The sequence below is a fragment of the Loxodonta africana genome, chromosome 16 (assembly GCF_030014295.1).
Source record: "Loxodonta africana isolate mLoxAfr1 chromosome 16, mLoxAfr1.hap2, whole genome shotgun sequence".
NCBI lineage: Eukaryota > Metazoa > Chordata > Mammalia > Proboscidea > Elephantidae > Loxodonta > Loxodonta africana.
Genome location: NC_087357.1, coordinates 43,875,466 through 44,019,644, shown reverse-complemented (window position 1 = coordinate 44,019,644; position 144,179 = coordinate 43,875,466). Strand labels below are relative to the sequence as shown.

The window sequence follows — 144,179 nt, the reverse complement described above, 5'->3', positions numbered from 1 at the left end:
TGATCACATGCAAAGGCCAGGTGGGTGGCCTCCCAGAACTGATTTGCATGAGGATGTTGGTTTGCTAATTATTGCTAAAGGAGATTTAGGAAGCGGGTCTTTGCACAAGTGCCTAGGAGGATAGACTAGGAAAATAGGACCACAGCATGATGTCTGTCTCAAACCTGGTCCTCTTTGCCCTGGACTGTGTCTGCGCTATGGGTAGAGCTGTCTGACAGTCGATCCAGGGAATCTGCTCATCATTACTCTGTGCACAGAGAGACTGCCAGCAGCAGTCATGAAGCCCCTCTCTCAAGGGGCTTCTTGGGCAGCAAACACTAATGAGAGCCAGAACAGAAGAACGGCAGCGTGGGTTATAAGCACATGTGAGACTACCCCTGGGAAAACTCAGTAATAACAGGCAGAGGACTGTGTCAACAGCAGATTGAGATTCGGCATTAAACAGAGGGGGCATGGGGGAATGTCTCTGCAAATGTACCTGTGCACAGTGGGCTAATGTAATACCTTTCGGGATATCCCTGCTGGCCACTTTACTGCCACTGGTCACTGGACCAGCTCACAGCCTGCCTTCCTTGATTCCCATGTCTCATAGCTTCCACTGAAAATGCTTTCAATTATTCCTGGAAAAGAGGATAGAGAGTATGTTTTTCAGGAGGAGTCTGACTCTGGTGGCATAGCCTCTATATAAGCCCTTCCTGGACAAAATGACAGCCTTTCCTAAGAGCACAATGAACGGCCCCACCCTATGAGAGAAAAAATAGAAAAGAAAGCCCTTAAAGGAAGAAATGACCAACAGAGCATGGAGTACAGGGCACCGCAGAGAAAGTAGGGAGAAGTGGAGGGAAGGCAAGGGAGAGGTGGAAAGCAGCATAAGAAACAAAGGGAAAGAGAAAGCGAGAGGACAAATGAGTAGGAAGCTGATCGTGACAAGTAGACAGTGATTATTCCCTAGTGGGAGTCTGTTCCCTCCAGGACTGCAGCTGAGGAGCAACAAGAGCTGTGAATCTCTAGGAAACGATAGCCAGATCGGTAGGAGAAGCCAACAGAGATGTGCAGGAGAGATGGAGTACAGAGGAAGGGATGTGAGATCCACTTCTCCACAAGTCCACCTGGCCAGCTCCCTGGTGTCTAAACACAAAATTCTGTGTCTATGCAGATCTGTCTGTAGGTACAACGGCATAACACATTAGGAACTCATTTTGCATAATTATTTATGTTTGGAAAGTGGAAAATAATGGCTGTTGTTTTTATAAAGCTATCCATTCTCATGAAATATTCCCACCAATAGAGAAACACTAGGGAAGACAATGAAAAAAAAGGTAACCAAATCGTCCTACTGACTAGAAGTAATCATTGTTAACACATGGTGAACATCATTTCAGTTAAATCAGATAAGTTTCCCTCTCTTTCTCTCTCAGCATAAACACACGTACCTTTCTAAATACGTAGAAATACATTTATGTTGTTGTTGTTTTTTTTTTTGTATGCCATCAAATTGTTTCCAACTCATAAAGCGACTCATATACGACAAAGTAGAACTGTCCCATAGGGTTGCCTAGGCTGTAATCTTTATGAGAGCAGGTTGCCAGGTCTTTTCTTCCGAGGAGCCACTGTTGGGTTCAAATCAACGACCAGCAACCGAGTGCTTAACTATTGTGCCACTCTCTCCCTCTACATATATATATACACACACACATACATATATACATATATGCATACATATAAGCCATACATGCATAAAAATACGCATGGATGGATGAATAGGATGTATACATAAAGAGACATACAAATAAACGATAGAGATATATAGACAATAGCAGAATTTTACAAAATGGATTTATACTGCCTGCTATTTTTAATAATATATGTCAGTGGGGTCACAATATTTAAGCGTTTACCTAGCTTACACATAGAGGGATAGAGAAAGAGAGGAAAAGTAAAAATTTGTGTAATGCAGGCAATTCAACTTACCATTCCACTCACAAAATGAGCCTGAGAGAGATTTCAATCGGTTGTTCTGCACCCACTTTCAATGACAATGCACCTCTCATAGTGCAGGCATCTCACTGCACTGAGTATGGGTTTTGGCATACAAAAAGAGGCACTCACCCTATAATGTGACCCCAAGCACAAACATACGCAAACTCAGATGAGAAAATGGTGGTCTCTTCCAAAGTTGGACATAAATTGGCTGTGTTGAACTTAGCAAGCGGTAGTGACCATTACCACCATGCTCCTTCCTAAGGGACTTGCCTAGGAAATTTGGACTAAATGTAATTTACACATTCTAGGCTCATTTTTTTTGTTGTTTTTTGTTTTAGGCTCATTTTAGAGCCTATGTCATGAGCAAGATATGATTTTTCACTGTTGATTTTAGTTTTTAAATTTCCCAGAAGGTATTGAAGAGCAACTGAAAAATTACTAAACCTCAAATTAGTATTTATGTACAAGAGATTTCATATAACATCTTCCCCAAAATGAAGGACATATAGTTTTTTTTTTTATTGTATTTTTTCCACTTTAATGTGTATTAATTCTCTGTTTTGAGATGTGGAAATTAACACACTTATATTTCCTTCTGCCATCCCTCCCTCAATTCCCACTATTTATTAGTTATATAATCATTTTCATATTCCCAAGGTTTGTAACATTACAATCTGTTCTACAATCATAATTTCCCGTTGTCTTAATTTGCGGCTGCTGCGGCTGCTATAACAGAAATACCACAAGTGGGCGGCTTTAACAAGCAGAAGTTTATCTCCCCACAGCGTAGGAGGACAAAAGTCCGAGTTCAGGGTGCCAGCTCGGGAAGGGGAAGGCTCTCTGTCCAGTCTGGGGGTCATCCTTGTCTCTGGCATTCCTTGGAGATCTCCACGTGGCATCCATCTTTCCCCATTTGTTCTGTGCCTAATCTGTTCTTTTTATACGTATAAATATTGTCCAATACAGTGTTGGAAGATGAGTCCCCTAGGTTGGAAAGCACTCAAAATGCACCACGGCCGCAACAATGGACTTGAGCATACCAACGATTATTCAGATGGTGCAGGTCTAGGCAATGTCTTATATGTATAAAGCCAACACGGATAGAATTGAAGAGAGAAAAAGCTTTACAATAGTTGGAGAACTCAATAAACCACATTCAGTAGTGAACAGAAAACTAGAAAGAAGATCAGTAAGGAAATAGAGGACTTGAACGACGGCATAAATCAGTTGAACTTAAGAGGTATATGTAGAATATTCCACCAAACAACAGAACCATACACATTCTTCTGTTGTCCGTGACCCAGAGCTAGCTTGATGGCAATTAACAACAATAGTACTTAGGTCAGGGATGTTGTCTTCTATTATACTTTTGTTTAACACTTTTTCTCCTATGTATAAACCAAACCAAGCCCACTGCCGTCGAGTAGATTCCAACTCACAGTGGCTCTGCAGGGCACAGTAGAACTACCCCATAGGATTTCCAAGAGTGTAAATCTTTATGGAAGCAAGACTGCCACTTCTCTCTCCTGTGGAGCGGCTGGTGGGTTCAAACCACCAACCTTTTAATTAGCAGACAAGCGCTTTAGCCACTGAACCATGAGGGCTCCTCCTATGTCTAGAGTTACATAATAGGCATACAATAAACATTTCTTGCGTGAAAGGTATCTTTGGGTGCCTTTTCTGTTCCATTTATTCTGTTCTTTTCTTCAGGAAAATCAGTTATACTTAGGTTAATTTCTTTTCTCTGTCTTCCAGTTTGACCATTTCTTTATAATCTTTTTAATATTTTTGTTTTATCCCTTTTGTTTTTGTGATTTCTTCAAGCCTGTCCAGCACTCATATATCTGGCTGTGTTTTCAGTGTTTATTTTATTCTTGTTGTTTCTAAAGCATGTTTTCATCTCTGTAATGATTTTATTTTCTTGCCATTCTTTCCTAAGGTCTACTGACACACTGTTCAATTTCTGCCTGATGTATTAGGCAGGATACATCCTTCTTAGAGCCCTTTGAGCTTTTTTTTAGAGAAAACATTGTAGTTTCTGTGGAAATATACAGACTTATTTGTCTGAACTCTTCCTATTTATTTTTGTGATATGTTTTTCATCTACTTCCTTTAGAAGAGAAACAATGATTCCTCTTTTAATGGGACCAAAGATTTGCTGAAGAATAATGGAGAAGGGAGAGAGTGAGCTAGAGCAATCCACAATGCAAATTCAGATGTATTGTTTTGGGCACACTCTCACGGAGTCTGTCGCTGCTTACAGGGTGGACTAGAAACACTTGTGAATATGTTAAGCTAACAGTGTTAATCGGAATGAAAGCAAACAGCCCCCTGAACACCTTAATCTGCCTCACAATGATGCCCATCTCCAACATTTCTTGCTGATATAGATACAAAGAGAGATTTGGAAGATGTACAGCCTCTGCTGTGAACTCACTACTCCCAAGAGCAAAAGCAAACGGATCCCTCTCTGTCTGTCTTTCTCCAGCCCTCCATGTTGGTGAGGGTTCATAGAGGACACATTTCTGCTCAGAGTTACTTAGTATGGCCATGGAATATTTCCTTCTCCCCAGTGAAATTCTGAAATGGTAATGAAGGCAGTTGGTGAATAATAAACCCAGCGATAAATAGGGGCAAAATTAGTTAGAACTAAGAGATGTGTAATTGAAAAGGATGCCTGGGAGAAAGAGGATGAATCATACTCAGAATTATGCAGGAGGCAGAGTTAACTGTATAAAAAATTCTAATATTGGGATTTGGAGTTTGAGGATTGCAGAATTTCAGGACCCATCTGTGCCACTAGTCAGGCAATCAATTAAGCTCTGATTATCTACCTTCCTTCTTCTGACTCACACTTCCAATACCTAAATGGAGAAGCCTAAAGCAGAACAAGGATTCAACCACAGCCTCCACTACTCTGTTCCTTCCCAAGTCCCTCTTCTTGCCATCTCTGCAGCACTAGAAATTGAGAAAGGGCAGCAGATTCAGACCAGGAGCTGAGGAGCCAGACAAGGGCAATGTCCTGGTAAAGAGGGAGAGCAGGTTTGCTGAAGTCTGCCAGAGGGCAAGTTCAGAGGTGCGCAGATCCAACGCGTTGCCTTGGAGTTCGTCTCCCCTTTGTCTTTGACGTTTAGTGCAGCTGACAATCAAGTCCTTTCGATAATGTGATTAAGTAAACACTGCCCCTCCACTCGCCTTCATCCTGCTTCCCCTCCAGCTGCCTACCCAGCTAGGAGGAGTCTTAGATGATGGAGAGTCCTTGCCGTTTCTCTTTTAGAAATGCCATCCCCGCCACTGAGAACTATTAAACTGGGTCTCTAGGAGAACATCCCCCACTTAGTGAGCTAGGTCCTGCCACATCCACAGATATCCTAAGATTGTAGAGTAAGCCTTCAGGATTGTGACATTTTAGGGAAATCTGTATGCCTTAGCTCTCGTGTTCTGCTGTCTTTTGGTCCAAAATACAGTTTGGGGCAGGAATACCTCATAGACTGTAGATTGGAGTGATGATCGTTTTATTGTTTCATTGAATACAAAGAGATTTTGTTTCTGTTTGTTTGTTTTTTCCTGGTTTTCATTCTTTTTGTTGCTTTTGGTGAGTTTTAAGAGAGAAAAGAGTAGTAAAGCACTTTTTAACCCATTAAACTGTTGCCGTGGAGTCAATTCCAATTCATAACAACCCTACAGAAGGACATATTTAACTAGAAACTCTATGTTTTATTCAAATGTTTAACAAATTTTGATTATAATTCACAGAGTATACAGAGAGGAAGCTTGGTGGGTTAGAGCATGGAGTCCCAAGTCAATTTACCACTCTCAATCACTCATGACATCTTAGACCAGTGAATTAATCCCTCTATGCCTCAGTTTCCTCATACAGGAATGTAGATAATAAGTTCTTACTGGCAAGTTTATTTCAGGCTTTAACAAGATAACACATTTTAAATACTAAGCCTAGAATAGGGGCACCCAAAACATGCAATTTACTATTGTTTTACATTTTACTTAAACCTTCCTTTTTGTTATAAAGTGCCTGTTTAAGAGAACAGTGAATGTTGGTTGGTTTATCACACCTAAGTTAGGTGGATCCTGCTGTCATTTAGTGTTTGTACTTACGTCCAAGCAGAAAAGACAAGCATTGTTTTTATTAGCGAGAAGAAGGGGAGATATGTGGCTCTTCCCTATAGTTCTGCTACACAAGTGCCTCAAGGGGGGCTACAGCAGCAACCCTTGACAAGAGCGTAACAAGGAATTGGCATATTCATTATCAACTTTAATGCTTCAGTAACAATGTGAGACATGCAAACTACCCCATTATCTAGATTAGAAAACAGAAGTAACTGATTTGAGATTTCATAGTAAGGGTCTCTCTTCTGTTCTCACTATGACACACAGACCCTTGTAAGAGTAAAGCAGAGGCGAGGGAACATGAGTCATCCTCTGCCTCCCTAAGATACTAGAGGAAATTAAACAACAAAATAGGCAGAGCCATCACTCTTCTCCTCTTGATGACCAGGCAGCCTAGGAAAGCTTACAACAAGTTAATAGGAATTGTCACAATTTCTATATGAAATAAGACAAGGCATGAATAAGTAAATGGAAGAAAGAAAGAGAGAAAGCCTAATTTAGCCCCCCAAAAGCTGGTAAACAACCTCAGACTCCACAGAGCTGAATAACATAATTTAAGAATTTTATTTCCTATAAACTCTGTGCATGGAACTTATAGCCATTCCAACATCATCAACTGATTTCAGACTTGACTTCCCCAAGTACCTGATAAAAGGATGAAGCTTGAGGAGATGACAGAAAGAGATATTAGGAACATAAGCCTACGAATTGCTCAACATCAGGCTATCATTGGAAACTGAAGACTATTAAAAAATAGGTAGCCCAAAAGACTTGAAAGCAGAGACTCAAAAGGAGACTTGTACATCAATATTCATTGTAGCATTATTCACAAGAGCCAAAAGGTAGAAACAACCTAAACGTCCATCAAGAGAAGAATGGATAAATAAAATGTGTTACAGACATACAGTGGAATACTACTCAGACAGTAGAAGAAACGAAGTCTTGATACATGCTACAATATGGATGAAGCTTGAAGACATTGTGCTAAGTGAAATAAGCCAACCACAAAAGGACAAACATTGTATGACCTCAGTTATATAAAAAGACAAGAAAAGGAAAATATATGAAATAAGCCAACCACAAAAGGACAAATATTGTATGACCTCAGTTATATAAAAAGACAAGAAAAGGAAAACATATAGAGACCAAAATTTAGTAGTGGTTACCAGGAGCAGGAGGGAGAGGGAAAAGGAGGGTTAACAGTGATGGAAAAATTGCATTGATTAAGGGTAAGTTTGCACAGCCAATTATTGTAATTGTTGTCAATAAGCTGTATACCTGTAAAAAGTTGAACTGGCAGAAGTTGTGCTATAGATATATTTACAACAATGACACACATACACAAAAATATTAGCCACCTAGACTGGCTAGGGCAGCACTGCTCATGAATTAAAGAGCTTTTTTTTTTTTTTTAAATCAACTTATTAAGATTTAACTTACACACAACAAAATACACAGATTTAAAGTATAATGTTTGATGAGTATTGACAAATATCTATACCTGGAGCCCTGGTGTTGCAGTGGCTAAGAACTACCACTGCTCACCAAAAGGTCAGCAGCTAGAATCCACCAGCCACTTCCTGGAAGCCCCATGGGACAGTATTACTCTGTCCTGTAGGGTCACTATGAGTCAGAATGAGCTTCACAGCAATGAAGTTTTTTTCTTTTTTTTTTTTTTTTGGTATGTATGTACCCACCACCCCAATCAAGATACATTTCTTTTACCCCAGAAAGTTCTCTCCTTTTTAAAGAGCTTTTTAATTCCTCCCTCTTTCTTGGACTCCAAAAATATTGACTGACACAGATAACTGGGTGTCCACCAAGGGCAGATAACTGTCTGTCACAATAAGTGAAAAAGTTATTTAACAAATGACTTTATGAAGATGACAATAATTTTATTCCAATGACTGACCCTAACTTGTAAGAAGATCTAAGTACAGTTTTGTAATACAGTTAATTTATGCACATGTCTCCATGTTCCTGTTCTGATTCCTTTTTGCAGCAGAAAGAAAGCTTTCATTCCTTAGCTTTTGCGCATGAAGCATACCTCCCAGGTTGGGTTTGAACAGGAAATAGTGTATTGCTATCAAAAATCCTCCCTGTGGGTCAGCACTTTAAATATGTAACTGTCCACTAATCATGCTTATTCATCAGGAAGGCTACCTGGCAGAGCTCTTTAAGAACTAAAAACAAAATAAGGATTCACAATAAGGAAAGAAGAAGGCTTGTTATTCCAAGCCTCAAGATTAAAACAGTGAATGTTTGGCCAAGGAAGAAGTACCTGGATGGCCACAGTAGCCTTTCTCTATCGGCCCAGGCTATGGTCACTGGGAAGACATATGATCCCAGACGCTGTTCAGCATGCCCTGATTCTCAGGGTCTGCTACAGCTCAGCAACCTGTGTCACAGATTCATCTCAGTCAGCCCTTCCAGAATCCTCTCAGCAATGGGTTCAGTCAGTCATTGAAAGAAACAAGACAAGGTCCTACATCAGCTTTTGTGGGTCGCTTATTAGAATTCTGAGCGGTTCCAACCCGTGAGTGGCTCTGCAGGAGAAAGATGTGACAGTCTGCTTCCGTAAAGATTTACAGCCTTGAAAACACTATGGGGTAGTTCTACTCTGTTCTCTAGGCTTGCTATGAGTCGGGATCAATTTGACAGCAATGGGTTTGGTTTGAGTTTATTCATAAAATTAATACATTGTAATGAATTGATAAAAATTAGTTGTTAATAAAATTATCCAGTTAGACCTCAAAATGAGCTCCTCTGAATATCAGACTAACATTTTATTTTTACTGAACCAGGATTTAAAGCATGTTTCTTTACACAGAAAATTTTAAAGCAAAATGTAAAGCTTTCGGTTTATAAATGACAATTATTTGATTAACACAAGGATTAGAAACTAAATAAACTTCCAGATACTGCGTAATGCGCATAGTCAAGACGGTATTGAAATATAATCACTGCTCTATCCTCAGGGCCTAGAACAATGCCAGCACATGATCCATGCTCCATAAATACTTGTTGAATAAATGAATGAAAGAATGGAGGGGAAAAAAATTATGGTACAGTTGCATATAAAATGCTCTGAGCAGCTCTGTTAGTCATGTGTCAAGAAAGATTTGATGGACTTGGAAAAAGGCCCCTGAATTGATCAAAGTCTGATGCAATGGAGCATGGCAGCACGTTGTGCTAGGTTGTTGTCTTGTGTGTCAAGTCCATTTCTACTCATGGAGACCCTATGTGTTACAGAGTAGATTTTCTTGGCTGGGTCCTGCCACATCTACTTTCTTGGCTACACTCTACAGAAAAAGACGGCTAGGCCTTTTCTTCCTGGGTGCCTACCTTTCCCTTACCAGCCAAGTGCAAACCATTGTAGTCACCCAGGGCATCCTAGGAGTTGGGAAGAAGCTTGGGCTTAAAAATGTAAAAAGCAGCCTTTGACTGCTTCTTCCTAGCTATCAGGCCTTAGGAATCTGTGCGACCACTCACAGCCTCAGCCTTCTTCAGTAAAAATGAGAATTCAGTGGAATATATCCTGTGAGTAGTTAAATTACAGAATTCAATCAACTATTTAGATATGAGAGCTTGGGGGACAGAGAGAAATAACAATTTGAATTGTGTAGCCATTCCATTCAATGAGCACATGCCCTGGAGGGTTTTGCTTTTTGTTTTGTTTTTGTCTTTCTCTCTTAATTAAAAATTTTGTAACATTTGTACTTGCTTACAAATTCTATAGCATACATTATGCTTATTGCTATAGTCTACATGTTTGTATGCCTGAAACCGTGTTTACTTTGTGGACAATTTAAAGGATTGAAAATCATTTTCATTTTATGTAACAACTCTAAAGCCTAAATTCTATGTAAGACAGGTGTCTTAGGCCGGGTTCTCCAGAGAAGCAAAACCAGTGAAGCGAATATATATAAAGAGAGAGAGATTTATCTATTTCCAGGAAATGGCTCACTCTGTTTTCAAGGCTGGCAAATCCTAAATCCGTGGGTCAGATACCAGGCTGGAGGCTTCTCCGAACTAATGTACTGCAGGGGTTGACGAACCCAAGATCAACAGGACAGACGGCAGGCTACTTGCTCAGGTCCCAAGAACTGGAAGTCAGAAGATAATGATGAGTTGGCTGCAGGATCTGGAGAGGGAGAGCTTTGCCAGAACATCTGCATGTATTTGATGCAGGCCGCACCCCCAAGGAAACTCTCCTTTCAACTGATTGGCTGCTCACATCAGATCACAAAATGGAGGATGATTACATAATATCTGCCAAACCACTGAGAATCATGGCCTAGCCAGGTTGACGCATGACCTTAACCATCCCAGTCCACCCCTTGTCAACTCTATGCCTCTACACATCTCCTTAAACCATACATAATCTCTAAATAAACAGAATTAAAGTCATACTTGAGCCTAACATGATACAACTAATGTGCGTATGAACAAAAATGCACTAGCCCTGTGTACATCTATATTTTATAATGAGTAATGGAATAAGGGATGGAAGAAAACAAAGGCATTTGTTCTATATATATATATATATATACATATATATATATATATATATATATATATATGTATATGCAGCACAAGGAGCCCTGTTGGTGCAGTGGTTAAGAGCTCAGCTGCTAACCAAAAAAGCTGGCAGTTCAAATCCACCAGCCACTCCTTGGAAGCCCTATAGGACAGTTCTACTCTGTCCTGTTGGGTTGCTATGAGTCAGAACTGACTCAAAGACAGTGGGTTTGGTGGGAGCCCTGGTGTCACAGTGGTTAAGAGCTTGTCTGCTAACCAAAGGGTCAGCAGTTTGAATCCACCAGCCATTCTTTGGAAACCCTATGGGGCAGATCTACTCTGTCCTAAAGAGTCACTATGAGCCAGAATCAACTCCATAGCAACAAGTTCTGTTTTTCTTTGTTTATACATTTATATGTAACAAAAATGAGAAAGAAGTGCTAAAATGTATTTAGTATAACAAAACAAGAAAAAAATACTAAAAACAATTACAGTCCATGTTTCAGTAACTGATCACGTGGTCATAGCTGGCCTTTAAAACTACCTTCTTCCATCACCCATTCCATATTCACTTCACATTCAGCAAGCACATCAGCTGGTCATGTTTCTTTGCCTGGTGGGTTGGTCCAGTCTTCGTTCCTGAAGCATCTGAGCCATTAGTGGTAGTCATGTTGGAATTAGGTAGCTTTCCACTGACTTTAATCATGGGGCATGGTAGTACTAAGAGACCACCTAAGAAATCTTCTGTATTCCAGATATACTCTTCTTTACCTCCATTATGTAATATCAATCCAATTTTCCCTGGGTTGTCAGGATCAATCACACCAGCCAATACAGTAACTCACTTCTGTGCCTGTTGATCCAGAGACATGGGGAGCCCAATGTGCCTGTGGGGAACTCTCAGCTTCTAGTTCAATGGAATCAGTGTTGTGTCTCCTAGTGGGAGCATTCTTCCCTTTGGAACTAAGATCTCTAGAATACAGGGTCACAGGGATAGGAAGCAAAAACTTTGTGAGCAAGTCACCAGGGATAATGGTTAGTGGTGTCACTCTCATTTCTACCCCTTGATTCCTGGACCTATGAACCCTGGCTTTGGGAGAAAAACACCATACATTGGATGCAGGTTTAGAGCATAGATGGCCTCCTGGAGAATATTGCCCCAACCCTGCAAGGTATTACCATCTGGATGTTGCCATAATTGTGTATTTAGAAAGTCATTCCACCATTCTATCAATTCAGCTGCTTCAGGATGATTGAGAACATGTTAAAAGCAGTGAATTCCATGAGGATGGACCCATTGCTGCACTTCACTTGCTGTGAAGTGACTCTCTTGATCCCAGGAAATGCTGTGTGGGATACCATGATGGTGGATAAGGTATTTTGTAAGTCCATGGGTATTTTTGGCAGAAGCATTGCTTGTAGGAAAGACAAACCCATACTCAGAGTAAGTGTTTATCCCAGTAACAACATAACGTTGCCCTTTCCATGATGGAAGTGGTTCAGTGTAATCAACCTGCCCCCAGGTTGTGGGCATATTGCCCCTAGGAATGGTGCCATAGCAGGGACTCAGTTTTAGTCTCTGCTGCTGGCAGAATGGACACTCAGCAGTGGTTGTAGCCAAGTTGGTCTTAGTAAGTGGAAGTCTGTGTCACTGAGCCCATGAATAACCTCCATCCCTGCCACCATGGCTGCTTTGTTCATGAGTCCATTGAGCAATGACAGGAGTGGCTGAGGAAGGAGGATGACTGGTATCCACAAAACATGTCATCCTATTCACTTGATTGTTAAAAATCCACCTCCGCCAAGGTCACTGTTTGCTGAGCATTCACATTAGACACAAATATCTTCACTTCTTTGGCCCATTCAGAGAACTCTATCCACATGCCTCTTCCCCATAACATCTTGTCACCAATTTTCCAATCACGTTCCTTTGAAGTCCCTGACCATCCAGTAACACCATTGGACACAACTTATGAATCAGTATACAATTACACATCTGGCCATCTCTCCTTCTAAGCAAAATGAACAACCAGGTGCATTGCTCAAAGTTCTGCCCTTTGGAAGGATTTCCATTCACCACTGTCCCTCAGAAGGGTCCCAGAAAGGGGCTACAGTGCAGCCTCTGTCCATTTCTGAGTGGTGTCTGGATATCACACAGAACCATCGCTAAACCAGGCATGAGTTTTCCCTTCCTCAGTCAACTGATCATAAGGAACTCCCCATGAGGCCATAAGTACAGACTGGGAGATGGAAGGTAAGGCGATGAGAGTGGGGGCCATGGGCATTTGGGCTACTTCCTCATCAACTTACTTGTGCCTTCAGGTCCTGTTCAAGCCTAGTGTCATATATATCACTTCCATCTAATAATGGAGTGCTGCTGTACATGTCCGAATTTATGATTCTGTGGATCAGACAACACTCAGTTCATGATGGGCAGCTGAGGCCACATAGTAACTTGGTTGTCCACAATTAAGCATTCAGTCTCTACTAAGGCCCAGCAACAAGCCAAAAACTGTTCCTCAAAAGGAGAGTAGTTATTTGCAGAGGACGGCAAAGCTCTGCTCCAAAATCATAAACTCCATCTCTATCTGCCACTGACACTTCAAGAACCATTGGATCAGCTGGATAGTATAGCCCAAGTGGCAGGGTGGCTTGCATGGTAGCCTGAACCCGTTGCAGAGCCTTCGCTTGTTCTGGGCCCCCACTCAAAACTAGCAGCTTTTTAAATCACTAGACAAACAGGCCAGAGTAGCACACCAAAATGAGGGATCTGTTACCTCCAAAATACAAAAAGGTGGACTAGCCATTGTGCCTCCTTTTTAGTTGTAAGAAAGGCCAGATGTAACAACTTATCCTTCATATTAGAGGGGATATCTTTACAAGCCCCATACCACGGGCCCCTAGAAATTTCACTGAGGTGGAAGGTGCTTGAATTTTTGTTGGATTAATTTCCCACCCTCCTGCATGCAAATATCTTACCAGTAAGTCTAGAGTCACTGATACTTCTTCCTTACTAGGTCCAATCAACATAATGTCATAAATGTAATGGACCAGTGTGATGTCTGTGGAAGGCAAAGTCATCAATTTCTCTGTAGACTAAGTTATGACGTAGGGCTGGAGAGGTGATATACCTGTGAGGTAAGTGAAAGTGTATTGCTGGTCTTGCCAGCGGAAGGCACACCACTGCTTCTGGTGTTCCTTTGAAACTGGAATCAAGAAAAAGGCATTGGCCAGATCAATAGCTGCATAACAGGTACCAGGAGATGTATTAATTTGCTCAAGCAATGAAACCACATCTGGAACAGCTGTTGCAATTAGAGCCACCACCTGGTTAAATTTATGATAATCTACTGTCATTCTCTAAGATTCTTCTGTTTTTCCACACAGGCCAAATAGGCTAACTGAATGGGGATGTGGTGGGAATCACCACCCCTGAATCCTTCAAGTCCTTGATGGTGGAATTAATCTCTGCAATCCCTCCAGGAATGAAGTATTGCTTTTGGTTTACTATTTTCCTAGGTAGGGGCAGTTCTCATGGGTTACACTTGGCATTCCTTACCATAATAGCCCTTACTTCACATGACAGTGATCCAATGTGGGGGTTCTGCCAGTTGCTAAGTATATCTAATTCAATTATGCATTCTGATACCGGGGAAATCCCTGTAGAAGGGGACCCACTGGACTCACTGTGAGACAGACCTAAGTCTCCATTAATAACCTGACCTCCAGATGCCGCCCTCCTCTGACTGGTGGGCCACAGTGATGTTTTGGGTCTCCTGGAATTAGTGTCAGTTCAGAGCCAGTGTCCACTAATCCCCCCAAAGCCTGACTACTTCCTTTTCTCCAAACTCTTGTGAAAGGCCGTAGATTTACCGGGAGAAAGCTGGGATAAAGATTAATAGTATAAATTTTTGGCAGTGCAGTGGAGTCCTTCTTCAAGGGGACCTGGACTCCCCTTCACTGAAGGGGTTGTGGGTCTGAAAACTGGCTCAAGTCTGGGAATTGATTGAGGGGTCACGACTCTATTTTGGTGAGTCAAGTTAGACTGCCATTCACTTGACCTACAGTTCTTTCACATACAGATCTAGTAAATATTTCTAGATTTCCCATCTATTTCACTCCTAAGAACACCATTACTATGTAGTCAATTCCATATGTCCATACAAGTCAGACTATTCTGATTACTGCTTTGATTCTGCTGTCAATTACAGTAAACATGCCCACCTTGTCTTTGTCAATTAAGTGCAGCCACTTGGCCCCTACCACCAAAGGCTTCATTCAGCCTCATTGTAGTTAGGTGTCTTAATTCAGTTAGGGCAGTTTCCACCATCTAATCTGACTTACATAAAATAGCAGTCACAGCAGTCTTCAAGGATACTAAGGCTCCCTTCACAAATCTGTTCCTCATCATTATGGTAAAAGGTGTATTCCATTGGTAGGTTTGTGTGTCCCACCTGATACATCCACTCTAACGTGCCAATTTCCCTAAGCCTTTGGATACCTTCTTCTACGTATAACAAGACAGGTTTGTTATTTCAACATGATTTAGTGTAGGCCACTGCTTAATCCATACTTTAGTGAATCAACCAAATAAACTATTAAATCATTTTCTAACTTCTCAAGCTGAAACACTGAATGAAGAATCTGTGCTTAGTGGTCCATATCGATAAACTCAGACAGATCCAACTTTATGTTCCTTCCACCAGTATCTCACACCTTTAATTGCCATTCCCACACATATTCCCCAGGTTTCTGTTTGTATAAATTAGAAAAATCAAGCAGCTCTTCTGGAGTGTAGTGTACGTTCTCCTGGGTCACGCTTTGTACTTCACCTATTGGGGCTTGCTGGGACTTAAGTCTAGTTATAGGTCTAGAAGCAAAAATGAGTGGTGGGATGGGCCCCAGGGACATTCAGTGATGTCTTATGAAGCATCTGCCTCTGGCGATGCCCCAGGCAATGCCCCAGGCACCGCCCCAGGCAATATTTCAGACTCTTCAGGCACAGCTGGGGGTGGGAGGGATAATAGTTTTATTGGGGAGAGTGGCTTAGCAGACAAAAATGGAGTAATCTCGTCAGATATGAGTAAGAGGGCTGGTTCTGCTGGCAGGAGTGATTCAATGGAATTTAGGGGCTCAGTGTCCCCAGCTTCCTGATTATATGCCCATATGTCACCATCCAAAGTTTCAGGATCCCATTTCTTCCTAATCAATGGCCTCACTTTAACTACAGACACCTTTTGAGGCTGGGAATTCAGCTGTGTTGTAACTCAGCCACTCTGACAATAAGACTCTGGGTTTGGCTTTATGCAAAATTAGCTCTGTTACTACAAGAAATAAGCCTTTCCTTCGGGGCAGTAGCGGCAACTTTCAGGTCTTTCGTGCAGCACTTGAGCTGTGACTTTGAAGCCCTGGGCTCATCTCTTTCTTTCACCACTTTGTCTAGAGAAAGCAGGACCAACCAACCAGCCTCCCTATACTTCTCTGTCTGACAAAAATTGTATAAAAGTATAAAATATGCAATCACCCAGAGTCTTGTTTCTCACAAATATTTAATCCATTGGTGGTGATATTTTGCATATTTCTATCACCACCTCACACCATGGATTAACAGTGTCCTTTTTACTACTGGGGGCAGAGTCATCAGCTCCTTTAAGACTAGCCAGACTTGAGAATCAATTCAGAAAAGTCATTCTTAGGATTTTGTTCCTCTAGAATCATTCTTGTTACCAAATGTCTTAGGCTGGGTCTTTTAGCGGAGTGAAGTGTGTGTATGTGTGTGTGTGTGTATAGAGGTATATATATATATATACACACAGAGAGAGAGAGAGAGAGAGAGAGATTTATTTCAAGGAAATGGTTCACACAGTTGTGGAGGCTGGCATGTTCCAAATCTGTGGGTTAGAAATCAGGCTGGAGGCTCCCCCTGACTCATATGGTTGCAGGGGCTGATGAACCCAAAATCAGCAGATCAGACAGCAGGCTGCTGGCTCACATCCCAAGAACTGGAGGTCAGAAGATGATGGGTTGGATGCAGGATCTAGAGAGGTTAAGCTTTGTCAGGACATCTATATATATACATATTGGATAGAGGCCACACCCCCAACGAAACTCCCCTTTCAACTGATTGGCTGCTAATATCAGATCACAAAGTAGAAGATGATTACATAATGTCTGCCAAACCACTGAGAATCATGGCCTAGCTAAGTTGACACACAACCTTAACTATCACAGTGGAACTCCACTAAACGATGAGTTCATAGGGTTCGTGTGAGGATTAAATAAGGGAACACCTGTAAAAGCACTCAAGTGCTATCTTTTCCACCTGCCTCCCAAATCTAAGAACACACCGACTAACTTCTCCAACCAAGTCCCTTCTATCAGTAGGAATTACAAATATGAGATCAAACGAACCAATAGAAACACATTTTATGTTTCCTTTTCTGAGATCAATTTAGGCACCTAATGACACCTTTGTTAGGAGACTTCTCTAAAAGTAAGCAGGAAAATGAGCTAGAGACACTCGGCTTAAAACATTCAATTAATCAAACTTTTCTATTAGCTGAATTTTCATATTTTTCTCTCTATCTTTTTATCTCTTAAGCTAAGTAAACAACGTCTCAAAAAAATAACCAGGAACAGATTTCCTGCTTAGTGGCATCATAGACACCACGGAGTTATCCAACTTCAAAGCTTCTCTCTGACAATTTGATATGATGTCAAGACCATTTCAGTTTCTTCATTTCCTTCATATAGCAATCACTTAAATAATTGAAACAAGTTTTCTAAGTCAGATCCTTCCCTATTTATTCATAATTACCCAATCAATTGAAGTACTTTCCTGTAACATCAACTATAATATAATAAGTGCTTTAATCAGATAAGTTTAAAGTTTAATCAACTCAAACTTCTATGTCTATGGAAATGTTTTAATAATCTAAATTAAAATCACCTTAAGATAATTCACTCACTGCTCTCAATGGCATTTGGTAGTTCAAGGAGGGGCACATGTCATGGGATTAGCATTCAATGGTTTTCTGTTGTATTAAGCAATAGTCGTTTCCTTTAAACACAACATAAATTGCATTTTAATATCTCTATGGATTTCAATATTGACAAAAGGAAAGCATTGGAAATTTTCCAAATAAATTCTAACAGAATTGCCCAGTGTTATTAATCATTTCAGCTCCATATTTTAAGGATATGAATTTGCTTGCTTAAAAATCATCTGATAAAACTCTAGTGCCTGTATTTTGAAGGACAGGTAAGCTCAGTTTCATTAGAATCCATGGTGACACAGTCAAGGTAAGCATATGCAAATTGCTTGAGCTTTGGGAATAACTCACACTATTATAAAAATCAATTTTGTGTGTGTGTGTGATATGTTACCTCTAAAGTGCTACAGAAAATCAAAAGGTTATTATTAGATAGACAAGTAATTACAGCAGGTAAGTAAATTCAGGTCCACAGAGTTATTAGGGGCAAAATTCTACTAAACCAGGAAGCAACTCCTGCAGACAGTCCCTCTATACACGGTGATATCAAATACTATGATTGATTGATGTTCTTTTCCAATTATACATTCTATTAACATTTGGAAAATGCAGAAAATTATAAGGAAGAGAATAAGAATAATCTGTACGTCTCATTTACTGTTAAAAAATGTATTTCTATTGACATTTTTAAAATATAGAAAAGTATAAAAAAGGAAATAAAAATCACCTGTAATCCCAACATACAGAGATAACCAGTTTTAACCATTTGATATACACACATACATATACATGTACATATACACACATATACAAGGACACATACATTAAAAAAAAGTTGGGACTATAGTAATTATACCACTACATATGTAGCTTCTTAGGCTTAAGTTTTTCACTCAAAATTGTGCAATTTGTTTCCTTTTCATATTATTAACTATATTTCCAAGGCATATTTATTAATGGCTGCAAAATACCCCTTCTAGATTTGGGTAGACTATAAGCTCTATGAAGATAGGAACTAAATCTTGTTCATATAACCAGTATAATGCCTGGAGGCTGTATGGGTATGCCAAAATTTATATACCATAATTTAACCACTGGATTCCAAATTTTCATTGCCAGGACTGTGACAGTATATTAAGGTGTAGATTTCCCAGACTTTTCCATTTCCCTGACAACTAGTTTCTGTCTCTCTCCTACGCTCATTGAAGAATTTTGTTTTGACTGATGATTCTTTGAGTTTTGTGAGGCAAATTCAGAAGGAAGGAGGTGAAGTTGAAGTTGAAGGACAAGAGGTGTGTGGGCTAGGACTGGAAGAAAAATTTTCTGGGAGTTTCGGAGGATAAAATGTGGGGATTAGATGAGTGAGAAATAGAAATTTTTTTTAAGTATTGCAGTTATCTATGTAATCTCTTCATTGTGTTTAAAAAATGTAATTACAGAAATTGAAGTGGGATCAGTGTCTTGCAGGATTTTATCTTAAAAGTAAAGAAGTGCTCAGAACTGTCATGCATAAACTTGTTCAGTTAATTGCAAGGTCGTCATGGCGAGGCATGCAAGCAAGACCTCAGGACATTCATTTTGAACTGGAGAATCAAAATTAACAATTGCAATGTTAGTTCAATAATTAGAGTCCAAATCTTTAGACTTAAGGCTTTTACCTTTAACGAGTAGTCTGCGGAGGAAGGTTTGACTACCTCTCAAACTCAGAGGAGGTCCGCTGTAGCTATTGTCCCAGAGTAGTTGTGGCAGACAGTATCTCAGTCTTTGTCTCTGGCTGTCTTCAGATAAACAGAAAACTGGAGAGACCTTTTGTCACTGCCTTGTCTCAGCAAGGAAGCAGAAACCCAGGGTTTATATACGATTTTTTCACATTTACTGCAAAATAAGGGTCAGGTGTTGTCATGTTTAACATGGACTAGGCCAGTATGTTTTATTGCATCTTCAAGGTCAGACATTAACTACATATCACATTATTTCTTCTAGATTAGAGATTAAGTGGCTTGTTTATAATATTTATGTCTCAATGCCAATTAAGAGGTTGTTATATGACATATTTATGTCTCTAGACTGATTTATAGAGATTTGATTAATGTTACATTCCTTTATCACAGCATATAGGTTCAAAGCCCAATTTAGGGAAGTTATTTAGAACATACTCCTCATAGTTCCATTATCTACTTCTAAAGTTACAATAACTTTTTCATGGCTAATAGTTATAGTTTTTAATGATTTATAAGTTTCTAATGACTGCTAACCAGAAGATCGGCAGTTCTAATCCAGCAGCCAAGCCTTGGAAACCTTATGGGGGAAGTTCTACTCTGTCCTATAGGGTCACTATGAGTCAGAATTGACTAGACTGCAATGGGTTTAGTTGTTTTTTTTTTTTTTAATGACTTACAATTAATGGTTACAGTGCATCATAGAAGTATATATGTTTCTAAATTCAGAAATTCTTTATTTCTAAATTTGCATTAGAAGTTTGAAAACATTATAAAAGCATACATAATGGTGGCTTATACACAGGTGATTTGAGAGCACTACAAAAAAGCATATGTAACAATCAGGTTATCTTTGCCTGCCCAATATCCATTGTTATCTTTGCCGGCCCAATATCCATTGCTGAGTATTAAAAAAAATTTCTGAAACAAACAACCCTCAAATCTCAGTGACTTACCTGAGATCATCAGAGGTTATTTCTAGCTCGTATCATATCTAATGGGATGCTCAGTGGGTGGCCTTCACTGATGATGCAGGAACTCAGCTGTTTACAGGGAGTAGATTTGGTATCTCCCGGTTCACCAGGGATCAGAATCTACTCCACGGCAGCTGGTCTGGATTTTAGTTTTTGGGCTTCTAAGTCCTACACTGGACCTTCAGCCTATGGCCTTACAGATGTGGAAACAGAGAGAGCATGCAGGATTCTGCAGGAGTTTTAGTGGCCTGGAGATGGCGTACATCTGTTTTGCCCCTGTTTCACTGGCCAGAATGGTCACGTGGCCTCCACCTAGCTACAAGGCAAATTCAGAATGTAGTTTACTGTGTCTCAGAGGTGACCAATCACTGCTATCATTCCCTAGTCTATGAAGTGTTTGTGAAACTCTTCCTCAAGGTAGCTCTGTTCCCTTGCCAAATGGTGGACACAACCTAAGGAAGGCTATTTGGGATCTCCTTCCCAGGTATTTGAATCTTGAGAAAGTGACAGAAGGATGGGAAATACCTGGAACTGACTCACCCTGATGATGGTGGCCTATAAAGATCGTTCAATTTATTCATTCCTACAATCTGAATCCTCACAACAACCTTGGCTCTTGTTTTTTTACAAGGCCTAGATATTCACCTGTTCCTTCATACCCATGCTCTACCCACATACCTGAACGATTTACCTTTTTGTCTAATTTAGCTACAGTTATTTTCTGTTACTTGTAACCAAAGGACCTTCACTGATACAAAACTTGATTTATTTTGAAATTACTCTTTGTTGTTATTGATCTGTGTTTCTTTACTTGCAATACTACTTTTGCGTGATGGCTTTATAAGAGTTATAGAAATAATATTGAGATAAATTTCATTGTATATAAATCTTTATTTTATTTCTGATTATTTTCTTAGGCCAAATTCCTAGATCAAATATATTTAAAAATTATTTTAAGGCTAATTATGTATTTAAGTCTTTTAAATATCCGTATGCAATCTTTATATCGTAAGTTTTCCATTTAAGCTTTAGAAAATTATGCTTTTACCATTATTATTAGTATTAAACACAAAAAAAAACTACACAGTCTAGTGTTAATGTTAAAGTTAGATTGATGAATTTAGTTATGAGTAAGAAAATTCCTAGAGAAAGTCTAAACAGTGTGTGCTTTCCTAGAGAGCTATGCCCTCAGTTACAAGAGGAAGTGGAGGAAAATGTGACTATTTCATTAGGACAGCCTTCTGCTGTTTATTTGGTTTTGGTTGTGGTCGATTACAAATCTCAGTTTCAAAAGAGGCCATTTCTTGTCCCCTTTCACTCTTATGCATGTGCCTTTTCCTCTGCATTGTGATGTCCCTGAGTCTCCACAAGGCACTGGACCACTACAGCTTCTGCCCACATATATGAGTCAGGCCTTATGAAATTTCCCATGAGGTCTTGCTGTTGCATGAAGACAAATTCTTTACACGAGGTTGGTTTGTCTTCCTGGTCTAGAAAGGAAATGGGAAATTTGGGGATACAGTGGTTCATGATTTTACTGAGAGAAGAAGTTTCCTGGGCCCTATATACCTAGGACAATTCTTAGACAATATTCAACTGTGAAATTGGAGTAGCTGCCATCTTTAAAAATTTACCTCCAGTATAGCTAACTTAGCCAAACATTTTGTCTTTATTGTTGTCCTACTTGTTGTGCTGTTTGAAAAAGTCTTTCTTGATGCCAAAGCCCAAAGAAAATAAAAAAGCTATTAAAAATCCACTAAAAAAAAATCTGGTCATTTTGAGAGCAAATTCTTTTAAATCTAAATGGAATTAATTTTCCTACTGAGCCCTGGGAAAGTTTAGAGGGAAAGGAAATATTAGAAATAAAAAAAAATACGTATTACAAAATACCATAACACTTTTGGCAAATTTTATTAAACAAACCAAGTTATTTTCTCTTCATTAAATTAAATATTTCTGAATAGCAAAAACAAAAATAAAATACCACAATTAAAAAAGCTTGAAAGACTTAGGAGAAACAATTTGTTATACACATGATAGACAATTACTATTCCTCTACAAAAAGTTGTTACAAATCAATTATAAAAAGAAAAGTGGTCAAAGAATATGAATAGTGAATTCACAAAATAAGAAATCAAAATGGCCAAAAAATATGAAAAGATGTTCAATTTCATTATTGTTAAAAATGCAAATAAAAACAACAAAAAGGAACCTTTTTTAGCCCTAAGATTGGAAACGAGATGAATGAAAAAGTCAAATGTTAGTAAAAGAGGAAAAAAAAAAGCATTTTTATAAACTGTTGATGGAAGTATGATTCCTCTGGGAGGCATTTTTGTCACTCCATATCACAATTATAAATGTGCATTCCTTTCAATCCAATCATCTCTTATCTAGAAATTCTTCAAAAGATAATTATACAGCATGGAAAACATGTATAAGCTATAACTATTGCTTTACCACTCACAAAAGCAAAACTGAAAAAACAAAACAAAATGTCCATCACAGGATGCTTGGTTAAGGAAAGAAAATACTCCACTACCATTAAAAAATAAGGATGCAGAGCTTTCTCTATTGAGGTAGAAATGTGACCTTTGCAGATTTTTGAGTGGAAAAATACAAACGCTGCTGTTTAAGATGAAATAATTTCTACGGCATTCATCTAGATGTATGTCTATGTTCAGTTAGAAATCTGGAGATTACCTCTGGATAGTTTGGGTGATTTTACTGTCTTTTTAGTAGTTTTTTTTTTTTTTTTTGCATTTGTTTATTTTTTCAGCAAACATGCATCATCTTAAAAAAAGAAAAAATATTTTTCATCTTAGCTACAAAATATTAAGCTATTTTGAAAATAAGTCTCCTTACCCACCAATTCACTCTTTTCATTGTCTTTTTCCCTCCCTGGAAACCCTGGTGGCAGAGTGGTTAAGAGCTATGGCTGCTAACCAAAAGGTCAGCAGTTCGAATCCACCAGGCGCTCCTTGGAAACTCTATGGGGCAGTTCTACTCTGTCCTGTAGGGTCGCTATGAGTTGGAATCAACTCAACGGCAATACAGGTTTGGTTTTTTGGGTTTCGTATCAATACTACCACATTCTATGAATTCTAAGCTGCACATTTTTTTTTTCATATTTTCTTTTCACTAAGATGCAGCTTAAAATAGACGGCATCTTACACTTGCTGTTGGCCAGGAGGCAGTCATGACATATTTGTTATGGCCTGTGCATGTGCAAAGTTGGTCATGGTTATTCATATTGTCATCACTTCAATCAATTACATGCATTGCTGGTGCTACATTTGTTGACTATAATTGGCTTTTAAAACTGACCTGGTTACTATTGCTGTGTAATTAATCACCTCAAAATTTGGTGCTTAAAACAACAACAATCGGTCTGTTATCTCTCACAGTTTCTGTGGATCAGCAATTCAGGAAGAACTTGAATGGGTGGTTCTAGCTCTGGGATTCATGAGATTGCAGTCAGATGAGGGCTGCAACTGGAACAGCAAGGATGGAGGGAGCAGGAGCAGCTGAGACCTGGAAAAACATCTCTCTCCATGTAATCTCAAGCCTCCTCCATGTGATCCCTGTGAAGTTGGGCTAGTTCTGGCTTCCTCACAGTGCAGTGGCCTCAGAGTAGTCAGACTGCTAACGTGGAGGCTTGGAGCTCCAGAGCAAGTATTCCACAGGGGAGGTGGAAGTTGCATCATCTTTTCAGACCTAACCTCACAGAAGTCATATAGCACCACATTTGCTGTGTTATGTTAAGCTACCACCAAAAAACCCTAAACCCATTATCTTAGAGTCGATTCGACTCATAGAGCTGCTCTACAAGGTTTCCAAGGAGCGCCTGGTGGGTTTGAACTGCCAGCCTTTTGGTTAACAGTCATAGCTCTTAACCACTGCACCACCAGGCCTCCACATTAGTTACCAGAGAGTCACAAACTAGCCTAGATTCAAAGGAAGAGAAATGAGGCTTCACGTATAGGAGTAGTAGGGTTTTTAGAAGCACATATGAAGTAGGAGCTATTATTGTGGCCATCTTTGGAAAATAAAATCTGCTACAAAATGTTTTCAAAGAGATTGCACTATGATTCAGTATTGAAAGATAAAGTTATTTTGAATCCAGAAAGGCACCATATGATAAAAAAATAAATCCATGGCTTTATATATCTAGCAGAGCTCTTGCAATACGTATAAAATAAAAATTCTAACTGATAAGAGTGCAGTGTTTCATATTTTAATTGGCAGAATTTATTCTTTCTTAGTGGCTGTATCAGAGATCCCTTCCATTTGCCCTCCCAGATTCACTTTCTACACTTCTCCTCTGGAGGCAGACTGTCTAGACTATGCGGACTTGCTCTTACGCCAACTGGCTTTCTACTTGGTTGGGCCAATGGGAAGGCCTGGGAGGAGATGGGAGGGAGGGAGGAGAGTAAGGGCAGAGCACGACTGCACTGTCCTCCCCCCAACCCCATATAAGCTTACCTGCTTCCCAGTTTCTATAATATCTCCCTCTCTTCATTCCCTTTGTAGTTAGAGGTGGTCACAGCTCCTCTGATGTTAGCCACAGGTTCCGCTCTTTTCTTTATGGTTCCCTTACACTTCGGTGATTAGCCCCTTTGTAAATAAGTCCCTGACTGGTAAGGAGGCACATAGAATAATGTCCCATCTTACTACTTAGAATAAATTAAGTACAACCTTAGAATTGACTCATTTTCCTTGTTAGCAGGATGAACAGAGACTGGCCTGTCCACAGCCTTTCTACTGTGGGGAGGGAGGTTGGTGGCAGCTGGAAATTAAGGGGAGACATTCAGAAAAATTCTCTGTTGTAGACAGGCATAAAGGAGCCCTGGTGGCACAGTAGTTAAGCACTCAGCTGCTAACTGAAAGTTTGGCAGTTCGAACTGATTGGGCGTTCCAGGAGAGAATGATGTGGCAGTCTGTTTCAGTAAATATTTACAGGCTTGGAAACCCTGTGGGGCCATTCTACTTTGTCCTATAGGGTCGCCATGAGTCGGAATCCACTTGACCACAAAGTGTTTTTGGTTTAAATAGCCATGGCCACTGGACTCAAGGAGTATTGATCCAACTTACATTTTCTATGTTGTAACTCCGTTGCGCTACAAGCCGCGTTCAGTTATGTTTGCTTGATGTTACAGCCTGATTTTATCTATGACTTAAACAAGACCCAGGGATTATCCTTGTTGTGTAGTAGAAAAGGGGGAAGAGCAGTAGGCAGGAAAAACTGGTTACCAAACAGCAAAAAGTATCTAGAGAGGGTGCAGGATAACTACAGAAGGAGAAATGGTTGTCTGAGGAGATAAATAACAGTAGGAATGGAATAAGCACATGAATGGTTTCTTTATGGAATTTCAGATACATGACAAGGGAAAGATGATAAAAGACAGGACTTCTTGCTCTCGCTTGTGACTCTGGGTGTCAAAGGAGAGGGGGATCCCTGAAGACCGGGGCACCTGGATTTCATAGTTTTAAATCTACTTAGGTAAACCTATTTCTTCAACACTTTCGTGCATGAGCCCAGTCTTAGGCACATCTATGCATTTTAGTGGTGGGAAGCAAACCAGAACTTCCCAAATCATCTTGAAATCTGCTTAACTATCTTAACCATTTCAATTAGGCCAGTTCTACCAAAAGTATGTTTTCACTGAAAACCAGGCATTTCTTTTCAAGTAGGAATGGGTGAAGGGACATTTTCTTGCCTTCATCTGATAAATTACTGATTCTTCTAAAAGGTACCAAAAAAGGGTATGCAGAACTTGATTGGTTGTGGAAATTGCTTTATAAAAATTCAGGGAACACTCACTTTTTGGAAAAAAACATTATTTCAACCATGACTACCAAGTTAATTGCAACAAAAATGAATTCTATTATTTCCAATAGTTCTTACTATTGAAGTCTGTCAAGAAGAAAAAAATAGATCGAATTACCAAAAAAAAAAAAAAAAAATGATTCAAAATGATCACGAGGAGAGTCAGGGCTTTGGCACACCATGTACCGTGCTAGGAGATACCAGCAGATGCTAGGAGTGCTCTGGCAACTCTGTCCTTCTTCACTATCTCTCTGCCGCCATCTTTTGTTTCTCTTCTTCTAACCCTCATTATAAGAAACTCTTCTAGGAACAGAGATCTCCTGACTCCACGATTGTCATGGTTGTTACTTTCTTTCTTTCAACTGGGCATTTGTGATGTCTCTTCAAGTTTAGTTATAATGTTGTATTTTGCCAAAGGTGTTCACCGTTTTAACTTCTCTGGCATGAAAATTCTTTAACCTTTCAGACTTAGAAATAAAATCTACTTAAAATGAGAGTTACCTGAAAAATAATACCATCTGGGCGGGGGCTTCTACTTTTGTATGTTGGTGGATTAACAAACAATGTTGTGGAAAGTAATAAAATAGGTTTATCTTTGTAACATTTTGTTCCTATTGCCATGAGTCAGAATTATCTCAAAGGCAATCCATGACTCATGTTTTTGTTTTTCTGTTTTTAAATCATTCAGGTTTACTTATATGAAATAAGCAAATACATAGAAGCCAAAGGTTATTAACGGTTACTAAGGGTGGAAAAAGGAACCCTGGTGGTGCAGTGGTTAAGTGCTTGGCTGCTAACTGAAAGGTCAGTGGTTCAAATCCACCAGCCACTCCATGGGAGAAAGATGTGCCAGTCTGTTTCTGTAAAGATTATAGCCTTGGAAACTTCATGGAACAGTTCTATTCTGTCTTATACGGTAGCTACGAGTTGGAATCCACTAGACAGCAATGGATTTAAGAGTGGGAGAGAGGGGGACAGGGTGAGCTTTTGTTTGGGGGCATTGAGTTTATGTTAATGGTGGTGGAATATTTTGGAAAGGGTCAGAAGTAATGGCACAGCGTAAAAATGTAATCAGTGTCAGTGAATTATAAATGTGGAAGTTGTATTGGCAAATGTTTTGGTGTATATATTTCGAACAGAATTAAAAAAAAAAAAAAAAAAATCCTGCAGCAGAGGTCCTGGGCAAGTATTCCCAGAAATTCCAGTTGTCTACATATGCAATGTTTGATGCATACATTTTAGGTCATAAGTAATAGGTACAAAAGTAGAAAATCTTATACAATATTGTTGGTGAGGTAAACTGTTTGCTCTTTAAAATCTGAACTTTGAGAAGTTAGAGGCAGAAAGACTGAGAATGCAACATTCTTTTCAGTACTGAGTCTCAATTTGGCAGGATTCTCTTGGCTGCTGGTGTCATAAACCCAAATTAAACTAATTTAAACAAAACCAAAATTTCCTAGCTTGTTTAACATAGAAAAGTCTGGGTAAAGAAGGCCTTGGGCACCATAGTATTCATGAATTTAAATAGTGCTATTTTTTTTTTTATTAGCACTCTCTCATCTCCTGACTGTTGCTCTCTGCATGGTTGGCTGACAGCGTCAACAGGGAAGAAATCACCATGGAAGCCTCTCTTTTTCTAGCATTTACCATTCAAAGATTGTGAAGAAATTCATGAACATCAAGTCAGCACAGATATTAGATGGCTTTAATGTTGAAGGAGAGTGAAAGGCTTTTGGAGGATTTTCATGTGTTGCTGCTGGGAGTGTAAACGGTTACAGTTTGAAAAACTATTTGGCAGTATCTACTAAAGCCAAACGTATACATGTTCTATGGCTCAGCAATTCCACTCCTGGGTGTATGCAGAAAAGAACTGAGTGCTTATGTCCATAGAAAGACATGTACAAGAATGTTGACAGCAGCATTGTATACAATAGGCCCCAAATGGAAACAACCCAAATACCCATTCACAATAAAATAGATACAAAAATTATGGTATATCCATGCAACGGACTATACGCAGTTTAAAAAAAAAAAAAAAAAACCTAGTGTTACACATAGAAACACGGATAAATATCACAGGCATAACATTGAGCAAAAGAAATTAGATACAAAAGAATATGTATCATGTGATTCCATTTACTTAAAGCTCAAAAAACAGACAAAGCTAATAGAGATCAGAATATTGATCACCTTTGGGGGGTTATTGGATAGTGGAGGCATAAGTGATCTGTTGAGGTGTTGGAAATGTTCAATATTTGCAGAGAGTGGTAGTTACCTGCGTATATATTCATATGTAAAACTTCATCCATCAAGCTTTAGAAAAGAATATAAATTTACAGAATATAAATTATGCCTGAATAGAAAGTTTTTACAAATTTTTTTAAAAGAAGGTTCTTGAAGCAATAAAAGAATACCTATGCTTGCTGTGAGAGACTTAACCAGTAAAAGAAGTTATCTTCTGTCTACACGTTATTGTACTTATATTTAAGAAGCTTCTGCTTATCCAACCATGTCAAAATTATTTACCTAAAAGGGTACATTTATAATGTATCTTGTATATAAAATGTGATGTAATTTGTAATATAATGATCCCAAATCACACATGTATAAAACATGTAATGTGTGACTTGAATATTTAAGCTAACTTGTAAACATATCTAAAACTGAGAAATTCTCTGTCATAAGCAACTTCTAATATAAGCAATTTCCTTGTTGTAAACAACTGTTTTACTGTGATAATGTGTGACGTAACCCTTATTTTATCTATGTTAGGCACCCTGAGTGTGCACCCCTGATTATGAACCTATAACGGGTTACCTGGATGCAATGTGAACAGGTCACCCCCTGGTATACCCATATCATTCAAGACCAGAGGGCCTAAACTACATTTGCTTTTGCTCATTAAATGAGCAAGGTAGAAATAAAATGACTTCTGTCGATCTACTCTCTAGGCATCTCTAAAGATAGAGATTCTGCCTACCACCAACCTCGGATCCCAGCTATGAGTGACCTCTGCCAAGGATGAGCCATTGGTCAAGATTTCTTCTCCTCAAGACTCTTCATTAAAGGCAGATGCCTGAAGGTTGGCTGAAGATTTGGGCTTTCATGATTGGATTAACTTCACCCTACTCTCCTGATTCTCCAGGTCTAAATGAATGTCTTGGGGTCTACTGTGAGCTGTGCCATGATTACCTTGCAATAAACTAAATGAGCTTATGTGTGACAAACCTGAGCGTTTCTCTACTTATTTAAAAAAAAAAATTAAACCCCAACAAGACTTAAAGTATTGGTTTTATATGCCTAACAGATACTTGAAAGTTGATATATTTTACTTTTACTTAATTGTATTTTTATTTCTTCTTTACAATCTCTGTCTTCAAATTCTAATAATTACAATGGTTGAGGGTCTGTTTTTTCTGCTGGCTCTCACTTATTCCCTTATGATTAGTTGTTGTTGTTGTTTTTTCAGTGTGCAGCTCATTGTCCTTGAAAAACATTAATGAGAATCTTTGAAGGCTGGAATTAATATGCCTTCCTCCGAAGAGAATTTGCATTAGATTCTGCCAGATGCCTGCAGGCACTACCAACTCTGAATTGCCTTAAACCAAATTAAGAAGCTTGAGGTTCCCAGGACCACCTAGACAGTGAGAATCAAGGCTGCAAATCTGCACTAGAACAGGTCATGGGCCCCAACTTCCCAGGAAAGTCCCCCTTTTCTCCTCCCTGCAGCTCAAGGCAACCTTAGCTGAAGATATCTAGAGATGCTAATGGAGTGGGTATGGGGGAAGTGCAGGGTGAGGGCATTTAGCTCTGCTTCATCCTTTTTTTTTCATCCTTATCCTCAGTATATCTCAGCCCTTTGAGGTCTGAGTTTAATATGGGGAGAATCTCTTATTAGACTCCTCTTCTTTTTTTGGGTGGGGGGATCCCTTAATTTCTGCACCTTAAATCTGCCAGGCCTGAACCCTGGATGCACCCTATGAGTAGTTCCCCCACGACAAAGATAGCTTTCATCTCTGCTTACTTTTCTGAGTCTGCTTACCTCTCTTGCTTCCCAACTGTCTTGTCAGATGCTTTTAAGATCTTTTTTTTTTTTAATTTTAATTTTAGCCTGCTAGTTTATTTCTTGACACTAGAAGAATTGGTCTGAATAACATAGCCCACAAATTACCCTTCTTTCATTTATTCTTATCAACTTGGTGTTTTTATAATAGGAAAAGGATTCCCAAAATTAAATTGCATTTCATAATGTTATATAAAACTTCTCCTGACCATAACAGGAAAAGTATAACTTTCCCAATTATCATGTCATTTCAGAATAAAGTCCCAAAGAGAGGGCAAGAGGTGACTGTTGCCTCTATATTCTGAAGAGAATGACAATGGATCTACTGATGTCTCACTTCAAGACTTCTTAGGAAGAGATCTTCCAATGCCCTCTACTCCTTCCTTTATCCAGTTTACCTAGACAAAAAACTGAAGTTATTAAGAAGGTCAGGGAGGTAGTCAGGTATAGACCTTAGGCGAGAGGGCTTTGGATTTTTTCCTCCCTACATGAAGAAAGGAAAGTGCTTCCCTTTTCCCAAACCAAGTGATAGAGGTTCCTAGAGACATTGTCATAGAAAGTGGGGATTCCTGCAAGAATTCCAACCATATGGATGATTCTGGGCTATAGAAGCTTAGGATGGACCCAAATAGAGAGTTGTCAGAGTACTTGAGAGAGTCTTGCATGAGTTCCCTGGAGTTTAGGGGTGAACCTGGACATAGAGACTAGAGCCTACCTCTAGCCTAGGTCAGCACTTCTCAAATTTAATGTGCGTACAAATCACCTGGAGATCTTGGCAAAATGTAGATTCTGATAAGAGTCAGTCTGGGGTTGAGCCTGAGGTTCTGCATTTCTAACAAGTTTCCAGATGATGCCAAGGCTGCTGGTCCCTGGACAACACTTTGAGTAGCCAGGGCCTAGAAAATTCCAGAGGTAGAAGGCTAACAGGAATAACCTTCCACAGCATGGTAAGGTGAAAGAGCAATAGTGTTCTCTGAGGGACCCACATTTCTAGCCTTGGGCATGACCAGGATGTGTGAGATTTCCTTGGAGGAAGTAGATGTCACAGAAGTAGCTGGACTTGAGTTGGATTGAAGGTGAGCCACCCAGAAGGGCTGCCTGCCAGAACCAGGGGAACACCAGTAATAAGAAGCTATTTGGATATGGGGTAGCCTCTGAGGACAGCAGCTGGAGAATATAGAACCCATATCAGAATGGATATGTGTGCAAAGAATCTAAAAACATGACCTGCAAAACAGCCAACATCAGATACCTGCCATGTTGAAGAACTACAAATAACACTAGTAAGGAAAAAGACTTTTGTCCTTTTTCCTCTAGTCTTCCTTAATTGTCCTCTTTTCCCAACCATGGAGGAAAATAGAAAGGGTAGAAAATGTGAAACAAGAGACCACACCCTGTTCCCCCTGCAGGTCCCTAAGATATAAACTTAGGCTTGACCTGAGCAGGGAGAGAGAATATTTAAACTGAATTTGAGGTTAAAGTTTTCAACTGAATTGGGTTGGACTTTTTAATACTTTAAAGTGAGTCTTGATCACTAAAAAGATACTTTCTTATCTTTAAAAGTGACTAGAAAGTTTTGGACTTTGCCCTGGTTGGTATCCAGGGGCCAGGAAGGGAGATTTGATGTATCAGAGTTAACCAGTAGTAGGAGAAAAAGTAAAGCCATTATTTGTATTCCCACAAGATTCATTCCATTCCATAAATCAGTTGTATTTCAGTGGCTCAATTTCTGGTCATTTCTCTGGCCAATTAGCTCATAAGTCAGAGATTGCCTGTATTTCTCCTTCCAAAGTAATTTCATGTTTAAAATAATCAAATCTTATTAAACCAATCAACATGACCCTAGGTTTTTAGTAAGGTGGCAATTTGCTTTTATTTTCTATTTTTTATTCACTTTTATCAAGTTATCTCTATATCTAGTCATATAAAATATATAGTTTTACCATATAGTCAGAAGTGTCTAGATGGTTTGATGCTTTAAACGGGAAGAAAAATTAGCAGTTGATTTCCATATGGGAAACCCTCTAGGAACAGATCAAAAATAACACTTTATTAAAGAAAATACTTGTGGCTAATTAGGAGTGGGTCAAGAATTAGGATAGTACAAAAGATTTAAAGGTATTTTCCCAAAATAAGCCACAAAAGTCAACATGTTGTAAAAAGTAGTTCCCTACATTACAAATATGTACATTTAACCAACTGAAAATGGGCAAAGATATGAACAGGCAATTCACAGAAGAGAAAATCCAAACAGCTAATAAACCAGTCAACCTCACTAGTAATCAGGGAAGTGCAAAGTTAAAATCACAAAATAATAGCATTTCACACACTTCAGACTGGCAAAAATTAAGAAGTTAAAAATACTAAGTGAAGGATTTTATCTTAAAAATAAATAAAGAAATGCTCAGGTTTGTCATGCATAAACTCGTTTAGTTTATTGCAAGGTAGTCATGGCAAGGCACGCAAGGAAGACTCCAAGACATTTGTCTAGCACTGGAGAATCAGAATTAACGATTACAATGTTAGTTTAAAGGTTAGAGTCCAAATCTTTAGACTTCAGACTTATACATATGTGGTTTAAGAACATTACAGAATCAGATGTGATATGAGAGCATACGGAAAGCATATATAAGGGTAAGTGTTTTCAAAAATGTGCAAATATGAGAATTCTTTCATACTACTAAAAACTACTAGTGGAGTTAAAATGGGGCAATCACTTAGGAGGAGCATTTGACAAAATCCAGTTAAGGATGTACATACCTCCCTACTACTCAGCAATTACATTTTGGACATATTCTAGAACTTTGGGCATCAGAATTTTTTACACATGTACCCTATAAAATAATTTTGAAAAACTTATATACCCTTTCGTAAGCTTTCAAATAAACATGTAAATATTATATGCATAACATTTAAATATTTACAAAATACATAATTTTGGGATTGTTACAAATACTGACATTTTAAAAATAAAACTGCGATGTCATTATCTTAAATGCATTTAAAAGTGGTATTGGATAGCCATTATGGTCTATTTTTAAAAAATACACAAACAGCTGTTAACAGTTGGAAATTTTACATTGTTTACCATTACTCAATTACTTTTTTAAAATTACTATTACTCATTCCTATTAAATCTAATTACCATTAAATTAATTACTATTGATCCCAAAATAAATGTATTGCAAATTTTGATAATTATTAAGTATAAAAAAGTATAATTTTATTTGCATCTCTTAATGAAATGACTAGAACAGGTTTTTTTTCCTTAGTTCATGTATTCAGAGATGAATATTGCTTATTACTAAAAGGAAACAGGGTTCCTTTTAAATTAACAACAAATAGAAGGAATGGAACCACTAGTAGTGTGAAGCTCACCCAAGGTGTATCGATGATTACGTGCATTTTTAAGAGTAAAACCTACAACATACACTTGTTATATAAATCTAATAAATACATGATAGAAATGAACAAATGAGTCAAAAATTGGTTGATGAGTGACAACGAGCAGAAGACTTGAGTCTAAATAAAAAATGTATATGGATTTATAATATCCAATCATCTTCTGGCAAAGGTAATGAAAACATTTCTTCCATAAGTCTGAATAAATGTTCAAGACTATATAAGGCATTAACTTATTTCCAACATACATTTCTTTCACTCAAAAATTTAATGCTGATCTACAGGAAGTAAACATGGTAGTTTTCACCTCCCCTTACCCCTTAAATCATGCAAATAATGCAGGTGAGCCAAGACTAAGCCCCAGTTAATAGTCTCCAAGCTCTTGCTTTCTTCTGAGAGTCAGAAATACAGGTGTGCTTCTCAACAGACTAGTGCTTCCCAGTTTTTTCCTCCTGAGTGTTCTAAGTCTACCATAGATGGATAAAGCACAAGGCATTGCCATGAGCTCCTTGCCCCAGTGAAATCCAACCCCATTGCCCTCTACATTTCTTAACAGTTCTCTCATTTTGCTCTCATAGGGCTCCCCATCAGCAGAGATGTGTCCTTTGACAACCAAAAGGAATAGGAGGGAGCAATAAAAGAAAAATGTCCTGCCACCCCACTCTACAATGTATCTGAATTCAGCTCATCCCAATATGGGCCAAAATTCTGACTCCACCATGGTTGTGAAATTCAGCAAAGAAAAAAGAATATTTTTTTGTTTAATAGATCCCTATTTTATGGTATATAAGACATGTTTACACATGTCTATAAAATATTATAGAGGAATTAAAATGGATGAGCTTGATCTATTATCTCCCCATATAAGGAGATCTCAGAAACCTAAACCGAAAATCAAACTCATTGCCATCAGAGTCAATTCCGACTCATAGCAACCTTATAGGACAGAGCAGAACTGCCCCATAGGGTTTCCAAGGAGCAGCCGGTGGATGCGATCTGCTGACTTTCTGGTTAGCAGCTGAGCTGTTAACCACTGCACTACCAAGGCTCCCCCAGAAAACTAGCATTGAGAAAAAAGCAGGTGATAGAAGGATGCCCATAGTGTGACACCAGTTATGTAAATGTTTGAAAAGCACAGAATATCATGTAGGAAAAGCACACCTTGTTGATAAAAGGGATGTATAGTAACGTCAGGGAAGTGCCTGTGCCTGGGAAAGACAGATGAGAACGAGATCGCGGACGAGGAATTAGAGCAATGACAGCAGACATCAATGGGGCATCAGGGCAGCAGTTTCTGTTCTAAATTCTTTACATTTTAACTCATTTAATCTTTACAACATTTTGCAGATTAAGTAATTGAAGCACAGAGCACAGAGGTTAGGGATCTTGCCCAAGGTTACACAGCTCTGATAAAGAGTACAAAAGGGGTTCTCCGCTGTGTATTTAAAATTGTCTTTTGTTAAAAAAAAGATCTGAATCAAATGACAAAATGATAACATAATACAGTAGATGAATGGGTATTTATTATACTTTATCCTTTCCTACTTGTTTGAAATATCAAATTTAAAAGCTGTGCTTTATTCTTTTAGACAAACTTGTCTATCATGATCATCCTAAAATTCTGGTTGAGATTTCTTTTAAAGAAAACACACGTCTTTTCCTCACTTGCCTTCACCAATGGTAGATAAATTTATTAGTATCCTTTTTCATGCTTGCTATTTATGAGGAGATGGAAACGAAGCTGCTTTACTTCAGTCTACATTAGACGGTATGTAAACCTGCATGCCCCTCTAGAATTCATGTTATAGTATTTAAGGGTTTTTTTTTTTTCATTCAAAAATCTGTGCTTTGCATGATCCAAACATGAATGAATGAGAATTGGGCCAAATTTCCCTTAATTGATTTAATTAAGTAAATCTTTTAAATTTTTTGCAGATAAGTTAAAAGCTAATATTTAAAAGGTTGCTGCAATTAAATTTCTAAGAACCAAGAGAATAAGCAGTATGGAGAGTAATCTTTGATTCACGTGCCCAAAAATAGTTTCAGACATTACTTTTGTCTGCACTTCCGAAATATAATCTAACATTTCACACAAAGCCACTGATGAGGGAGTTGGTGGGATAATGGGGATGAGTCTAAACATTCTTCACCGGAATTGCTCTCTTGGGCTGGGAGAGCAAAAGCTGTCTCACAGAAGCAGATCTCCACAAAGCCTAGGACGCGGAGGCAGTTGGCCAAGTCTCCCAGACAAAAATCTCAGCTGTCGCCTAATTACCCACATTTATTTTTGCTTTAAAAAGCTGGGGAATTCCCTTAGTTCTCTGCTCCAGTGTTGGCAGGAGAGAGACCTGGCCCAAGTCACACAGGTTGATTTGGATAACAGCATGTCTTCAGCTGCAGGGGCCCCTGGGAGGTCTGTAAGTAATTAAACAACTAGGGCTTAGGGAATAATCCTAGTCAATGCAGGGAGCTCACGAGCTATGATTTGAGCTGCTATCTCCACCACGAATTTGTCACACTGTCTGAAATTTCCACCAACACTCCTTCTGGTTCATACACCGATCCAAGACATTACTTGTCTCAATGTAACTATATGCCTTGTAAGGACACTACCCCCAAATAGGTTAATGCATTTCAGTAATTACCTGACAGTTAAGAGACAGCAAGAGACTGGAGAATAGGATACAAGACAGACAAGTTTTAATGAGGAAAATACAGAAAGGTACACATGGTATGGCAGTAGCAGGGAGGGCAGGCTCCAGTAGAAATGTGTAGAAGAAAGCATCAGGAAACTTGATAGTTGCCGTCAGGTTGATCCCAGTCCATAGGGTTTTCAAGGCTGTGACCTTTCGGAAGCAGATCACCAGTCCTGTCTTCTGAGGAGACTCTGGGTGGGTTCTAACCACCAACCTTTCCGCTAACAGTCGAGTGCTTAATCATTTGCACCATCCTAGTCCTAGAAATGGAGAAACCCAGAAGAGGCTGAGAAATCAGGAATTACAACACCCTTGTTCCCTTCACAGATGGCTGGGATTCAACCTTCAACAATTACTTTGGACTACTTGGTGGAAGAAAGGAGGTATTTGGAGACCCTAGTGGAAGTCCCCTCAAAGTCCAGATGCAGATTTCTAGGCCCACAAAACCAGTCAGTAACCACTGAGATGCAGTTTGTGGAATGGAAAGCAGGGTACAGTGAAAAGTATACATTCACACTTATAAGCTAATGACCTTGGGCTCCTTAAGCCTCATTCCCTCATCCATAAAATGAAACAAGAACCTTGTAAGGCTGTTGTGAGGATTTTCAGAACGACTGATGAGTAGCAAATAGTAACTGTGAGCTGCTATTAACCACTGTCATAAAACACACACACAACGGTGAAAGTGTGACTGATGGTCATTGCCAATACTCAAGACATATGTTACCAAGTTCTAATCTTGGTTTTGTTGACAACCATCTGACCAGCTGCTTGGCCATGGGGACAGAAATGTGATGCAATCTTTCCCAACTGACCCCATCCCAGCGCCTATGTTAATTAATATGAGGAATCATGCATTAACGTAAGAACTAGCCAGCTCTGCACTTAATCCTAAACGTCTTTATGTCTTTAATGATCATATTTGCAACCTACCTTAAGTGATCTGTGGATTATTTTCCTCCATCATCTTACTGGATTTCTGGGACCAACAGTAAGCACTGAGTACTAAAGAGTTAAGTAAGAAAAAGTTTGTGAGCATGTTGTATATTTCTCTGACAAGGCTCTAGAACCATGTACAAATAATTTGGATATTATTTCATATTGGTCATACTTTTCTACATCAACTGCATACATAGATAAAAATTCAATTTGCCAGCATGTTTGGGAATGGTGATTTTCAAAATTCAAAAACCAGATCAGCTATACCAGAATCACCTGGTAGACCACTTAAAAGCCCTCTTCACCTTCCACTCCACCTCAGGACATAATTAATCAAAATCTCGGGAAATGAGGTCCAGGAATCTTGATATTTAAAAGCTCCTCTTATTCAGAGTGATGTTTGGAAAACTCTGGGTTTAGGATATAAAGTGTTGTGGTTACTTGGTAGTAACCTTTTTAATATCACAACCCTTTGCCTTCAAACTCTGCTGTTGACCCTCTGTCAAAATTCAGTCTCTTACTTAAGAACAGTTTAGTTAATATGACATAGCTATTCTAAAAATTAAACATTTAGCTATTCTAAAAAATAAACGTATTTCAATGCCTTCAGGTCAGCATTCGGGATTCATTTTAGTTGTAGATCATTAAAGAGCAAAGATACAAGGGAAAAAAGTTCCAGTTGTTTAAAGGTTATAATTCATGAATGTTTCAGAGCACGTGCTCAAGCAGGTAGCTTCTCTGCACCGTAACTGCTCCAGGTGTACTCATCAGATGCAAACTGTCCCTTACGGGTCCCCATCCTCCATATTATCATACCCTACCTCATCACAAAAGCTTGTAGAGAGCCTTGCAAAGTGTCCGGCACATGTAATGATCATACTATAGTTATTTCTCAGCCTGGTAACAACTATCATTTCCCTGATTGTGTCACTGTCCACTTTCCGTGAACAATGATCAGTTTTTATAGTTCTTTTCTTTTTCTCCTTGCTATGTTTGTTCTGATCAGATTTTCTGAAATGTTTAAGTTCAGAACTATTGAACCTAATAAAAAACCTGGACTTGTATTTCATACGTGTTTTTTCCATTTCACCTATAATTCATGTTTACTGTGTTCTTCATATACATAGTTATGTGACAGATTTAAAAATGCTTTCTTCCTCAAAGATAATTTGCAAAGTGCTGCTTTATACTACATTCTCTTAGGCAAATTGGAACAAAACATGCTGTAGTTTTTGTTTTTTGTGTTTTCTTTTGGTCTCCAAAACAGTAGGGGGTTATATTAGATCTTCCATGCGATTCTCTGGCTCTGTGATTCTCTGTGGATACAGTTGTATCTTGTTTTCCTACAGGTGGCTTATTCACTTTGTGAATTATCCCTGACAAACTTTTATATGTACAGTTGATTTTCTGCTGCCTCTTAGCATTGCTCTCAACCACTTCTCCCACTGTGAGGCTGTGTGGGTTTAAAGAATAAAGAGCATTTTAATAATAGCTCAATCAAAATGTAATTAAGAACGTTAATTTGGCACCAAAAAATATTGCATAATACACATCAAAGATAAATTCCAGCTATTTCTTACCGTCTGCTATTTTGGATTACCAATTCTTCCTTCCACCAGCACAGGTACTGGGATTGAAATATTTATATCAATATATTGATATAGGCATTTTTTTTCTGAACTTCCTTATGCTGGCCTTATCATAGTACACATTGCATTTTATTATAATCACTTATGTAACATTCAGCTGCTCTGCTAGACTTTAAGCTCCACAAGAATGGAAATCATTTCTGTTTTACTCACCACTGGGTTCTAGTGCTTGGGGCAGTGTCTAATACATCAGTAAATATGCATTTAATGAATGAGTGAATCAATGAATTGCTGAAAGGAGGAATCATAGATTGGGGGGTTGGAGTTTCATTTCTTCATAGACTCTTGACTATTTCTTATCCATTACACTCCGAGCATAAATTTTATAGTTTTGAATAATAGAATCTTAAAGATGCCACGTGTCACTGTCCAGTGAGCCATTACAAGATGTACGAATTCCTTCAACTTAGTTGTTTTTTTTTTTTTTAATGCCAAAGGTCCAGTGTAACTATTATCTGTGAATCTCCTTCTGATAGTTGTCAACCTCTCACTCCCTAGATCAGATTAGCCATAGTAAGCTTTGCTTTCACATTTTTTATTGATCAACACATCACTGTTCCTTGGGCTGCATAGGCAGGATTCTATTGGGCTTTTGTTTTTTCTATTTTATTTAGCCCAGCAGGAGCTTAAAAAGCAACGCATTTTAAGTTAAGAAACTACTCTCCTTCTCTAGGGAAATTATAGATGAAGCTAGGTTAAAGGGAGACCTAATTAAATAAACTTCTGTCTCTGGTAACTAGATCCCCTGAATAGGTTCTCAAAGTCTCCGTGTTTCACAAGGAATATCTACCAAAGTATCCCTTTTTTTTTTTTTTAATTTATTTATACTCCTTGGAGTAAGTGAGTAGTGACATCACAATATGCACTATTCTGAGTGCTTTCAAAAATGCGCTGTCCCTCTGAAAGTTTCCAAATGGTTTCTTTGTGTGCTATTAGGTACCATCTGGCTAGCTGTAGATAAACAAGTTTCAACATATGGGCCATAACACATACACAGCTCTGCTCCACTAGTGCAGAAAATTAAGAAAAGGTCCCTCTTTTGATATGAGTAGCTTATACAAAAGAAGCAACACTAGGTACTGGCCTGAGCTGCACACAGAAGAGCTTAATTCCAGTTCATTCTCCCCACTCGCTGGGCATGCCACTTGATCACACCAGGCTCCTGGATTTCCTCACCTGGAAGTTTAAAGGGACTCAAGGCTGGTTTAGTGGTAGAGTTCTCACCTTCCATGCAGGAGATCCAGGTTTGATTCCCAGCCAATGCGCCTCACAAGTAGCCACGACCCCATCTGTCAGTGGAGGCTTGCATGGTGCTGTGATGCTGAACAGGTTTCAGCGGAGTTTCCAGACTAAAACAAACTAGGAAGAAAGGTCTGCTGAATTACTTCTGAAAATCAGCCAATGAAAACTCTATGGCTCACAACGGTCTGATTTGCAACCAATCGTGGGGATGGCATAGGACCCGCAGCATTTTGTTCCCTTGTGCAAGGGGGTTGCCATCAGTCAGGGGTGACTGAAGGGCAGCTAACAATAAGAAGTCAACTCTATCTTTCTTCTCTTCCTCCCTCCGTCCTTCCTTCCTTCCTCCCTTCTTCCCTCCTGCCTTCCCTTCTTTCTTCCTTAGCTTTCTCCCTTTTTCCTTCCCTTCCCTCCTTAAAGAATATTTATCACATGCCTACTATATATGCTCTAAGCATGGCGCTAGGTGCGGAACATATATCGATGAGCAGCACAGGCATGGTCCCTGCCCTTGAAGAATTTCTGAAAAGTGACAAAGACATACATTAAATAAATAATTGGGAGCTTGAAAAGCATTCCAGATTGGGGGAGGGGGAGGGGACATGTATGAAGGCCCTGAAATGGGAAGAGGCATGAACAATTTTAAAAAATGCAAGATTTGTAAACATTTATATCTATTAAATTGAAGACTCAGTTGACAATCTGAAAATGCTAACAGGAAACCCCTACCATCCCCAGATGGCAATTCAGAAATTATTACGTTAGCATCAACTATTTGAAAAATTGCCTCCATTTCCTATTCATATTGTTGGTTTCATTCCTGCAATCAGTGCCTCTAATAAAACTGAATGAAAATACGATCATTAAATACATATGTATAAATGTCTCAAGCACATCACACCACAGTAAATGCTTTGAGAATTATTAAACTGTTTCCAGGAAACCTAGCAACTCTATGAGTGTTTCCTGTTTAATATTTACAGAATAAAACTACACACTAAGTGAGACTGATTCAGTTATCTCTTACAAGGACTCGACTTCCCAAGCATCATTTCCCAATTCTCCGTCTTGCCAGAAGATGACAGCTGACACCTTAAAGTGAGAAGAGAGATTAGTCATAGTAGTCATTCTTGCCTAAACAGTTATAAAATATATGTAAAATGTTTTTACTTCAACTGTTTTACCAACCCTTAGTTAAAATAAAAGCTGTACCTTTGGCATAAATGACACATTATGTCATATATGGAATCATATTGCTTAATGGTTGATATTTTCCCCATTACCTCTCCATTTTTACCCTTCCTTTTTCACTTGGCTGCCATACATTTAGAGCAGGGGGTACAGCTGATGCCTGGCCTCTGTGGTCAGAATAAAGCAGAGAGTTTAATAAGCAGGCATTCAAGTCAGGCAGGATAAAGCGCCAGTTTGGATAACTAAGGCCTTATAAGAAATTAAACACACTTGAGAAGCTGAATCAATCCAGTTAACCATAATGCCTTGTCCTATGCTACAGGAAAGAACATGTCCCTACCTGTAAACTGCGACAGCACTTACTACGCTATTAACCACAACAATCTAAGACATGCCTGCCTTCTACTTGAGGGCAAATTCCTTAAAAGTCTGGACTGTGCCTTACTCATCTTTGTCCCTTCAACGCCTACAGTGCTGAATGAAGCAGAAGCCCAATTAATGCTCATTAATCAAACTGACGGATGAATGGGTCATTTCTTAAAAAAAAAAAAAAAATTACAACTTGGATGAATTCTCCCAGTGAAATGCAATTAATTACAGAACTGTCTCAGCTACCTGTTAGGATTTTAGAAAATATGTAAAGCTCACCCTTTTGTCATTTCTACATAGAGCAACTATGACATCCGACCTTTAATTCTTTAATGAAAAATCATTACTTGACTAGCTTTATTACGGCTACTAATAAACTTTATTTAGTGTAATATAATAAAACATTTGCAAGTTTAACAACATTTATTTGACCTTATTTAACCATTTTTTTAACCATTTTTTAAACTATTTTTTTAACCATTTAATTTAAGAATATAAGTACATACAGTCACTTTAAGTAAATCTGAGGCTCAGGAATTTGCGCAAGCTTTGTCTGAAAGTACAGCACCCGCCTCCCATTTCAGGAAAGGCAGACCCTTTCCGGGAGCGGGCAAGAAGCAATGTCAATGAAAGCTGGAATAAGTTCATAATCCACGGTGCAATTCCACATTATCCCGTGGGAACCTGCTTCGTTTACTGTAGAAAAAATAATAAATATTCTCTTTCAGTTCTCTTTTATCAAATGAAGGCTTGCATTGAATTTCTTCCCCTCAAAAGTCCTCTTCTTTTCTGATTACTATCTTTCTGTTTCCTTAGCGTCTAGTTTCCACACATTATGTCATACCATCTTTTACTGTGAAAGTACTATCAGCAAAGAGACCTTTTCTGTTTACCTGCCTGTAATGTCTACCACCTTTGGGGGAGAAAAAAGGACAATTAATCAGGCACACATTTGATTTAGGATACAGAGAAACACAACAGTAAATTCTCCAGAACAGACAGAACGGTGTTCTGTAGCACTGTCCACAGTGGCCCAGGAGACCTCTGACCCACGTAATTCTGTTTAATACAATGCTGCTCAACGAGAATTAACCTGTTAATGTTCGACCTCCAGAAACATCACAACCATTCACGGAAACCCCAAGGTTCCCCAGCTTCCTTCCAAATAACAAACAGTTAGGGACCAGCCAGTGGCCCCATCGTACCTTTATATGTAATAATATTCGAAAGTTCTGTAGCAGTAATTGTAGCAATATACAGTGCATTAAATGTGGTTAGGTAGGCACTCACTCCTCATCTAGGTAAAAAAAAAACCTCACAGGAGGAATCCCCTTCATTTCTCAGGACCCCTCAGAAGAAAAGTGAGCATAAGAAAGACCTCTATTCAGGGTTCATGATTCTTTCTATCCTGAGTTCTTTTCCTGAGTTACAACATAACAATAAGTGAGTTAACAAGAAAGGACACTGGTGGGGGAAGTCATAGGGACCCTGCAGAAAAGCTGAACTATTTGATAGAAGCTTTTTTAGGGATGCTGATTTGGGATATCATTTGTAATAGTTATGGCTGGGTTCAGTTTTATAATCGGACATGCAACACATTCAACACTATGCTGGCTGGAGTTTGCTTGGGAAAACACCCTTAAGCCACACAGCAGCAAAAAGCATTTGGCCTCATGAACGATACCTGAATATTAGCCACAATGCTTAGAAGCGTGGAAGTGTGCATTGGAACCTCCTTCCACTGGCACAGATTTAGACAAATGCAAAGCTCCAGAAACTGTTTCCTTTCTGGAACCCAGTTCTGTTAGTGCTTATTTGCTGAGATGATCGAGCAGCTTTAAACTGAGCACTATATTCATTTGCACAGAATAGCACTGATTTCACAGAACGAAAAAAAAGGAGAGGTCGCCACTCTCCCTCATAATATACTTTGTACAACAGATCACCCTTCTTGTCACGTTTTAGCCATCTCGAGAAGTGACAGAAGCTGCGTTCCACTCTGCAATCTCAGCAAATGATGATGTTGTTGTTTCCACCTCGGTCTCGCATAGTCTGTTTTGTCTTCATAATTCTGCTTTTGATCAATCATAAATCGTGACTTGTCTTTCTACTGTAGTTGGAGTTTTAGCTATAAAGAGAGAGACAGAGAAAGAGAAGAAAATGATTTAGCGGAACCGTAAATGTGAGTTTTCATTTTGGGGTGGGTGGATTTCATTTTTACAGCATTCAGTAATTTGAATCATTTATTTGTAGCTTCTAAGGAGTTATAAGTATCTGTATGGGGAAAGAAAAAGTGCTGTGGCCCTTTTAATACATTTCTCAGATTCCACAAGTTGTCAAGGCCTTAATACCTTTACAAATCAGCCCGAAATAAGCCACTTGAAAACTCACTTTCATAATACAACTGAAACCAAAAATGGCTTTACTCTCAAAAATAGCCTTCAAAATACTACCACATTTGGCCTACTTGACAAGAATAATGGTGACTAATAATGAGAAGTGTTCTCTCCTTCAAACCTTGGAGATAGCATTATAGTAAGATACACGCGCAGAAACCAGGAAACCTCACCAACCTCATGTCATCCCTCCCAGTTTCAGAGAAGCAGCAGGAGCCATGGAGAAGTCTTGCCCAATGGCTGGGAAAAAGTCTCTTTCTACTGGTGTAGAGCCACACTCCCCTAACTCCATATCTGCACAGGCTTCGATTTACCAAACTAAATCCCTGGGCTTAAGAGCTACATCCCAGGGCCTGGGCTGTGCTCCCAGTCTCTACCTCCCCACTTCATTTAAAGCGACACTCTCCCTTGGCTACCAAGGGTTCCCTGCCACTCCTCCTTATCTGACTCCTCCCTCTCGACCTCGTTGGGTGACTCAAGGGATCAGTTTTCCTGGTGACCAGCTCAGTTTCTCCTTAAGACACAGTATCTCGATTTGTCAGTCAGCCTCATACAATAGCACTAGAGGAAAAGTGCCACATTTCAGCCCAGACCCACCACTCCAGAATTCTCTCTTATGGGGACTGGAAACAGTCTATGCCCTCAGTGGTTCTCTACAGACACTTATTATCCCAGCCTGGAACCTGTGACTCCTCAGCTTGACAATGAGACTGCACTTCCCCTGAAGCTCAGGAGGGCTCTGCTCAAGTTGGTTCATAAACTGTACTGTATTCCTCCAGGTCTCAAGCAGGAGCATCTGAAGTCTCCCTCTTCCTCACCACCCACCTCTTGGTCAACTCCCAATGTCTGATATCCTTGGCGTCTTTCCTGCTCTCAACACGAAACTCCTAGTCCTGGTCCTCCTGACATGTTGTTGTTGGGTGCCATCGAATCAGCTTCAACCACAGAGTAGAACTGCCCCATAAGGTTTTCTTGACTAAACTCTTTACAGGAGCAGATATCCAGGTCTTTCTCTTGTGGAGAGGCTGGGTGGGTTCTTACCACTAACCTTTCGGTTAACAGCCAAGCATATAACTGTTGCGCCATCAGGGCTCCTTCCCTCCTGACATGAGACTTCACAGACACACTGGTCTCCTAACCCATCCCCCTTCCTCCACTGAAAACCCCTCCAATACATCATTCATACTGCAGCCTGGTCTGGTCACACTCCTGCTCAAAAACCTTCATTACCCACCCTTGCCATGCCCACTTGGCCCTCCATGCTGACCAAGTCTCCCCAGCCTCCCAGTACCATTGAAGACATGCCCCAGGCTCCTTGTCCACCTCCATCCACATCTATGTACCTCTGTCCAGATCAACTGACCCTCTACTTTGACCAGCCTCTGCCCCTCCCCTACCCCTGTTATACCCTCTTGTAAAAATCCTATTCTTTCTTCAAGATGCATCTCAAATACCACCTCCTTCATGATTTCTACCTTGGACAACTGCTTCCTAAGAATTTCCCACAAGGCTTATTTATCTTATATAACCTTCTGCACTGCTTAGTTTTATTTTGTACTATTTATATGTATTGCCTACTAAGAAAAAAAAAATTAGAAAGAGCAAAACAGGGCAATCACCTGCTTTTCCTACTTGAAAGATGTTGCAAAGTACAAATGTCTGCAACTGCAACACATGAAGCAAGTAAGCTATTAGCATTACTATTTGATGATTTAATAAAAGTAAAGTGCTACTTAATGCTAAGGAACTGTGGTGGGGGGTGTCTGTGATATAGCAAACATTTTGTTTCTGTCTTTAAAGCAGCATCCCATCACAGATACTTGGGGTTTCTGGGACCTTAATGTTTCTCTCCAATTTCCATTGGAACTCATTTTATTTTGTTTTAATTACTCGTTCCCATCAAGAAAGGGTAGAATCATCTTGAACTCCAAAGCTTCCCCAAAAACCCTGGAGCAGCATATTGACAGAATTCAGGGTAGAAGCCCAAGCTTACTTCCTATGGACTTACCCCTAAGCGCCATTGCAATCAACAGGGATTACAAAGACTCTTTGAAGAGAAACAGTGCATCACCAGGGAGGGCAAGGGGGAAGGAAAGGAAGAGCTGCTTCAAAATTGTTTCATGAAATTCGTCTATATTTTTTTTTCTTTTTGTAATTGTGCTTTAGATGAAAGTTTACAGCGCAAATTAGTTTCTCGTTCAAAAATTTATATGCAAATGTTTTGTGACATTGGTTGCAATCCCTGAAATGCGTCAGCACTCTCCCCCTTTAAATCCTGGGTTCCCTGTGTCCATTTGCCCAGTATTCCTGTCCCTTCCTGCCTTCTCGTCTCTGTTTTTGGGCAGGTGTTGCCCATTTGGTCTCGTGTACTTGATTGCACTACGAAGCACATTTCTCACCTGTGTTATTGTTTCATAGACATATCTAATCTTTAGCTGAAAGGTGGACTTCGAGAGAGGCTTCAGTTCTGAGTTAGCAGGGTGCCCAGGGGCCATAGTCTTGTGGGTTCCTCAAGTCTCTGTCAGACCAGTTAAGTCTGGTATTTTTTTGTGAATTTGAATTTTGTTCTACATTTTCCTCCCGTTTTGTCTGGAACTCTCTATTGTACCCCTGCCAGAATGATCGGTGGTGGTGGTGGTTGTTGTTAAGGTGCCATTGAGTCTGTTCCGATCACAGGGACCCTATGCACAACAGAACAAATCGCTGCCCAGTCCTGTACCATCTCCACAATTGTTGCAGCCATTGTGTCAGTGGTGGTAAGCAGGCACTATCTAGTTCTTCTGGGCTCAGGCTGATGGAGTCTGTGGTTCATGTGGTCCTTTAGACTAATATCTTCCTTGTGTCTTTGGTTTTTCTTCCTTCGCCTTGGCTCTGGACAGGATGGGACTGACAGATGTGTCTTAGATGGCCGCTCACAAGCTTTTAAGACCCAGACACTACTCACCAAGGTAGGATGTAGAACATCTTCTTTATGAGCTGTGTTATGCCAATTGACCTAGGTGTCCCCCAGAGATCAAGGTCCCAGCCCTCAGCCCCAGCAACATGGTCCCCGAAGGTGTTTGGATGTGTCTAGGATGCTTCTCTGACTTTGCCTTGGTCAAGCTATGCGGACGTTCCCTATATTGTGTGTTGCCTTTCCCTTCACCGAAGTTGAAACTTCTTTACTATCAAGTAGATAGTAACCATCAAAGGTTGTTTTTTTCTGTGTGTAAACCTTCCCTTGAGTTTTTATAATAGCAGCCTCAAGCAATATTTGTCCTTTGGTTATAGATTTACTTCACTCAGCATAATGCACTCCAGATTCATTCATGTTCTAAGATGTTTTGCGGATTCATCATTGTTCTTTATTGCTGCATAGTGTCATGATCATCTAGTGCTGCTATAACAGAAATACCACAAGTGGATGGTTTCAACAAAGAGAAGTTTATTCTCTCACAGTCTAAGGGGCTAGAAGTCCAAATTCAGGGTGTCGGCTTCATGAGAAGGCTTTCTGTGTCGGCTCTGGAGGAAGGTCCTTGTCATTAATCTTCCCCTGGACTAGGAGCTTCTCCACAAAGAAACCCTGGGTCCAAAGGACATGCTCTGCTTCAGGAACTGCTTTCTTGGTGGTATGAAGTTCCCCTGTCTGTCTGCTCGCTTCTCTCTTTTATATCTCAAAAGGTATTGGCTTAAGACACAGTCTAATCTTATAGATCTCATCAACGTGTTGTTGTTGTTCTTAGGTGCTGTCGAATCAGTTCTGACTCATAGCAACCCTACGCACAACAGAACGAAACACTGCCCGGTCCTGCGCCATCCTCACAATCGTTATGCTTGAGCCCATCGTTGCAGCCACTGTGTCAATCCACCTCATTGAGGATCTTCCTCTTTTCCACTGACCCTGTATTCTGACAAGCATGATGTCCTTCTCCAGGGACTGATCCCTCCTGACAACATGTCCAAAGTACGTAAGACGCAGTCTCGCCATCCTTGCTTCTAAGGAGCATTCTGGTCGTACTTCTTCTAAGACAGATTTGTTCATTCTTTTGGCAGTCCATGGTATATTCAAAGGCGTGAACTCTTCTTCGGTCTTCCTTAGTCATTGTCCAGCTTTCACATGCATATAATGCAATTGAAAATACCATGGCTTGGGTCAGGCGCACCTTAGTCTTCAGGGTGACATCTTTGCTCTTCGACACTTCGAAGAGGTCCTTTGCAGCAGATTTGCCCAATGCAATGCGTCTTTTGATTTCTTGACTGCTGCTTCCATGGCTGTTGATTGTGGATCCAAGTCAAATGAAATCCTTGACAACTTCCAATCTTTTCTCCGTTTATCATGATGTTGCTCATTGGTCCAGTTGTGAGGATTTTTGTTTTCTTTATGTTGAAATCCATACTGAAGGCTGTGGTCTTTGATCTTCATTCGTAAGTGCTTCAAGTGCTCTTCACTTTCAGCAAGCAAGGTTGTATCATCTGCATAACGTAGGTTGTTAACGAGTCTTCCTCCAATCTTGACGCCACGTTCTTCTTCATATAGTCCAGCTTCTTGGATTATTTGTTCAGCATACAGATTAAATAGGTATGGTGAAAGAATACAACCCTGATGCACACCTTTCCTGACTTTAAACCAATCAGTATCCCCTTGTTCTGTCCAAAGAATTACTTCTTGATCTATGTAACGGTTTCTCATGAGCACAATTAAGTGTTCTGGAGTTCCCATTCTTTGCAGTGTTATCCATAGTTTGTTATGATCCACACAGTCAAATGCCTTTGCATAATCAATAAAACACAGGTAAACATCCTTCTGGTATTCTCTGCTTTCAGTCAGGATCCATCTGACATCAGCAATGACATTGCATAGTCTACATCCTCTTCTGAAACCGGCCTGAATTTCTGGCAGCTCCCTGTCGATATACTGCTACAGCCGTTTTTGAATGATCTTCAGCAGAATTTTGCTTGTGTGTGATATTAATGGTATTTTTCATTATAGAAATTATATTCCGCATTCAGTTGGATCACCTTTCTTGGGAATAGGCATAAATATGGATCTCTTCCAGTCAGTTGGCCAGGAAGCTGTCTTCCATATTTCTTGGCATAGACGAGTGAGCACCTCCAGCGCTGCCTCTGTTTGTTGAAACATCTCAATTGATATTCCATCAATTCCTGGAGCCTTGTTTTTCACCAATGCCTTCAGAGCAGCTTGGACTTCTTCCTTCAGTACCATCGGTTCCTGATCATATGCCACCTCTAGAAATGGTTGAATATCGACTAATTCTTTTTGGTACAATGACTCTGTGTATTCCTTCCATCTTCTTTTGATGCTTCCTGCATCATTTAATATATTCCCCATGGAATCCTTCACTATTGCAACTCGAGGCTTGAATTTTTTCTTTACTTCTTTCAGCTTGAGAAACGCCGAATGCCTGAATGTCTCCTTTGCTGAAGTGTCTGTTCATTTCCTTTGCCCATTATTTAAATTGGATTATTTGTCTTTTTGTTGTTAAGGTGTTGAAGTATTTTATAGATTTTAGAGATTACACCTTTATCGGATATGTTGTAGCCAAAAATTTTCACCAGTCTGTAGGTTCTCTTTTTACTCTTTAGGTGAAGTCTTTTGATGAGCAAAGTGTTTAATTTTTAGGAGCTCCCAGTTATATACTTTATCTTCTGGTGTTTGTGCATTTTTAGTTATGGTTTATATTGTATTTATGCCATATATTAGAGCCCCTAGAATTGTCCTTATTTTTTCTTCCATGATCTTTATTGTTAGGTCGTGGAATCATTTTGAGTTAGTTTTTGTGTATGGTGTGAGCTATGAGTCATTATTCATTTTTTTACAGATATGTTATGTGTAATGCCAGCACCCTTTGTTAAAAAGATTGTCTCTTCCCATTTAATGGACTTGGTCCTTTTTCAAAGATCAGCTGATCACAAGTGGATGAATTTATGTCTGGGTTCTTGATTCTGTTCCATTTGTCTATGTGTCTGTTGTTGTACCAGTACTGGGCTGTTTTGACTACTGTGGCTGTACAGTAGGTTCTGAGATCAGGTAGTGTGAGGCCTTTGTTCTATTTCTTCAATAATGCTTTTCTTATCCGGGGCCTCTTTCCTTTCCATATAAAGTCAGTGATTAGCTTTTCCATCTTGCTAAAGAATGCTGCTGGTATTTGGATCAGGATTGCATTATATTTGTAGATCGCTTTAGGTAGAATTGACATTTTCACAATGTTGTGTCTTCCTATCCATAACCATGGTATATTTTTCCATTTATGTAGGCCTCTTTTGGTTTCTTGCAGTAGCGTTTTGTAGTTTTCTTTGTGTAGGTCTTTTCCACCCTTGTTAGACTTATTCCTAAGCATTTTATCTTTTGGGGGGCTATTATAAATGGTATTGGTTTCCTGATTTCCTTTTCAAAGTTCTCTTTGTTGGTGTATAGGAATCCAACTGATTTTTGTATGTTGATCTTGCATCCTGCTACTCCGCTGAATCTATTAGTTCCAGTAGTTTTCTTGTGGAATCTTTGTGGTTCTCTATGCATAGTATCGTACCATCTGCAAACAGGGACAGTTTTACTTCTTCCTTTCCAATTTGGATGCTCTTTATTTCTTTTTCTTGCCTTATTGCTCTAGTTAGGACTTCCAACACAATATTAAATAGAAGTGGCGATAAAGTGCATCCTTGTCTTCCTCCCAATCTCAAGAGGAATGCTTTCAGCCTCTCTCCATTGAGAATAATGCTAGCTATTGATTTTGTATGCTGTTGTTGTTGTTAGGTGCCATCATGTCATTTCCAACTCAAAATGACCCTATGTACAACAAAACAGTACTCAGTCATGTGCCATCCTCACAATCATTGTTTTGCTTAAGCCCATTGTTGCAGCCACTGTGTTAATCCATCTCATTGAGGGTCTTCCTCTTTTTCACTGACTGTCTACCTTACCATGCATGATGTCCTTCTCCAAGACTGGTCCCCCCTGATAACATGTCCAAAGTACATGAGATGAAGTCTCACCATTCTTACTTCCAAGGAGCCCTTTGGCTGTACTTCTTCCAAGACAAACTTGTTCTTCTGACAGTCCCTGGTATATTCAATATTTTTGCCAACACCATAATTCGAATGCATCAATTCTTCTTTGGTCTTCCTTATTCATTGTCCACCTTTCATATGTATATGAGGCGAATGAAAATATCATGGCTGGGTCAGGCGCACCTTAGTCCTCAAAGTGATATCTTTGTTTTTGAACACTTTAAAGAACTCTTTTGCAGCAAATTTGCCCAATGCAATACATCGTTTGATTTCTTGACTGCTGCTTCCATAGGTGTTGATTGTGGATACAAACAAAATGAAATCCTTGACAACTTCAGTATTTTCTCCATTTATCATGTTGCTGATTGGTCCAGTTGTGAGGACTTTTGTTTTCTTTATGTTGAGGTGTAACCCATACCAAAGGCTGTAGTCTTTGATCTTCATTAGTAGGTGCTTCAAGTCCTCTTTGATTTCAGCAAGCAAGGTTGTTTCAACTGCATATCACAGGTTGTTAATGAGTCTTCCTTCAATCCTGATGCCACGTTCTTCTTCATAATGTCAAGCTTCTTGGATTATCTGCTCAGCGTACAGACTGAATACGTATGGTGAAGGGATACAACCCTGACGCATACCTTTGCTGACTTTAAAAAACGCAGTGTCTCCTTGTTCCGTTCAAATGACTGCCTCCTAGTCTATGTACAGGTTCTGCATGAGCACAGTTAAGTGTTCTGGAATCCCTGTTCTTCACAACATCATCCATAATTTGTTATGATCCACACAGTCAAATGCCTTTGCATAGTCCATAAAACACAGGTAAACATCTTTCTGGTGTTCTCTGCTTTCAATCAAGGACCATCTGACATTAGTAATGATATTCCTTGTTCCATGTCCTCTTCTGAATCTGGTTTGACTTCCTGACTGTTCCTTGTCGATGTACTATTGCAACCGTTTTGGAACGATCTTCAGCAAAATTTTACTTGAGTGCAATATTAACGATATTATTTTAAAATTTTCACATTATGTTGGATCACCTTTCTTTGCAATGGGCACAAATATGGATCTCTTCCAGTCAGTTTGCCAGGTAGCTGTCTTCCAAATTTCTTGGCATAAACAAGCGAGCGTATCCAGCGCTGCATCCATTTGTTGAAACATCTCAACTGGTATTTTGTCAATTCCTGGAGCCTTGTTTTTCACCAATGCCTTCATTGAAGCTTGGACTTCTTCCTTCAGTACCATCAGTTCTTTGTCATACACTACCTCCTGAAATGGTTGAATGTCAACCAGTTCTTTTTGGTACAATGACTCTGTGTATTCCTTCCATCTTCTTTTGATGCTTCCTGCATTGTTCAATATTTGCCCACAAAATCCTCCAAAATTGCAACTTGAAGCTGGAATTTTTTCTGCAGTTCTTTCAGCTTGAGAAATGCTGAGAGTGTTCTTCCCTTTTGGTTTTCTAATGCAAGGTCTTTGCACATTTCATTATAATATTTTACTTTATCTTCTTGAGCCGCCTTTTGAAATCTTCTGTTCAGCACTTTAACTTCATCATTTCTTCCATTCCGTTTAGCTGCTCTACGTTCAACAGCAAGTTTCAAAATCTCTTCTGACATCCATTTTGGTCTTTTTTTCTTTTCTTTCCTTTTTAATGACCTTTTGATTTCTTCATATATGATATCTTTGATATCATCCCACAACTTGTCTGGTCTTGGGACACTGGTGTTGATTGCGTCAAATCTATTCTTGAGATGGTCTCTAAATGCAGATGGGATATACTCAAGATCATACTTTGGCTTTCGTGGACTTTAGTTTTCTTCGGCTTCAACTTGAACTTGCATCTGAGCAATTGATGTTCTGTCCCACAGTTGGCCCCTGGCCTTGTTCTGACTGATGATATTGAGCTTATCCATCTTCTCTTTCCACAGTTGTAGTTGAATAGATGCCTTTATTATGTTGAGTAATTTCTGTTCTATTCCTATTTTATTAAGAGTTTTTATCAAGAATGGGCATTTATCAAATGCCTTTTGTGCATTGATTGAGATGATCACGTGATTCTTTTATTTTGTTCTATTTATGTGGTGGATTATGTGGCTGATTTTCTAATGTTGAACCATCTTGCATGCCTAGTATGAACCCCACCTGGTCGTGGCATATTATTATTATTTTGTATGATGCTGAATTCTATTGGCTAGAATTTTGAGAATTTTTGCATCTATATACGTGAGAAATATTGTTGTGTAATTTTCTTTTTTTGTGTTAGTTTTGCTTGGCTTTAGTAGCAGGATTAAGCTGACTTCAGAGAATGAATTTGGGAGTATTCCTTCCTTTTCTATGCTCTGAAATAGTCTGAGTAGGAAACCCTGGTGGAATAGTGGTTAAGAACTATGTCTGCTAACCAAAAGGTCAGCAGTTTGAATCCACCACGTGCACCTTAGGAACCCTGTGAGGCAGTTCTACTCTGTCCTATAGGGTTGCTATGAGTGAGAATTGACTCATGGCAATGGTTTTTTTGTTTGTTTGTTTGTTTTTGGTTTAGTACTAGTATTAGCTCTTCTCTGAATGCTTGGTAGAATTATCCAGTGAAGCCATCCCAGCCAGTGTTTTCTTTTGTTGGGAGTTTTTTTTTTTTTTTTTTTTTGCCACTTAGTCTCTTCTCTTGTTATGGGTCTGTTCAGATTTTCTATCTCAGTTTGTGTGAGTTTAGGTAGGTAGTGTATTTCTAGAAATTTGTCCATTTCCTTCAAGTTGTCAAATTTGTTAGATGACAATTTTTTCATAATATTCTGTTCTAATCCTTTTTATTTCAGTTTGGGTCCATTGTAATGTCCCCATCTCATTTCTTATTTGAGATATTTGCTTCCTCTCATGTTTTTCTTTTGTCAGTTTGACCAATGGTTTGTCAATTTTGTTGATCTTTTCAAAGAACCAACTTTCGGTCTTGTCAATTCTTTCTATTGTTTTTCTGTTCTCTTTCATTTTTTTGTGCTCTAATCTTTATAATTTCCTTTCTTCTGGTGCCTGTGGGCTTTTGCTGTTCTACTATTTGTTCGAGTTGTAAGGCTAAGGTTTTGATTTTGGCCCATTCTTTTTTTGATGTGTGCATTTATTACTATAAATTGATCTCTGAGCACTGCTTTTTGCTGGGTCCCGAAGGTTTTGGTATGATGCATTTTGATTCTAGGAAATTTTTTGATTCCCTCTTTGATTTCTTCTATTGCCCAGTTGTTTTTAAGCAAGGTGTTATTATGTTTCCATTATTTTGTTATTCAGTGTTTGATTTTTTTTCCTTCCTCTTCCTGTTATTGATTTCTACTTAGATTGCATTGTGGCCAGAGAGAATGCTTTGTATTATTTCAATTTTTCAGATTTATTGAGGGCTGCTTTGTGGCCTAAAATGTGCTCTATTCTGGAGAATGCTCCGTGTGCACTGGAAAAGAATGTATACGTTACTGCTGTTGGGTGGAGTGTTGAGGTCAAGTTGGTTGACTGCGGCCTTTACATCTTCTGTATCTTCTTTGAGCTTCTTTCTAGATGTCTTGTCCTTTACTGAGAGTGGTGCGTTGAAGTTTCCTACTATTATTGTGGAACTGTCTATTTCTCTTTTCAGTGCTGTTAGAGTTTGTTTTATGTATTTTGGAGCCCTGTTGTTGGGTGTGTAGATATTTATTAAGGTTATATCTTCTTTGTGGATTGTCCCTTTAATCATTGTATAATGTCCTTCCTTGTCTTTTATGGTAGATTTTGTCTTAAAGTATATTTTATCTAAGATTAGTATTGCCATGCCTGCTCTTTTCTTGGTTACTGTTTGCTTGATATATTTTTTTCCATTCTTTGATTTTTAATATATTTATGTCTTTGTGTCTGAGGTGTGTCTTTTGTAGACAGCATGTTGACGGGCCTTTTTTTTTTTTTTTTTTTATTCTGTCACTCTCTCTTTACAGGTGAATTTAAGCCATTTATATTCAGAGTGATTACCAATAGTTATGAATTTATTGCTGTTATTTGTGTGTGTGTGTGTGTGTGTGTGTGTGTGTGTGTTGCCCACATTTTCTTTGTTCCTCTTACTTTCCTGTGCTGAGTTCTTTTTGTTTGTGGATTTTCTTTTCATTTCTTTTGCTATTATAGATTTTGTGTTTACTGAGTCTGTTTTTCTTTTTTATTTTGATGAGTAAGTTTGTTAATTTTCTTTGCGGTTACCTTGAAATTTACCCTTATCTTCCTAAATTTGAGCCAGTCTTCTATTACTTGATATCACCTTGACTTCCTCTCCATTTGAAAGTGCTACATCTGCACTGTTTAGTCCCCCTTTCATTGTTTTGTCGTTTTCAGCATTTACAGATTTGATGTCTATGTTTCCCTGTTTTAAGTCTTTTAGCTTTGTTTTAGCTTTGAGAGTTCCTTGCCTAGGTTATCTGGATGATGCTATTCTAGGCTCAGGTTGTTGTGTGATGTTGTTGGTTCTCTAACTGAAAGTCTCCCTTTAATATTTCTTGTAATTTGGTTTGTTTTTTATGAGTTAACCCTTAATTTCTGTTTATCTGGAAATGTCCTAATTTTACCATCATATTTGAGTGACAGTTTTGCAGGATTCATTATTCTTGGTTGGCAGGTTTTTTTTTTCTGTTTGTTTTGTTTTGCTTTCCAGGTTTTATGTATGTCACCCCATTGCCTTCTTGCCTGCATAGTTTCTGTTGAGCAATCAGAGCTTAGTCTTATTGTTTCCCCTTTGTAAGAGACTTTTTGTTTTTCTCAAGCTGCTCTCAGGATTTTTTCTTTGTCTTTGGTTGTGGCAAGTGTGATTATATGTCCTAGTGACTTTGTTTTGGGGTCTATCTCATATGCGGTTTGTTAAGCTTTTCATCTTTCAGGATGTTTGGGAAGTTTTCTGCCAGCAAATCTTCAACAATCTTTTCAGTGTTTCCATTTTCTCCCCATTTTGGAACTCTGATCATGTCCAAGGTTTTGCTCTTGACTGTGTCCCACAGAATTCTTAAGTTTTCTTCATTTTTTTTTTTCATTCTTTTCTCTGATTTTTCTTTAAAGTGGCATCCATGGATTTGTCTTCAATCTTGCTGATTCTGTCTTTCATTGTTTGACATTTGCCCCTAAAACCTTCTATTGAGCTACTTTGAAATTTTGTTGTTTATCTTTGGATTTCTAGTTGCTGTTTTTTTGTATGGAGGAGCCCTGGTGGCACAGTAGTTAAGTGCTCAGGTGATAATCAAAAGGTAGGTGATTTGAATCCACCAGCTGCTCCACAGGAGAAAGATGTGGCAGTCTGCTTCCATAAAGATTTACAGCCTTGGAAACTCTATGGGGAAGTTCTATCCTATCCTATAGGGTCACTGTGAGTTCTAATTGTTTGTTTATTTTAACATTTTGTTCTTGTATTTATTTTTATTTATTTATTTATTTTGGACTTCTTTATTGCTTTGTCTGTTTTTCTAGATTTTGGCTATGTTTTGTCTGTTTTCCACTGTCTTTTTCTGTGTTTCCTTGATCTCTTTCCTAATCTCTTGGAAAGCCCTAAATGTTAGTCTTTTGAATTTCATATCCAACCAAAAACCAAACCCATTGCCATCCCGTCAGTTGACACTCATAGCAAATTTGATATCTGGTAGTTCCAATGCCTTTTCTTCTTCCAGAAGTTTATCTGATTCTTTACTTTTGTCACTTGCTGGAGCTATCTTGTCCTGTTATTTTATACGTTTTGATATTGTCTGCTGTCTCTGAGACATTAAGATATTATTTTCTTTATGTATTGATTATATGTTCGTCTGTTTCATCCTGCTTATTTACATTTGTATGTGTTTTACTTAGTTTTTCAGGTCTTTGCTGCAGAAGGATGGCATGGTGCATTTGTCTAGGCTGTGTTGGCTCTACCTCCTCTTGTCTATATTCTTTTATTCTTCTATATGGAGTGTTTAGAAACTGCTTTTAAGTATTGTTCATAATAATTATGTCAAAGAACAAAAGTCATCAAAGCATGCTACTTAAAAGCAATTTATGGCAATTCAAAACAAATCCATAAATAAAGTCATCAAGCTGAATAGAAAAAAAGAAGAATCCTTGCCTGTATTATATTATCACAAATGGTTTTGTATTACCAATATTTGGATACTTGTGAAAATGTGATAGAGATTATAATTTATAGTAAAAAAAAAAAAATCTGTGTAGAAGTATTCATAGCCTTTTCTCTTTTATTCAATCAGGTATCCTGAGTCAGATTTCCAAGTGCCTGCTTGACTCTGGGCCTTTTTTATGCTGATCAAGAAAATGGATAGAAATGGGTAAATAATTGGAAGTACGAACACAGAGCCTAGTAGATTGTTTATACCAGAAAGGAAGGAAACTGTCATCATCTTACTCTCCAGGTCAAAGGAAAGGACTGGACAAAATGACTGGGAAGGTCCTTCTCCACTATAATGGTCTATTGTTCTCTGGTCTATTCCTTTCTGCAGGTTCCTTCTCTCACTTGTCCAACACTAATCTGGTTTCCCACCAGCACCTTTCATCTTCTCATTCTAAAATTTCTTTCCCCTCAGCTTTCACACATGAAGAAGTCTTCTCTACCTCAAAATTATAAAAAAATTTTCATTTGACTTGCCATCACTGTCTCCTTTACAAAGCCAAATTCATTAGCGAGTGGGCTGCATTCACAACTTTCACTTCTTTATTACCGTCAGCACTTTGTCATCCTTTTCAGATCCCAATGCTTTACTGTAAAGGAGCCCTTGTGGCACAGTGGTTAAGTGCTTGGCTGCTAACCAAAAGGTCAGCAGTTCGAACCCACCAGCAGCTCCACAGGAGAAAAGATCTGGTGATCTGCTCCTGTAAAGATTAGAGCCTAAGAAATCCTATGAGGCAGTTCTACTCTGACATATAGGGTCACTGTAAGTCAGAATCGACTTGGTGGCACACAACAATAACAATGCATCCTAAATAAACTCAACAACTGCTATCAGAGGCTGGGGCACTATTTTAGGAAAGCTCCCGTGGCTTTCAAGATATTGTCCCATCCTTACTTCTCCCCATATTCACCACTCTCCTTTCTCCTAGGCTGCTTCCTTTTAGCCTGTGTAAATGTAAATGCATACTGGAAAGATCACCTTTGCTTCCTAACTTAAGACAAAAAAAAATTAGCAATGAAGGTTATCATCAAAAAGGTTTTACTGACAAGTAATAGTAATTAAAATGATGGTGTTACAGGGATCAGAGAGAAGGGAAAATCATTTGGATATTATTTATGGGCAAAAGTTGGAAAACATCACCTTTCCTTGTGGTCAATCACATCAACTGCAATTCACCAGCAAATAAAATCGGTCCCCTCTTCCAATTCAACTAAGTATCTATCTTTAGCTTTGGAATGTTCCTGGGTCAGGGACTGGAATCTATACATTCTGAATTCGAATTGGATATGTTTAGTAGAAAATAAGCAAGCTACTGATTCAGGAAGTTTTCTGTGATTGCCTCAAGAAGAAGGTCCATAAAAGAAATTTGGAGGTGGGGGAAGGAATGGAAAAGTAAAAATAGTGATGACTAACCTTACAGAACGAACTCAGGCCTATCGGCCCTCTCAGGGAGCCTCAGGGCCTCATGCATGCCTGCAGCCGACAGCTTACGGTTGATGTTGCGGTACCGGCATCGGAGCAGGTTGCGGTAGGTGGTCCTCAGGTCGCGGTTGAAGAAGGCGTAGATAAACGGGTTAATGAGAGAATTGGCATAACCCAGCCACAGGAAAGTCCTCTCCACCCACAGTGGGATGCAGCTGCAGGAGGTGCCACAGATAAAGGGCCTGGCCGTGGACAGAAGGAAGAACGGCAGCCAGCAAAAGGTGAAAGCCCCAACGATGATGCCCAAGGTGGTGGCCGCCTTCTGCTCACGCTTGAAGATGGAGATGTTCTTCCTCTCCCTTTTAATGAGCCGGGAGATGTTGGCGCAATCTTCCGCATCCTTCTCCATCTTCACCACAGCGCTGTTCAGGGAGATGACGGTTTCGGGCTCCTCCTGGCGTTGGGGGAAGCCAGGGAACTTGTGCTTTGCGGCACTCTTCTTGGCGGCCTTGTAGATCTGGAAGTACATGAAGAGCATGACAGACATGGGGATGTAGAACGCCACTGCGGTGGAGTAAATAGTGTAGCCAAAGTCCTGACTGATCAAGCACACTTTGTTGTCGTTCACGTTCTGAGCCCATCCGAAGAGAGGGGGTAGAGTGATAGAGGCGGAAAGCAGCCAGACAGCCAGAATCATCTTCGCCATGCATTTCCCACTCTGCCTCACGGGGTAGGTGAGGGGCCTGGTGATCCCAAGGTACCTAGGGGAGAAAGGGAAAGGTAATAGGTAAATACTGTCACCAGAACTGTGATGATGAGCTGAGAAAGAGCTACTAGCTGGCCACTATGCTTTCTACACCTTAGCACCAAGCCTTATATCAGCCCTTCTAGGGAGGCTTCATTATTCCCATTTTGCAGAAAAGCAAACTAAGGTGCTGAGATGTTACCTGTTTTATTCTAGGTCACACAGCCAGCCTGGGGCACTGCCAGGATTTGGCATGAAAGCTTTCTGACTCTGAGGCCAGTCCATGCTCTTTTCATAGCATCCCACATTTTATGAAGTCAATGAACCAAAGACGGAATACCAGCCATTTCCCCTAGGACCACAAACACCAAAGCCAGCCAGGAACAGACATCCATCCTGAAGTGTGATGTAGGGACACATCCTTGGGAATGGACCAAGGTTTCCCACACTCTGATATGACACACCCCCTCATCTCACTGGTCTTTATTCAGGCCAACTCTCATTTATTTTAAGCTCCCCTTTTCAGTGTAGCGGAAGCATTTCTTTAAGACCACAGAGATCTGTGAGATGTTCAGGAAAACCTGGTGACTGGAAGTTGCAGCGATCTTCCTCAACTCTCCTCCACTAAAATTCTTACACAAGAACAATGCCAGAGGAACAATCTATAAAGTAAAAGAGGCCTGCCTTGTCTCTCCAGTTTTGAGGCAGATCACAAGAAAGGAACAATTCTAAAATGTTAGGCAAATACAACATCCTCTCCAAGCTTTAAACTCCCCCCCCAAACAAACCCCGTTGCCATCAAGTCGATTCCAACTCATAGCAACCCTGTAAGAAAGAGTAGAACTGCCCCATAGGGTTTCCGAGGAGGGGCTGGTGGATTCGAACTGCCAACCTTTTGGTTAGCAGCCAAGCTCTTAACCACTGTGCCATTTAGTGCTATATGAAAAATCCATTGCCGTCCAGTCAATTCTGACTCATAGCGACATCATAGAGCATAAATATTTCTCTATTTCTGTTGTCAAGGGTTTATATGACAAACAAGACTCTGCAAAAACAGAAAATATACATTAAGCCCACTTCCCAAATGCTCTTTTCAGTTTTCCAAATTTGTTATTTTCACCTCTATATGTAACCATCTTAGCTTCTATTTGGGGGAGAATGCAAGGAGTACTTGAGAAGCAGAGACAGGTAAAAGTTGGTCATTTCATCGTTTTCATATATATATATATGAAAAAATATATAGTTCTATAGGTAGAATGGAGCCCTAGTGGTGCTGTGATTAACAGCTTGGCTGCTAACCAAAAGGTTGGCAGTTCAAATCTACCAGCCACTCCTGGGAAACCCTATGGGGGCAGTTCTACTCTGTCCTATAGGGTCGCTATAAGTCAGACTCCACTTGATGGAAACAGGTTTTCAACAGGTTAGAGGTAGAATATGTTTCATGAGTGTATCATTCACACATAGATACACTCCTGAAACATGATGAAGGGGAAACGTATAGACAATCTCCAACTTACCAACAGGTTATTTTCTAAAAGTCTGTGAGTTGGTAGTTTGGAACTTAAAGAATCATTTCTACTAGAAACAGCCTCATGTGTTATGCTTAAATTATCCCACAATAGTCTTGATACATTTTTTTTCCAAGGAAAATTAGCATCCTTGCAACACTTAAAGTAAAATAGAATGAGTCAGGGTTGCTTACTGATCAAGAATATTCATTCATTCATTCACCAAATATTAATGAAGCCCCTTCTATGAGCCAGGTGCTGTTCTAAATGTTGGGGATTTGGTAGTGATGAAAGCAGACAAAAATCTTGAATGGAGGCACATGGGAAAAATTCTGTAGGGGTTGAAAGGAAGACCGAGACCTATGATAATTTTAAAGGGGCTTCTGCTCACCTCCAAGGACTTCAGGTGTTAGTGGCACTGATTCTTTATTTCATGACCTTTCTTTTCCCTTTTCCTTGATAAGGCTGACCCCAAAAGCACTATCCTTATGTTTATCACTGTAATTAGGATTACGGTTCAGCTTCCAAATAGAAGGAAGAAAGAGAAAGAAGATTTTACTGAGATTGCAAGAATAAGAGATTAAAGAGAGAAAGGGAAAAGAGAAAAGGAGCTGGGCGGCGGCGGGGGGTGGGGGGAGGAGGATAAGGGGGTAAGGAGAGGAGAAGGGGAAAAGGGGAAAGACAGAGACGACGAACACAGGAACATGAAATAGATTTTACCATATGTGGAATTATCTGAGTTTCAAGCTACAGAAAAAGAATTAATAAAATTTAAAAGAATACAAAAAGGAAGATGAGAAAACGCCTGAGAGGTGTCACAACTGACTGGAAGGCCATAATTAAGCAGATCCCTGCCCCAAGGCTGAACGCGGATACCCCGTAAAAACAGCATCTCCCTTCTCCTGTTTTGCTCTAGGGGTGCTCTCCAAGTTTTTCCTGCTGGAACTCTTTTGGACATCACTCTTTCTGGATCTAGTCCTTGCACTCTACCAGCCCCTGTAGATGTGGACTTTCAGACTCCTTCCTTGTTTCCATGCCTCCCCTAGCAGCCTTTCCCAGGACTGTGGCTTTGATTTCCCTTCTCTTTGTCTGTAATCATAAGCATAAATTGGTCACTCCCAAGCCTGGATCTGGTTTCTGAGACACAAGCCCAGTCTAAAACCCCAAGTTCACCAACAAGTTGAGGTGGAACAAGAGGTTAGTTCAGACAGTTCCCCAGAACACCAGCAGATGGCATTATCAGACCACCTTACACCTACTTGCTGGGGGTTTGGGATGAAGGGTGGCTAGAGCAGTAGGTGTGTGTTGGAAGGAGGAAGTAGGAATACTCACAGCTAGAGAAGTTACATTTTGTTTGTGGGGATTGAAAAAAAATTAGCAAGCCAGAAATTTGCAAACTAGTAAACTCTTATGCTTGAGGAAGTCAGTTCAGTTTTTCCTTCCATTCCATCAGTTTCCTTTCTGAACCGGGGATGCCTTCAGGCTTAATTGAACCAGTTTTTTTCCTGCCAACATAAACAATATAAAATCCACAAAAATAATTCTCAGTGATGGATTAATTGATTACCAATTTTAATATAAGAATATTAAAACAACTAGTAAGAACAGCGTATTCGTTCACTCAGATACACTTAGTCTGACACCTTTGACCTGTGGTGTTGGCCAAGAATAGTGAACATACCGTGCAAAGAAAGAACTGAATCAGTTTTACAAGAAATACAATCAGAACGTTCCTTAGAAGAAAGGATGGCAAGAAATTGACTTGCTCACTTTGGACATGTCATCAGGAAAGACCAATCACTAGAAAAGGATATAATGTTTGATAAAGTAGGGGGTCAGAGAAAACAAGGCAAACCCTCAGCGAGATGGATTCACACGATAGCCACAACAATGGACTCATGCCAACGATCATGAAGAAGGCACAGGACTGGGGGACACTTTGTTCTGTTATACATAAGGTCACCATGAATCTGAGTTGACTGGATGGTAACTAACAACAAGATATAAAAATTGTATTCCATAAACTCTGTTTAATTTTAGGATCCATCCTCTAATGGTCTTATGTCATCTTCTACAATAAGTAGTGATACGTACATCTCCTGGGTACCACTTGGTGAGACTTTAGAAGGCTTAAATCAACTAAAGATTATTAGAAAAAACCATAAGATTCTTTAAAGTATCTAGCTATAAAGTCAATAGTTTTTGTTTTGTTTTGCTTTTAAGCAATTAACAATTAGAAAATACTGTGGGGGAAAATAATTCCATTTACAGCAACAGCCAAAAACTTAAAATATCTAGGAAAAGTCTTTTTGAAAGGCCAAAGCCTATGCAAAGAAAACATAAAATGCTACTAAAAGACATAGAGAATGCTTGAATATATGACTAAAACACACCTTTTTCTTCAATTAAGAAAAGAAAGTATTATAAAAGTGTCCATTTTTCCTCAATTAATCCGCAAATATCATACAACCTTGACTGAAAAAACCAGCAGGGCTTTCTTTAGTTTAACCAAATGATTTTTAAGTTCATCAATTAAGTACGCATAAATGGCAAAAAAAAAAAATCTGGAAAAGAATAATGAATGGATACCTCTCCTACAAAAAAATAGCATAAAGCACAGAAATAAAAACTCAATAAAATTTACTCAAAAATAGATGAATAGAATGGAATAGATCCCAGAAATATACTCAAATATGTAAGGGTATTTTTATATTAAAAAAAAAAAAGAGTCATTTTATCTTACTATTATGAGAGAACATTCATGAAGTCTGACAACTGGCTAGAAATTGGGGTAAAAATAAAACTGGCTTTTAACCTTTTTCCTTATTCAAAAATAAATCGCAGATGGATCAATGATTATCATGTAAAAAAAAAACTAAAGTCTAAGAGTACTATAAGGAAACATGGATGAGAATTTCTACAAAATCTTGAGGTGGCAAAGGCCATTTTTAACCACAACGCAAAATCTTAACACTTTAAAATGACATATTGATAAATTTTTATATAAATCAATGACATTTAGCTTAATTTAAAAATCAATATATGCAGAGTTACAAGTCAAATAACAGACCTGAAGTCCAAAGAACAATATTCCAATACATACAGAACTCCTACAAGTCAATAAGAAAAACGCAACCCCCCCAATAAAATTATTGAAGCAATTAACCAAAGGAGAAATATAAATGACAAATCTACCCTTGGAAATATGTAAAACTTTATTAATCATCAAAAAGATGCAAATTTCATTTGCCAATTTTTAAGAAAGACAAAATCCAATATTGGGAAGGTGGAAAAAAACAGGCTCTATAATTTTGCTAGTGGGAGCGTCAACTGAGTTAGCAATTCTGGAGGAGATTTTGCAATTAATACACATCAATATTTACTCTTGAACTCAGCAATCAGCCTTCTAAGAATCTGTCTTAAGAAAATTATACAAGCGAAAAATAGAAAAAAAAAGAAGCACTCTAAATACCCATCAACAGAAGATGAGCTAGATAAATTATGGCACGTATATATCGTTTCATTGTGAGGATGGTGCAGGACAGGGCAGTGTTTTGTTCTGTCGTACACAGGGTCACTATGAGTCCAAGCTGATTTGACAGCACCTAACAACATATACCATGAAACCATTAAAATTGACGATGTACCTATTTCTTGACATGGAAACAACCAAAAAGTAGATATAAAAACAACATCTAGCCACCTAAGTAATAAAATATTATATAGCATTGTCATGGATTGAATTATGTCCCCCCAAAAAATGTGTGTATCAAATGGCTGAGCCATGTTTCCCGGTATTGTGTGATTTTCCTACATGCTGTAAATCCTGCATCTATGATGTTAATGAGGGAAGAGGGGCGGTAGCTCTGTTGAGGCAGGACTCAACCTACAAGATTGGATTGTGTCTTGAGGCAATCTCTTGAGATACAAAAGAGAAGCGAGAGACAGGGGGACGTCATACCACCAAGAAAGCAGTGCCAGGAGGGTTTGGGGACTATGGCTTCAGGGGACATCTAAGTTAATTGGCAAAACAAATTCTATTAAGAAAACATTCTGCATCCCACTTTGAAGTGTGGCATCTGGGGTCTTAAACGCTAGCAAGCGGCCATCCAAGATGCATTAATGAGCCTCAACCCACCTGGATCAAAGGAGAATGAACAACACCAAGGTCACAAGGTAATCATGAGCCCAAGAGACAGAAAGGGCTACATGAACTAGAGACTACATCATCCTGAGACCAGAAGAACTAGGTGGTGCCTGGCCACAACCCATGACTGCCCTGACAGGGAGCACAACAAAGAACCTCTGAGGGAGCAGGAAAGCAGTGGGATGCAGAACCCAAATTCTCATAAAAAGACCAGACTTAGTGGTCTGACTGAGACTAGAAGAATCCCAGTGGTCATGGTCCCCAAACCTTCTGCTATCCCAGGACAGGAACCATTCCCAAAGCCAACTTATCAGACATGGATTGGACTGGACAATGGGTTGGAGAGAGATGCTGATGAAGAGTGAGCTACTTGCATCAGGTGGACACTTGAGACTATGCTGGCATCTCCTGTCTGGAGGGGAGATGGGAGGGTAGAGGGGGTTAGAAACTGGCAAAACGGTCATGAAAGGAGAGACTGGAAGTAGGGAGTGGGCAGACTCATTAGGGGGAGAGTAAGTGGGAGTATGTAGTAAGGCGTATATAAGGTTATATGTGAGAGACTGACTTGATTTGTAAACTTTCACTTAAAGCACAATAAAAATTATTTTTAAAAAACAAAGCAGTGCCAGGAACAGAGTGCATCCATTGGACCCAGGGTCCCTGTGCAGAGAAGCTTCTAGTCTGGGGGAAGACTGATGAGAAGAACAACAGAAACAGAAAGCCTTCCCCTGGAGCTGACACCCTAAATCTGGACTTTGAGCCTACTTTACTGTGAGACACTAAACTTTTCTTTGTTAAAGCCATCTACTTGTGGTATTTCTGTTATAGAGCACTAGATAACTAAACAAGTGTATTAACATTTTTAAAGAAAATTGGGTATATATTTGCATGAGCGTACACACACAAATGCATACACTGGGATTTCTAGAATATTTATCAAAGTATTAATGGCAGCTTCATCTGAGTGGCAGAGTTTTGAGTGGTTTTCTAATTTTTCTTGGTACTTTTCTATGCTTGATTTTTTTTTTTTACTCTGAACATGTAAAAAAATGCTATTTTAATTTAAAAACAAAATTAAAGATTTAACAGGATTCTGTGATTCCTGAGTCTCCTAAGTGATTCTGGCACTAGAGAGTATCTGGTTCATAAAATCTTTAAAACGCTGATAATTAAATCTTAGATTGTTTTATTGGATTACCTTGTCAAAACTGTTTTATTACATTCATAAATTCACACAAAGGAAACAGATCTCATTGGCATTTAAAATCCTATAATTATTATATAAAGTAATATTGGTATTCAGGGAAGTATTTTATCCAAATTATGCATTCATTCTCCTGAACCTTGTAGAGTATAAATCTTACCTTCAAAAGAGAGGAAAAAAAAAAAAGAACACAAAAACCTAGGTTGATTCTGAATATTCCCTAATACGCATGGGTAATATTTATCATACTAACATTTTACACTCAGTGTTAATTAGAAAGCGGGGTGCTTATTATAAAGCCTTCAGAGTTTAACTTTAAAATGTACACAAATGTTAAAATAGAGTAAATCTCAGATACAAAGGCACCAAAGTATTACGTGATTTAGAAATGTATGCAGTTCACATTAGGGTTTCCATTAAAATAGGGGTTCAGAGAAAAAGAGGATTAGAAAGTTATAATCTGCATAGAGAGGGATTGGAAAGCAAATTAACTCTACTGCCTGTCTTCCATTCTAACTGTACAGAAATTCTAGATAATGGCTTTTAATTAAATAGCTTCTCCTGAGTTTCATTCCTATAGAATAATAAATTAGGGGTAAAAGTGATTGGTTAGAATAACTCCAAAATATACTGGTTTTTAGAATATTAGGCTTAGTAATTAATAAAGACTACAACGTTGAGTGTTCTGTAAGGACATGGTTCTCTAGCTCTCATATACCACTGTGGGAGTGTACATCGATGCAGTCACTTTGGAAAACTATTTTTTAATATCTACCAAAGCTGTAGATACTATAGCTTTAGGAGATGTTACTGCTAACAAGTTGATAAGTAATAGATACGACCCAGCAATTCCTCTTCTAACTATATAACCAACGGTCTTAGTCATTTAGTGCTGCTATAACAGAAATACCACAAGTAGGTGGCTTTAACAGAGAGAAATTTATTCTGTCATAGTCTAGCAGGCTAGAAGTCCAAATTCAGGATGTCAGCTCCAAGAGAAGGCTTTCTCAATCTGTCAACTCTGGGGGAAGGTCCTTGTCATCAATCTTCCCCTGGACTAGGAGCATCTCCGTGCAGGAACCCCAGGTCCAAAGGAAGTGCTCTGTTCCCTGCATTGCTTTCTTGGTGGTATGAGGTCCTCATGTCTCTCTGCTCACTTCTCTCTTTTATCTCTCAAAAGAGATTGACTTAAGACACAATTTAATATTGTATATGGACTCCTGCCTCATTAACATAACTGCCTATAATCCTGCCTCATTAACCTCACAGAGGCAGGATTTACAACATATAGGAAAATCACATCAGATGACAAAATGCTGGACAATTGCATAATACTGGGAATCATGGCCTAGCCAAGTTTACACACATTTTGGGGGGATACAATTCAATCCATGACACAAACATTCACCAAAACACTAAAATACATGCGTAAGAATGTTCACAGCAGCACTACTGGTAGCTGCCCAAAACAAAAACAACCCATTTTATAAAACAGGTACAATTCTATACTAGTAGAACTGTTACATAAATTGTGGCATATTTATTACAATGGAATTCTATACAACTACTGCTTAATGCGTTAACATGGATGATTCTCACAAACATATGTTGAGCTAAAGAAGAGAGAAACAAAAGAGAGCATACTGTTAAAAACCAGACAAAACTAACCTATGATGATAGAAGCAAAAATGGCGGTCACCTTCACCCCTCAAGGGGATGTTCATGACCAAAAGGGTGCATGGGGAACACTTTGGGGTACTGGAAATATCCTATTTCTTTATCAGTTACATATGTATGTTCACTTCGTAGATATTGAGTTGTGAGTTACGATTTGTGCAACCTTTTGTTGTTGCTGTTGTTAGGTGCCATCGAGTCAGTTCCGACTCATAGCGACCTCATGCACAACAGAATGAAACACTGCCCGGTCCTGTGCCATCCTCACAATTGTTGTTATGCTTGAGCTCATTGTTGCAGCCACTGTGTCCATCCACCTCGTTGAGGGTCTTCCTCTTTTCCGCTGACCCTGTACTCTGCCAAGCATGATGTCCTCCTCCAGGGATTGATCCCTCCTGACAACATGTCCAAAGTACGTAAGACGCAGTCTTGCCATCCTTGCTTCTAAGGAGCATTCTGGTTGTACTTCTTCCGAGACATACTTGTTCGTTCTTTTGGCAGTCCATGCTATATTCGATACTCTTCGCCAACACCACAATTCTTCGGTCTTCCATATTCGTTGTCCAGCTTTCACATGCATATGATGCAATTGAAAATACCATGGCTTGGGTCAGGCACACCTTAGTCTTCAGGGTGACATCTTTGCTCTTCGACACTTCGAAGAGGTCCTTTGCAGCAGATTTGCCCAATGCGTCTTTTGATTTCTTGACTGCTGCTTCCATGGCTGTTGACTGTGGATCCAAGTAAAATGAAATCCTTGACAACTTCCAATCTTTTCTCCGTTTATCATGATGTTGCTCATTGGTCCAGTTGTGAGGATTTTTGTTTTCTTTATGTTGAAATCCATACTGAAGGCTGTGGTCTTTGATCTTCATTAGTAAGTGCTTCAAGTCCTCTTCACTTTCAGCAAGCGAGGTTGTATCATCTGCATAACGTAGGTTGTTAATGAGTCTTCCTCCAATCTTGATGCCCCGTTCTTCTTCATATAGTCCAGCTTCTTGGATTATTTGTTCAGCATACAGATTAAATAGGTATGGTGAAAGAATACAACCCTGATGCACACCTTTCCTGACTTTAAACCAATCAGTATCCCCTTGTTCTGTCTGAACAGCTGCCTCTTGATCTATGTAAAGGTTCCTCATGAGCACAATTAAGTGTTCTGGAATTCCCATTCTTCGCAGTGTCATCCATAGTTTGTTATGAACCATGATCCACACAGTCAAATGCCTTTGCATAATCAATAAAACACAGGTAAACATCCTTCTGGTATTCTCTGCTTTCAGTCAGGATCCATCTGACATCAGCAATGATATCCCTGGTTCCATGTTCTCTTCTGAAACCGGCCTGAATTTCTGGCAGTTCCCTGTCAATATACTGCTACAGCCGTTTTTGAATGATCTTCAGCAGAATTTTGCTTGCATTTGATATTAGTGATATTGTTCTATAATTTCCACATTTGGTGGGATCACCTTTCTTGAGAATAGGCATAAATATGGATCTCTTCCAGTCAGTTGGCCAGGAAGCTGTCTTCCACATTTCTTGGCATAGACGAGTGAGCACCTCCAGCACTGCCTCTGTTTGTTGAAACATCTCAATTGATATTCCATCAATTCCTGGAGCCTTGTTTTTCGCCAATGCCTTCAGAGCAGCTTGGACTTCTTCCTTCAGTACCATCGGTTCCTGATCATATGCCACCTCTTGAAATGGTTGAATATCGAGTAATCCTTTTTGGTATAATGACTCTGTGTATTCCTTCCATCTTCTTTTGATGCTTCCTGCATCATTTAATATTTTCCCCATGGAATCCTTCACTATTGCAACTCGAGGCTTGTATTTTTTCTTTACTTCTTTCAGCTTGAGAAACGCCAAACGTGTTCTTCCCTTTTGGTTTTCCACCTCCAGCTCTTTGTACGTGTCATTATACTTTATTTTGTCTTCTCGAGAGGCCCTTTGAAATCTTCTGTTCAGTTCTTTTACTTCATCAATTCTTCCTTTTGCTTTAGCTGCTCAACGCTCAAGAGCAAGTTTCAGCGTCTCTTCTGACATCCACCTTGGTCTTTTCTTTCTTTCCTGTCTTTTCAGTGACCTCTTGCTTTCTTCATGGATGAGGTCCTTGATGTCATTCCACAACTCATCTGGTCTTCGGTCACTAGTGTTCAATGCGTCAAATCTGTTCTTGAGATGATCTCTAAATTCAGGTGGCACATATTCAAGGTCATATTTTGGCTCTCGTGGACTTGCTCTGATTTTCTTCAGTTTCAGCTTTAACCTGCATATGAGCAATTGATGGTCTGTTCCACAGTCGGCCCCTGGCCCTGTTCTGACTGATGATATTGTGCAGTCTTCTGGATGTATGTAAATAAGTTTATTTGTAAAAATTTAAAAAAAACACACACACACTGGACTTGTCATTTGCCCTTAACCTAGATGTTGACCTATCCTCTAAAACCACTCTTGTGGTGGGGTTCCACTATAATTTTAAACCATTGACATCAGTGTTTCCAAGCCCCAATTATAGTTTGGACCAGTAAGCCATCTAAAGTCTCCATTTTGACCTCAGAAATTGAAGGAGAGAATGGGGCAGGAGTGAGAAAACAATCAAACAGCAACTAAATTCATCAAAGTTTGGAAGCAGAGTAACAAAAACCTCCTCTTTGAGGAAAGTAAATTAAAAGCCAGAAATGAACATTTCCCTTAGGGAGAGAATCAGAGTTAATTAAAATAAAGCAAATCACTTAAATCTAAAAGTACTTCTAAAAAATTAATTACTGTATTACTATTCTATTGCTGCATAACAAATCACCACAATTTAGTGGCTTAAAAGTCATCCATCTATTATCCCACAGTTCTGTAGAACAAATGTCCAGGCACAGCTCAACTAAGTTCTTTGCATAGGGATGAAATCAAGGTATTGGCTGGGATCGCAGTCTCAGAATCCTCTTCCAAGCTAGTGTGGTAACTGGCAGAATTCATCTCCTTGTGGCTCTGGAACTCATGCACGCCGCATCTTCAAAGCCAGCAAGAAAGCATATGCTGCAGCTTTGAATCTCCCTGACTTGTTCCATCTCTGACCTCTAGACCCTGTTTGAAAAGGACTCACCTGATTAGGTCAGGCCCACTCACACTCAAGTGGAAGGGATTATACAGGGTGTGCACATTGGTGAGGGAAATCTTGGGACCATCTCAGAATTCTGCCTACCATAAATATTATGTGATGACAAGCTAAGGATGCAGCAAATTTACCACCAAGGCAGCTAAACAAAGACCTACTTGGTACCTACTCAAGTTGAGAAATGCCTTCCAGAATCTTCTATGCACTCTACCATGAGGCAGCTGTTTTCTGCTGTATTTTTCTGTTATTCAATATAAAAACATAAGGATTTTCTTGCTGTCAGCTTTTTTTTTTGCCAACCTAAAACGTAAAACCGTTTAAGTTTACAAAAACTATCAAAGGGTTTTTAGATACTTACAGAAAGATGAATGGTGACCCCCGAATTGTACTTGGTGTTAATCACTTCAGTTGTATCTGAAGTTGTAATAAACTCTGAGTTTTCCACAGAAGCGTTTGGGTTTTTATTCAGAGAAAAAGGTGAAGAAAGAGCCAAAAATTCACCAGCAACAATAAAACAACCAAAAAACCCGTTGCCGTCGAGTCCATTCAAACTCATAGCGACGCTACAGACGGAGCAGAGCTGCCCCATAGCATTTCCAAGGAGCGCCTGATGGGTTCGAACTGCCAACCTTTTGGTTAGCAGTGGTAGCACTTAATCACTACGCCATCAGCGTTTCCACAATAAAACAGAGGAATGGTTAAATTTTTAGCTAAAAACTTCAAAAACAAGCAAAAAAAAAAAATACTGTTATATGATGGTACTAAATGGGTTCTAATTCCACCCTCACTTCATAGAAATGAATAAAATTCCTAAGAATCTGACTAATATCCTCTTCTTTAGGATATTACAAAAGCAAACTGAAGGGGTGAAAGGCCGGCCTAAGGGTAAGTGGAAGAAAACCATCAATAGTAGAAACCCCAGCAATATACTTTATATACTTTTATGCACATCAACACTTTTATAAAGTGCTTTGTTTTCTATCATTGCACTGATCACAATTTAAAGGTACGGATTATAGACGTGGCTGGTAGTTTGGCTCCTTTGTTGTTTTGAAGGAGTCCTCGTGGCGCAGTTGTTAAAGTGCTCAGCTGCCAACCAAAAAGTCAGGAATCTGAGCCCACCAGCTGCTGTATGGGAGAAAGATGTAGCAGTCTGCTTGCATAAAGATTTTAAAAAAAAAAAAATTTTTTTTTTTTTTTTCCCTTGGAAACCCGATGGCACAGTTCTACTACATCCTACAGGGTTGCTATGAGTCAGAATCAACTCGATGGTAGCGGTTTTAGTTGGTTGCTGTTGTTGTTAGGTGCCGTCGAGTCGATTTCAACTCATAGCGACCCCATGTGACAGAGTAGAACTGTCCCATATGGCTTTTTAGGCTGTTATCTTTATGGAAGCAGACCGACAGGTCTTTTTCCCATGGAGGCACTGGGTAGGTTCGAACCACCAACCTTTTCGTTAGCTACCAGGGTTCCTTCGCTTAGCTGCTGCACCACCAGGGCTCCTTAATGGACTGTAAATCCTCAAGGAAAACGGACAACTCTGCTTGCTCACCATCCCTTGTCTTCCCCATGCCCAGCCCAATACCTGGAACACAGCCGGTATTCAGTAAACAGGGCTGATGCATTAACTAATGAATGTAGGAGAGGTAAGCAGGTTTGAGAGGGAAAAGAACGCATTTGGCTTAAATACATTGAGCCTCAGGTAGAATACAAAAGGCAACTAAAAAAGTCAAACTATTTCTAGCTTAAGTGAGAGGTCAGAGTTGGAAGATAGAGATTTGGGGGATTTGAGAATAATTGGAGTAGAAGGATGGAGAGACAATGGTAATCCTATAAATGAGTCAAAAATCTTCGCTAGGTACTACAAAATATATATAAAACAGAAAGATGTTTTCACAACCTCTTTTGAACACTCAAGAAAAAAGCAGAGTCTCTTTTAATGAATAAATAATGGGATAAATAAATTCAAATGGTATCCACAACTCTCCCATCCTCCTGTCCGCCATTCAAGGACAAACTGAAATCCACACTTCTTCAGATGCTAACACCCAGACGTGTGAGGAACAAAACAACTTTGACATTTGCCTTGGCGATGTGAGCTCTAAAACTTAGTGGCTACCTGTTCTCTGGTTGGGTCTTGGGAAAAGTGGAAGGATGTTCTTGGTCAAGCTTTTGTCCTGCTTCTGAAGCTTCCACTGACACAGAGCATGTAACTCATGTTTCCTCCCATTATTCAAGAACTCCCCTTCACTGTAGCCTTATTTTGCAAAAGGCCTGCACTTGCTGGGATGTGCGTCCCTGAGTCATCCTTGAAGAAAAACCAAGTTTTCTCAGTGTGCCTGAAGTTGCTGAGCCACTTCAAGGAAAACATCATTTTACTTCCTACTTTAAGAATATCCTGTGAGGCAGTATAAACCCATTATATAAAAATAGGGCACCTGTAGCTTTGGGTAAGACATTTGTCTCGGTATTTCACACCTGGATGACACTACTTACCTTTCTTATGAGAGTTGTATGGAAAGCTGTGGGCTAAATTTACTCCATACTCTTTTTCCATTCATTACTGTTGATAATTATTAATTAATTTGCCCATTTCAATTAATCTTGCCCCAAAGCAATGAACTAACATGCTTAATGCTTGACATGCATAATATTATGTATATTTGCAATGTGTTTTCTTTCTGAACTAAATTGCTTATCTGATCTAGGTCTACAACAAATGTTCATAGATTTCTGCCAAAACAGAGAGCATAAATATATACACATACATATATATTTATCAAAATGTATTTTCTGGTTTAAGATTTTTAACATTATAAGCATTAGATCTTACAACTAACTAAAATCAAATACATACTTCCAAACAACCATGAGAGCAAACTAACAAAGGAATTTTTAAAATTGGAAAATCGATGATTTAATTTATGGTAATAAATTTTAAAAATTACATTCTAAATACCAAAGGAGAAATAAAACAGCTGCAAACAGCAAAACCAGCTGCCAAAATAACAAATACCAAGAGTTAGTTCTTTGAACAAAATGAATGAAATTGAAAATCCCCTTTGCAGAATAAAATGAAAAGAGAAAGGAAATATCATGCAAAAAGATCAATAACTTTCCAAGTAATTTAAAAGATAAAATGATTATAAATATAAAAAGCTATTTAAGAGGGCATTTCAACTGAAAACTGATTATAATATTACCATAAATTAATTAAATAACCTCTTAAATTCAGACAGTATTCAAACAAATTCTTAAAATCAAAACCCAGGCCATAGCAGCATAGTTTTTTTTTACACTTACGTGGTGGGTTACCCAATACTTTAAAAAATGCAATAGACATCAGGTATTTTTTTTTTTTTATTGGGTTTGTTAAGGAGTCCTAGAGGCACAGTGGTTAAACACTAGGCTGCCAGTTGATGGTCGGTGGTTTGAACCAGCTGCTCTGCAGAAAAAGATGTGGCACTCTGCTTCCTTAGTACGGATTACCAAAACCAAACCCACTGCCTTAGAGTAGATTCCAACTTAGCATTGGAAACACTATGGTAGGCAGTTCTACCCTGTCCTATAGGGTCGCTATGAGTTGGAATTAATTGACTCAACGGCAATGAGTATTTTTTGTTAAATAGGTTTGTTATATTTTCCTTAAAAATAATATTATTCTACTAGTTGGAAATATTACTTGGCCACAGTAGCCTATATGATCCATTAGTTATAAAGTCTAATAACTTAGATGTCTTGTATTCTAGGAAATATGAAATGTATCAATAACTGTTATAGAGTTTTCTCCTCCCTCTCCCCTCAACTTTAGCCCATTAGCCATTAAAAAACAAGCAGGTCTTTAGTTCAGAGGCTGTTCCTATTCTTCTCTGCTTCCCCTTGGGCCCTTTTTATGTGACATATCTTTACATTAAAGCAAAAACCCTCAGAATTAAAAACTGTAGCTGATAACCTTATCACTACTGTGTGGGGAGGGGGAAAAAAAATATATATATATATATATGGAAACCCTGGTGGCATAGTGGTTACATGCTATGGCTGCTAACCAAAGGGTCGGCAGTCGAATCTGCCAAGCACTCCTTGGAAACTCTACGGGGCAGTTGTACTCTTTCCTATAGGGTCACTATGAGTCGGAATCGACTTGACGGCACACATACACCAAACCCATTGCCGTGGAGTCAATTCCAACTCATAGTGACCCTACAGGACAGAGTATAACTGCCCCATAAGGTTTCCAAGGAGTGGCTGGTGGATTAGAACTGCCATTAACCACTGCACCTCCAGTGTCTGCCCAGAAACCCAACCTACCGCTGTGCTTTGTGTAAGTTTAGTGAAATATGGCACATGTTTTCTTTTTATCCCCAGAATCACTATTGCTAAAAATGGTACAAGAAGAGCAAAAATAATTTTCAGAATTCAGAAAAAATGTTTTCAGAGCATTTGAATATTCCGTAATATCTACTGTGCATGTACTACATGCCAGGCACTGATAAATGCCTTTGTACAACATTGGATTCGGTCCTTACAACCCTATATGGAAGATACTATTATCATCCCCATTTTACAAATGAGGAGATTGAAGATCAAAGAGGTTAACTTATTGCTCAATGTCACGTATCTCATAAAGCTCAAAACTGGGTTTCAAACATGGACTCTTCTGACTCTTAACCTATACATACATTTCTGCATAATGACTAATAAAGCACATTCATATACATTCTCTTATATAATGCTGTGTTTTCCATTGTATGTTTGGGAATCAAAGAAATTCTAGTTGAAAAGAGCTTGGAAATCCTGACTCTGACTCAATACAGAAATCCCGATTTACAGCATCCCTCGCTTTTCATTAAACTTGAACATTGACAGGAAATCACAGCTTCTTCAAGCAACCAGCTTCACTGTTGGGTAGTACCAAGTGTTTAACAGTTCTGAATTAAGTCCAGCTCAAATATGTCTTTTAATGGATTCCCCTCCATTGGTGTCATTATTTTAGAGTAACTGCAGATGATTATCAATCTTTTCCACACGACAGCCCTTTCAATGGTCACAGACATTTATCATACATTCCTTCCACATTGTCTGCTCAGTTAAGTCCATTCCATTGGGGATGCGAGAATCCACAGCTCAAATTGCCTTAAGCAAAAAAGGAAAACATAATGGCTTGTTGAATAAAAAAAATCAGGGATATATTGATCTAGGGGCTCAGATGGTATCACTAGAATCTGGTTTCCCTCTAATTCGCGTCTATACATTCATCAATGTGGTTTCAACGTGGCTTCATTCTCAATCTCTGAATGTAGCAATATGGCTTCCAGTAGATCGAGTTACATTTTGTAAGATTCAATCTAATCCACCTCTCTCCTGTCAGAGCCAGAAAAGGTCTGATTGTATTTTATTGGCTTTGATTGGCTCACAAATCCATCCCTGAACCAGACAGGTAGGCCCTTCCCACATCTGTTATGGATTAAAATGTGTCCCCCCAAAATATGTGTTAAAATCCTAACCCCTTTACCTATAAATATGACCCTGTCTGGAAATACGGGTTTGTTTTGTTATGTTAATGAGGCCATATGGGGTGGGTCCTAAACCTAATTACTTCTGAGTTATAAAAAGAGAATAGACACAGAGACACACACAAGGGCAAGATGCCACATGAAGAGCGACACACCCAGCAGATGCATCTACAAGCTCAAGAATGCCAAGGATTGCTGGCAGCTACTGGAAACTGAAGTAGAGAACAGACCTGCCCCTAGACCTATGCCCTAAATTCAAACTTCTAGCTTCCTAAACTGTGAGAAAATACATTCATGTTCTTTAATAGCATCCACTTGCAGTCTCTTTGGTTATGGCAGCACTAGATGACTAAGACATCACCCAACCTCCCAGACTAGGGTGACACCCACTCCTCCCAAAATACAGACAACGAATAGGGTTAGGGACAATTCCCAAAGGAAAATCAGGTTACCAGAGAATTAGGAGCAGCAAAAACAATAGCTGTTCCAGGCATACTCCATGGTCTTAACAGTTTGTCAGCGGTCTTGTTATAATGTGACTACAGAATTGAACACAGGACATCAAATGTGCCTTACGTGGAAAGGGAGCAACTTCTCGTTTTTTCTGTGTTATATTTATAAGTCAAGTTTTATATAATTACATTGATAACTCAAGGTATTTCTTTTTGTAAGTTGTTTCTCCCCTACGTATCAAGCACCCATTTGGTGCTACTTGTGTCTCTAGCCTGTTCCTTGGGGAGAGATTCTACAATGGTATCTCTCATGATGACTTCGGCACTTTCATCTGACATGTTTATATTCTGAAGGCTGTTTCACTTGAATTTTGTTATATTATCACGTTGGTGGGAGAGAAAACTTCAGAAAACCTAACTCAAAAAGGCCTGAACAAAAAGAATGATGTAATCTCTCTCAAAACAGGAAGTCACAAAGTTAGGGCAACTCTGCGAGAGTTAATCTGGCAGCCCAACAACATCATGGGGAAACCTGGTTTCCTTCCATCATTTTGCTCTGCCATCCTCAGTGTTTTGGCTCAGCAACTCCACGGACGTAAAGTGGCTGTTGCCATTCCAAGCATCACACATAAACCAAGACCAGCAGAACGTTGACAAGCTGTTTGTTCATAAGCATCTCTTTTTAAGCAATTAAATCCTTCACAGATGGCCTGCTCAGCAGAACTCCATTCACATCTCACGAGCAAGAATATATCACTTATTCCTAAACTAATCACAGGCAGGGATATGGAACAACCTCAAGTGGTTCAGTGCAACATACGACCACAGTAGAAAAGGGACACCTTGAACAAAATAAGGTTCTGTTAAGAAGAGGGGGCATGCTGTTGGGTAGGTAAGAGGAGAAAATTAACATCACTCACACTCTCATCACTCAGAAATACATTTTTATTAACATGTTTGGTGTACTTTTTTCCAGACTTTTCCTTTTTTTTGGTGACTTCACTTAAAATTATTTCACTCATTCATTCTCTGGACAAATATTTACTGAGAGTCTACTATCACTACTTTTCCAGGTAGTAGGGCTATAGAGATAAGGGCAAGGAAACCAATAGTTATTTCAAGCTACGTTAGGTGCTATGTAGAAGAATTTTTTTAAAAGGTCTGGGGATAGAAAACAGGGAGGGTGGTGCAGTGAGGCAACATGAGAGAGTGAGATGAGAGGAGACATCTCCAAGAAGAGCCCTGAAAGAGCGAGGGGGTGAGCCTCATGAGGCTCCATGAAAAGAATACGCTGTGAGCAAAAGCCTAAGAAGGCAGCATGCAAAGACGCAAAAAAAAAAAAAAAAACCAGCAAAAGGGCCAGTGTGGCCAGCATGGAACGAGCAAGCAGGAGATGTCTAAGAGAGAAATTCACAGGGTGGTCAGGGCTCAACCTTACAGGGCCTGGCGGGCCCTTATGAGGCCTTCAGAGTTATTCTGGTTGTGACAGGAAACCCCGGAGGGCTGAGCAGAAGAGACATGGCCTGACTCACATTTTTTAATGTTCACTTAGCTGTTCTGTAGAGAACAGGCTCTGCGGAGACAAGATTCTAGAATGCAGACTTTTTCAAGAATCTCCAACAGATTTGTAAGTTCACTGTTGCCTCAGTTATGAAGACAATGATTTCAAAGTCACTAATTTTCTCCTGTTATCTTTGAGCATCTGTTTCAATTACTTGATTTATACAAGCACTGTTCCATGTGAGCACCCAGCTGCTAACCACAAGGTTGTCAGTTCGAACCCACCCTGTGGTTCTGTGGAAGAAAGACCTGGCAATCAGCTCCCATAAAGATTACAGTCCAGAAAACCCTATGGGGCAGACCTACTCTATCATCTGGGGTCACTATGAGCTGAAATTGACTTGATGGCACCTAACAACAACAGCAGCCACATTAAAAAAAAAGTAAAAATAAACAGGTGAAATTAACTTTAATAATACATTTTATTTAACCCAAAATATACTAATATAAGGAGTCCCTGGGTGGTGCAAATGGTTAAGCACTATACTACTGGCCAAAGTTGGCTGTTGGAACCCACGCAGAGGCTCTTTGGAAGACAGGCCTGGTGATATGCTTCTGAAAGGTCGTAGCCTTAAAAACCCTATGGAGCAGTTCTACTCAGCAATGCGTGGGGCCATCATTAGTCAAAATCTCTCGACGGCAACTGGTTGGCTGGTTTGGTTTGGCTTATACCCATATAATTTCCACAGACAATCAATATGAAAATTATTAATGAAATATTTTCTGTTCTTACAGACCAAGTCTTTGAAGTCTACGTGTCTAGCCCATCAGGATTCTCATTACCCACATCTCAAGTACTCAGTAACCACACGTGGCTAGGGGCTACCATACTGACATCACAGTTTTGGACAAAAGTTTCCACTGGCTCTTTATTTTTTCCAATGTGTTCCATGTGTATTCCATTTCTGCAATATCTGGGGACTTAATTTCATGAATATTTTAATTATAAAAGGTCTAGTGAATTTTCATTTCTGGTATCACTCAGATCTCATTCTTTTATTGTCTCTCTACATTAACTTTCCATTTTCAAATCCTTTAACTCAAATACACACTCACACGTATGTATGCTGGCCAGATCTCATTCCGGGATATTTATTTGAAAAAGCAGACAATCTTTATATCTTTTAATTAAATGGACAAATTCTATTACCCTTAGAAAAGATGTGAAGCTTAACTAGTTTTTCTTTCTCTTAAATTTATGACCCAAACATGACTTAGTCACAGAGGCAATTTCATAAACTTTGCACCCCACACTTCACGTAAGTTGCAAGGACATAACTTTTTTTTTCTTTAATTGTAAAACCAACATTTAAGCAGAGTAAAAGAAAACATCAGATGTTAAAATGATAATTAACCAGAATACTTAGAGAATAAAATGGTTTGGTTAATTGAATTCTAAGATTAACGCTTTGTTCCTTATCATGAAAAATCCTTCTAAAATATATTAGGCAGATCTCTACTTAAATAAGTATAGTCTTATTGACTTCAATAGAATTTCCTTTGATGATTCCAGAGGTTATACAGCCTTAGTGTCATTATTCTGAATAATAACCATCCATGTAAAGTGGTACAAAGGAAAGAAAAGCCAATTATTTGAAGGTCTTAGTTAATTGACATCTGGCTAGAATTCCCTATGGCACGGCAAATGAGAACAATTATTTTGTAGAGTAAGTAGGAGTGTACCAGTTAGGAATGCTTTTGGCTGAATATAAAAGCAGCTTCATATAAGTAGCTTAACCAAACAAGGATCTGTTTCCCTCTGGAGGTTGGTGGCTCAGAGCCCTGGTGGCACAGTGTTCAGAAGTTTAGCTGCTAACCAAAAGGTCAGCAGTTCGAATCCACCAGCTGTTCCTTGGAAACTTTATGGGGCAGTTCTACTCTGTCCTATAGGGTCACTAGGAGTCGGAATCTACTTGAAGGTAATGGGTTTGTTTTGTTTTTTGGTTTACCCCTCCTAAAAGGACGACTATATTGGTTTGAGGACGAAAACACAAACAAAACTCCCTTGCAAGGAATAAATTTTGATATCTACAACAGTTATTATTCAAAATGGAAAATTTTGAAACCTTTTTTATATATGACCACAGCAAAAAATCTGAGCAATACAAAATGGCATAAATTGGAAAATAAAAGAAGTCATGGAATGGGTTCACATTCAACTTCTAACTCTTAAATTTGGGCAAGCCATTTAGCCTGTCTTTTTTTTAACATAGAGTTACTAGTTGCAGTTGTTAGGTGCCCTTGAGTTAATTTTCAATTCATAGCAACCGCCTGTGACAGAGTAGAACTGCCCTATAGGGTTTCTTATGCTATAATCTTTACTGGAGCCAATGGGTGGGTTCGAACCACCAACTTTTTGGTTAGCAGCCAAGATATTAACCATGTGGCATCAGGGCTCCTTAGAGTTAATAAAAAAAATAATAATAATAAAAAAGTTAATAGTTTAAAAAAAAAAAGCCAAACCCGTTGCAGTTGATTCCTATTCATAGCAACTCTATAGGGCAGGGTAGAACTGCCCCATAGAGTTTCCAAGGAGCACCTGAGTGGATTCAAACTACTGACCTTTTGGTTAGCAGCCATAGCACTTAACCCCTACGCCACCAGGTTTTATAGTAAAGGTGTGGCCCTGGTGGCACAGTGGTTAAGCGTTTGGCTGTAAAACCAAAGGCTAGTGGTTCAAATCCACCGGCTACTCCTTGGAAACCCGAGGGGGCAGTTCTACTCTGTCCTATAGGGTTGCTATGAGTCGGAATTGACTCAATGGCAACGGGATTTTATATATATATATATATATATATATATATATATATATATATATATATATATATATATATATATAATAAGGTAACTACGTATAAGGTTAAATAAATAACCTTATTATATAGGTGCTCAGCAAGTGTTAATGGGATGATGAAGATGATCATGGCAATGATGAAGCTAGAGGAAAATACCCCTCATTTTGAGGGAAAGACTATTTTCTTAAACTGTCTTCGGAATTCTTGACTTCTTTGATCAATCAACTCCCTAGAATAATGTCCACAACCTTTTTGATAGGTCAAGGAATAAAAGTCCAGATCCTTCCATAGGAAAGGCATTCTGAAAAAGTTATGGCAGTGCCCTTAAATGGCCAACTAGACTCAGCCAGGATCCCCCAAAACAAGGTAAAGCCTTGTCCATGGAGATGCTTCTGAGGCTCCCCAAGAGTTCACGTGGGACTCGTACAATTTTTAAACAATGCCAATCCTGGTGTCTTTTTTCTCTTTCCCACAAATCCGCCTGGTCAATTTTATAAGTTTTTGTTGTTATTTGTTCATACTTTCATCTTTTCTTTCTTTAAATACAGTAAACGAGGACATTTTATGTTCAGTATTTGGTAACTCTAACATCTAAAGTCTTCAGATCCAATCATGCTATGTGTAGGTTTTGCTAGTGGTACCACATTTCCTCATGAGTTTTATGATTTGATGATTGTGAGTTTAACTTTACTGTGGGGTTTTTTTGAGGCCTGTATTGAGAGTATGTTTCTCTAGACACCATTTGTATCTGTTTCTGCCAGGCCTGGCAGCACTGTCAACCCAGGATCTCTGTAAACCAAATTCTATTTTAGGGCTTTTTGTACACTTGTTTGCTGTTTTTGTTTTTTTCTGGATTTCAGAAGTATTATGAATTTGACCCCAAACCCCATGAGTGCCTGCTTATGATTACATTTTCTCAAGTGAGGCTACTCCCCCACCCCCGACCCCCACGTCAATGACACAGTTAAGGAAAGCAAACTTCCTTAACTCCTTTGCATGCTTTTTCCCCTAGGTCATCCTTTCAAGGGTCCTGGTTTTGGGCGGTAGCTTCAATATCACTCTCCACTTTGTGAAAGCCCTTGGCTTATGTCCTGCCTTGGTAACGTAATCTTCATAATCAAGGTTCTAAACCTAAACCAGACTAAACATGTTGCCACTGAGTTGATTCCAACACACAGCGACTCATCTGTTACAGAGTAGAACTGCTCTATAGGGTTGTCTTGGCTATAATCACTATAATCTTTAGAGAAGCAGACCGTCAGGGCTTTCTTCTGCGGCATTGCTGGGCGGGCTCAAACCACCAACTTCTATGTTAGTACCCAGTGCAGTTGAGTCGATTCCGACTCATAGCGACCCTATAGGACAGAGTAGTAGAGGGCAAACAGTTTGCACCACCCGGGGACCCAATTAAGGCTCTAAAACCAAAAAACTGAACCCGTTGCTGTCAATTCCAATTCATAGGCTCACCAGAAATCAGCAGCTATGAAGGCTGTCAGCTCCCATGCTCATTTACCTACCCCCAGTGAACCCCAGTGCTGTCGAGTCAATTCCGACTCATAGCGACCCTATAGGACAGAGTAGAACTGCACCATAGAGTTTCCAAGGAGCGCCCGGCAGATTCAAACTGCTGACCCTTTGATCAGCAGCCATAGCACTTAGCCACTACGCCACCAGGGTTTACCTAGCTGGCTTTTTGTTTCCTCCCATTTTAGCCCCTAAGGATTCTTCTTACTTTTTTGCCAGCTCAGCCATTCAATTAAAATGATATATATATCTAAATTTTTATCTAGCATTATTAGTGTTTTTTATTAGTTTTTTTTTTTTTTTAAAGAATATCTAGTCCCTCCACAGAAATAGCCTGGATTTTACTTCAATATTGAAATTTATTCAGTATTTTCTTTACTCCATTATTTGAACAGTTATATTTCCTTCTCCTTGCCATGGGCTTTAATAACTATGATGTTCCTACTATACTTTGGAGGTCCCACTGTCTCCAAGTGACTCACCTCTGCCTCAGTTCTCTTATTTTCCCCTCTCATTCTACATTAAGCTATGGCTTTCTCACAAATTTTTTGCCCATAAGAGAAAGGTTATTATATAATTATTGTTTTTATTCTGTGACTTCAAGCAAGACTTCTAGAAAATTTAGTTCTTGACAAGTGCAATACAATTTCACAAAGGAAGGTGGGGATTAATTACATTCTGGCTAAGACAAGAGCCATGTTAAACAGACAATTTGGTATAGTACAGCATTTTACACATTGTGATTACCTGTCATAAAATATACTACATACAAAACTCTCTAATCATGTTGCCAGACAGATCAGCAGAGCTATCTACCCCTCAAATAATTCTTCTCTTAAAATAAATTACAAAGGACTCTGAAAAGATCCATTAAGAATCCCTGCATCAGATGTTAAATAACTCCATGTTGTTCTTACTTTGAAGGGCTGGAACGCTAAGCCCAACTGACAGCCTGGGTTTGAATCCCTCCTCTAATTCTTACTAGGTGAGAGACCAACAGCAGGTCATGTCGTCTCTCAGAGCTTCTGGTCATCATTTGCACAATAATAGCTTCTCCCTTACTGGACTGTGTCAGGGATTAAATGAGAGTGTTTCTAAAACCCTTGGTACAGTGCACGTCACGTAGGTTGTCTTCAATACACGGCAGCTGTAAGAATGGGTTCTATCGATATCTAATTTTTAGAGTACAGTCATCCAACATTACTATAAATAGAGTAGTGTATATAGCAACCGTTAGAGGGCCAGCAAGGATGAGGGAGACCCTCAGTGAGATGGACTGGCACAATAGCCATAACAATGGACTTGAACATGCAAGAGATCGTGAGAATGATGCAGGACCTGGCAAAGTTGTATTCTGTTGTACATAAGGTTACCATGAGTTGGGGTCTACTCAGTGGCAGATATCTATCTATCTATCTGTCTGTCTGTCTGTCTGTCTATCCGTCCGTCCGTCTGTCCATCCACCATCTACCTATCTACGTATCTATCTGTGTATCTATCTACGTATCTATCTATCTACCTACCTACTTACCTACCTAACCAATCTATCTATCTATCTATCTAATAAATGACCACAACTGATCCAATATCAGTAGAGCGTAAGTAAGCAAAGAGGTTTGTTTAAGGAATGAGGATTAATATGTGTTGACTTGATCACATTCTTCTGCTTGATCCTCTGTGGTGCCAACCCACTCTTCAAAGCATTCAGTCAGGATAAAACCTGATGATTCTCACCCTGAATCAGAACAGAGTGTAATCGCTGATCCTGTGACTCGGTATCATTAGCACCAGCATAATATCTCTATATTACTTCCCAATTCATCCAACAGTCTTAATGCATTTGACCTCTATGGGAACATCGCAAGCCTCCAGTAGTTGCACAGCCTGCTCCTCTGCCTGGAACACTCCATAGTCTTCTTTGGGCTAAGTCCTACTTCAGATACCAGCTTCAATGCCACTTCCTCCAGAAAGACCCTCCCAGTCTGGGTGAATGCCCTGCTCTGAGCTCCCAGAGCATGTTCTTACTATAGCACGAGCCACTGTGGACTATGGCTGCCCACGTATTTGTAAGAATCACCAGTAACGTAAAATTCATTAGGGCAACAGCCATGTTTTTCCTTGTTCACCCCTAAATCCCAAGTCTAGTACAATGGCTGATATGACACAGACATCAAATAAATATTGGTTGGATGAATGAAACAGGTAAGGAACTGCAGCAAAAATAATGTCTTTGTGCCATAGACATTATTTAGAGGCAATTCGAAACATCAAAATTGTTCGATCCCTCAGATAGACTTAAATAGCCAATTGACAAAATCTAATTAAAGAGGTAGCAGAGACACACACTTTGAAATCTGTCTTCTCTGTGAAAGCCAGGTAGAGACTAAAACCCAAACCCAGTGCCATCGAGTCGAATCCGACTCATATCGACCCTATTGGACAGAGTAGAACCGTCCCATAGAGTTTCCAAGGGGCGCCTGGCGGATTTGAACTGCTGACCCCTTGGTTAGAGACTAGAGGATTTAAATCCTAGAGGCAAATTCCTTTCTTACCTTTTTAATGTCCTGTGTTACCTGTCTGTCTATTGTCTGTCTGTCTCTGACTGTGTCTATGTTTCTCTCTCTCTCTTTCACACACACACTTCTCCGTACAGCATACAACTCAGTACCTGGTACATAAACCAAAAAAACCAAACCAGTTGTTGAGTCAATTTCAATTCATGGTGACCCATGTGTGTCAGAGTAGAACTGAGCTCCACAGAGTTTTCAATGGCTGGGTTTGAAGTAGATCTGAGGCACCACTGGGTAGATTTGAACCATCAACCTTTTCAGTAGCTGAGCACTTAACGTTTGTGCCACCCAGGGACTCCACCGGGTTCACAGGCACTCAAATGCTATCTGAATAACTGAATGGCTCCTCTGTATTTTTCCCATCAGTTTCAACATTTTGCCTGAATCAACAGCCATTTCAGCCAAGAACAAGCATCGGACTACCAGCATTCACCTCCATTTTGTGATATATTTTAAATGACACAATGGTTCATTCTTACTGTTTACTTGGTCCTGGTACTGTCGACTTTTTTTCCCTATCATTTCTTACTGTTCCTCAAACCATACCATACGGTCTGATGACAAGGATTGATCCCAGAAAGCCCACTCTAGAGAGCCGAAAAGCAGCCACCAGGCTACCTGTTAAGCAACCCACAATCAGGATATATCTGCTCCTGGAGCATGCTCTCTCACCTGAAGTCTTCACGTGACCACAGGGACACAGCCTTTCCGCAAGGGTGTGTTCACACCCCCTGTCTCCCATATTAACTACTGCTCCTTCCAGGCATTCCTGGGGAGCGACTTCCTCAGTACATTATTCCCAGGTTGATCTCTGACCTGAATTAACCCATGTTTTCATTAAAAACAAATAGTTAAGAAGAGGGGGCATGCTAACACCTGATCATTGCTCAGCATTATAAACTCCACACATCCACAAGCAGAACAACCACCATGGGTATATTAACCCTCTGCAAATGTCAAGTGGCCAAGGGCAGGCCTTGGCTACAGAAGGTTCATCCAATTCATCAACAGGAAAAAGGCTTGAGATACCTGCCTATGGCTGCTAGACATCTTTTCATCTTTGTGCAGGTCAGTGCTTCTTCTACCACATATATTCTGCTGGGAACTTTGAAGGTAATGAGGAGGCCAGATGTGGAGCTTAGGTTAACATTTCCATGTGTGTTTGTTCTTGACATCAGGGTACCTTACATAGAATCGGGCTAAGAAATAGTTGTTGTTCTTAGGTACCATCAAGTTGGTTCTGACTCATAGTGACCCCATGTACAACAAAAAGAAACACTGCGTGGTCCTGTGCCATCTTCAAAATCATTATTACTATGTTTGAACCCATTGTTGCAGCCACTGTGTCAATCCATCTTGTTGAGGGTCTTCTTCTTTTTCATTAACCCTCTACTTTACCACGCATGATGTCCTTTTCCAGGGACTGGTCCCTCCTGATAACATGTCCAAAATATGTGAGACCAAGTCTCGCCATCCTCACTTCTAAGGAGCATTCTGGCTGTACTTCTTTCTTCCAAGACAAATTTGTTCATTCTCTGGCAGTTCATGGTATATTCAATATTCTTCATTAACACCATAATTCAAACGCATTAATTCTTCTTCGGTCTTCCTTAGTCATTGCCCAGCTTTCACATACATATTAGATGAAAATACCATGGCTTGGGTCAGGCATACCTTAGTCCTAACGTGACATCTTTGCTTTTTAACACTTTAAAGAGGTCTTTTGCAGCAATTTTCCCAATGCAATACGCCATTTGATTTCTTGACTGCTACTTCCATGGCATTGATTGTGGATCCAACTAAAATGAAATCTTCACAACTTTCAATCTTTTCTTCATTTATCAGGATGTTGCTTATTGGTCCAGTTGTGAGGATTTTTTTTTTTTTATATGTTAAGGTTTAATCAGACTTGAAGCATTTACTGATGAAGATCAAAGGCTACAGCCTCCAGCATGTATGCACCCTTAACATAAAGAAAACAACCAATGGAGAAAATACTGAAGTTTCAAGGATTTCATTTTACTTGGATCCACAATCAATGCCCATGGAAGAGTCTAAAAAAGAAACACTTAAACAGATACAAATGGCATGAAACCAGAAAAGCATGAGAAAACCCGACAGAGTTTAACTTTCCTTATTCTTGGTTATTACTTGAACTTTTATTTTTAAACTACAAGGCCTTGAAATTCATGAATAATACAGGAAATTGGTAAAATGCCATTTTTCTAGAATAAGCAGGACATTAAAATGCAAATTGCAGTTTTACACACAGCTGTATGCAGTGACAAATTAAGCTCTTATACCTAGTCTTGACATTTGCCTTCAAGATGTTTGTTTGATGTAGACAGAAAGAGCAAGGGAGAAGCAGACAAGAGGAATGGCTACAGCAACCTCCAGGGGGACCTCTCCCCGAGGTCCCCAGGGGGTTAAAGGTCACCATGGAAAACCCCCTGCTCCTCTAGCAGAATACAAGTGGAAAAACCATCTCCTGCATTATTGCATTTTTTCAGGAAAACCTTCTTTAAAAATGGCGCTCTTTAATGAAAAAGATACCTTTTTTAAATGAGCAGGGCAGAATTCTAGAAGAAATGGGTAAATTAGAAAGTTTATGAGTCCTCCTTGGACCCATGGCTCCAGACTTCATTCATTCAGCTAAGCGCACAAAACCCATACTTTAACCTTGCTTTCTTCATTCAACATATTCATTCAAGAGTCCCTACTATGTGCCAGGTGCATTTGGGATACGTCACAGGAAATAAAACAGACAGAGCTCACTGCCCTCACTGGGACTACAGTACTCCAGGATCTGGAGGTGGGGGACAAATTATTGTTGTTAGTTGCCATCGAGTCAATTCTGACTCACGGTGACCCCATGCGTGCAGAGTAGAACTGCACCATAGGGTTTTCACAGCTGTGGTCTTTTGGAAGCAGATCGCAAAGCCTGTCTCTTAAGTCACGTCTGGGTGGGTTCGAACCACCAACCTTTTGGCTAGTAGCTGAGTGCTTTAACTGTTTGTGCCAGACACTTTATATTAGCCACAGGACTGAGTGTTTTACATATTTAACACACTTAATCTTCCCCAACAACCCTATGACAGAGGTACTATTATTATCTACATTTTACAGATGGGGAAACTGAGGCACCGAAAGGTTATGAAATTTAACTAGTTAACTAGTAAACTAGTAAGTGGTTGAGATGGGATTTGGACCCAGGCATTCTGGCCCCAGAAACGGCATGCATAATCATTTTATCAGATTCCTCTTTCTTGCGGCCTCTTCCACCTGCTGCCTTGCTATCTGTGTACAAAATTGTACCCTCCCAAGGGCACGGTTCACACTCTAGTTATCTTTCTAACCCACCACTCTCAGATCCTACAGGGTCTGGTTTGTGGGTGCTCAACAAATATTTATTGACTAAGTGATTCACCTTTTATTACTAAATTACCTGAGCTGGAGCCACAACAGTAAGTGTTAGCACCATCTAGTGGGGAGAGTCCTGGCACAGGAAAGACTACCATTATGGAGAGGTTCTCAGTACAGTCAAAGGCAGCCAGGAATTACAACGATCACCTGGATAACTCAGGTAAACATCTTCATGTAAGTGCTTTGCTATCATTCTACAGACCTCTGACACTTGATTTGATAGACCTTTCAAGTTTACCAAAAGCTAATCACCTAGTCTAGTCTATAGAGTAAACAAATATTCCAAACCCAAAATAGTTCGAGCCTTCATATTCTTAGAGGGATCAACAAAGCAGAACATTTTCAAGAGAGCTTTTCTCAAAACTCCATGACGGGCAGTTATAATACAATAGGGAAGATCCTAAATTCTAAGAAATGTATGTATCTACTGATAACTGTGTTCCCATTCCGTTGCCGTTGAGTCAATTCCGACTCATAGCGACCCTACAGGACAGAGAACTGCCCCATGGGGTTTCCAAGGAGCTCATGATGGATTAGCACTGATGACTTTTGGGTAAGAAGCCCTAGCACTTAACCACTATGCCACCAGGGTTTCCACTGACCTTTTTAGAGCAAATAAAACTAATCATTTTGAGACCAAGGATTGGATTGGATCCAGATAAAATGCCTGAAAGGAAAGGGTTGTCTCTGATGTCTATTTCTCCAGAAACTCAACACTCCCTGCACATTCTTTTAATAAACAACTAATTTAGGATATCAATGGATTAGTATAAGATTAAAGAAAGAAGGGTCCAATCTTCACAAGATCTACAGAGTAAAACAAAACAAACTGAGTTTACTTCTTTTTTTTTTTTTTAATAAACCTGTTATCAGAAATAACAGGGAAAGTGAAAGAGTATTTTATTTTAGTTAGTCATTTGCAATTGCTTTTTCCATTGGACATAAAGTGAAGACAGAGAAGAGAGGAGGTAGATGAAAAAATGCAGGAAAACAGCAACAGGCCAGAATGAAAAAGTCTGGAAGAGTCTTTACTTCCATTCCCTACTTCATAACCTGGCAAACTCCTATTCATCCTTCAAAGCCTTTCTCAAATGCTCCCTCCACTGTGAAGTTCTTCCTGACTATCTACACCCCATCCCTGGCTACTTTCTCCCATCAAGACCCTATAGCAGTTGACACATAACACACTATGATATATTATAGTTATGTGCTGATTTGTCCTTCTTCCCCAGACACTGAGGCCTCTCTAAGGAGTTTCTCAGCACATCTGCCAGCTTAATGACTACTGACACTAGAAGTAAATAATGATGATTTGAATGAAATGTCATTTCCTTCTTCCTACGCTATGCTTGGTAGTATTGTTCCACCACAAAAAGCTCTTGAAAGTAGTATAAAAGACCCAGCAATTTTTAAGGCCCTTGCTTTGACTCTTCCCTTTGTGATATTTTGCCCCCATATGGTGTTCAAGACTAGTCCCCCCAAGCCACAAAATCAACAATCATTGAAACATAAGCTGGAAAGAATGGATAACCAAGGACTTGGGTTTTAAATGCTATTTTCACCTGTTTGGCCCACTATAGAACTGTGTCAGGAGGGATGCCTCACGCACAGCAGCGCATCCGCCTCAACTGAATGTGGAAAATGCTCACTGGGAACATCCAATTCTCTTTATAAATCCAAGCGCCCAGACATGATCTGCTTCTCTAAATGCTATTGGCAAGTGTACTGCTAAAGGTTAACAGACAATTAAGAATCACTGTAGTTCCCTGAAAATGATAAATTAACAGAAAGACCAGACTTGCGTGGCTGCGGAAAAATCAGCTACAATTAAACAAAGTAATCAGCAGGAGAAGCACTAGACTCGTTAAACGTATTTTGTGGGTACAGTGTACTGGGTGAGCACTTGGATTTGGAGAGATCACAGAGTCAAAATTCAAATCCCTGCTCTGCAATGTGTGATTGCGCCACCTTGAACATGGTACTTAATCTCTTTATGCCACAGTATTTTTTTGTCTGTCAAATGAGAAGAATAATCGTACAAGCCTGGGTCTGTTTTGAGCACTTAGTAGAGGGTCTGGCATATGGTAAGCATTCAGTAAGTATTAATATTTACTATTCTTTCTCTTTTCTGGTTTATGAATCCATTGCTTCAAAAATGTAAGTATTTAGTGCGTACAGTAGGCATTGTGCTGGAAACATTCACACACATCATTGCAGTTCCCGTCTATAAGAGTGAAAGGGTTAGATAAAATGAAACTTTCTGAGGCCAACATTCTTTTATCCTAATTATATGCTATTTCAACTATATTTCCAGGTTTCTGCAAACATTTGATTCAAATTCCATTGTTAAAATATATTAATAATCTCTTGAACTATAATAAAAAACATCACCTAAACTCATGTGTGTTCCCTACCAAATTTTAACACAAGTGAGACCCCAAATGACTTAATTTGTGCTGCCTGATTAACTCTGGTTGTTGATTTTTTTTTTTCTTTTTTTGAGCCTTCATGATAAAGCTTGTCCATGGCTATATTTGAACTCCTTGGAAATGCGACACTGGTTAAGAAGACTACAGGTTTGTTTTGTTTTTATTTTTTTAATTCAGATCTGCACGTCTACTCACATAAAATTCTACAAGTAAAACAACCCTACAACATATGTGTACTCTACTCAATTAAATGACAAGATACATTCATGTGGTATTTTCTGCCAAATGGTGACAAATTAAGCCAGCTGAGGAACCCATTAATTGACTCCCTTTAAGCTCAACACTTAACAATTAATGACGGCATGCACTTGCTACTTGCTGTGATTTTAATTTGAAACAAGTATTTCCTACTCTTTTTAGCTACTGTATCAGTTAAATTGAAGTCAGCTATTAAAAAATATTGCCATTTGCAACTACTCATCTGTGAAAATCCAGATTTTGTTTTTTGTTTGTTTGTTTTACTGTGCTTTAGTTTGAAGGCTTACAGAGCAAACCAGCTTCTCATTAAACAATGAATACATATATTGTTTTGTAACATTGGTTGCCAACCCCACAACATGTCAACACTCTCCCCTTCTCGACCTTACCAGATTTTCCTGATGAAAATAGAGAGACAGAAAAAGAGTGAGAATGTGAGAGAAAATTAAATAGAATGCTTAAACTGGTGGGACTGCAAATGTCTTCCATAAACACAAGTTTCATCGGAAGTTTATTAAATCAGACTTGTTTCTCAATTGGATGACTTAATAATAATCAAACATCACAATTTTGAACAAAAAATTATACTAATATCATACTCCTCTTAATCTCTTCTATACATTTGAATCTTACATGATAAACTAACTAGCTAACTAAATAAATAAACCTGTTGCGGTCAAGTTGATTCCAACTCATAGTGCCCCTGTAGGACAGAGTAGAACTGCCCCACAGGGTTTCCAAGGAGCACCTGATGGATTTGAACTGCCGACCAGTTGGTTAGCAGCTGTAGTTCTTAACCACTACACCACCAAGGTTTCCTCTCCCATGGTATTTCATTTAAAAAGGAGATTTCAGAAAATTTTTGTTCCAAGACATTCTCTTTAGTGAGCTATTACTATGGGCTAGTAACTGTCATGGCTGCTAGGTGGGACACAAAGAAAAATATCACCAAGTATCTGTTTATCAGAAGGCTTAAGTCTAAAAAAGACAGACATGATCAACAGATTCATATTTAGAATAAGGAAATATGTGTGAAGTGCCATCAAAGTGTGTGGGAATGATTAATTTCAACTGGGAAGTTAAAGAAAAGTTATGTAGATAACTTAGTATTTGTAGAATTAAATAAGAGGACTAAGTGGACAACACTAGGAAAAGATTCAGAGGTAGAAGATAATTCAAGAAATTCTCAAGAAAGATGAATGGTCTGGGTGTATGTGTATACATTTTTGTTAATGTGTATTAAAAAGCAAAAAGGTAAGGCATGGGGAGACAGAACAACAGGAGATAAGGCTAGCCAAAACTAAAGCATGCTGTAGCCCCCCAAAACTGTACTTAGAATAATGACATACATTTTGATTTATTCTGTTTGATAAGTTCAAAGAGATGAATGTGTAAAGTTAATTCCACTGGTGTTCCCTACCAATTTTTTTCTCTTACTCAAGATACTATTACAGGGAGCTTCTAGTAAATTGAAGCTCAATAATCCTTGCTTCCCTTGATCTTTCTTAACAATTTGTCACAAATGTGAAATTTATTCCAGTATTTGATGGGGGTTTTGGTTCCTCAAACCTGATATATTTGGTTACAGCCGGTCCCTACAGTTCTTTGGTATTTCCGTAAGAAATCGTCAAGTCTGTTTTTTCAGTATAATACAAAAAGAAGTCACAAAATTAAAAAGCTTTGAAGGGGAAAGACACCATAACAAATTATGCTGTTTATTTTCAGAGGGATCTACCACCAAAAAAGGTTAGGTGACGCTTTGGTGGGAGGATGAAATGAAACAGAATATGAAACCATTTTGTAAGTCAAAAACCACTAAAAAAAAAAAAAGCTACACAAGTTCCTCACATAAGCTCTCAGTGATAAGAATATAATCATAATTCAAATTTTCAAATTTCTTGACTTCCAATCCAGTATTACTTACGTGTAGGGCACAGTGAGGGGTTACAAATAAGACAAAATCAAGGCCCTGGTCTAAAATTTTCAGTGTCTAATTGGAGAGATTTTTTTTTAATTGGAGAGATAGGGTCTGTAAATAGAAAGAGGTAATGGCAGGGGTGGGGGTGTGTGTAGACATTGGAGCCCTGGTGGTGCAGTGGTTAAGAATCTGGCTGTTAAGCAAAAGGTCAGCAGTTTGAATCCATCAGCCACTTCTTGGAAACTCTATGAAGCAGTTCTACTCTGTCCTATAGGGTCACTGAGTCGGAACCAACTCAATGACAACGCTTTTGGCTTTTTGGTGCAGGGATACCAGATGGAATTAATCATAATTCTTGGTTTATAACACATTATCGACCTTGGTCCATCTGTGGCTCTTTATTTAATCATTAAAAATAATACAATGAGCACCATGAACCTACCACCTATCCCAAAAACCAGAATGCAAACAACCACTTACATCTGCCCACAATCAGCTTCCTTGTCCCTTTCCCTACCTTACCTCACACAGGAGGAAAAGATCATTTCCAGTTGTGTTAAAAAGGGAAGACCCGGCCAAGGAGGAACAGTAGGATTTGGGCAGATGGACAATAATATCCACATGTGAGTAAAAACTTGAACAAAGGTTCAAACATAAGAAACTACAAAGTAGGTTTGGGGAAGTGGTTGTAGGATACAAAAACTAATTCAGCTGGAGTAATAATTTTTGTAGGAGTTTAATAAGAGACAATAGAAAATACATCTATTGGAAGAGAACTATAAATGCCACCTAAAATGTCTTAAGTATATTCTCAAGGCAAGAGGGAGAACACTGAAGGACTTTCCACAGGGAAATGATTAATCAAAGTAGTGTTTTAGAAAGATCAACAGGGTGGAAACAGGCAGAATAGACAGGGAGAGAAACCAAAATCAAAAAGTTCAGTTCAGAGTTGTATAGGAAATGTTAATAAAAATGACATCTGGTTAATGTTATAGTAACAGCTACTCCCTGTTTCCTATAAAAATATCCACCCTTAGAAAACTAATAAAATAACTTAAATGAATAATCTACCTATTAACAAAGACCGTCAGATTATCTTTCAAAATGTTCTACAAGGTACAGATTAAAATAAACACAGCTTTAAAAAAAATCTCAGAAAGTTGAAGAATAAACACATATTCACTGGGCAAACAATAATTTCAAGTAAAATAGAGTACATAATTCAGCTAATTTGAAATGTCTATGGGAAAATATAAATTTCCCAATATGACTCCAAAAGAAGTAAGCAATGTGAATAGAACAATAATAATAAAAGAAACAAGATTTAGGAAAGTAAAAATTAAAAAGGCTCCAAACCTTAAGGTTTTACTGATGAGTACATTCAGATATTCAAGGCACAGGTTAATGTTCACTCCCATATATACAAAAAGATAAAACCCTCCCAATTTATTTTGTGAAGCTAATATAACTCTGATATCTGACAAAAATAGCAAACTGTCAAAATTGACTATAGATCAGTCCCACATCTTTAATTTCAACAGGTGTTACATGGGGCCTGTTATCTACCAGGCACTATGCTAAGACACAAGAAAAAAATATGGTCCCTGTCCTCATGGTATTTAGAGTCTAGCCATTAAAAAAGTAACTACAAGGGTGATGGGATGTGAAAATCACAATAAAATACTGACAAACAGAATTTTAAAATAAACTAAAAGTCTCATTTATAATGAAGAAGTTAATCCCAGGAATGCAAGGATAGTTTAATGTTAGGAAATTTATTTATATAAGATAGTACGATAAAATATAATCAACATATAGTAAAAATAAATTTAATACTATTAAAACCCAAATTTAAAAAAAAACTTAAAAAACTAAAAATATCAGCTCAGAATGAAAGACCAATGTCCTCTACCCTTGTATAGCAGTTACTGTAAAAAGGCTTTTTGTTTTGTTTTAATCCATAACATTATTGGAAAGCAAAAAGGGGTGCTTTTAATGGACTAAAAATCATAAGGAATTCCTTACAGGCACAAGGTAGACTGGATCAGACTGACAGAGAAACCACAGCCTAAACTGCTGAGAGAAAATGATTATCGCAAAATGTCGGAGAACCATTGGGGGTGCTCTAACCTAAAAGGTGGTGAATACAGGAGCAGGCTCCTGTGCAACCACTGGTGTGATTTCATTGGGGTCAGTTACCACCACAGGAACAGACAGCCAATCCTACCACTCTCCCCAGTACCCAAAACACTAGCTAATAGAAAACCCAACCTAAAAATGGCCCTTGACCTCCCTCACAGTCACTGGAGGCTGCTGCCATAAAGAGACACCATCAACAGACAGGCAGGATGAGCCCACATCCAAGAATCACAAAACATTTTGGGAAAACCGACATCACCAAAGTAAGACACCAAACTCAACAACAAGAATTAACACCCAAGAAAGAAGAATTACTAGAGCAAACAGAGAGAGACTTTACAGTAGCTATACATTTTTTAAAAGTATAATTAATATCCTCAGAAGGACCAGACAGAATATCGCATCCATTAAAAAGTAAAAGCTGATATAAAGAATTGTGTATTAGAAATTCAATAGAATATTTGCTTTCTTAGAATGAATCAAATAATTCTAAAGTTCATGTGGAAGAATCTTCGGATGACATTAGCCAAGAAATTTTGAAAAGGAAATGAAGGCACCTATCAGATATTAAAGAAATTTAAACAACAAGGTACTGGTACAAGGACTGATAATTAATTGGATATGATAACGTCCTAGAAACAGATCTTAGTATGTACAAAACCTTATTATATGTTAAAAATAAAAAATAAACAATTAAGTGTAAATAATAATAATAGTCCATGAAATTCTAAAACAAATCATAGGCAAATATTTAACTTGTCAATTGTCTTAGTCATCTAGTGCTGCTATAACAGAAGTACCACAACTGGATGGCTTTAACAAAGAGAAATTTATTTTCTCACAGTCTAGTAGGCTGCAAGTCCAAATTCAGGGCAACAGCTCCAGAGAAAGGCTTTCTTTCTCTGTCGGCTCTGGAGGAAGGTCCTTGCCATCAATCTTCCTCTGGACCAGGAGCCTCTCCTTGCAGGAACCCCAGGTCCAAAAGATGCACTCTGCTCCCAGCACTGCTTTCTTGGTGGTGTGAGGTCCCCTACTCTCTGCTTGTTTTCCTTTCCTTTTATCTCCCATGAGATAAAAGGTAGTACAGGCCACATGCCAGGGAAACTCCCTTTACAGTGGATCAGAGCGTTAAAATCCCACCCTAATCCTCTTTAACATAAAATTACAATCACAAAATGGAGGACAATCACACAATACTGGGAATTATGGCCTAGCCAAATTAATATAAACATTTTGGGGGGGACATAATTCAATCCATGACATTGATATATGGATATGGACATTTAAGCAAAAAAATCAATCTAAGAAATAATAAAAGAAAATGTGATATATTTGACTATATTAAAAATACAAGAAATTAATCAAATAACTAAAAAAAAGCAAATGACAAGCCACAAAATATACTTATAATATAGATGACAAAAAGGGATTATCTTTCATACATAAAGAGCTCTTAGAAATTAATTTTAATTAATATAGCTATTGAGAGGCAGTGAAAAAGGAATATTTGGATATATGCCATTTTAATGGTATTTATCACTAATATATAATATAAAATTAAGAATGCTGCCTCCATTATACTTTTTTGCACACCCCAAATTTCTATTATGAACATAATACTTCAAAATCAGAAATAAGTTTTTTCTATACCATAAGATGAAAACAAGCACTTCAATTAAAAAGTAGGCCTACAATTAACAGAAGAAATAAAAGGCAGTCAACATATGATAAAAGTTGGACCTCACTAATCAAAAACTGCAAACCAAAATGGGATGCTATTTTTTTTTTCTTAAACTGGCAAATTAAAAAAAAAAAATTTTTTTTATATGATACTACCCCAGTGTTGGCAAGAATACAATGAAACAGATACTCTCACACATCTTTGGTGGAGGAACACAGATTGTTATAAAATTTCTGGAGAATATGGCAAGATGTGCCATAAACATTAAAAATACACAACCCCCTAGAATTTCCACCCACAGAATTTTATCCTGAGAAAATAATCAGAACAGGCAAGTATTTTCATCATATTATTATTAATAATAAATGTTTTAAAACTGTATAGATCTTGAATAACCAAATATAGAGAAACTGTTAAATAAATTATAGTAGTTGATTACACAGTCTCTGAAAATCATAACTTTAAAAAATTATGTAAATGGTGTGGCAATCGCTCTTAGTATAATTTTAAGGGAAAAACTGTATCTACAGTATGTATAAATGCACTTTTGAAAGACATTTATACGTAAGGGGAAAACAATTTTATTATGTATCTCTACCTCCTCCACCACCATCTTCTAAGAAGAGTGATCGATATGAGCACAAAAGTTTAGCAGTTCCCTGAATATTAAATAATAAAGGCATAAGACATTAGAAGTCTAGGAAAGAACCTGGAGGAAAATAGCTAGCAAGAAGGATGTCCAAAATGAGAGGAAGATTCAAAAGAGAAACCCAAAACTCAATTCCCAAAAGAAATTTATAGTATGTCATAAATTGCTTATAAATTATCACTATAATTACTATAATTGCTAAACTCTGAGTTTATTATAAATTGATTCTCTGGAAGGAGTTCAGAGAGAAAGCTGGGTGACAGCTGACATCTGGGTTATAAATGTAAATGTTTAAGGAAAAAGACAGGAAGCATAATACCCTAAAACGTCAACAATGGTTATTTCTAGATAGTGGGATTCCTGACGATTTTTTTTCTTCTTCTTTTTATCTTTACCCATCTATGTATTTTCTAAATTTTCTACAATGAGCATGTGGGGAAGTTATTTGTTTCATGCTGGTGTTGTAGTGCAGTAAAAACAAGGTGTCAGTAATGGGAATGGGAAGAAAGATAAGCAAGAGGCACTGCCTTGTGAAAGACAAATCTACAGGATTTAGAAAGAGGACAACTGAGAAACTTCATTATTTTTCAGTTCATTCATTCATTGACTTATACATTTATTTAATACACATTTATTAAGACTTAAAGCATACCAAAAAGGAAAAAGACACAGTCCTTGCCCTCAAGGAGCTTACAGTCTAACAGACCCATAAACAGTCAACCATAAGCCCATGGAAGAAGCACTACAACAAAGGCTGCGTTTGAGTACTAAAGACACACTAGAAGAAGAACTAGAAATCTTGTCAAAGAACTAACTGGAATCTAGGATGGAAAGATACTTTGTACTAGTATAAAGCAATATACAGATGTGAGACACCATCACAACGCTCTGAATTATTCTATTAACAAATCAAACCCCATAAAGCGATGAAGAATGAGTCAAGAAAGATGTCTCACTATGTAAATTTTCTGAACAGTGAATGTTTAAGCAGCAGAATGTTTGATAAACATTTTTGTGTGAAACCTTTCAAAACAATCTGAGTGCTTCCCTGCTTTCTTAAACAGTGCCTACAGAACACTTAACCCTTTCCTGATTACTAGCGTCATCATCACAAGAATCAAGTGTTGCACTTTGATGCAGTTTGAGTCCCTGGGTGGTGCAAATAGTTAACACTTGGTAGATAACCAGAAGGTTGGATGCGAGTCCACACAGAGGCTCCAAGAAATCTGCTTCTGAAAAATCATCCATTGAAAACCCTATGGAGTACAGTTCTACTATGACACACATGGGGTCACCATGAGTCAGAAAGGACTCAATGGCAACCGGTTTATGACGCAGTTATACCCTCACAAGTTATCCAGGTATCTAGGATTATTTCCCCCACACCGGCTCCAGATTTCTAGGTTTTTGTTTTTTGCAGTTTTTTATAGGGTTATCTTAAACACACTGAATTTTACAGCGGGATGGAACTTCAGATTAACCAGTTCAACCCACTCATTTTACAGAAGAGCAAACTATTTCCCTCCTCCATTGTGAGGCTCTCGGCTCCAACTTTTTGCTGCTTTAATGAGTCTACTGTGAGCAACTCTTCTCCCTTTTCTAATTTTCTGCTTCTAATCTGACAACTGGGAAACCAGATACGCAACCTTGTTAGAACTGTGCCAAAAATAACTGAAATCTAAATGAAAAACTATTCTAAGAACACAAAGTAAGAGCTTTCATATCGTTCTCTTGGGCCACACATTGTGGGCATTTGGAGGGAGACCTCTTTTCCATTGTCATGGTCTGGAAATGTGTTTAAAATACAATACTAAAGATCTCTAGGACTTTAACATAAAGAATGCTAATCCTAAGAGAATGAGGAACTCTCCCCCTTATGAACTCTCTGGGGTAAATAGTTTAATCACTCGGAGCCTCAGTTTTCTCATATGTAAAAAGGGAATGAGCTCTACCTAGAAGATAGCTGGATGAATTAAATGAGGTTACCTGCTTCAAAGAATGCCTGATGTAAGTGCTGAAAAAATGGGAGTTGTTGTTTCTCTCCCCATTTCTTCAAGCAGCACAAGAAGCAATGTTGGCAAAGCCTAACCTAGTCTCTTCATTTTATGTGGCAGATTCAGACTGGGTACAATCCTGCTAAAAGCAATATTCAGTTCTCCACAGGTGTTCTCAAACATGGGTGTCATTAGAACCACCTGGGGGCTTCTAAAACTCTAGATTGCTGAGCCCCACCTATATTTATTCCAATTAATTGGTCTGGGTTGGGACCCAGGCTGGTATAGGTATTTTTAAAGACATCCCTTGGTGATTCTCACAGGAGGGGTTGAACGCTACTGCTCCACAGAAACGGCTTAACCTTGCTGAGCCCCTGTGCCTGTCTACAGGATGCTGAATAGCTCCCTACCTGAAGGAGTCCTGGTGGCCAGTGGTTAAGCACTTGGCTGGTAACCGAAAGGTTGGTGGTTCAAACTCAACAGGAGAAAAGATGTGGCAGTCTGCTTCCTTAAAGATGGCTGTTGATGTTATGTACTGTCGAGTTGGTTCCAGTACAACAGAACGAAACACTGCCCGGTCCTGCACCAGTGGAAATCCTATGGCTATGGGTTCTACCCTGTCCTATAGGGTCACTGTGAGTCAGAGTTGACTAGGTAGCAATGGGATCTGTCCACTGGTGAGACTGTAGGTTTCCTTTTTTGTGCTTCTACACTGATGCCTCTGAGGCTCTCCCCTGACTCCACTCCTGTTTTTCCACAAATTGTTTGGCAATATTTCATGCTGGTCTGATTTCATGCCAGGTATATACACTGATATGACTATAAAAGTTGCTAAAATATTATAATACCTCCAAACTAGGCAGTAAATGGCTACTGTCCCAACCTCCCTGAGTGCTCTCCACCTCTCCATCATTCAGCACTATGACCCACATCCATTCTTATTAGTCACTGATGGTAATTAAATATTTTGAATATCATCCCTGGTCTTTATGATCCAGTGCTTTGCTCCAAGCACTAAAATTTAGACAGGGAAAACATCGTGGATGGAGAAAGTATCTGCAAATCATATATTGATAAAGGACTTGTATACAGAATACATAAACAGCTCCTACAATTCAATAATAAAACCACAAACAATCCAATTAAAAAGCAAGAAAAAAAATTTAAATAGACATCTCACCAAAAATACAGATTGACTAGCACATGAAAAGATGCTCAACATCATTAGTAGAAAAATGCAAATAAAAATGAGAATGAAATTCCACTACACATCCACTAAAAAAAAGTGGCTTTAATCAAAAAGACTGACAATAACAAGTATTGATAAGGATGGGGAGGAACTGGAACTCCCATACATTGCTACTGGGAATGTACAACAACTTTACAACATAGTGTGGTAGTTTCTTAGAAAGTTAAAGATATACTTGCCATATGACCCAGCAATTCCACTCCTAAGTATCCACCCAAGAGAAATAAAAGCAGTGTCCACAAAAAAACTTGCATACAAACATTCATAAAAGAATTATTCATAATAGCCAAAAGCTGGAAACATTCCAAATTCCCTTCAACTGCTGAAAGGATAAATAAAATGTGGTATATCCATACAGTGGAATACTATTTGAGGAGAAAAAAGAGGAACAAACTACTGATACTTAATACAACATGGATCAACCTCAAAAACATTATATGCTTAAGTGAGAGAAACCAGACACAAAAGATTATACAAAAGACTACATATTTTATGATTCTATTTATATGAAATTTCCAGAAAAGGCAAATCTACCCAGACAGAAAGCAGATAAGTGCTTGCCGGGATGGGGCAGAGGCATGGGTGGGTGGGGGTGGGAGCGGGTATAGACTACAAAAGGGCATGGGGAAATCTGTGGGGTATTGAAAATGTTCCAAAGTTAGGTTATGGTGATAGATACACAACTCTATAAATTCACTCAAAATCACTGATATGTATACTTAAAGAGAGTTTTTATGATTTTATGATACAGAAATTATATCTCACCAAAGCTGTTAAACAAACCAAAAAAAAAAAAAATAGGGGAAATAAAAATCCATTGTGGAAATGTAAGTCTTCATTTACACCTCTTCCCAGAGAATCTCTCTTACACCCCTACCACTAATGTTGCCTCTCCATTCACTATGGCAAGCAGAGATGCCTAGGACTGGGGACCCAAAGTCAACATGAATCTGCTGGATTTGGAACCTTTGTTTCAACAGACTACTCCATTCCCCCTTAACTTCTCCCAATGGTCCACTGACTTGTGAGTAACTAAGTGTTATGAGCCCAAATTGCCCATGAAGGTTTATCTTATATCTGGTTTCCTGATTGTCCTCTTGGTACCCAAGCTCACTTTTGCCCTGGATGCAGGCTTTAGTTCAGCCTCATTCTTCAAAGCATAACCCTAAAGCACAAAACCCCAGTCCCATCCCAGGCCCTAAGCAAAGAACCTCATTCACAGTGGCGCCTACTAGTTCTGGGGAGAGGTGGAATTCAGGCAGTACTTCACAAGCCTAAAGGTTTATCCCAGAGATTCCTATCGTTTTTCAAGTATAGGACCCCTATTAAATGTCAAAACATTTTTCAAACCCTTAATAATAATTGCACTTCTGAGATCAGTTGATTTAAAAAAATACACAATGACAAAAACTTAATATGATAGCTTAAATGCTTTTAAATAAATTTGTATTTTATTAATCATAACCACAGCTACACTTATCAGGAAAAAAAATCTGCTATTTTTAATAGAGGGAGAAATACCCCAGCTGCTTCTGCATTCTGGGAGAGGGAGAAAAAGTCATCCTTTCATTTGGAATGACCAAATCCTTAGGTTGTAAAAGTGAAGGTTCAAGGCTAGCGATGCTAGCGAAAGAGGCTGGAGGGAAATAAATTGTTCTACATAATGAAATAATAAGGAATTTTAAGTTGTCCCTTGGCAGCTTAAGAAAGTAATGGCTTTTGGCTTTTATTTTGTTGTTGTTTTGCAGGGAGAGGCAGGAAAAACATGGAGAGGAAAGAAAGGATCTGGACACACAAGAAAAGATGTTGGGGTCGGGGGGAGTTTGATGGGAAAAGGGATTGAACATGAACTCAGACCATCATTGCTACCTGGTGCAAAGACCTGGAGTCTGCCAGGATATTCCAGACACAAGATGTGAATATATGCGGTTTCTGATCATTTTCTTGAGTTATCTCTTTAGAATTATAAGAACTACAAGTGAGTTTTACAGGTACTGGGTAAAGATCCCAAGCATCCGAACTATTACTGTATACAAACAGGTCAATATAGGCCCAACTGGACAGCTCTGCTAGGTCTGTGAACTCAAAAGATAGTTAAAACATCCTAACATTACAGTAAAAGCAATATATATATACATATACATATATATATATAACTTTAATATAACCATTGAAAAAACCCTATGAGAAAGACATTATCAACCTAATTTTACTATGTGGAAATTGAGACTTATACGAAGTGAAATGTTATCTTATAGTTAACAGGAAAATCATACAGTCAGAACTTAAATCAAGGCCTTCAGACTCCAAATGAAGCACTTTTTCCACTTCATCCCAGCTATGAAAAAAAAAAAAGTAAACAAAAAAAACCAAGGCATCAACCAAATTCTAATTAATTTTATCAACCAAATTCTAATTAATGTCATCAGATTTCAACAGCCAACAGAGAATCCCTCAGAAGTCAAAGCGTGAAGCACTGCTTCAGGGAGCATAGATGTACTGCTAACTTGGCACTACTATTTCCCACTCGTTGACAATATGAACATCCATTCAACCATTTAGCAAATATTTATTGAGTGTTTATCTTGTGCCAATGCACTGACAAAAGCCAAGCTCAGTAATCCAAATTTGAGTACCACTCAACAACTATTATCAATAAACAGTGTGATGATATTCTTCCCTTAATGGTAAGAACCTGATCCACTGCCATTTTGGTTTGTGGGTATTACTAAGCTGATAAATACCCTGCATTTCCTAAAGAACAAAACCTTTTACCCTGAAAGTCATTAATTATGCTTGCACACAAACTATCTGCCTACACTGCTTTTAAATTTCAAACCAGATAAACACATAAGCCCAATCATGGCATTTTAAAGTTCTGGAGCACCCAAGACATGGCTCGCCATCCTTGCTTCTAAGGAGCATTCTGGCTGTACTTCTTCCAAGACAGATTTATTACTAATTAATGAATTCGTGTGTGTATGTGTGTGTTAACTCATCTGTTTCTTGCCTATCTCTTCTTACTAGAATAGAAGATCAAGAAGAGCACAGACGTTACACGCCTTGCTCTGAACATGGGAAGAGTACATGACATTCAATAACGTTAAATGAGTGAATAGATGAACCTCCTATGAATCCCCTAATAAGAAAAGGCAATTTTGATATCCCAAGAAGTTGCTAATAAATGGTTATTGTTTTTGTGACCCAAAAAGGAAGCCAGGGGCCCACAATACCCAGAAAACTGTCAAGCATGAAAAACCAAGACAATCCACTTATCAGCATAGGAGGGTTTTCAAAGAATTTTATTGAGAAGTTCAGAGACTTTTTCTCAAACCAAAGTATATAGAATATACATTTCCCAAAATAAAATTCTGAAATATTCAGGCAGCTGGGCCAGATTGATTGTGGATGGACTGAAGCACACCATAAAATTATCCCCGAGGTTAGCCACAAATACTGATAGCTCCCTTTAGGTGGATAGTTCTGCCTGATGTTTCAGGTGAAAGAACCATTTGGAAGGAAGAACACTACCCAGCTGCTTCTATCTTTGAAAGAATGGAAAATATTATTAGAATGCCCAGAAATACAGAGTGCTCAGGAATTTGAATCAGAACAGAGGCTATGATCGATCATGCAAACCTGCTAAATGGGCAAAAATAAAGTTCCTTGAATAGATGTACTAGAGATGTTACCTGAGGACCACAGCTACTCAGCCCCTTGATGCCAGTATTCTTTACCAAACCCAAAAAACAAACTCATTGCTGTTGAATTGATTCCAACTCACAGTGACCTTACAAGACAAAGCAGAACTGCCCCCATAGGGTTTCCAAGGATGTTAATTGTTACGGAGGCAGACCACACGCCATTCTCCTGTGGAGCAACTGGAGGGTTTGGACCACAGATCATTAGGTTAGCAGCGGAGCACTTTAACCATGGTTCCTCCTCAACATCCTTTACTTCAGTGCAAAATATCAGAAGAGTGACCTCTTACATCTGCCCTAGGAGCCATCATTTTGCAGCAGTCCTTAACATGAATTCTTCAAGCACAGAAAGGCTGTTCCAAAGCAGGCTACACAGTACCTGAGTTTTACTGATGGAAGTGCTTAAACAACCCAGTTGTTTGCAACCAAAGCTAAATGACCCATAAACTCCTTCAAGGAAGGTCACATCACAAAGGGATTGACTGTAAAGAAATACATATAATGTAGCTTTTTAAAGTTCTCAATTTTCCGATATGTGACATAAAATAATCTTAATTTGCCCTTAAATAACATCTTGAAGATGAGGCTGTGTCTTTACTCACCTTTATATCCCCTATTGTTGTTGCTGCGTGCCATTGAGTTGATTCTGATTCATAGTGACCCTAAAGCACAGAGTAGAGCTACCTCAAAGAGTTTCCAAGGCTGTAATCTTCACAGAAGCAGACTGCCACATCTTTCTCCCATGGAGTGGCTGGTGGGTTTGAACCATGGGCCTTTTGATTAGCAGCCAAGCACTTAACCGCTGTGCCACCAGGGCTCCCTACAGTACTTCAATACCTAGTAGGCAAACAGTAAGGGTGTGCTTACTAAATAAATCTCCCCACCACCATCTTCTCTAGCTTGCTGGAGCATGCTTGTTCTCTCTCCCTTTCACCCCCTCCCTTCCTCCTCTTTCTTCTTCCCTCTACCTCCCTTTTCACATACACACACCTGGCCTTTCTCTTAGGGTCTTCTGCTCAGATCCTATCTTAAAACCCATGAAGAAGTGAATTTTTATATTCCATAATAATGTAACCTTAACCCTAATGCACAAGCTAACTGATGAAATGGGATGAAGGATGCCTTAAATGGACGCTAGAGGGGAATGAGACAGTATGCTCACATGGATCCCTCCACTCTCCTGCCCCCAAACACAGATCCGTGCAGAAAACCTAGAGCACAAGTATCCTGAACATTCAGTACTTATAGCAGCCACCAAAATAAAGAGAAGGAAACCCTATGTGACAAAACCAAACCCACTGCTGTCGAGTAGATTCCGACTCATAGCGACCCTAGTTTATCTTAACCTTTTAATTCCAGAAGTTTATACTTATAAGGATTGGCCACGTTTTTCTTACAGAGATCTCTCTCCTCTATTCATATCAATATACATTGCTTAAATTGTTGTCGCTGTTGTTAGTTGCTGTCCAGTCAGTTTTGACTCATGGAGACCTTACACATAACAGAAAGGAATGTTGTCTGGTCCTACACCATCTTCATGATCCTTGGTATGTTTGAGTCCATTGTTGTAGCTATTGTGTCAATCCACCTCATTGGGGGTTTCTCTCATTTTCGTTGGCCCTTACTTTGCCAAAGATGTCCTTTTCTAGAGGTTGGTCTTTCCTGATGATGTGTCCAAAGTAAGCAAACCAAAGTCTCTCCATCCTTGCTTCTAAGAAACATTCTGATGATATTTCTTCTAAGGCTGCTTTGTTCATTTTTTTGGCAGTCCCTGGTTGTTATGGATTGAATTGTGTCCCCCAAAAAAGTGTGTGTCAACTTGGGTAGGCCATAATTCCCAGTATTGTGTGATTATCCACCATTTTGCCATCTGATGTGCTTTTCCTATCTATTGTAAATCCTACCTCTATGATATTAATGAGGTGGGAATAGTGGCAGTTACATTAATGAGGCAGGACTCAATCTACAAGATTAGGTTATGTTTTAAGTCAATCTCTTTAGAGATATAAAAGTGAGAGGCAAGCAGAGAGACAGGCGGACCTTATGCTATCAGGAGAATAGTGCATCCTTTGGACCCTGGGTCCCTGCACTGAGAAGCTCCTCAGCCAAGGAAGATTGACAAGGACCTTCCCCCAGTACCAATGGACAGAGAAAGGCTTCCCCTACAGCTGGCACACTGAATTTGAACTTCTAACCTATAAACTATGCGAATAAATTTCTCCTTGTTAAAGCCACCCACTTGTGTTATCTCTATTATAGCAGCACTAAAGAACTAAGACAATGGCATATTCAATATTCTTCAACAATACCACAGTTGGAAAGCATCAATTCTTTTTCTGTTCCTTTTTCACTGTCCAATTTTTGCATTCATGCAAAGTGATTGAAAAGACCATAGCTTGGGTCAGACACACCTTAATCATCAAAGTGACATCTTTTTTTTTTCTTTTGCAGAAGATTTGTCTGTACTGAAGGCTGTCATCCTTGACTTTCATCAGAAGTGCTTCAAGTCATCTTCACTTGCAGCAAGCAAGGTTGTGTCATCTGCATATCACAAGCTGACAACTCTTATTGAATACCCTTACTGAATAGAGAAGCATAATGAAATTAACACAAGTACACTAGCTCATGTTTATTGGCACTAAGTATGTGCTCTGCACGCTGCTAAAGGCTTCACATACACCATCCCATTTAACCATTACAAACTATCAGCCATTTACTATTCTAAAACTGTGTATGTTTTTTAACCTCTCTGAACCTCATGTTTCCATTTATTTGAGTTTTGATTCTTTTTTAACAGTTTTTGGTGTCAAAAGTGGGATCCAGAGAAGATGAACAATGAGGACCCCAATTTTGATGAGAGGTCATGTGATGGTACCAATGAAGGCCCTCTTTGTCCAATGTTCCCTCAACATAGCTGGGGAATTTGGTGAATATCTCCCAGGTTCGAGTTCCACTCCTTTTGTGCTGAACTTTCTGATTTATATCTTAGTAGTTTTGGGCATCCTTTCCTTGGTAAGTCACCCTTTTGTTCTGTCTGTTTGGAGAACTGAGTTCCTATCTGCCCTTTTTCTTTCCACTTTGAAGAATTTCTGTTTGGTGCTGGGGTTTTGTTTTGAGTTCTTATTTGTAAAATGGGGTTAATAAAGGTGCCCTCCACATAGGGCTGTTATGGGGATTAAATGAAATAACGTTGGCAAAGCACTTAGCATAATGCCTAATGCACAGTAAGACCTCTTACAGGTTCACAATTCCTTATCCATTAATCTGAAACCCAAAGAGCTCTGAAAATCACACTTTTGTTTTTTCCATAAACTGTTTATATTAGTTTCCTGTGGCTGCCATAACAAATTATCCAACTTAGTGGCTTAAAACAACACAAATTTATTATTTGACAGTATGTCAGATGTCTAAAGCAGGTTTCTCTGGGCTATCAAGGTGTCAGCAGGTCAACGTCCCTTTGGGGACCATTGGGGGGGAATTTGTTTCCTTATCTTTTCCAGCTTCTAGAGGATGGTGACATTCCCTGGCTTATGGCCCCCTTCCATTTTCAAAGGCAGCAAAGGCAGGCTGATTCCCTCTCACACTGTGTTACTCCAACCTCTGTTTCTGTTGTCCCATCTCCTTCTTTGACTCTGACTCTCCTGCCTCCCTCTTTCACATTTAAGGATCCTTGTGATTACGTTAGAAGAGCTATGGTGGCCCAGTGGTTAAAATGCTTGACTGCTAACCAAAAGGTTGGCAGTTCAAACCTACCAGCTGCTCCATGGGGGAAAGATGTGGCAGTCTGATCCCATAAACATTTACAAGCCTTGGAAACCCTATGGGGCAGTCCTACTCTGTCCTATAGGGTCACTATGAGTCAGAATCGACTTGATGGCAATGGTTTCAGTTTTGGTGATTACATTATGGAGTCCCTGGTGGGGTACAAATGGTTAAGCACTCAACTGTTAACCAAAAAGGCTGGCTGTAACTCTTCAGACATGGATTGGACCGGACAATGGGTTGGAGAGGGATGCTGGTGAGGAGTGAGCTTCTTGGATCAGGTGGACGCTTGAGACTATGTTGGCATCTCCTGCCTGGAGGGGAGATGAGAGGGTGGAGGGGGTTAGAAACTGGTGAAAAGGACACAAAAAGAGAGTGGAGGGAGAGAGCAGGCTGTCTCATTAGCGGGAGAGTAATTGGGAGTGTGTAGCAAAGTGTATATGGGTTTTTGTGTGAGAGACTGACTTGATTTGTAAACTTTCACTTAAAGCACAATAGAAATTATTTCAAAAAAAAAAAAAAAGGCTGGCCACTCGAAACCACCGAGAGGCATCTCAAAAGGCAGGCCTGTCAATCTGTTTCTAAATGGTCACAGTCTTGGAAACCCTATGGAGTGAAGTTCTACTATAGAACACACGGGGTCTCCATGAGTTGGAATCCGCTGGTTTTGGGCGACTGGTTTTGTTTGGTGATTACCATTAGGTCCACCCAGATAATCCAGGACAATCCCCCTATTTTAAAGTCAGCTATCAATCTTAATTCCATCTGCTACCTTAATACTCCTTTGTCATCTAAGGTAATACATTCACAGGTTCCAGAGATTAGGATGTAGACATGTTTGGTGGTCCATTATTTTCCCTATCATACTGGTGGCAAAAATACCTGGCAGCAAAACCTAACCTGAACTGATATGACTATTTATAGTCTTCATTTTTCCTTCTAAATGTGAATATTCATAGTTTGATTACAAGATGCAGCCCCAGGTCCCACTGGGGGTGCTAAGTAACATACAGTTGTTGTTGTTGTTATTAGGCACAGTAAAGTTGATTTTGGCTCAGTGATTCTAAGTGACAGAGAAAACACATAGGGTTTTCTAGCCTATCTTTACAGGACCAAATTTCCAGGTCTTTCTCCTGTAGAGCCTCTGGGTGGGTTCAAACCTCCAACCTTTCTGTTAGCAACCAAGCATTTAAGTATACTCACTGAATTACATTTCTAAGAGCCCCCAAATTCTGAAACACATTTGGCCCCAAGCACTTTAGATAAAAGGTTATGGACTTATACTAATATCATAATAATTACCATGATTATTTTCAACATCCTCCTCCTCTTTGGAAGGCAGGAGGAAACACCCCATACTTGACATAGTTCATTAATCGTGTTCACAAAGCCAACACTCATGGGCCTCCTGCTTAAACCTGATTCCACTACTTCCTACCTGTGTGCCCTTGGGCAGGTTAGGTAACCACTATCTGCCTTCCTTTCCTTGTCTTGGGTTGGGGGATGTGAATGCCTGCAGAGTGGTCATGGAGATTAAATGAGATGAATCATATAGAGTGAGCCCTTGACACTAGGCATGGTACATAGTACGTACTCAATAAATGGAATCCTACTGCCAGTTATTACCCTCCCCTTCTTAGGTATCATCTATATACCTGACACCTGAGGCTTTGCCTTCTGGGATGCATGGGCTTGGTTGGGAATGTTCATTCACTTAAAAGGGGGGGGCTCTAGAATTTTCCTTTAATTTTGCCTGCATTTTCACCCTGCTCCATGGCAAAACAATGATGTTAAGAAAGAGCTGATCCCTGGCTCCAGCCTGCTTTGTTAATGTCAGTGTTCTGCATATATGTGGAGAGCAGAAAGTGATACATCAGCCTAGTAGGGCTTGATTGAACAATCGCTTGGAACTGTCCAACTGCCTCCATTCTGCTTCTGTTTTCACCAATCTCCTGATCCTAATACGGTTCCCATGTAAACTTTGCTGTCACCAAGAGGAATGTTTTATAGGAAACTGAAGGATAAGAAGTCAAGGTGGGAAAGATGGATTTGGGAATCGGAGGCACCATTCCTTCCTTCCTACCTCAGACAATCCACAAAGATTTACTGAACACCTACTATGTTTCAGGTACTGTGCTGGGGGTTGGGGATGCAGGTTCAAACAAGACGGAAAACATAGATGATCCCTCAATATATATCCCTCAAATCATGAATCCATTACAGTTAATTTCACAAACAAATTATAAATTGAGGTAAATGATAGATAGAAGGAGTGTAGGATGCTATAAGGCTGTTTAAGATAGTCCGGAGATTCCAGAAATGCTTCCATGAAACAATAATATGTAATCAAGGACCTGCTTAAAGAGCAATAAGGATTAACTAGCCAAAGAGACAGAAGAGTGTTGGCAGTGGGAGAGAGGGAGGCGTGAATGCTCCGGACGTGGAAAGGAACTGAAAGAATCCCAGTGTTGCCAAAATAGAAGGATGAGAAGGAATAAGGGAAGAAGAGAGAGAAAGAAACAGAGATATTGAGAGAGAGACAGAAAGAGGGATAGAACAAATTAAATCTAGGGCAGGGGTTGGCAAACTATGACAGGGCCAAGTCCAGCCCCTACCTTTTTTTATACATGGAGCCCTGGTAGCAAAGTGGTTAAGAGTTATGGCTGCAAAACAAAAGGTCGGCAGTTAGAATCCACCAGCCATTCCTTGGAAATCCTATGAGGGCAGTTCTACTCTGTACTGTAGGGTTGCTATGATTTGGAACTGACTTGACGGCAATGGGTTTGTTTTAGTTTCCTCCAGATACGAATGGTTTTTATATTTTTAAATAACTGAAAGAAATTCAAAAAGAATATTTCAATATATGAAAATTCTATGAAGTTCAAATTTCAGTGTCCATAAATAGAGTTTTATTGGAACATGGCCATGCCAATATGGTTATGTATTGTCTATGGCACTTTTATGCTACAATGGTAAAGTTGTGTAGTAATAACAGAGACCATACGGGTTGCAAGCCTAAAATATGTACTATCTGGCCCTTTACAGAAAAAGTTTGCCAACTCCTGGTCTAGGGAGGTAAAAAGGGGGCAGATCATACAGTCTTTTAGGTCACATTAAAGATTTGGGATCTTATCTCAAGAGCAGGGGAAGCAATTAAAGAGTTTTAAGTCCTAGAAGAACACAATCCAATAATGCCCAAATTTGTCTGCACACTGGAATCACTCAGGAAGTTAAAAAAAAATATGGACTATGATTTAATTGGTTTGGTGTATGGACTGAACTTCGGAATTTTTTAAAGATTCCTAGGTGATTCTAACATGCAGATAAGTTCAGGAACCATGAGTATAATCAGATTTTCATTTTCTAAAGATTACCCCAACTCAGGAGTTCTCCCTTCTGGCTACATATTAGAATCACCTGGGAAATATTTTCAACATACTGATGTCCAGACCCACCCAGACAAATTAAATCAGGATCTTCAGAAGTGGTGCCCAAGCACTGGTATTTTTTAACAGTTGCTTAGGTAATTCTGAAGTACAGTCAGGTTTGTACACCGTGTATAACATGAAGCAAGGTAGACACAGGGCAAACCCTGGGAGACTGCTCTGAGTGGTCCAACTGAAAGATGATGAGGGCTTGGGTTAAGCTGTTGGTGGAGGTGGAGGTAGAGCAGGGAGCTGGGGAGAAAATAAAGTGGAGGGACAATCGGCCAGAACTGGTGATCAACTGGTGAGAGTGGTGGTTTGTGGGCAGGAAGTTTGAAGGATTATGCCCAATGGCCATTTACTGGGACAGGAACCTTGAAAGAGGAGCAAGTTTGAGAAGCAAGAGCATTAGTTCTGTTTCAACATTTTTGATAAGTAGGGTCCCTATGAGGTAGTTGAAGGATTAAGGCTAGAAAAGAGGCTGGAATCGAATTATAAAAGGCCTTGAATGCTACACCAACAATGTTCTTCGTGCAGCAGACAACTGGAAAACCCTCAGGTTACAATGATGTAGTAGAGCACACGTGGGCCTTTTTTTGTTTAATAAATATTATTTATTTTGCTGTTGTTGTTGAGAATATACACAGCAAAACATACCAATTCAACAGTTTATACATGTACAATTGAGTAACAATGATTACGTTCTTTGAGTTGTGCAACCATTCTCACCCCGCTTTTCTGAGTTGTTCCTCCCTCTAAACTTCACTGCCCTCTAAGGTTCCTATTTAATCTTTTGAGTTGCTGTTGTCAACTTGATCCCATATAGTTCTTAAAAGAGCATAGTGCTAAGGCAGACCTTTTTCTACTAGTTAAGTTAAACTACTGTTCAGTTTCAGGAAGATTTCAGGGTATATTTTTGGTGTGAGGTTTAAAGATTATCTCAGGGCAATAGTTTCAGGGGTTTATCCACCCTCCATGATGCCAGAAAGTCTGCAGTTTTTCCATGAGAATCTGTAAATCTGTTTTACATTTTCCACCTTTTGATCGGGATTCCTCTATGAAACCTTAATCAAAATATTCAGTAATGATAACCAGGCTCCATCCTGTTCTCATGACAAAGGAGGTAGCTGCTAATGGGGGCAATTAGCCACACATTCCATATCTTCCTCCTATTCTTGACTCTCCTTCTTCTTTTGTTGCTCCAGGTAAATAAAGACCACTTGTTGTGCCTTTACACATGGGCTTTTGATTCAAATGCTGTTTTTGAGTTTCCTAAACTTCCTTACCTACAGAATGGGATTAAAAGTGTTCACATTACGCCTTGTTCACCTATGGCCAGCACAGACACTAATGACAGACACTCAATAAACACCTTTACAACGGTGTTGTGACAATTAAATGATTAAATGTGTCTTTGTTTCCTAGTGCTCCTGTAACAGAAATACCGCAAGTGGGCGGCTTTAAAGAACAGAAATTTATTTTCTCATAGCCCTGGAGGCTAAAAGTCCAATTCAAGATCTCGGCTACACAGATTCCTTCCTTGTATGTAGTCCCAGGCATTCCCAAGTTCCTTGGCTTTTAGATGATCCTTACATGGCCTCTGTCTTCCCCTTTATATTCCTGTCTCTGTGTCTAATCTGCCCCTTTTATAACTTAAAACTGGTTAGATTTAGAATCCACCCTACTCACATATGATCTAATTAACATAACAAAGAAAACCCTAATTCCAAACTGAACTACATCCACAGGTATAGGGGGTTAGGATTCCACCACGTATTTTTGTTGTTATTAGTTGCCAACATGTTGGCACCAACTCACGTCAACTTTACGTATAACAGAAGGAAATGTTGCCCAGTTCTATGCCATCTTCACGATCATTGGTATGTTTGCATCCATTGTTTTGGCTATTGTGTCAACCCATCTTATTGAGGATTTCCCTCATTTTCATTTGCCTCCCACTTTACTAAACATGACGTACTTTTTAGTGATTGATCTTTTCTGATGGCATGCCCAAAGTTAGACAGTCAAAGTCTCACCATCGTCACTTCTAAGAAGCAGTTTGGTTATATTCCTTCTAAGACTGATTCGTTCATTCTTCTGGCCGTCCACAGTATATTCAATATTCTTCACTAATACCACAATCTGAATGCATCAATTCTTCTCTTGTCTTCCCTTTTCATTGTCCAGCTTTCACATGCATGTGAGGTGAGTGAAAGGCTATGGCTTGGGTCAGGTGCACCTTAATCATCAAAGTGCTACCTTTGCTTTTTAAAACTTTAAAGAGATCTTTTCCAGCATATTTGCCCAATACAATATTTGATTTCTTGATTGCTGCTTCCATGGACATTGATTGTTGATCTAAGTCAAAGGAAATCATTGAGAACTTCAATTTTTCCTTCATTTATCATGACGTTGCTTATCAATCCATTTGTGAGGATTTTCATTTTCTTCATGTTCAGGCATAATCCATACTGGAAGCTGTAGTCTTTGAATTTTATAAGTAATACATATTTTGGGGGAACCCAATTTAATTCATAACACCATTGTGTAAAGTGACTAGGAACTTACGTAGCACAAAAGGTCCTAAAAAATGTTAGCTGTTATCCCTGAACGGTTTCCAGAGGAGAATGACACAGTGAAACCCTCACAGTGATGTCTTAAGAAGTGTATTGGGGTACCTGTGAGGACAAGCAAGTGGGGAAGAAATTGGCATTTACGTTTAGCAGTTGGTATTGAGTTCAGCTGCATGTGATAGACAAAAATAATGTTATCTGTTAATCAGTCAGTAAGAAATTAGAGTTTCAGGAATCCTGGATTCTACAACCTTCCCAGCTCACTGATCCTCATTCCCCAGTGTGGCCCCTGTTGTTCATCTAAACCAAAACAATGACCAGAGCTCTTGCCACCATACTGACATTTCAGGCAACAAGATGGAGGAAAGGACAAAAAAAGAAGAGAAAATGGGCACACGTCAGTTGTCTTTAAAGAAGTTTCTGAGAAGCTAACACAAAATATTTCTGCTTACATTTCTTGGGCCAAAATTTAGTAACATGGTCACATCTAGCTACAAGGAAGGGTAACCTGCAAGGGAAATGTGGTCTTTTTTCAGGGCAGGTAAAAATAAAGATTCCTATAACAAACAAGGAAGGGGAAAATGGAGGTTGGAATAGGCAACCAGTAGTATCTGCCACAAAGGGTGAAGTCTGATCAACGCGGTTGTCTTAGTTACATTGTGCTGCTATAACAGAAATACGGCAGGTGGATGGCTTTAACAAACAGAAATGTATTCTCTCACAGTTTAAGAATCTAGGAGTCTTAATTCAGGGTGCCAGCTCCTGGGGAAGGCTTTCTCTCTTTGTCAGTTCTGGGGGAAGGTCCATGTCATCAATCTTCCCCTGGTCTAAGAGCTTCTCAGTGCACGGACCCCAGGTCCAAAGGATGCGCTCTGCTCCCAGTACTTCTTTCTTGGTGCTATGAGGTCCCTCTCCTCTCTGCTCGATTCTCTTTTATATCTCCTAAAAGAAACTGACTCAAGATACAACCTAATCTTGTAGATTGAATCCTACCTCATAAACATAACTGCCTCTAATCCCGCCTCATTAACATCATAGAGGTGAGGATTTACAACACATAGGATAATCACATCATATCACAAAATAGTGGAGAACCACACAATACTGGGAATCATGGCCTAGCCAAGTTGATACATATTTTGGAAGGACACAATTCAATCCGTAACAAGCAGCCTTTTCTTATGGTATTCCCTTACTTGGAATGCTTTCCTGCTCCCTGCCTATAAATTCACTCCAGATTGATGCATATGTTGTCTCTCCTGCCTGGAATACCCTCCCACCTTTTCATCACCAGTCTACTTCAACACTTCTCTTAAGCCCTAAGTCAGGATTTATCTCTTTAAGCATGGCCCATGGCTAAACTTTTATTATTTTCCTTAAACAGATACAGATATAGAGATTATTTTCATAGTACTCCACTGGACTTTTGAACACTGGTTCCATACATACAAATTGTGTGTTCTTGGACAATTCAATGCACCCTCTGTGCCTCAAGTTCCTCCTATGAAAAGTTCGGAAATAATGCTCACTTCACAATGTTGTAGAGGATCAGATGAGATCTGTACGTAGAAAGCTGTCTGTACACAAGAAAACACCAAACATATACTAGCTGTGAGCATTTCTACCCTGAGGTGTTAATTCCTCTCAGTTAACGAGCGTAAAACGAAGAAAAAAAGAAGTTTGTGAGCAGTGTTACCTCATAAAGAACAAAGTAGAAGACTTGTTTTCTCTTCTGTCTCTCACCTTTCCAATCACCCACACTACAGCAAAGCCAGCAGATGATTCTATCAACCCTTAAAATGCATCTACGAGCTGAAAATTAATTTTAGAGATAAGCAGGTATGACTTCCTTCAAAGAGAGAGGGGATCCAGACAGGCCAGAATGCACCCTGTGCTGCTGATCACAGCAGAACTAAAGCCAAGAGCAGAACTCAGAACTTGGTAGGGAATGAGTCATAGTACCTGAAGAGGAAGCAAGGCTTCAGCCAGATACCAGTCAGACCTAAATATTACAGCTCTTGCAAATAGGCCAGATGAGTTACTGTCTCCACGAACAACCCAAAGATGACCTCTGCCCTCACACAGGAAGCTAAAAATGAATGGTTGTCAACGGCAATAAGCAATAACTGCATCTGTTCAGATTAATCATTCACCGACGTAAATCAAAATACATCTCACAAGTTGTCATCAAATACTTTTGTCCCTTTAATCAGAAAACAAAATATACGGAAAAACACCTCAAATATACAGGGACACTTTAACAATAAATTAAGAAGTGAACATTTGTGTAACTACCACTCCAGTCAAGAAATAGAACATTACCAGCATCTCAGAAGCATGCTTCTCTGATCAAAATTCCTTCCCTCCTACCTAGAAATAATCACTGTCCTTGTCCTCATAATACCTTTCCTTAACTTCCTTTAACATATTATCATTATGTATGTCCCTAATCATTGTTTGTCTGTTTCAAATTTTTATACAAATGAATTACATAATATATATTCTTCTGTACTTTTCTTTCTCTCCTTAGTATTAGCTGTGTGACCTCAAAGTTTTTATAGATAAAACTGATATGATGCTTGACATCTGATTTGAAACAAGGAGAAAGGAGGGAGAAGTTGAAGAGTATACACTGAATAAATTGGCCATAAATTGATCACTGCTGAGCTGAGTGGCAAATATATATATTCACTTTTACACAGATTTTTAAATTTTTATAATAAAAAAATATGAATTACTTTATGAGCTTTATCTGGTTGCTGTGTGTTATGGATTGAACTGTGTCCTCTGAAAATGTGTGTCAACTGGGCTGGGCCATGATTCCCAGTATTGTGTGATTGTCCACCATTTTGTCATCTGATGTGATTTTCCTGTGTGTTCTAAATCCTACCTCTATGGTGTGAATAAGACAGAATTAGAGGTAGTTATGTTAATGACACAGGACTCAGTCTACAAGATTAGGTGTTGTTGTTGTTGTCAGGTGCCATCGAGTTGGTTCTAACTCATAGTGACCCTATGCACAACAACGAAACACTGCCCGGTCCTGAGCCACCCTTACGATCATTGTTATGCTTCAGCTCTTTGTTGCAGCCACTGTGTCAATCCACCTCGTTGAGGGTCTTCCTCTTTTCTGCTGACCCTGTACTCTGACAAGCATGATGTCCTTCTCCAGGGACTCACCCCTCCTGACAACATGTCCAAAGTATGGAAGATGCAGTCTCGCCATCTTTGCTTCTAAGGAGCATTCTGGCTGTACTTCTTCCAAGACAAATCTGTTCATTCTTTTGGCAGTCCATGCTATATTCAATATTCTTTGCCAACACCACAATTCAAAGGTGTCAATTCTTCTTCTGTCTTACCTTATTCATTGTCCAGCTTTCACATGCATATGATGCAACTGAAAATACCATGGCTTGGGTCAGGCGCACCTTAGTCTTCAAGGTGACATCTTTGCTCTTCGACACTTTAAAGAGGTTCTTTGCAGCAGATTTACCCAACGCAATGCATCTTTTGGTTTCTCAACTGCTGCTTCCATGGGTGTTGATTGTGGATCCAAGTAAAATGAAATCCTTGACAACTTCAATCTTTTCTCCGTTTATCATGATGTTGCTCATTGGTCCAGTTGTGAGGATTTTTGTTTTCTTTATGTTGAGGTGCAATCCATACTGAAGGCTGTGGTCTTTGATCTTCATTAGTAAGTGCTTCAAGTCCTCTTCACTTTCAGCAAGCAAGGTTGTGTCATCTGCATAACGCAGGTTGTTAATGAGTCTTCCTCCAATCCTGATGCCTGAGTTGATGTTCAACCATTTCAAGAGGTGGCGTATGATCAGGAACCGATGGTACTGAAGGAAGAAGTCCAAGCTGCTCTGAAAGCACTGGCAAAAAACAAGGCTCCAGGAATTGATGGAATATCAACTGAGATGTTTCAACAAACAGATGCAGCACTGGAGGTGCTCACTCGTCTATAACAAGAAATATGGAAGACAGCTTCCTGGCCAACTGATTGGAAGAGATCCACATTTATGCCTATTCCCAAGAAAGGTGATCCAACCAAATGTGGAAATTATAGAACAATATCATTAATATCACATGCAAGCAAAATCTTCCTGAAGATCATTCAAAAATGGCTGCAGCAGTATATCAACAGGGAACTGCCAGAAATTCAGCTAGTTTCATAAAAGGACATGGAACCAGGGATATCACTGCTGATGTCAGATGGATCCTGGCTGAAAGCAGAGAATACCAGAAGGATGTTGACCTGTGTTTTATTGACTATACAAAGGCATTCAACTGTGTGGATCATAACAAATTTTGGATAACATTGTGAAAAATGGGAATTCCAGAACACTTAATTGTGCTCATGAGGAACGTTTACATAGATCAAGAGGCAGTTGTTCAGCTAGAACAAGGGGATACTAATTGTTTTAAAGTCAGGAAAGGTGTGCGTCAGGGTTGTATTCTTTCACCATACCTATTCAAGACTCGGTATCTTGAGTCAATCTCTTCTGAGGTATAAAAGAGAAAAGGGAGCAAAGAGACAGAGAGACCTCATACCACCGAGTAAGTAGTGCCAAGAGCAGAGCGTGTCCTTTGGACTCAGGGTCCCTGTGCTGAGAAGCTTCTAGTCCAGGGGATGATTGATGACAAGGACCTTCCTTCAGAGCCAATAGACAGAGAAAGCCTTCCCCTGGAGCTGATGCCCTGAATTTGGACTTCTGCCTACTAGACTACATGAGAGAATAAATTCCTGTTTGTTGAAGCCATCCACTTGTGGTAGTTCTATTATAGCAGCACTAGATAACTAAGACACTGTGTTTAGTTATGTCATTGCTGTATGCCATCAAGTCAATTCTGACTCATAGTGACCCTACATGACAGAGTTGAACTGCCCCACAGGGTTTCCTAGGCTGTAATCTTTATGCGAGCAGATTGTCAAGTCTTTTCTCCCTTGGAGTTATGGGTGAGTTCAAACTGCCAACCTTTCAGATGGCAGTCGAGTGCTTAACCAATGCACCACCAAGATCCTTTTTCAGCTATAGTTTGTCAATTTTTGTTGCTATATTGCAGTGGTTTTCAAAGTGTGGTTCCAAGACCTGGAGTGTCAGAATCTCCTGGTAGAGATTTGAAATGCAAATTCTTGGGTCCCACCCCAAACATACTGGATCACTGAAACCACTCTTTCCCTCAGGGTATTTGCCAAATTCGGTGAGGAGTAAGGGGCTAAGGATTCAGGCAAAGAGCTTCAGCAAAGAGTTGCTATTAAAATGCAAAAATACCAGAAGAAACTTTGACAGTCTCATGGGGTTAAAAAAAAAAAAACACCAAACCCAGTGCCCTCGAGTCAATTCTGACTCATAGCAACCCTATAGGACAGAGTAGAACTGACCCACAGAGTTTCCGAGGAGCGCCTGGCTGATTTGAACTGCCAACCCTTTGGTTAGCAGCTGTAGCACTTAACCACTATGCCACCAGGGGTTAGAGAGACAAAAATTAGAAACTCGAGAGGCCAAGATCTCGGTGATAATGGAGGGGTAGAAAACTAAACCCAGTGCTTTCCTGGTACTCCCCTCAAGACATATGCTAAATTCTGAAGCTAAGAAGCCAAGGAGAAAGCCTCCCAAAAAGCTTTCAGTGGGACTTTTTGAGATTCTCACAGAGGCTGAGGAAATAAAAATTAGAGTTTGCGACTAGTCAGAGGGAGAGGTCATTGAGAACACATAAGGCTCTAAGATGAAAATTGAAGAAGGTTACATCATTGAAAGACTGAGCTTTGTCAAAATAAAATACAATCTACAGTCATTTGAATCCTTAAGTGGATTATTAGTCAGTCTTCCGATTTGCCTGTCTAGGAGCTATTTTCCCTGGAGAAAAACAGCATCACCCAGGACATCTACAACTTTTCATACAAAATCTTGAGTATACAATCAAAATTTACCATGCATGCCAAGACACAAAACAAAAACCCAGAGAAACAAACAGATTATACAAAGAAACCACAAGTGATCCAGATAATGGAGTTAGTAGACAATGTGTTTAACTATGATTAATACACTCAAAAAATATATTACAAGATGGGGAAGTCAGATGAAAAGGTATAGAATTTCATCGGAGAATTAGAATCAATAAAAAGAATCAAATGGAAATTCTAGTACAGTAAAATACAATAACTAAAATTAAGAATTCAACAGATAGGTTGAACAACAGATTAGACACATTGGAAGAGATGATTTATAAATTAGAAGTCGGGTCAAAATTTTCCAAAAGTGAAGCACAGAGAGAAAAGTAAAATGGGAAACATAAAAAAGAGTGTAAGAAATGTGTAGGATATAGTGAAAAGGTTAAAATTATGTATATTTGAGTATAAAAAAGAGGAGAAAAAGAATGAAGCAACAAAAAAATTTGAAGTGAGAGGGCGAAGCCAACATGGTGCCTTAGACAGATGTACCATGCCACCCCTCTGCAGCAAATGCAGATGTAACATTTTCCAGGATAGACTACACTTTGGGCAATGAAGCAACACTCAATAAAATACAGAAATCAACATAATGGAAAGCATTCTCTCTGATCATAACATCATAAAACTAGAAGTTAATGACAGGAAGAACGAGAAAAAAAAATCAAATACATGAACTCTGAATAAAACCTTATTTTAAAAAAACTTAGAAGAAATCAAAGAGGGAATCCAAAAGTTCCTAGAATCAGATGAGAATGAAACCACATCATACCAAATCCTTCAGGACACAGCAAAGGTAGTGCTCAGAGGTCAATTTGTAGCAATAAATACACACACTGAAAAAGAAGAATGGGCCAAAATAGAAACATTAGCCCTACAACTTGAACAAATAGAAAAAGAAATGCAAAAGGAACCCACAGGCGCCAGAAGAAAGGAAATAATAAAGATTAGAGCAGAAATAAATAAAATAGAGAACAGAAAAACAATAGAAAATCAACAAGAACAAACGTTGGATCTTCAAAAGATCAACAAAATCAAACTACTGGACAAACTGACAAAAGAAAAACAGGTAAGGAAGCAAATAACACAAAAAAGAAATGAGATGGGGGACATTACAATAGACCCAACTGAAATAAAAAGGATCAGGGCAGAACACTACAAAAAATTGTACTGCAACAAATTTAGGGGAAATGGACAAATTTCTAGAAACACACTAAGTGGTGTGACTGATTACTTTTGTGTGTGGCCTTTCTTGCCATGGTCTTATAACTCCCACCCAGGTGACTGGGTGGGACTGTGTGATAGGGTAACTGTGGCCTACAAAGAGGATTGGTCAGTTTTGCCTTAAAAGAGAGCCAATTCCAAAGCAGAAAGAAAAGCCCACCACCACCAAAGAAGGAGAGACAAGCAGGAGGCAGTGCAGTGGGCTTCCCTGCCCACAAAGAGAGAAAACTAAGTGCCTTTGGGGAAAGGCCTAGAGTCAAGGAGAGGCATGCCTGTGAGTGTGGTTCGGAACAGGCTGTCCTGATGGAAGAACTGTATTCTGAGTGTTCCTGAGCCTGAATTTTAACTGTTACATCCCTAATAAACCCCATAATTGTGAGTATGGCCTGTGAGTTCTGTGTGGCCACTGCAATGAATTATCGAACCCAGCAGAGAGTGCTATGGGAGGGGCAGTTGGTGTCAGAATTGTTGAAGATGGTGGAAAAAGGAGGCATGTTTGACCTTCACTTCATGGGAATCAGCCTTGGGATGTTGATCTTGGTTCTCCTTCCCTCTTGTGAAGTTACAGGAGGTCAGACACTGCCCCTAAGCCATTTTTACAAACTACCTAACTGAACTAACACAAACTGAGATAGAAAACTTAAACAGACCCATAACAGGAGGACAGCAGAAGTGATAAAAAAAAAAAATTTCCCAACAACAACAACAACAAAAGCCTTGGCACAGATGACTTCACTGGAGAATTCCACCAAACATTCAGAGAAGAGCTCACACCAGTACTACTAAAACTATTTCAGAGCATAGAAAAGGAAGGAATGCTTCCAAATTCATTCTATGAAGCCAGCGTAACCCTGATATTAAAGCCAGGCAAAGATATCACAAAAAAAAAAATCTCTCATGAATACAGATTCAAAAATTTTCAACAAAATTCTAGCCAATAGAATTTAGCATCATATCAAAAAATAATAATAATAATATAGCACAACCAAATGGGAGTCATATCAGTTATGCAAGGATAGTGCAACATTAGAAAATAAATCAACATAATCCTTGACATAAATAGAAAAAAGGAAGAGAACCATATGATCATCTCAATCGATGCAGAAAAGGCATTTAATAAAGTCCAATACCCATTCCTAATTTAAAAGAAAAAAACTCTCAAATAGGAATAGAAGGGAAATTCCTCAGCATAATAAAGCCAGGAAACCCTGGTGGTGTTTTTGGGCCAGGAAACCTTGTGGTGTAGTGGTTAAGTGCTATGGCTGCTAACCAAAAGGTCGGCAGTTTGAGTCCACTAGGTGCTTCTTGGAAACTCTATGGGGCAGTTCTACTCTGTCCTACAGTGTCACTATGAGTCAGAATCGACTCAAGGGCAACGGGTTTGGTTTGGTTTTTTAGTATACAAAACCAACAGCCAACATCATTCTCAATGGAGAGAGGGTGAAAGCATTTCCTTGAGAACTGAAACAAGACAAGGATACCCTTTATCACCACTCCCATTTAATCTTGTGCTGAAAGTCCAAGCCAGAGTAATAAGGTAAGAAAAAGAAATACAGGGCATCCAAATTAGGAAGGAAGAAGTAAAACTATCCGTATTTGCAGAAGATATGATACTATCCATGGGGAAACCCAAAGATTCCACAATGAAAGTACTGGAACGAATAGAAAGATTCAGCAGAGTAGCAGGATACAAGATTAACATTCAAAAATCAGTTGGATTCCTACATAACAACAAAGAGAACTTCGATCAGGAAATCAGGAAAACAGTACAATTTATAAAAAAAATAAATAAATAAAAAACCAAACCGGTTGCCACCGAGTAAATTCCGACTCATAGAGACACTATAGGACAGAGTAGAACTGCCCCATAGGGTTTCCAAGAAGCACCTTGTGGATTCAAACTGCTGACCTTTTGGTTAGGATCCCTAGCTCTTAACCACTACACCACCAGGGTTTCCACACCATTTATAATAGCCCTAAAAAGATAAAATACTTAGGAATAAAAATTAACCAGTGATGTAAAATACCTATACAAAGAACACTACAAAACACTACTGCAAGAAACCAAAAAAGACTCACATAAATGGAAAAACATACCATGTTCATGGGAAGGAAACCATGGTGGCGTAGTGGTTAAGTGCTATGGCTGCTAACCAAAGGGTCGCCAGTTCAAGTCCGCCAGGCACTCCTTGGAAACTCTATGGGGCAGTTCTACTCTGTCCTATAGGGTCGCTATGAGTTGGACTCGACTCAACGGCACTGGGTTTGGTTTTTGGTTTGGGTTCATGGAAAAGAAGACTGAACATTGTGAAAATGTCAATTCTACCTAAAGCAATCTACACATACAATGCAATCCTGATCCGAATATCAATGGGATTCTTTAATAAGATGGAAAAACTAATCACCAACTTTATATGGAAAGAAAAGAGGCCTAGATAAATAAGCAATATTGAAGAAGAACAAAGTGGGAGACCTCACATTACCTGATCTCAGGGCATACCACACTGCTTCGGTAATCAAAACAGCCTGGTACTGGTACAATGACAGACACATAGACCAACGGAACAGAACCAAGAACCCAGGCATAAATCCATCCACCTACGGCCAGCTGATATTTGACAAAGGCCCAAAATACATTAAATGGGGAAAACCAAAAAAATAAAAGAAAACCAAAGCCGCTGCCATCAGTCAATTCCAACTTATAGAGATCCTATAGGGCAGAGTAGAACTGCCCCATAGAGTTTCCAAGGAGTGCTTGGTGGATTCGAACTGCTACCCTTTTGGTAAGCATTTAACCTCTATGCCACCAGGCTTTCCTTAAATGGGGAAAAGACAGTCATTTTAACAAATGGTGCTGGCAAAACTGGATGTCCATCTGTAAAATAAATGAAACAGGACCCATACCTCACACCATACACAAAAACTAACCCAAACGGATCAAAGACCTAAATATAAAACCTAAAACAATAAAGATCATGGGAGGAAAAACAGGCACAACACTAGGGGCCCTAATACATGGCATTAACAGAATACAAACCATAACTAACAACATACAGACACTAGAAGATAAACTCTGTAACTGGGGGAGAAAAAAACCATTGCCATTGAGTTGATCTCGACTCATAGCAATCCTACAGGGTAGAGTCGAACTGCCCCATAGAGTTTTGAAGAAGCACCTGGCAGATTCAAACTGCCGATCCTCTGGTTAGCAGCCATAGCACTTAACCACTACACCACCAGGATTTCCATATAACTGAGAGCTCCTAGAAATTAAGCACTTATGCTCATCAAAAGACTTCACCAAAATAGTAAAAGGAGAACCCACAGATTGGGAAAAAAATTTTGGCTACCATATATCTGACAAGGGTCTAATCTCTAAAATCTATAAAATACTTCAACAGTTCAAGAACAAAAAGACAAATAATCCATTTATAAAATTGGCAAAGAATATGAACAGACACTTCACCAACCAGACATTCAGACAGCCAACAAACACATGAGGAAATGCTCAGGATCATTAGCCATTAGAGAAATGCAAATCAAAATTACAGTAAGATTCCATCTCACTCCAACATTACTGGTACTATTAAAAAAAAACAGAAAATAACAAATGTTGGAGAGGGTGCACGGAGAGTGGAACTCTTATACACTGCTGGTGGGAATGTAAAATGGTACAACCACTATGGGAAACAATATGGCGCCTCCTTAAAAAGCCTAAATAGAAATACCACATGATCCAGCAATCCCACGTCTAGGAATATATCCTAGAGCTTTCACGTGAATAGACATATGCACACCCATGTTCACTGCAGCAGTACTCACAATAGCAAAAAGATGGAAACAACCTAAGTGCCTATCAACAGATGAATGGATAAACAAATTACAGTACATACACACAATGGAATACTATGCAAGACAAGGAAGAATGATGAATCCCTAAAACATCTCACAATATGAATGAATCTGGCAGGCATAACACTGAGTGAAATAAGTCAATCACAAAAAGACAAATATTGTATAAGACCACTATTATAAAAACTGAAGATGTTTACACGCAGAAAAAACAATCTTTGATGGTTACTAGGGTGGAGAGAAGTGGGGATGGAAAATCACTAACTAGATAGTAGACAAGTGTTAACTTTGGTGAAGGGAAGGACAACACACAATATAGGGGAAATCAGCACAACTGGATCAAGGCAAAGCCATAGAAGCTTCCTAGACACATCCAAACACCTTAAGGAACTGAGCTGCTGCAGCTGAGGGCTAGGGACTGTGGTCTCAAGGTCATCTAGGTCAACTGGCATAACATAGTTCATAAGAAATTGTTCTACATCCTACTTTGGTGAGCAGCATCTGGGATCTTAGAAGTTTGCAAGCAGCCATCTCAGATACATCTATTGGTCCCATACCATCCAGAGCCAAAGAGAATGCAGAAAACCAAAGACACAGGAAAATATTATTCCAAAGGACAAGTGGACCACATAAACCACAGCCTCCACCAGCCTTAGCCCCAAAGAACTAGATGGTACCCAGCTACCACCTACCAACTGCTCTGAAAGGGATCATAATAGAGGGTCCTGGACGGAGTGGTTAGAAATGTAGAACAACATTCAAATTCACAAAAAAAGACCAGACTTACTGGTCTGACAGAGACTAGAAGAACCCCTAAAATTATGGCCCCTGGATACTTTGCTAACACAGAACTGAAGCCACTCCCAAAGTCCACCTTTCAGCCAAAGGTTAGACAGGCCTATAAAACAAACAATAACACACATGAGGAATGTGCTTCTTAGTTCTATCAAGTATATGAGACCAGATGGGCAACACCCGCCCAAAAGTAAAGAAGGCAGGAAGGGGCAGGAAAACTTGATAAATAGACATGGGGAACTTGGGGTGAAAAGTGGGAGAGTGCTGACACATTCCAGGGATTGCAACCAATGTCATGAAACAATTTGTGTATAAATTTTTGAATGAGAAACTAATTCGCACTTTAAACTTTTACCTAAAGTATAAAAAAAAATTTAAAAATACATATTTGAAGCAATAACAGCAAACTGATTAAAGGAATCGATACACAAATTCAATAAGCACTAAGAACTCCAAGCAGGAAAACAATAAATAAAACCCACCCCTACTGAGTTAATTCTGACTCATGACAACTCCATGTGTTACAGAGTAGAACTGTGCTCCATAGGGTTTTATTGGCTATAATCTTTATAGGAGCAGGCTGCCAGTCCTTTTTTCCATGGTGCTGCTGGATGAGCTTGTACCACTCAAATAAATACTAACCTTTAATTAGTAGTCAAATGCAAATCATTTGCGCCACCGAGGGAAAACAACAGAAGAGCAATAAAAAATAATCAATAAAGCTAGACCTAGGAACAGTGTAGAAAAAATGTTGGAAACTAAAGACAGAGAAAATCTTAAAAGCAGAGAAGTAACCTTCAGAGGAGTAATAATAATGCTGACTGATAGATGATTTTTCCACAGAAACGGTGGAAGCTTGAAGACAATGGAATGTTTTAAAGTGCTGAGAAAACACACACACACACACAAAACCCTGCAAACCTAGAATTCCATACTCAGAGAATTGAAGGTAAAATTAATACACTTTTAGATAAATAAAAACTGAACTCATTACCAGCAGACCCTCATTAAAATATATATATATATATATCTTAACCCAAAAAAAAACAAACCCAGTGCCATCGAGTCGATTCCGGCTCATAGCAACCCTATAGGACAGAGTAGAACTGCCCCATAGAGCTTCCAAGGAGTGCCTGGCAGATTCGAACTGCCAACCCTTTGGTTAGCAGCCATAGCACTTAACCAGTACACCACCAGGGTTTCCATATATATCTTATGATATATATATATTTCTTAGGGAACTAAAAATAATGACACAAACAGACATACGTACACCAATGTTCATTGCAGCATTATTTGCATAATAAAAAGGTAGAAACAACCCATGTACCCATCAACAGATGAATGGATCAACAAAATGTGGTACATATATACAATACTACTCAGCCTTAAAGAAAAAATTAAGTCCTGTTACATGCTATAACCTGGATGAACCTCAAAGACATTATGCTAAGCAAAAGAAGTCAAACACAAAACTACAAACATTGTATGGTCTCACTTATATGAAATGACAAGAACAGGTAACTATATAGAGACCAATGGTTACTAGTGGTTACCAGGGATGGGAGGGGGAAGGAGAGAAATCACTCACTGGGAAGTAGTGAATTTCTGTCTCTGGTGATGGAAAAGTTGACATCTACTAAGGGCAGTGATTACACAACCACACTAATGTAGCTGTTATCATTAAGCTGTATATGAGAAAACAAAAGGGAGGTAGCCAAATGGCAAATAAAGTGTTTTTATATAATTTTACAACTATAACAGCAACTAAAAAACTTTTTTAAAGATTGTATCTCTTGACACTACTTAAAAAAAAAAGTACAACTAAACACTTCATGGGATTAGTTTCCTTGGCTCGAAGGCTTAGGGTCATGGCTTCATGGGTCTAGCCAGTCAATCGGCCTAACATTGTTTTTGGAGTTTCTGTTCTACTTCCTAGTTCAGTGAGTAGCAGCTGGGGTCTTAAAAGCTCATGAGCAGCCACCCAAGACAGAACAATTGGTCTCTATTTACCTGTGACAGCAGACAAAGAAGGAGACCCAAGAGTCAAAGAAGGAAATGAACTGCAGGCTTAATTGCCTCCGTAAGCTATTACCTCCATTACCATTATCATGAGACCAGAAGAAATGGATGGTGTCCAGCTACTATTACTGAACATTTTAATCGAGGACCCAACAGATGAATCCGGAGAAAAAGTAGGAAACAGAACTTCAAACTCAAATGGAAACCAGACTTACTGGATCCATTGAGACTTGCGGAGACCCCAAAGCTAATGTCTAGAAATAATCTTAAAGCCTTGATTCAAAACTATCCCATGAAGCTGTCATTAAACAAGAGTTTAGCCCAATTAATAAAAAATGTTTGCCTTGAGCATAACGCTCTTACAAAGAATTATACACATGAGCTTAATCTGAAAACAATCTAAAATACAGATAAGAACTTTAAACGATAGACAGGATAATTATGGTGATGAAACAATACGGGTGGAGACAGTGAGAATGGTGACACAATGTGAATTATGTAGCCAATGTTATCGAACTGTTCATGCAGAAACTGTTTGGTTTTGTATATTGCCACCAAAAATAAATAAAATATATTTAAAAAAAAAGAATGAATACTGATTATTTAAAACAACAATAAAAATACTATCTACTTGGTTTTAAAAATATGTACTTAAAATGCATGGTAACAACACAAAAATTGTGAGGGGATGGATGGAACTAAAATCCTTTAAGGTACCTATAAGGTACTTACCCAAAAGAAATGAAAACTTGTCCACAAAATGACTTGTACACCAATGTTCATAGCAGAACTCATAGTAATAGCTAGAAACTGGCAATAATTCAAATGTGCCTCTACAGGAGGGTGGATAAACATATTATGGTATATTTATACATTGTAATACTACGAAAGAAAATTAGTTGCCATTGAGTCAGTTTGGACTCACGGTGACCCCGTATGTGCGGAATAAGTCTGCTCCATAGGCTTTCGAAGCTGTGACCTTTTGGGAGCAACTCACCAGGCCTTTCTTCCAATGTAATTCTGGGTGGGTTTGAACTGCCAACTTTTCAATTAGTAGTCAAGTGCTTAATTATTTGCACCACCCAGGGACTCCTACTCAAAATGAATGGACTGATAAGCTAAAAATTAGGGATCAATCTCAGAGACATGACATTGAGCAAGAGAAGCCAGATTCAAACGAGTACATACTACACAATTCCATTTCTGTAAAGTTCTAGACTGAGCAAAACTAATATATGATGTTAGAGGTCTGACAACAGTTATCTTCGAGAGAATCAGAAACTGGGATGGGGCGGGTAGAGACCTCTGAGATGTTGGTAACCATCTATCTCTTGATCTGGTGGTTGATTACATAGATGTGTTCCCTCTGTGGAAATTTATCATGCTCTATGCTTAGGATTGTGCATTTTTCTACATGTAAATTGTATTGCAATGAGAAGTTAAAAATATATTTCAAACATAAAAAAGTTACACAAACAGTAACAAGACTGTACCCATCACCAAGATCAAGAAAATTTACCAACATAGTTGATCTGTGTGCTGCTCCCTGATTATACCCGCCTCCTCCCGACCAGGCATAACTGCTCTCCTGAATGTAGTGTTCACTATTCTTCTGCATTCTTTCATATTTTCACTCCTTCTATGAAAACCAAGAGCAACCCAGCTGCTACTGAGTCGATTCCATCTCACAGTGACCCCATGTGTGCAGAGGAGAACTGCTCCACAGGGTTTTCCAGGCTGTGACCTCTCAGGAGCAGATCACCGAGCCTTTCTTCTGAGTTACCTCTGGGTGAATTCAAACCACCGACCTCTGCACTTAGCAGTCGACGGCTTGACCGTTTGCACCATTCCTTATCTGTTGTTGATGCTGTGTGTGCCATCAAGTCAATTCCAAGTCATAGCAACTGTGTAAGACAAAGCAGACCTGGCCTACAGGGTTTCCTAGGCTGCAATCTTTAAGGCAGCAGATCTACGGGTTTTTTCTCCCACAGAGCCACTGCTGGGTTTGAACTGATGACCCTTCAGTTAGCAGCTGAGCATTTAACCATTGTATCACCAGGGCTCCTCATTCCTTACATAAATTTCCCTAAACAATATATACGGAAAGGAGCCCTGGTGGCACAGTGGTTAAGCACTAGGCTGCTAAACAAAAGGCTGGCAGTTCAAACTCACCAGCCGCTGGTGGGAGAAAGATGTGACAGTCTGTTTCCGTAAAGATTTACAGCCTTGGAAACCCTATTGGGCAGTTCTACTCTGCCCTATAGGGTCGCTATAAGTTGAAATCAACTCAACAGCAGTGGGTTTAGGGTTTTTTTTGGGTTTAAATAATATGCAGGGATCCCTGGGTGGTGCAAAGGGTTAACCTGTCCAGCTGCTAACTGAAAGGTTAGAGGTTTGAGTCCACTCAGAGGTGCCTCAGAAGAAAGGGCTGATGATCTACTTCCAAAAATTCAGCCACTGAAAACTCTACGGAGCACAGTTCCACTCTGACACACACGGGGTCACTGTGAGTTGGAATTGGCTTGGTAGCAACTAGAGAGAGAAACAATATACAGAACTGTTTTACCTATTTTGAAACTGTATATAAAAGGGTAATTTGATTTCTATTTTTACAGAGTCATTCCAAAAGGAGCATGAGGGAACTTTCTGGAATGACAAAAAATATTCTATATCTTGATTGGAGTGTTGGTTATAATGGTATACACATTTATCAAAACTCATCAAATTGTACATTTAAGATCTGTGCATTTCACTGTATGTAAATTTCATCCCACTTTAAAAAAATTTAATAGAACATTCTAGCTTCTTCATAGGGAATGAATGGGAGGTAGACAGAAGTGGAACCAGGAAGGCCATTTAGGAGAACACTGATGACCTGGTGACAGATAAGTGACAAATTCATCCATCTAAAGGGTAAGCAAGTAAAGACAGAATGTGGACACAGTTCTTTGAGCAGCTTACCTGTAAACTGGAGCAGTAGCTGAAGGGAGAAGAGGGGCCAAAGAAGGGATTTTTAGAGATAGAAGGTCAAGGGCTTATCTGTATGCTATTAAACTTGATGCAGTAGAAAGGGAAAAGCTGCAGACAGACAAGAGATGAGAGATGAACGAAGAAACAAAGTCCTTGAGAGGGTGAGAGGGGATAGGATATGAGGGACAAATGGTTTGGCCTTTGCTGGAATACAATGTCTTCTTGGTTTTGAACTGGAAGGAGACAAAAGAAAAGAAGGAGGGGTATACAGATGCAGGGAAGACTGGTGATACAAAGACATGAGAGCTCCCATAAAATGGCGGCTGTTTTTCAGTGACTATGAGTCATCATCCGGAAGAGGTGGGGGTGGGAGTCTTGGAGACGGTGGAGGAGGTTCTACATGGTATGACACTGCATTTCGAAAAGCCTGGAAAAGCAGCTCAGCATCGTGGGCGTGGCTAAAAAAAATGGAAGGTTCCATCTTGAATAGGTTAAATGCCCATCAGATATCTGCATAAGCTCAAAACCAGGAATATTGTTATTCATCTTTGGTTACGCACGCGAGAGGGAACAAATGAAAGAATGAAGCTTCAATATTTTCAAAAATATTTTATTAGCACATATTTATATTGACGGTCATAACCTGCAATGGAACTGAAGAAAACAATCTTTTCAGAAATAACTCACCTAAGATATCAAATATATTTTAAATTTTCTCACGTTTAGTTCAGTGTCTTCTTGGAACAAAAGCAATCTCCATCTTCCCATCTTATCAATTCTTCATTTTATCTGAAAAAATAATATGCTGATCTTCTAAAATCATTTGGGAACAGAATTCACCAATGGGGCAATTCTCATAGGAAACGAAACGATATAACCCATATCCCTATATTGCCACAATTTGTGACAATCATAAGGCTATAGCTGATGAAGCTCTTGCCAAGAAGGGTTAACCTCTTCTCTGCATTTGAGAAGTTCCTGCTGGTACTAAGTCATACATGAACATTGAGTGAAGGATGCCTTTAGCTCACATACAGGAGGCACAGGGTAGTCTTGGGCAAACCCTAATATGCCCAGAAGAACAGAAGCACTGGCTGCGTAAGAGAAAAATCAGCACCAAGTGCTGTTTATTTATCATTTCTCAAATTATGAAATGAGGAAAAAAATATTTAAATGCATAACTTGCAGCATAAATTGTTAGTTGTTTTATCATACTAAATTCCACTTAAAAGGACCCCATTGACACAAGAAGCATGGACTTGGTTGACTGCGCAATCAGACTTCTGAGCTTCTAATTCCTGTTGCAGTAGCCAGATTGTAAGTGCGTATGCTTTTGTCATTCTGAACTACAGTAATTCAGAACTTCAGCTGCCAAGTTTGGAGCTAATATTCACACATACGCAGTTCATGCTCTGATCCTAAAATAATTCCCTGCTTTCCATCAGAAGCCCCCAACTCTAATATATACAATGGCAGGATGGATTTTTAAAAAAATAACCTAGACCTTTAACTAAATGTTGCTACAATGTCTTTTTTCTTGAAAATCTCCCCTTTTCTACCATTCCCTTTAATTAGTAGTTATAAACCCTGGTCAAGCAGTAAAATGAAAGAACATGTTAGATACCAACAAACCACAAAGAGTCCTGTTTACAAGGAGGAAAAGGAGAAAAATCTCGGTTTCATGCTAGACTATCCTTTGAGACACTATCATTTTAAGAGTGGAGGCATCAATTATTTCTCCTAGGCTGACAGGTCTACGCATTTAAAGGGTCTTTAGGTCTGCTGAGGAAATACGCAACAATTTCTCTGTATCATTAAACACGACAGGATACCAGTTCTGTGAGAAGAGAGGTTTTTAAAACACCAGTAGAATTCTGATTGTGACCATTAGGCTTAATATTTCAGTTATAGGGGAAACAGAGAGTCATTTTGTGGCCAAAAGAGCATTGGGACCATACTTCAAATAGTCAATTGCACAGTATTTCTATGCCCAAACACTACCTCCATTTCGGATTCCTGTAATCTTAGAGTCTGAAGAAATGCTGGGAGGGGGTTGGGGGTCTCCTCCTCCAATACGACACTCAAGGCAGGAATTTTTTTTTCCCCAGCATCCCTGACAAGTGGCCAGCCCCTGTTTCAATTACTCCAGTGGGGGAGTTCTCAAGAGAAGGTTCCCGAAAAATATGATTAAAGGCTAGAAAGACCCATTCACACAGCAAGTAAAGCTTGCAGGATAAAGGAAGCGTTGCCAAACACTAAAACCAAACTTTCAAAAGAACGTGATTAGGAATTAGCAACGATAGGGGTTAAACGTTTAAAATATATAGGCCCCCAATTCCCGCTCTATCCTTAGCTCCTTTCATTGGCCGGGGTAGTAGCTCCTACAACTGGGAAAGCAAGGTGGCTTTACCCGTCTGATTTCTTAAACTAAAAAATTACTTTTCAGGCTCGCAGCAAGGGTTTGTCAAGCTGAGAGAATATCAAATCCCTTCCTTCCAAAACCAAGCCAAGAGACCCCCTGCTGGAACTGCTAACGCTAAAACATTCTAACTTTGGTCTTAAAATCCTCACTACAGTAAACCAGAACATTTCGGGCTTTCCTTTCAAAGGTTTAAATAAGCAACGCTGTAACTGAAGTTGGTTGGGGTAGGACTGGTGTGTGGGGGTTGATGTTCTAAGCGCAGCCCTTCAACCGGCTGGTGAAGTCTGGCTCGGTACTACGCACAGGCAAGGCGAGCGCGCCGGGCTGAGAAGCCCGCACATCGCCAGCCCGACCCTGGGACGGGGCGGCCCGGGGGGCCCTTACCTGTCGATGCTGATCACGCACAGAGTCATGATCGAGGCAGTGCAGCACATGACGTCCATGGCGATGAAGACATTGCAGAAGAAGTGGCCGAAGATCCACTTTCCCCCGATGAGGTCGGTTACACTGACAAACGGCATGACGGCCACGGCCACGGAGAGGTCGGCTAGAGCCAGGGACACGATCAGGTAGTTGGAGGGCTGGCGGAGCTTCTTGACTACGCACACCGAGATAACCACCAGGCAGTTGCCCGCGATCGTCAGCAGGGTGATCAGCGTCAGGATGGTGCCGATCACAACTTTCTCGGTTCTGCTGTAGTTGACCTGCTCCACGCAGCCCGAGGCACTGTCAGAGATAGCGTCCCAGGAGGTGGGATCCGGGCTGGATGTTATTTCGGCGGTCCCGTGCACCAGGTGCGGGGACCAGGCAGTCGAGGACGGGTCGGTTGCACCGTCGGGGATCATTTCGGGCAGCCCTTGTGCCATCTCCGGCAGGAGTAAGGAGTGCAAGCGGTCGTAGAGGCTCGGGGCACCGGTGTCGTTAACTTCCATCTTCGCACCGTTATGAGCTGCTGCCCAAGGAACCTGCGCGCCTGCTACGCGCGCTGCGACTGTCGTCCCGGGGGCTTCACCTCGTCTCTTTTGCTCTGCGCAGCCAAGCTAGGGGGCGCGCGCTCGTCGGTGGGGGGCGCCCTCGCTCGGCCTCGGGGCCCCGCACGTCCCGCGCCCCCCAGCCCCTGCGGACACCACGGGAGCGCGGCCGCGCGGGAACTTCCTGCGAGAGGCGCTTCGAGAAACCGACGGGCGCTCGGGACGCGCGGGCTCGCGGGCTCGCGAGCGCGCTGGCCGGGCTCGACTAGCCGCACCGCAGTCCGCAGCCCGCAGCAGCGGTTTGGCTCGGCCGGGAGCGCTCGGGAGGTGGCGGGAGAAGTTGTGGAGTGCGCCCCGCCCCTCGCGCCCGCCGCCGCCGTTCCCCTGCGGCAGCCGCGCCGCGTCCCCGCGGCCACTGCCTGAGCCCCTCGCGCTCCCGGGACAGGCTGCCCCCGCTGGGCAGAGACCACCACTCTTCCAAGCCTCCCCACGGTGGGTGGGGTAGCTAGCGGGGCACGCGCCTCCCGGGACCCCGAGCCTGTTCGCCCCGGGACCTCTCTTTGCGGCGGGAGACTCAGACCCCTCCAACGGGCCAGAACATTCTCACAGTGTGATAAATTAGTAAACGACAATTTGGTGGGGCTTTTTACCCTTAGGTTAGGACCACTTAGGGGGCAGCGGACATTTGAACTCATGGCAAAATGAAGAACCGGGAGGGGGGATTTTTTTTCCTAATTAAAGAATCCTACTTGATTACCACACCAAACAACAAATTGATACTTCCGTTTCCTACTTTGACCACTTACGGGAGACTACGCAGTTGGAAAAGGAGAAGCAGCCGAATGGGGTGGGGGTGGGAGTTCAGAAGAAGAAAAAGGGAGAGCGAGGGAAAGTACGCAATGCTCGGTTGTGGCAAAATGGAGGGTTTGGGGCCCCGGGAAGGTGCCCCCAAGAGGGTTAAACTCGTCTTCCTAACCTTCCAGCCAGCTACACTCAGACCCCTTAGCTCGGAAATTAGACCCTGGCTACCTTTCAGGCTTCATTCAAAGCCTCATGTTGAAATGAGGGTTAATTTTCCCATGGCGTTTCAGAAATCCTGCAGGTAAGGGAAGACATGACCAGTTATGACGTTCTGCAGGAGAATCCTGCAGGTGTCTGTTGATGTAATACCTATTGCCTGAAATCCTCTTGGTATTCAAAACCTGTCAGAGTGGCTGGTTTTTGTTGTTTTGTGAGACTTGCTTCATTCCATTTTGTTTAAAGGTTCTGTTGGAAGCCAGTGGTGATTTCTGTAGTTTAAGACTAAAAAATAATCAAATCTTTGCTTTTCTAGTTAGGCCCTAGTGGATCATAAATAAGAAGAAAAGGAACAGAAACTTAAAAATGTGTCGATCTGAGTACTGAAAATACTCTTGTTCATCAAGGGGAAGGGGGTGTTAGCCCTAGTTTCCAGAGAAGCAAACACAGTTATTGTAATCAGCTGGTAAGTAAGAGTTAAAATTCAAAGCTAGGTTTAGCTTGCTGCTAGGCCCATAATCTTCCTTGTACACAGTCAAAAACATTTTTTAAGTGGAAAAAAATTTCACTTTTTCACAGCTTTTTAACTGTTGCCAACATTTCGGAAGCTCCTCTCTGTGGGACAAGTAAATCAATCCCTTGAGTTAGAAGAAGAGTGCAGATAATATCTAGGCCACAAAGCAATGCTATATAATAGTTAAGGTGGGAGGGAAGTATCCTCCACCTTACTTAGTATTAAACGTAACGTCAAACAAAAGAATAATAGTTTGGAGCTGGAAGGCTAAGAGATTATTTAACCTTTTAATAGAGAGAAGGAATAGAGACTGAAAAGTTTTATAAGTTGTCCAAGATCACACGTAACTATGTTGACACGTCTCATTTATTGATTTTAAGATTTTGAATTGTCTTTTAAGACCTCCTTAAAATTCCTTGAAAGTAGTAAATTTCACAAGATACACTTCATTTTTCTCATTTTATTTATTTTTTTCCTTTAATACCCTAATTAATTCAGCTTACACATTCTGTCTGGCTCTTTGGAATAGTATTCCACATGAATTAATTATACAATGAATTTGAAAACTAATAGTTTTTATTTGAATGCACAGTCAATATAATTTACCGTCTACACTCTTACCAGCCCACTTATAATTCATAGCAACTTCTGATTTTCTTTTGTTTTTTAGTTGTGGGTGTATAAAAACATGCTGAATAATCATTAGAATACTACTTCCAAAATTACTTCCTCTTTCATTTTCAATATAGCATCAGGTCCAAACTCTCTCTTTTATAAAGTTGTCACCTCTATTTCATTATCCTTTGTGATGGCTGAGTGTATTTCCCAAGAAATTGCTAGGTTTTTAATTTATAAGCTGTCACAATACATAAGCACAGTTATTGAAAATCTCGGCTTCTGCAGCATTACCTTGCTTATGTTGAGTTTACATTTCATCTATGATTATATTATGCCAAAATCCTGACAGAACAATCGGGAATTTTTTCAGTTTCCCTCTAACCTTGACTAACAAATACTTGTAACTTCATAAAAGTGCTAAATTCTCATGTATATTTTTTCCCTGATTTTTTCACAAAGAAAAACTAAAGCTATAGCTTTAAAAATTATTAATGAAATCCTAAATGTTCACCTGAATTTGTCATTTGTTTTTGCCCTTGGTCTTCTGTTGTTTTAAAATTCTTATCAAGGTGTTGTTTCTTCCCCCTCCCCCTGCCTGTCCATTCTTTGGCAGTTATGATGGAAGCAGTAAGGAAGGTGTTGGGATCTAAATCAAATTGTATTCTGTAGCTTTTATCCCTCTTATTTCTTGCATTTAAAAAAATAGTAATGTTTTAAAAAGCACCAATTTTTGTCTAGACTCTCACTGCATGTAACAGCAATCTCATAAAATTGCCAATGAGGGCACGCGAGATGTTCCAATTGGAAATTTCCTGCTCTTAAAACTATTCTAGGGGGATTCCAAAGAGTAGCCAAGTCCCACAACATGAATCATCATCTTTATAAAACTCCTTTTTTCCCCCTCATCTACATTCATATGTTTAGTTATGCAAACTCACACATACCCTGCATAGGACATAAGCATAAAACCCATTGCCGTCGAGTCAATTCCAACACATAGTGACCCTACAGGACAGAGCAGAACTGCCCACAGGGTTTCCAAGGCTGTAAATCTTTATGGAAGCAGACTGCTACAACTTATTCCCACAGAGCAGCTTGTGGGTTCGAACTGCGGATGCTGGTTTATGAGAAAATAAACTATCCTGGACATAAGCTGGACAGAAGTTTAGGATAGCTTATTTTCTAATAAACCCGCATACGCTGACAATCTAAAATACTTCAAGAAGCACAAGTAAAAGAAAGTTGCCTATACCCTAGGATTCATTGGCAACCCACTGATCAATCAAGTGTGCTAAGGTCATGCTGACTGGGGTTCCAATAACTCCCCCTGGCTAACACAGCTGACTTCCTACAGGCTTTCACTTCTCCAAATGTTGTCAGTCTCTCACTTTTACACCTCATTGCCTCCTCACTCAACTAAACTAATTGTCTGGGTGTCCGTTAACCCCAGAATTGGATGAGAAAAGCCTAGGAAATCCAGAAAGTCTTAGATAGGTATTGTGCTAAGATTATCATATACAAATATCTGAATACTACCCACTGGCTAATACTAGGGGTGTAGAGCAGTAACAGAGACACAGGGCACAAATCCTAGAGACAATGACTTAAACCTGTCAACCCAGATGTTTGGAGGCCCAGTGGGCATAAAAGCAGGTAGTCTAGGACACAGGAACGTCACCTCCTCTGTGACAATCCCCCTTGCCATAGCAGTTTTCATTCTTTGTAGGCTCTTTCAGGTGTTTTGTTCATGTCTTTATTACAGCACTTATGGGTGTATTATGCCTTCTATTTACATGCCTGTCTTCCCCATTAGACTGTGAACTTCCCAAAGGCAGAGATACTTTGTTATTCCTGCCACAAACTTGAAGTTTCATGTTACTCTCAAGTACATTATGAAGAGAGGCAGAGCCAGATCAGATTCAAACTTCCCTCTCTCACAGCCAAGTTTTCCGCCATTGAAAACTCCAGGGTGACAAAAGGAGCTGCTATGCAAGAGTACTTATTCCTGCCACATGCTAGGGGTTCAGTAAACATTTGTCAAATGAATTCAGTGTTGAATAATGCTCATAACCAAGAGTCGTTTATCATTTAAAATAATCCTTTGGGCTTACAAGTGAATTGTAAGTTTAGTTTTAATTTAGATAACTTATCATTTGATGGTGCTACTTTGATTTATACTACTCCTTAATGCTAACTACAAAAATGTATTTGTTTTTCAATTCCTTCCATGTAAAAATTTCCATTCTCTTCCAAGACATATGTAACCTTTAAACCCCCCCAAAAGGTGAACTAGAAAATCAAAGAACAGACACACTCAAGAGCATTTATTTATTTTATTAATTACTCAACTTTTTAAAAACTTTTTATTGAAATATAAGTGGTACATGCACACCCCCTAGTGGGGAATCTACTCGGCATTGCAAATTCCAAAAAGAACTTCTTAGAAAGCTTTTGTTGAGGAACAAATTGAACATGGTCAGTTTCCCAAGGTCTGAATTTCAAGGACTTCTTCTAATACATGAAAAATAGTTTCTCAATTTAAAGAAAAACAGAGAAAATCAGCATTCACTCCCTGATTGAATCAACTAATATTTATTGAGTATTAATGTCAGATATTGTTTATTGTTTTAGAAGTTCTTCTTTGGACACGTTAAGTTTGAAACCCTATCAGATATTCAAGTGGAGGTGTCAATGAGGCAGATACAAGTTCAGGGGAAGATCCCACGAGAGAAATAATACATAGAGAAGAGGCTTGAGGATTTCAACCCGGGACACTCCAACATCGTGAGGTCAGGGAGAGGGAGAAAAACCAGCAAAGAAGTATAAGGAGAGGACAGTGAGTTAGGAGGAGAACTTAGGGAGATTGGATCCCTAAAGTCAAAGGAAGAAGGTATTTCAAGGAGGAAGAACTGATCAACTAAGTCAAATGCCAAGTAATATTTCGGTGGAGTAAGAGGGATGAAAGCTGGATTGGAATGGGTTTAAGAAGTAAAGGCAAGAGAGAAAAAGGTGACTGGCAGTGTAGACAACTTTTGGAATTTTACTCAGAAAAATAGCAGGGAATTGGAGCAGAAGCTAGAGGGAAATGTGGTATCTAATGAACCAAATAGAAGGAAGAAGGCTTTTGTTGAAGAATTGATAAGATTCTTCTTATTCTTTGCTTTCTGATGCTCTGTAGAATTTTGGGAATCCTCTAGTCTTCAAAATAATATCTGATCTGAAAATCATTACATCTTCATGTCCTCATTTCCAGGCAAACTATATCTGATCAATTCTTCCAATCATTCAATAAATATGTACCAGCTTACTAATTTTTTTTTTTTACTAATAGGCACCAGGAGCCAGAGATGCATACATAGGCAGTTCCTTGCCCTGCAAATGTTCACTGCCTGGAGGAAGAGACAGATAAGTCAAGCAAGACAAGGCATGAACTAAACCTATGGAGACCCAGGGGAAAGAGGCACTAGCTCTACCTGGAGAGGCCAAAGAAGTCATGGAGCTAACATTTCACCTCAGGTGTTTTTTTTTTTTAGAAAGTTCAAGAGGAGACTAGAGAAAAGGGGAGTACGAATCGGATGCAGTACCATAAACATGTGGAAGTCTTGCCACAGCTGTATAGTGTAGAATACCTTGAAGATGGTAAAGGTAGACTTGGGGGAGGGGCGGGGGAGACAGATTATAAAGAAACGTGCCATTCAAAGTAGGCATGAATTTTACTCTGTGCGACAAATGTCATATTATTTTTCTAAAATACCCCATCCTACTTATTTAATGAGAAATTCAACTCCAGTCATTCTTGTGACTTCCTCTGCCACAGCCCCCCACATCCAGATTGCACAACAGACCTAGAGTCTTACACCCAAGGCAGAACATTCTGGAAGGTTGATCTGAATTGTGTTCCTCACTGTTGTCCAAGCCCACATGGTCCCGGGAAGCAGTGCTGCAGCTCCTCTGCCCATCTGGAGCATGGAAGCCTTGGCTGAGGCTGGACACCCAGCATCTAAAGTCCAGCCACCCTGGGTCATCAAGCGTCTACTCCCCTAACAGGTTCGCCCACCTCTCTGAAGATCCCTACTCTCTGAGGAAAACCAAATCACATCTCCTCTCTAATCTTAGGAAATTATTCCCTTCCCCATTTCATTTGAACCTTCCTTCAACAACAACAACAACAAAAATTCTCCAATCCCCAGCCCCTACAATTACCCGTTATTGGTCTGGGATTTTGCCCCCCAGGGAACATTTGCCAATGTCTGCAGACATTTTTGGTTGTCACAACTGAGAGGATACTACTGGCATCTAGTGGGTAGAGGCCAGGGGTGCTGCAAATCAGCCTACATACACAGGATAGCCCCCCACAAAAAAGAATTATCTGATCCAAAATGTCAAAAAGTACTGAGGTTGAGAAACCATGCTATAGGCTATATTTTAAATTGAAAATACTATACAACTTGCGAAATGCAAATATGTAGCTGATTTTTAAAAAATCATTATTCCTTTGATTTAGACTGGAAGTAACACATTTTTTAATCAAAACCACTCAAAATCATTTGCCTTGCTTTTTAACTGACCATTGATGTTCCTCCCAATACCCTCAAACCTCCAAGCAACCACTCTCATTGAAAGGCTAGTAGTCTTAAACAAGTTTATTTCTCCAGACATATTCCTTCAGCTGCTGCAACTGAACATGATTTAAACTAACTCACCATCGCTAAACAACTTTCACTGCTTGTCTAAGAAATGAGCTACGTGAAAACTTACTTTGGTTCCAGCCTCATTTTCATTTTTTGCTTTTGTGAAGAAATTCTGCTATGATGAAATACTGCATTCCAAATTTTCTAAATTTTCCTGAATGTGATTTCCTGTGAATTGGAAATATTGTGATGAGTTCTTGGTCTGGTAAAGCCAATGTATAGTGTCTTCTTTTAGCACAGTTATAGTGTTGTTTCGTAATAAACACAATGGTTTGGTATGTAATTTGATAACAATAATCCACAATTTGCTGTGTGGAAAATACTCAAAGTCTACTTTTATTTTCTTATTTTGATACAATGTGTGTGTACCTATAATAAATAAAATGTTTCAGTATGTTGATACATGTGGCATGCAGAATACTGTCAAGTTCCAATTGTGTTACTATTGCTTATAGTGTGACTAGGAGCAGTGTAAAGCCATCAGGGCAGGCACAAGTTCTCTGTTGCAACTGCTCAATTCTGCCTCCATAGCATGAAAGCAGACAATAGGGAATGAATGAGTGTGGCTATGAGACAATAATGAATGAGACTTTATTCATGGGCACTAAAATTTGGATTTTATAAAATGTTAATGTGTCATGAAATATTTTTCTTTTTAAAAATTTCCTTCACTACTACTAAAGGTATTTTACAGCATAGAAAAGGAAGGAATACTCCCAAACTCATTCTATGAAGCCAGCATAACCCTGATACCCAAACCAGGTAGAGACACCACAAAGAAAGAAAATTACAGACCAGTATCCCTCATGATTGGGTTATCCCTCATGAACTTAGATGCAAAAATCCTCAACAAAATTCTAGCCAGTAGAATTCAAAAACATATCAAAAAAAAAAAAAAAATCACCATGACCAAGTGGGATTCATACCAGGTATGCAGGGATGGTTCAACACTAGAAAATTTTCTTCCAACCATTCAAAAATGTAAAAAAAAAAAAAAAAAAAAAATCAATTCTTAGCTTGCAGGCCATACAAAAACAGGTGGCAGACCAGATTTGGCCTATGGGCTGCAATTTGCCAACTCCTGATTGAGGTTAACTACATGCAAGATATTTGTAAAATTCTAGTATCCCAAAATTATCATATTTAGTTCTCAGTACAAAAACTTCCTTTTGTAATTTTTGTTCACACTAACAGAACTAGTGGAGAAAGACAAATTAAGCAATATTATCACAATGTTTAACTCAGAGTACTTTTTGGGCCATGATCTTCAACTTCACACTTTGGTGATATAATATGAGGTTGGGCCAAACTTTTCATATCTGGAAACCAGTTTTAGAGCAGGACACAGGCTAGATTTTTCCTAGCCCAATGAGTTTCCCAAAGACACACTTTATAAAGTATGAGTAAATCAGTGTATTTAAACGGGTTATATTGTCAATCAAAAGAGCCAAATCTTTTATCCAGCCTTCAATGGTGAGCCAAGGTGGAGATTTTCCTTGGTGATATTAATAAATAAATTTCTTTTTAATGATTGGGAATTTCCTTAGCATCACATCTATTTGAAGCATGATGTGTGGACTATGGTTAATTATCATGGCTGTTTGTCTGGCTTTTAAGTTTAGAGCCAAAGCAGTTTCCTGTCGGTCACACAATAAATTGACTAAAATTCTGTGTGCTGACAAAATCTTGTCACATTGTGCTTATATGTTTTCTAAGTCGAATGTTAACACTGGCCTCTGTGGGGTGGAGGGGGGGCCCATCTGTAGCCATGGTTACCAATTCTGACCAGTCTACTTTAAAATTATCGAAACTCTCCCCATATACAAAAATAAGCCACTTCTTAACGTTGTGCCTTTCTTGGGCACCCTTTCCAAAATATTTTTGGTCATGTCAAAATTCTCAGCAACAGTAATGGCTTTTATATGTTTTTTTCTTTTATCAGCTGCAATGGAAATTGACAGAAATAATTTAGTTTTTTTTTTTTTTTTTTATATATCTATAACTTAGCCTTCAAGTTCCAAGCCGTATTTTCAACATATTGAGCAATAAAATTTCTAGTTATTACATTTGCAAGTGCTAGCTTCTGTTCAGGGCCTGTTCTATTTGTTGCCTTTTAAAAACATTATTTATAAACTTGCCTTTTGTAAAAATGTTATGATGCCTGGGTAATTTTTTTTCACCTAATATACAATAATTTCAAGGTAGCATCATTTTATTTGTATTAGAAAAAAAACCCTGTTGAAATGTCAGTCTTTTTCTTTCCATTCATTAAATTTAACATCACCCATATTTTTCGTATCAGTCATGGTTCTTCCTCTGATTTCTTTCATAATGGCTTCTTAAGTTATATTCTTTTGTCACAGGCACACTTTGCATATCAAAGAAGTAGGAATACTCTTTACTTTCGCAATCAAATGTGTTCTCATGCTAATTTTATAATGTTCAAGCCTTTTTCATCTTTCTTTTATTTTCCCACTTTTGAT

General features: G+C 39.3%; 1 protein-coding gene across 5 annotated transcripts; it reads right to left on the bottom strand.

The window, feature by feature from the left end:
* Window positions 1-35,376: 35,376 nt before the first annotated feature.
* HTR7 (5-hydroxytryptamine receptor 7) lies at window positions 35,377-134,967 on the bottom strand. Of its 5 annotated transcripts, XM_064269588.1 has the most exons (8): window positions 134,270-134,967; window positions 58,634-59,403; window positions 41,415-43,819; window positions 41,159-41,223; window positions 40,568-40,653; window positions 40,117-40,251; window positions 37,238-37,309; window positions 35,377-36,564 (listed from the first exon to the last, which is right to left on the bottom strand). In XM_064269588.1, exons 1-2 carry the CDS (start codon window positions 134,815-134,817, stop codon window positions 58,635-58,637), a joined length of 1,317 nt encoding a protein of 438 aa, XP_064125658.1. In that variant the 5' UTR covers window positions 134,818-134,967; the 3' UTR covers window positions 35,377-36,564; window positions 37,238-37,309; window positions 40,117-40,251; window positions 40,568-40,653; window positions 41,159-41,223; window positions 41,415-43,819; window position 58,634. The 5 variants fall into 5 exon arrangements, with proteins under 5 accessions (XP_064125658.1, XP_064125656.1, XP_064125657.1 ...); XM_064269586.1 differs by having other exon boundaries at window positions 41,159-43,819; XM_064269587.1 differs by having other exon boundaries at window positions 40,568-41,223.
* Window positions 134,968-144,179: the final 9,212 nt, after the last annotated feature.

Bases quoted from the DNA above. Each gene is read 5' to 3' on its own strand.
- HTR7 (XM_064269585.1), bottom strand. From the start codon at position 134,817: ATGGAAGTTAACGACACCGGTGCCCCGAGCCTCTACGACCGCTTGCAC. The intron at 59,404-134,269 runs GTAAGGGCCCCC...TTTCTCCCCTAG, and splicing joins TGCGTGATCAGCATCGACAG to GTACCTTGGGATCACCAGGC.